Consider the following 111,104-nt stretch of genomic DNA (forward strand, 5'->3'; position numbering starts at 1 on the left):
TTCTTACCTTTATTTTTCTATATACAATGTGTTCCCTGCCACCCCCTCCAACCTGGCCATCTTCAAGACTTCCTCTTCTTCTCTGATTTTCAGCAGATTGAAAATAATGTGATTAGGTCTGTGTGTGTATGTGTGTTTTAAGTAGGCTCTACACCCAGTGTGGAGCCCAATGTAGGACTTGAAATCAAGTCTTGAAATCAACCCTAAGATCAAGACCTGAGCTGAGATAAAAGTCAGATGCTTAACCACCTGAGCCACACAGGCACTTTAGGTGTATTTTATTTTGGCATTTATCCTGCTTGGAATTCTCTATGATTCTTGGATCTGTCGTTTGATTGGAAAATTCTCACCAGTTGTCTCTTCAAACATTTCTTCTGCTTGTTCTTTCTCTCTTCTCTTTCTAGGATTCTGATGACATATATTTTAAACCATTTGATATGCTCCTGCAGCTCTTGGATGTATTGTTCTATTTCTTTTCTAGTTTTATTGAGAAACAATGGCCATACATCCCTGTATAAGTTTAAGGCATACAGCATGATGTTTTCATTTATGTATATTGTGAAATGATTACTCTAATAAGTTCAGCTAACATCCATTTTCTTATAATAGATACAGTAAAAAGAGAAAGAAAAAAAAGAAGAAGAAAAGAAAAAAAGAAAGAAAATTTCTCCTTGCCATGAGAAAAAACTTTTAGGATTTACCTTTTTATTTTTTATTTTTATTTTTTTAAGTCTTTTTTTTTTTTTTTTAAAGATTGTATTCATTTATTTGACAGACAGAGAGAGAGAGATCACAAGTAGGCAGAGAGGCAGGCAGAGTGGGGCGGGGAAGCAGGCTCCCCGCTGAGCAGAGAACCCGATGTGATGCGGGGCTCAATAACAGGACGCTGGGATCATGACCTGAGCCGAAGGCAGAGACTTAACCCACTGAGCCACCCAGGTGCCCCATGGATTTACCTTTTTCACAACTTTCCTATTTGGGGAACCTGGCTGACTCATTTGATGAAGAATCTGACTGTTGATTTCAGCGTCATGAGTTGAAGATACCTATTGGGCATGAATCCTTCTTAAAATAAAAATAAAATAAATTTAAAAAATAACTTTCCTATAAATCCTACAGCAGTGTTTGCTACAGTTATCATGATGTACATTACATCTCTAGTATGTATTTATCATATAACTGGAAGTTTATACCTTTTGACCACCAACCTTCAATTCCCCTTCCCCTCTATCTCTGGTAACCACAAGTCTAATATCTTTTTCTATGAGCTTTGTTTTGTTTTGTTTTAGAGACATATAGAGAGTGTGCATGTGAGTGTGCAAATAGGGGACAGGGGTGAGAGGCAGAGGGAGAGTGAGAGAGAGACTCTTAAGCAGGATCCATGCTCAGCATGGAGCCTCATATGGGGCTTGATCTCCCAACCCTGAGATCATGACCTGAGCTGAAATCAAGAGTTGGGCACTTAACTGACTGAGCCACCCAGGCACCTATTTTTTTTATTTTAGATTCCACATAAATAAGTAAACTCATAGAATATTTTTCTTTCTCCATCTGACTTATTTTGCTTAGCATAATGCCTTCAAACTCCATCCACATTGTAAATGGTAAGATTTCTTCATTTTTTATGGCTAAATAATATTCCTGTGTGTATGTGTCAGTATATACACACATATATATCACAACTTCTTTATCCTTTCATCCATCAGTGGATACTTAGGTAGTTTCCATGTATTGGCTATTGCAAATAATGTTGCTGTGAACATGGGGGTACCGATATCTTTTCAAGTTAATGTTTTCATTTCCTTTGAATATAGTCCACAAAGTGGGATTGTGAAATTATATGATAGTTCTATTTTTAAGTTTTTGAGGATCCTCCATCCTGTTTACCATGGTGGCTGCACCAATTCATAAGCCCATCAACAGTTCACAAGTGTTCCCTTTTCTCCACATACAAGCTAACATTTGTTACCTCTTATCTTTTTGATGAGGTTAAATTTTTTTCTACCTTTTTTTCCTCTGTGCTTCGGTTGGATAATTTCTATTGGCTTATTTATAAGGTAAATGTTGGTTAATTATTTTCTCAGCTGTGACAAGTTTACTTAAGATCCTGAGGAAGGAGTTGCTCATCTCTGATAACTTATTTTTTTTTTAAATTTTCAGCATTTCTAATTGACTTTATCACTTCCATCTTTCTGATGAAATTTCCCATCAGTTTATGGATATTGTCCACCTTTTTTATTATAGTCCATTATAGTCCTTAAGGACTATAATATATAATATTACTTCTACTTCTATTACTTCTAGCCATTTGATTTTTTATTTTTATTTTCTTAAAAGATTTTTTTCTCAAAGTATTTTCTACACCCAACATGGGACTCAAACTTACAGGCCGGAGATCAAGAGTCACAGGCTCTACTGACTGGGCCAGCCAGGAGCCCCTCTTCTAGTCATTTTAAAGTTCCATTCGGATAGATCTCACTCCAATATCATCTATGAGTCTGACTCTGTCGGTTGCTTTGTATCTTCACAGGGCGTTGTCACCATTGTTGTCTTTGTTGTCATCATCATCTTCTTTTTGTAAGTCATACAATTTTTTTCTTTTTAAGTAAGCTCTACACCCAGCATGGGGCTTAAACTCACAACCCTGAGATCAGGAGTTGCATGCTCTAATAACTGAGCCAGCCAGGCACCCCATCACATAATTTTTGGTTAAATGACAGACATCTTGTCCAAAACAGGGGAGATTAAGTAAATAGCCTTTATATCTAGAAAGGGACACATCTCTTCTCAGGCATTTTAGCATAGTAGATGGAGTCATTCTGGTTAAAAGATGAGGTGGATTTAGGACTTGCTCTTTCAGTGTACCATAAGCTTCAAATTACTCTTATGATGCCTTGTACTTGGGGTCGGGTCTGGAATGCTGGAGGCTTTTCTCAATGTTTGTTTTCCACTTTCAGCTCTCAGTTCCCTATACACATTATAGGCACCACAGAGGTGGTCTCTCTCCATATTTTTGCCCCTCTGCCAGTGGTGGACTGCTGCTATTTGTTATGTTTTTGGCTGGGGTGCTGGTGAGAGGGTGCGGTAGTTCTCTCTTCACCTTTTCATCTTCAGTTATAGGTAGTCTATATGCCTGTGCCTTTAAGGATAAGATTTTCTTAGAATTCCTGCCTCTACTCCTAATCAAACTTTGCTTTGTATCTATGGCACGTCTTGTGTAGGTGTTTCCCGCCCTTCCTTCAGTCTTAGGAAACCTCTGAAAGGATGAGTATAGAATTCTTGGCTGAGGTCTGTTTCTTTTCCCTCCCTGTGAGGTTGGTTTTTTGTTTTTGTTTCTGTTTTTGTTTTTTTGTTGTTGTTTTTTTTTTTTTTTTAAGATTTTGCTTATTTGACAGACAGAGATCACAAGTAGACAGAGAGGCAGGCAGAGAGAAAGAGAGGGAAGCAGGGCCCCCGCTGAGCAGAGAGCCCCATGCGGGACTCGATCCCAGGACCCCGGGATCATGACCTGAGCCGAAGGCAGTGGCTTAACCCTCTGAGCTCCCAGGCGCCCCTGTTTTTGTTTTTGTTTTTGTTTTTTCCTCTTCTTTTACTCTGTCCTTTCCCTGGCAACAGTGGGTCTTTACCTGTGCAACAACTGGGGCAACAGTATTTACCACTTCTCTCCAGAGTCTTAAGCTTTCTGAAAAGAGTTTGGGCAGCTGGGGCCTTTCCTGCGGGATAGATAATACTGTCCTCTATGTCTATACTACTGTGGGAGGCTCTTTTCAGTCTCATTCTGTATCCAATCTTTCTTACGAGCCCTTGGTAAAGGTCATGGAAGAGAACCTGTAAATAAGTACAAGCTTCCCGTATGGCACACAGAGATTCTTTGTTGTTATTCTAGACCACACTAGACCTTTAGTGATTCATTAAAATCTTAGCTGTGTCCTTAGTTGCTTCTGTGATGGCCCAAGTACCTCCCATGCACAGAGGAGACAACTCAACACTCAAGTCTCTTCTCGGAAGGAGCTGTGCCTCCTTGGATTTTAGACTACTGAGTTAACTGGCAATCTCTGCTCAGCTCTTACATTCAACTTTCTGGTTCAAAAAAGGTTATGATTTAGCTTTTTTCAGTATCAGGGAGGGGAAAATGCTCTTTCCAACTTTTTTTTTTTTTTTTAATGTCCTAAGTGGAAGTGGAACTTCCTACCTATTGTTTTGTATCATATTCCCTCTCCTCCACCATATCATCCAATTAGTGTTGCAAACAATTCCCCTTGTCATAAAAATATTGTTTTTAATGGCTGTGTATTGTTGCTTTATATTAATATAGCAATTTTTTCAACCAAATTTATATAATTGGGCATTGTATAGACTTAACATTTGATTTTCCCAGCATCTTTACTCCAGTGCACTTCCTATAGTAATGGACTCCTTTCTTTAGAAAACCCCCTCCTGTCCAATTCCATGTGTTATTTTGGGATTGCCAGTCACAGTACTTCATCGTGCTGGCCTCTGCGTGGTAAGAATGACCCAGGTCCACCTGTTGTAGTATCTTGGCTACAGTGATTAATCCAGAGCTGAGCATATGAGACAAGGAGGAACAAAATCCATTTTCAGAAATTTCTCTGAGTTAGATGAAAAACTTCTGTATCTTGGGATCATAGGGCTGGAAGGATTCCCAACTCCCTCTTCTCCACTACTTGAAGGAAATCCTGTGTATAGTGGGACTGAGAGATTGGGAGAAATGAGTCCTGACAGCATCAGAGCCTAATTTCAGGCAATAACATTTCCAGTTTCTCTGGTTCCTTCGGTTCTTCATGTCTGATCCACCCATTACCAAAAAATTCTTTTTCGTCTAAGTTGGTTTGATTTGGGTTGTTCATTCATTGGGTTGTTCATTTGGGTTGTACTCCAGAAAGTATCCTCACTAATTTATACCCTAGGTAGCATTCAAGTCTCGCCAATATAAAGAATACAGTGAAGAAACTTACGGTCGATACATCTTTTGCATACATGCATGCTCTCTTGGCTCATTAAGAAACATTTCCAATGGGGCGCCTGGGTGGCTCAGCAAGTTAAGACTCTGCCTTTGGCTCAGGTCATGATCTCAGGGTCCTGGGATTGAGTCATGCATTGTTCTCTCTGCTCAGCAGAGAGCCTACTTCCCACCCCACCCCCCAGCTCTCTCTCTGCCTGTCTCTCTGCCTACTTGTGATCTCTCGGTCAAATAAATAAATAAAATCTTAAAAAAAAAAAAATTTCCAAAATAAGAATTGCTGGGTCATAGAAATGTGAAAGTGTTTCGATGTGTGTGAAATTGCCTTCAGAAAGGTTGTCCATTTATACTTTTATAAGGAGTGTATATGTCCCTATTTCCATATAGTCACAGGAATACTGAGTAGTATTAATTTTTAAAATTCCCAAATAGATAGAGATATGCTGCTTTTCTCTTGATACTATTCCTATACCTGTGTTCCCAAGTATGTCTTAATAAAATAACAAGAGAACAAAGATCAAACGTGGATGGAAATTTGGAATGAAACCAGAAAAAAAGGGAGAAGTCTAAAATTTGTTCTGAGAGCATTACCACTGTGAATACTCAGCCCTGGGTTTTCCCCAGAGAAGGTATTAAGGACTGGCTGAGCCAGTATGAATGTTTCAGGGAGAAATAAATTTGAGGGAGTGAATAGAAGTCCTACCCAGGGTTACCACCTTAGCCTGAGGGCTCCAATAGGTGATTGGCTGGTGCATTAATCAAAAGCTCCACACCCTGTGGGGTTAATATATATATTACAGGAGGGACCCAGACTTCTGGTTCCTGCTATTGAGGAATCTCACCCACAAGGATGTGGGCTCAACTCCTTCTAGGAATATTGACCCTAACACCAGCCATTGCAGAAAAATATCTCCCGTAAGTGCTTGGTGTCAGTGTTGATTTGGGGCAGGTGGCTTCTTTGCTTTTCTCAAATGTAAATACAGGAGAGAAGAGATAATCTCTGATTTATTTTAATTTCCTTCTCATCTGTTCCTTCTTTGGTTTCATTTCTCCTTTATCCAGAGAGAAAGGCAGAGGCACCAAAAGGAAGCTTTAAGAAAGATAATGTTAGGGCACTTGGGTGGCTCACTGGGTTAAGCCGCTGCCTTTGGCTCGGGTCATGATCTCAGGGTCCTGGGATCGAGTCCCGCATCCGGCTCTGTGCTCATCAGGGAGCCTGCTTCCTCCTCTCTCTCGCTCTGCCTGCCTCTCTGCCTACTTGTGATCTCTCTCTGTCAAATAAATAAATAAAATCTTAAAAAAAAAAAAGATAATGTTAAAAAAAAAGATAATGGTTATAGTAGACTCCTCATACCCTGTTCTCTTTAATAGAATTAATTTCCTTCCTGGTACCCTAGGTGTAGATTCTCAGTGATGGCCTCCTAAATGTGGTTGGTTTAAGGCTGTGCACGGCTTAAGGCTGAGTTATTTGTTACTCACCTGTTTGTCCATTATAGAAAATAAGGTTCACAAAGGCGGGGGATCAGTCTGTTAAATTCACTGCTGTATGCTGAGTGCTTAGGAAAGGGCTTAATTTTTCACTGAGTGAATGAATCATTACGCCCTGAAATCCTTTTGCTTCCTTAATAGAAACTACCTGGTGACAGTACCAGCCCAGCTTAACTTCCCCTCTACCCAGAGAGTTTGTTTGGATCTGAGCCCTGGGTGCCTTGATGTAAAATTCACTATTACTCTGGAGACCAAGGACAAGACTCAGAAGTTGCTAGAAACCTCTGGATCGAAGAAGAGGCGCTTACAGTGCATCTCCTTTCTGGTAAGCACAGATTCAACTCCAACTCTGCTCTCTTCCTTTCTTAGCTTCCTTCCTAGGCATTTAGGCAATCTAAACTGTAAGTATGATTTCTGTTATTTTACTTTTGCCACAGTCTTTAAACCTGTCTCCCCTAAACCTAAACTGAACTCTTGGCCGTAACACATTCACGATTTCCTTGACCTTGGATTTCTTCTTTTAGTTTTTGACCTTAACCTCTGAACATGGTTTCTCTTCTTCCTGGCAACTTTTTTTTTGACCCTACCCCCAGCTGTTTCCCCAATATCCTACTCTGCCAACAGAGCTCCCTTCTCTTGTTCAGGTACCACCTCCTGCTGGTGGCACAGAGGAAGTGGCTACAATCTGGGTTTCGGCTACTGGAAATAATACCAGCTTTGAGGAGAAGAAAAAGGTTCTAATTCAGAGGCAGGGGAATGGCGTCTTTATACAAACTGACAAACCTATCTACAATCCGGGGCAGGAAGGTAAGAGGCCCACAGACAGGATTCAACAGAAGACAGGACAAACCGTTGCCCATATTCAGAGAGAGGGGCTTTGTGGCTGGGTGAGAGGTCAATGGAACAAGGCAGGAGGGAGGAAGGTTTCCAGGGAGGAGGGGTCACAGGTGTTGAAGACACGTTGTGTTACATCAGTGGGGGTAAGTGGGTAAAGTTGCTAGTGTGTGTGTGTATCTGAAACAAAAGTACACATTTTTCCTGGGATGGAATTGGGCAACTTTAACTGGGCTTCTGCATCTTACAGCAAGCTGCTGATGTGAATAAGACAGCATCAAGAAACATTTTATAAGGACATTTTCAAGGGCTTTTGGCTTGAACCCCTGGTATTTGTACTTTGTGCCTTCTTCGGTAGAAGGGCATGACATTCTAATGTTTCCAAGTTAGGGGCTGGGTGGGGCTTTGACCTCTCTCTCAGACTCAGTTTTTGTTTTTTGTTTTGTTTTAAAGTAAAACCTGATGGAATTTTGCTGACTTCGAAGTGTGTGGGGGAAGTAGAAAGGGTGGAAAAAAGATTCATAGAGGGAAAAACCCCCTTTGCCAATGATGTCTGTTCTGTTCTAGTGCACTTCCGCATTGTCACCCTGAACAGCAGCTTTATCCCAGTGAATGACAAGGTGAGAATTTAGTTGGGAAGAGGGAAAGGGAGAGGAGCAGGGCAGACTGAGAGAGAGTGGGCAAAAGGAGATTCTTCCTAAAAGTGCGATGAGGTGAAGTCATCTGAGATCCAGAATGTTTGTGCTGGTCTCAGATTACAAGTCCAAACCCTCCTTGTCCCATCATCGAAAAACAGGCAGCGTGGATAGCTGAGAACATCAGTTAGATTAGCCTTGCTGAGAGATGCTCATATCCACTGTCATCTTAAAGGGATTTTTAAAGGGACACCTGGATGGCTCAGTCTGTTAAGCATCTGCCTCCGGCTCAGGTCTTAATCCCAAGGTTCTGGGCTCAAGTCCTGCATCTGGGACCTTGCTCAGCAGGGGAGTCTGTGTCTCCCTTCGCCTGGCACTCCTCCTGTTTGTGTGCTAGAGCACACGCTCCTCTCTCTCTCTCTCTCTCTCTCTCTCTGTCAAATAAATAAATAAGTCCTTAAAAATAAAGAAAATTTTTGAAAACTTCCAGGCCTTCTCTCCAGGAATGACACCATGTGGCTTTGCAGTTCTGATATTAGAAATAATTCAGGAGGATGTTTAACAAAAGAAAAAAATAAGAATATCCATCCCCACCATCCTTTACTACATGGCAAGGTGTTTGATAAAGTAGGCAATTCTCTTATGTGCCAGGGCACCTGGGTGGTTCTGTGGGTTAAGCCTCTGCCTTTGGCTCAGGTCATGATCTCAGGGTCCTGGGGTTGAGCCCCACATCGGTCTCTCTGCTCAGCTGAGAGCCTGCTTCCCAACCCCCAACTCTCTCTCTGCCTACTTGTGATCTCTCTGTCAAATAAATAAATAAAATCTTAAAAAAAAAAAAAAAGACTACATTATATGCCAAAAGTTAAAAGGTGGTAACATCTGGAGATTATTTGAATGCTCCTTGAACAGCTTAATCCCTAGAATCATAAGCCTTATGATACGTTTGATCTCAATTTAGGCCTTGTGTCAGTTTTACATTTCTGAAATGCTTGCCTCTTGGAGATGCCTGTTGTTTTCTCTCTCCTTCAGTCACAGCCCGGGATACATGCTGTGTCACGAAGCTTCTAAAGATAGTGATAGGGTAAGCATTATTCTTTATTCCCACTTCCATGTTCTCAGAGCTTGTTTCTTTTCCCTTACACACAATGAAGGGATCAGCTTATTGATCAGCAGCTTCCTTCACCACTACTTTCTTCCTCAATTTAGAATTCTTTTCTATTGCTCCTTCCTATCACCTGTATCCTTTCTTCATCAACCCAGCTTAATATTGCCTACTTTTTTTTTTCCAGGATTTTATTTATTGATTTGACAGAGACAAAGCAAGAGAGGGAACACAAGCAGGGGGAGTGGGAAAGGGAGAAGCAGGCTCTCCACTGAGCAGGGAACCCAATGTGGGATCCTATCCCAGGATCATGAACCCAGCCCAAGGCAGACGCTTAACCGACTCAGCCACCCAGGAGCCCCTAATATTGCCCACTTTTTTCTCAGCCGACTGGTAATCCCAGTGCTGAGAGGAGAAGTACTAGTGGAGAGCGTGGCCGCCACAGCCAAGTGTTAGTTTAGGCTCTACTGCCCCCTGAAGGTGGATCTCATTAGCTACCCCTTGTTACTCTCCTCCTCACAGGTTAGACCCATTACTGAGAGGTGTTCTGATTTCCATCCTTATTCTCTATTTCTGTTGTAAAATTACTCCTTCCTCTTCACAGCATTTCTTTACCCAGCCCCCGACTCCAAGATCCAATCTGAAACACTGAAAATTTGAAACTCCAATTTGGACTACTGAGATAAACTAAAGGAATTTTTTCTAAGAAACTGAGGGACAAAGATTGTGAGATTACAGAGGACAGTATTTTATCCTGAGGCAACTGAAGTATACTTGAGATTTATTGAGCCTCTCTGGTTTGGTTGCTACAACCATTTATTCAGAAATCTCAGCCTGCTTCCGGTTGGAAATGCTATTTTCCTAGCATTGTTGAACACTTGTTTTTTTCCGGAGCCTACTTCTGGGTAATTGGTGTCCTCCCTGATTCTTGACTCTCTGTGTGAGAAAAGTACTTTGTCATCTGAGAGGTGTTCTTTTTCTGTACTTTTTAGCAGTCCACAGTAGTCTCATTTGTGTTTCCTTATTGTCTGTGTAGCTGTGGTTTGTAAGAATCCTGTCTCCCTCTTTATCTTGAAGGGGAGTAGAATGTGCTACCCCAACATGGGCTACTTTGCCATGTGGATTATTTTGAGCTGAAGGCAATGATGAGCCAAAATGCTCAGGAAAAATTTTACTTCTCCCTTAACTGACTAAAAGAATTTATATAGTGGGGGAGGTGCCTGGGTGGCCCAGTCTGTTGCACGCCTGACTCTTGATTTTGGCTCAGGTCACATCTCAGGGTCTTGGAATCAAGTTTTGCCTTGGGCTCCATGCTCAGGGCGGAGTCTGCTTGAGATTCTTCCTCTCCCTCTGCCCTTCCCCCACTCTTGCTCTGTCTCTCTAAATAAATAAAATCTTAAAAAAAAAAAAAAAAGAGAAAGAGATCTTAAATGGGGGCATGGCCCAGTTACCAGATATAACTTTTTTTACCTAAAAGTTCCATCTGCATGATAGGACAAACATTTGATTACCAACCATCTGCTCTTCTGATCTTCCTGTGAATTGCCCCATTTCCCGCTGAAGCCCCAGGCTCCTATCTCATTCCTTAGCTCAGAATGGCATATAAGTGAGTCAGTTGCCTGGAAGCCCATGAGTCTCACTGTCTTTGTGCAGATGTATGTAATTAAATTTTTTCTCCTGTTACTCCGTCTTTTGTCAATTTAATTATTAAACCAGCCAAAGAACCTAGAAGGGAAGAAGGGAAATTTTTCTGTTCCTATAATCCTTATCTCTCATTTTTTGGCTGTTCTGAAGAATTGCCATTATCCCGGATATCAAGGCTGATAGTTGTATTTAATGAATCTCTGTTTCTTCACTGGTTAACATCACGTGGTACTTGGTCTAAGAATCAAAGGCAAGCACCATCTTGATTTCATTCCCTTTTCCTTCCAAGTGAGATCCAGTTCTTGTATGCTCTCTGAGGCCTCTGTATTTAAATTCCAGCTTTCAATCTCATTTAGTTTTTAAGTGTATATAATACTAATTGGAATGCCCAGAATTCAGTAAGTGTATAGTCTCTAATCAAGTCGTTTTTTTTTTAAAGATTTTATTTATTTATTTATTTGACAGGCAGAGATCACAAGGAGGCAGAGAGGCAGGCAGAGAGAGAGGAGGAAGCAGGCTCCCTGCTGAGCAGAGAGCCCTATGTGGGACTCGATTCCAGGACTCTGAGATCATGACCCGAGCCGAAGGCACCAGCTTAACCCACTGAGCCACCCAGGCACCCTCTAATCAAGTCTTAATTATATTAATACTTTAGACATTTACTCTCTCTCTTTTTTTAAGACTTATTAGAGAGAGAGAGAAAGAGAGCATGAGTAGCAGGGGCAAAAGGAGAAGGAGAGAGAATCTGAAGCAGACTCTGCAATGAGTGTGGAGCCTGATTCGAGACTCAGTCTCATGACTCTGAGATCCTGACCTGAGCCAAAACCAAGAGTCAGTGCCTACCTGACTGTACCACCCCAGCACCCCAACATTTTAGATATTCTAATTACCAATTTCCTTGGCTATGATTTTATACAATTCTAATTATTATAATTTCAAAAAAAATCAAAAGATCTTATACAAATAACACAATAAAAAGATGATTTTTTTCATAGATTATCTGGAGCAGTCATTTTGTTCTCAACTTTTTATTATAAGAATTTTCAAACATAACATTCATTATGTTTCATTTTGCCATATTCATTTTAATTGATCTTTTTTCTTTTTTTTTCTGAATCTTATTTTTTTCTGAAACTTATTTTTTCTAAAAATAAGTTGCAGATATCATAACATGTTATTCCTGAACACTTTAGCATGTATCTTCTTTTTTTTTTTTTTAAAGATTTTATTTATTTATTTGACACACAGAGAGATCACAAGTAGGCAGAGAGGCAGGCCCAGAGAGAGAGGAGGAGGAAGCAGGCTCCCTGCTGAGCAGAGAGCCGATGCAGGGCTTGATCCCAGGACCCTGAGATCATGACCTGAGCCCAAGGCAGCGGCTTAACCCACTGAGCCACCCAGGTGCCCTAGCATGTATCTTTTTAAAAGTAGATCCTAGGGGCACCTGGCTGGCTCAGTCAGTGGAGAGTGCGACTCTTGATCTTGAGGTTGTGAGTTTGAGCCACTGGTGGGTGTAGAGATTACTTAAAATTAAAATCTTAAAGAAAAGGTCCATCTTAAATGATCATATCATTATCAAACCTAAGAAAATTAACAATAATCATTTAATATCATTTAATACCCAGTCTTAAATCAGCTTTTTTCAAATTTTGAGGGTTTTTTCAAACTAAGATCTGATCAAAGTCTTTTAAATTTATGTCTTTTAAATTTCTCTTAACTTAAAATAATCTTAATTTTTCATTATTGACTTTTTTTTTTTTTTTTTTTAAAGAGAGAGAGAGAGAAAGTGATCAGGCTAAATGACTTGTAGAATGTCATCATTCCAGAATATGACATTGACTTTTAGGGAAGCCTAGTTGTCTTACAGAGTATTCAACACTCTTGATTTGTCTGATAATTTCTTTACTGTGTAATCTTTTTTTTTTTTTTTAAGATTTTATTTATTTATTTGACAGAGAGAGATCACAAGTAGGCAGAGAGGCAGGCAGAGAGAGAGAGAGGAGGAAGCAGGCTCCCTGCGGAGCAGAGAGCCCGATGTGGGACTCGATCCCAGGACTCTGAGATCATGACCTGAGCCGAAGGCAGCGGCTTAACCCAATGAGCCACCCAGGCGCCCCTTTACTGTGTAATCTAACTTGTTTCCCCATCTTCTGGAAGTTGTTCTGAGGTCTTAATTAGATTTAAGCTAAACATTTTTGGCAAAATATTTACTAGACAATGCTATGAACCTCCAGTATACTCTAAAGGATACACATAATGTCAGGTTGTCCCATTATTAGTGAAAATGAATTTGATTACTTGCTTAAGGTAAGTAATTTCTCTAGTGTAAAGATATGTCTTCTCTTCAGATTTTTAAATTTATTTTAATTTTTAAATTTTTATTTTTTTCAATATTAATTTGAGAGAGAGAGAGCGAGCATGAGCTGGGGGGAGGGGCAGAGCAAGAGGAAGAAGCAGACTCCCCGCCAAGCAGGGAGCTGGATGTGGAGCTCAATGTGGGGCTCAATCCGAGGACCCTGAGATCATGACCTGAGCCAAAGGCAGACACTTAACCAACTGAGCCATGCAGGTGTCCCTCATTTTTTAAATTTATTTAATGTAAGTTCCATGCCCATCTTGGGGCTTAGACACAACCTTGAGATCAAGAGTCACAAGCTCTACTGACTGAGTCAGCGAGGTGTCCTGGTCTTTTTTTTCTAATTAGTAAATAATTTTGGTGACACTTTAGCACTTAGCCCAATAACCTGTTCACCACTAACCTTTTAGTTTTAGCATCCATTTTCTTGAAGTCTTTTGATGGAACTCTTTAAAAAAAAATTTAAAAATACTTTAATAATATTTTATTTATTTATTTGACAGACAGAGAGAGACAGAGAGCAAAAGCAGGAGGAGCAGCAGATGGAGAGGGAGGGAGAAGCAGGCTCCCTGATTAGCCAGGAGACTGATACCCGGGGCTCGATCCCCAGGACCCTGGGATCATGACCTGAGCCAAATGCAGATGCTTAACGAATTGAGACACCCAGGTGAAAGATCCCCCGGGGCTCCAAGCACCCCGGAATGGACCCCTTCTCAGGAGGAGACCCCCGGACCCAAAAACCAAGCCGAGTCCACTGATCAGATGCAAACAGCACGAGGTTTATTGAGTTGACACAGGTACCTGCGGGCGGTCAAGTCTTAGGAAGACTTGTGCGCCAGCCCTTTGTTCAGGGCCTTTTTATGGGGTTTGGGGAAGCAAAAGCATACGTACAGAAGCAGAAACATAGTTACAAGGTTCTTATTGGCTGGTTTGAATGTAAGGCATACTCGGTGTTTGTAGATTGGCTTTGAAGGACCCCGGCGCGTGAAGAGAAAGGTGGGGAGGGGGAGTGAGGAGGGGGAGTTGGACCTTATTACTCAGCAGAGAAACATCCTGCCTACGTGACTAGGCCCACGTACCTAGGCGACCCCCCTTGCCTACATGACTATGCACATAAAGTATCCTGTTGAAACAGGAGACCAGTATCACCCCCTAAAAGCCAAGTGGTTACAGAAAGGCAAGGGAGTGGTTAAACAATTAACTGGGGGAGGGGTCTAACAGGGGAAGGGCGAGCGATTACAGAAAAGCCAAGAAGCAGTTAGTTAATCAATGGCTGGGGGGGGTGTCTATATGCGGAGTCTTTCATTCCCCCCTTTTTCTTTATCATGGATAGAATCTTATATCCATTCGCTCTGGTCCTGTACCAGGTCAGTTTGGGATCTGGTCTGTCGAATTAGCTGATATTGCTGTGTCACCAGTGGTTTCGCAGCCCCAATAGCGACTATAAAAGTGGGATGTCCCACTACAGTAGGTCCACTCTCTGGGTCTGTGAAACCCGGGGCATAAGTGTTCTTAACATACTTTGTTGACTTCAGTCCCCATAGCTTCCCCAAGGATTTAACCCGAGTTGCCCCCAGGGGGGATGGTTGTGAAGGCGGTTAAAGTAATTTTCTACGTCCTAATTGGCTGGAGTTCCCATTGCTAGCTTGCAGATGTTAGGGTGTACTAGCTGCAGGGCTTGCAGATGGGCTTGAGGAACTGAGTTATGTGTCTTTGGAAATTGGGCTATTGATAAGGTAACTTCTTTGTTGTAAATTTTAAGGACATTTGCAAACAAAGGGAGACTCCTGCCTTACAAGACTGTGATCTCTGCAATATAAACATTTGTTCTTTTTTCAGGGCAGTCAGGGGTGCCTGTGAAATGTCATACATATTATCAAGGGGAGGGGTGGAGAGGGGGTGCAAGACGCCAGCCCCTGCTCCCTCTTCAGCCAGCCTCCTGAACAATTTTGACCCTTAAATCTTTAAGGTGGTTGAAGGTGGAAGGTCTTATCTTCTGTAACTTCTTCCTGCTGAATAGGGGCATAGAGCTGTCCCTACCTACTCAGGTCAACATTGATCAGTGGAGGAATGTATAGGGGAGTTACAAAAGGCGGAGGCAGCTGAATCCAGTGCTGACAGTGAAAAAGTATCTTTGCGCATGGTAAGGATCATCTGTCGTGGTGAAGTCATTGCAGCGATGGAGTCTCGGCACCAAGTAGAGAAACAGCGAACAAAGCAACATATTAAGGCTAATAAGGCAATAAGAATGAGAAGCCCAAAAAGGAGATTTGGCTACAGTCCTCCTCCAAACCAGTAAGCTAACCAATTGCTGAGAGAGAGAGAAGGATCTTGTAGAGCTTTAATCTGGGCATTCATATCCTTTATTAGTCCTGTGACATTTTTGTGATAGTCTGGGATGTACACACAACATTCTGTCTTGAGAATTACATATATGCCACATGACATCCTCTAGTCACAAAGATGGAACAAAAATGGATGCTAAGTGATTATACCATTTAAAAAAAATAGATCGCATCCATCTTTGTTTTAAGTTGGGGAGACTAGCTGGAGTTGTAATGGTTTTAGTAATGCCCCCATGAATCCAGGCAAATCCTAAGGTACAGCGACCTATCCACCCTGGAGGAAGCCAGGGCCACAGGTTTGTTTCACATATCCACTGGGTTCCATTTGGAGCTGGCCATCTAATGCCAGGTCGCCTTGCCCAGTCAGTAGCAAACCAGTCAGTAGCCTGGAGTACTGTTACTTGGGAACACATTTCTAGTGATAGCCATCCTAGATATCGTGCGTTCTTTGCCCAAATATCACTCGTATGATTTCTTTGTTCCCAGCATAAAACTGCCTTCTGACTGAGCCGTTCAATCGTGGGTGTAAGCCACAGATATGCATCCCAGATTTGATATACATCATCCTTAGTAAGTTAAGGAGGGTTTTGTAACTTAGGCCCATATTTGATTGGGGAGTTATGGCTTGACAGCAATCCCCTTTTTTTTTCCAAATTGCTCCATGGGCATGTAGTACCAGGAAGGCATATTTGGAGTCAGTGTTAATGTTTATTCTTAGGCTTTGGCAATTGCAAAGTGCTAGTGAACACTACAGTATACCTAGCTTTTCTTATTTTTTTTTTTTCTATGAAAACTATTGTCATCAGTAAACTGTCATTCATCTGGCATATCTGTAAGTATAGCCCAATATTTAATTAGTCGGCCTTCATCATTCTTTGGTGGCCTTTGAATTCTAAGAAAAATCTGGACCTGATGTGAACTCATTAGTTAGGGGCTGTTTTAGGTTTCGCTAAAGCATCTGTTTGCAATTGCACCTCAACAGAGGTGGCCTCTAGGATAAATATGACTAAGGGATGAAACCAATAAGAAGACCTTTGAGTGGTCCAGCCTTAACAATATCCTGATTACAGAGGATCACTGGCAAGTGAGAAAACTTGTCAAGAGATAAGGGGAGTTCCCCATGCATCATCCGATCTAATCATAAAGAAAGTGGGGTCATCCATTATCTCTATAAGTCCATAGTTAATCCTATGGAGTGCAATAGGCTGGCCTTTAGGCAATTTCATTATCCCAGCCACAAACAAGGTGTTAGTTAAGTTATACAATTATAGGGGAATCAATCCCATTTTCCAGTTGTTTAATCATGTGCCGTGGGGTCTTGTTAATATACCCACAAGATAATAAGATTGATTAAAGAAGCTATTGTGTAACTTCTCTGAAGTTTACCTCAAATTGTTTAGCTTAGGTAAACAAACATTTAAAGACAATCGAATCTAGAATTTAATATCCATAAAGGTGTGTTATTAAAATATAATTTTTCTCTCTAAGATAACCCTCATTTACAGAGATAGCCAAATCAGGACTAAGTCACTTGTGAAACAAGTCCAGTTTTAACAAACTTGGCCCATTATTTACATAAGCTCAGCAAGAACAGTTGAGTGTGATCATATAGATCTTTTAGAATCTGCTTTGCTGGAACTTCTTATAAGGAATCTCTAGGTTGAACTTCCAGTAGCCTCTCCAGGCCAGAAGCCAAGCCACATACTTGCCATCAGGCATGCCTGCAATACCTGTCGATTTGGGCATATGCCTCTTCATGAGATTCTGCACCTACCAAGGAGTGACATTCTTTACTCACCTGGTGAGGCTGCTGGGAACTCTGTAAACAAGGTATCAGGCCAATAGTCCCAAGGGCCTTTATGGCTCCAGGTTTTATAAAGTCAGCCTTAGTTCCTTTAAACTGTCTGGTCATATCTGAATCTTTTCAAATATGACATCCCAGTCAAAGCCTTGGTAAAATAACCAGTTTCCAATACTGTCCTGTTACAAGGAGAACAGATTCTTATTGAACTTATGCAAATGACTGATTGCCATGGAAGAAAGAATACTTATTGAGACCTTTTGGTTTCAGAGGGTTTAGATAGAGAGAAAAGTTGAATGCCTTGAGCACTTTTACAAATGAGCACTTTTACATCTTTATAAGTTACAGATAACTAAGAGGAAGTATCCCTAGTCTGGAAGAGCAAACATTAAAGAGAACCAGCAATGTCTAAAATAAGAGACATAACATTATAATCTTTTAGTTCATTTAGTTCCATGTTACTAATTCTGGTGAATGCACCTTTAGTTAGTTCTGGAAATTTTTACCCATTTCAGTTTTAGGATTTTCAAGTATATCAAATATCTGTATTTGTCCTGGAAGTCCTTTGTCTGAATCTCCTTGAAGATAAAACTCATTTTACAAAAGAATTAAAATAATTATAAATGACAAAAACTCGGAATGTATATGGTTAGAGCTGATGAGACAAGAGTTTACAATTTAGCTGACAAGGAAATCAGGTTACTTCTGTGACACATAACATTTCTGTAATTATAATATCAAGCGATGATCTTTTAAAACATTTAAAACTTTAGGAAATGTATAGAATCTCTAGAATAATTATAGCATTTTCCCAAATGTAACCCAAGGTTTATCATTGGTTTAAATCTTGTCAACAATTGCTAAAATCTTAGAAAGTTTTAAAGCACATGCCTAAATATAATTAGGGATGTTAAACACGTGATAAAACAAAACATAGAGACTGGGTTTTCTGGGCTGGCCAAGAGAAAACCATTTACATTCTCTTATCTGATCAATTAATCTAAGAAAACTTTGTCCTTTTAAACAAAGAAAATCAGCTTTTTTTTTTTTTTTTAACCAGTGTCTTTTCCCTTTTTAATTTTATTTTTAAGTGTGCAGTCTTAAGATAGGAGTTTTCTGGGTTTTTCTCCCATCATGAATGATGTCGCAGACAAGGGAGGGGGATCTTTCCCCTGCTGTCCTGCTCGCATTCCCCACAGGAACTTAGGAGCGTTTTAGCTAAGGCCTGTCCGAATAAACCCTAGACCAGGCTACTCCGTGGAGTAGATGACCGTTCTGTCATATGACGCCCTGCGAGACTCAGGGTGCAGCCCACTCAGACTCCGTAGCCGAAGCAGTGAAGCCATACAGACAGATTTACACAGTCAGGCACTCTTCAGATTCAAACAGGTTGGATACCCTTCCTTTTGGGTATCTCTGGCTAATGGGAGGTGATCAATCTCCCTTTTTATTCTTTACAGATTAGAGTGAATTTCTATGGTTACAGGCAATGGAGGATGGCAACCGGGTGTTTTCGCAGTCTCTCAAGGTTGGGCTTCTTCCTTAATCTCTCAAGGCCAAATGGCCCTTATACTTTACTTGGAAGTATAATTTATGTGGAGGCAGGTCAGGAGAGTATTAAATCACCTTGGAGGTTGTTTTTCTTCCTTTTTAGTCTGTCCTGACCATATCTAAAATTCCTTTTCTGAAGATTTCCCTTCACAAACCTTTTACATCTTTCCTTTGCATTCAGGTTTTGTCCCAAGCCATTTTCTTTCAAACAACCATTTTATTGAGGACAAAATTACCTTCCCTTACTTTCAACAAAATGTATTCCCATTCCTTAAATCTTTCTTACATATCTCCTACTTTCCTACATACAGAGTTTCCCTTATTTCCATCAGTCTTAGTTACACTAAGCAGAACTTTGTATTCTTAGAAACACCTTTAGTTATTAGCCATTTGTGAACTGTTACAACAGAATTTTTCAGGTGGCAAATTTATGAATCAGTTAAGTGGAAAACAAGTTTACCAGCAGATTTAAATACTTTTAGTTTCTTTGCAGTTAAGAAGTCAAAAGCACAAATCTACATCCAGTAATTAACGACTTAGCCTTTTATCCTGTTTGGTTAAGATATAGATGTCCACAATTCAATTCCGTTTGTCATCCAAGCAAAACTTTAAAACTTTCAGGTTACCAAAGACTTTGAAAGCTACTTCAGCAATTACCCATTAGAACTTTGAGACAGACAATTAACCATCAGTTTAGTCATTTCTTTGCCCCAATAGAGGAGCAGATGCCATGCTTTTCCACCAGCAAGGGGGGAGGGGTTAAGCAGTCCAAGTCGGGCCAGAGAACACAGGGAAACTTCCCTGAAACAAAGAGAGTTTCGGCAGCTGCTTGGGAATATTCCTTATGGTCTCTGTCTCGAGTTAGACCAACCCGTTGGTTCCAGTTATAGCCATTAACATGGGAAGTGAGTGAGGGAGAAACCCCCACATCTATTAGGAGAAACTCAGAATCTCTCCAGTGACCTAAAGTGAGACTTAAGGGGGTGGTAAGTGTTTGCCCCATTTTAGAGTCAAAGAAAACACCAAGGACAATAAGTAAGACACACAAAACAGTTAACAAGAAGGACGCTGCGCGATTTCGGTACAAAACCGAAAGCAAAAACTCAAGCGGAGATCCTGGGGGTCCGGATTCCCCCTCTCCAACCAAGGCCACGTATCTCTCTGATACAGGCTGAGCTCCAAATGCCCCGCTGCACCAGGGCCCAAATGTCCCGAAGGACTCAAATGTCCCGCCCGGGAGGACTACAAACGCCTCTGGAACGTCTTCCAGGGCTGCGAGGGAGAAGTCCGAGCCCGTCAGCTCCTTCTGGCCCCCGCCAAATACAAATGGATCCGATCGAACCCCAAACCAAACGCATGCGCAAATACTCAAATGTCCCGTCCGGCGGGACTACAAACGCCTCTGGAACGTCTTCCAGGGCTGCGAGGGAGAAGTCCGAGCCCGTCAGCTCCTTCTGGCCCTCGCCAAATACAAATGGATCCGATCGAACCCCAAACCAAACGCATGCGCAAATTCACAAGTAACAGGTTCAGACGCAGCCACAGACGCAACGAACAGACACAACGAATAGAGTGCTGGCCAGCTTACCTCCTGACAGTGGGTCGGTGGTCCTTGGGTGGGGGGTCTCGTATCCCGGACGAGCCCCCAAATGAAAGATCCCCCGGGGCTCCAAGCACCCCGGAATGGACCCCTTCTCAGGAGGAGACCCCCGGACCCAAAAACCAAGCCGAGTCCACTGATCAGATGCAAACAGCACGAGGTTTATTGAGTTGACACAGGTACCTGCGGGCGGTCAAGTCTTAGGAAGACTTGTGCGCCAGCCCTTTGTTCAGGGCCTTTTTATGGGGTTTGGGGAAGCAAAAGCATACGTACAGAAGCAGAAACATAGTTACAAGGTTCTTATTGGCTGGTTTGAATGTAAGGCATACTCGGTGTTTGTAGATTGGCTTTGAAGGACCCCGGCGCGTGAAGAGAAAGGTGGGGAGGGGGAGTGAGGAGGGGGAGTTGGACCTTATTACTCAGCAGAGAAACATCCTGCCTACGTGACTAGGCCCACGTACCTAGGCGACCCCCCTTGCCTACATGACTATGCACATAAAGTATCCTGTTGAAACAGGAGACCAGTATCACCCCCTAAAAGCCAAGTGGTTACAGAAAGGCAAGGGAGTGGTTAAACAATTAACTGGGGGAGGGGTCTAACAGGGGAAGGGCGAGCGATTACAGAAAAGCCAAGAAGCAGTTAGTTAATCAATGGCTGGGGGGGGTGTCTATATGCGGAGTCTTTCACAGGCACCCCCATGGAACTCTTTTAAACAAAATATTTTTTAGAAGTAACAATGTTGCCAGTGGCATTCAGACAGCAGAGGAGGAGTCAAGGAGATAGTTGGCTCCCAAGAAGAGGTTTAAACATCCAGGAGCCTCCAGATGCTAAGACTTTGTTTTCAGGCATGTTGTGGTAGACCTCAGTTCCGGAGCCCTAAGGGATGCTGAAGGGTCTGAAGCTTCATTTCTTTAAATGTTCTGGGGACTGTCAGTCCCTCTGAGGAAATCTCTTCTCTCTCCTCCCCTAGCCAGTAAGCTTTTGCTCCATCGTTACCCTGATGAAGGCACAAAAGAGCCATTTAGGAAGGAAGAAGAGGGCAACAGAGAAAGAGAGAGGCCCTTGTGAACTTTCTGCTTTCAGCCCATCCTTATTGCTTATCCTGCTTTAACCCACATTATCTGATTTTCCTTTTCAGTACTCCCTGGTGGAGCTGCAGGTAAGTCGAAGTTTCCTTTTCTTTTCTGTCCGTTGTGGAAAGGGGAAATGAATTTAGTGCTAAGCTTTAAAGCCAGAAACAACTCTGAGATCTTGGCCCCAAGCCTGAGACTGCCTCAGTACTGAGCATCCACAGCTCCATCCCAGCTGAGCCTTTCTCCTGCCTGTGCCCCCTGCCCCCTCGGTCCTGAACCTCTGTCGAGAAGCACACTACTCTGCTGTGACTAGCCCTCCTACTCTGATTCCTGTGACTTTTCTGGGCCAGCCTTGGTTCGGTACTCCTCTTATTCTAATCGCTATCATCATAGATACTCAGCAGTTGAGTGGGACACGAATACTGTGGGAAGTACTAAGCAGGAAAGGGTCTGGAACGGTGACTGCCCACAGCAACCCCTCCATGGTTCTGTTAGATTATCTTTCGGGTACCTTGTGCTAAATTCCTTCAGCATTGCCCCTAAATAGTTACCAAGAATAAGCACTTTGTAAAGGACATCCTAAAACCCACTTTCTGAAACTGGCATAACACATTTGAGAACTCAGTCTGATTATTTGAATCCACAAGGATGCTTTTCATCCCAAATGGGGTCGGACCCATAGGAAAATTTATTGTGCTTAGTAATAAAAAAAATTGTAGTTGAAACTATAGCTGTTCTTCCTGGTCATGAGCAATGAACGAGTGGGATTCTTTCCCTGCACTTTGTGTCTTTACCTGCTTTTTGCAGTGCCGAGTGAGAAACAGGCAGGTACGTCATGAGTTTCTTTCTAACAAACACAGGATCCAAATAGCAACAGGATCGCACAGTGGCTGGAAGTGGTTCCTGAGCAAGGCATTGTAGACCTCTCCTTCCAGCTGGCACCAGAAGCAACGCTGGGAACCTATACAGTAGCAGTGGCCGGGGGCACGGCCTTTGGCACCTTCAGTGTGGAAGAATATGGTAGGTGGAAGAATTAGCAGATCAAAGTGTTGGACACAATCTTGTCCCCAAATCAGCAAAGGTAAAGTAAAATCTACTATGGGGAGGGATTTTTAAAACAAATTTTTTTTAAGATTTTATTTATTTATTTGACAGACAGGGATCACAAGTAGGCAGAGAGGCAGGTAGAGAGAGAGAGCATGGGAAACAGGCTCCCCACTGAGCAGAGAGCCTGACGTGGGGCTCGATCCGAGGACGCTGGGATCATGACCTGAGCTGAAGGCAGAGTCTTTAACCCACTGAGCCACCCAGGCGCCCCTAAATTTATTTTTGAATCCAGGCTAAACCAGCTAATAACTTTGGGAGCATTTTGCTTTAATACTCCCCCCTTAAATAATTAATTTAAGTATGACTATTTTTATACCCCTCTGTGTACTACCTGTATGGTCAAATCCTCTTTCTTTCTTTTCCTTTCCCACATCTATTTCCACTCTCTCCAGTGTTGCCTAAGTTTAAGGTGGATGTGGTGGAGCCCAGGCAATTATCAACAATGGAGGAATCCTTCTTAGTAAAAATCTGTTGTAGGTAAGAGTAAAGCTCTGGATCTGGTGAAGAGTAAAACTGTATTGAGAAGCTGACAAAGGGAGTGTTATGGGGAGAGTTGTTGTGGAGGCATGGAGGCAGTGGTTAAAATGTAAGATATTTTTAGATGGTCTCAAAGTCATGACTTAACCATTTTCTTTCTTTTCTTCCTTCTTTCTTTCTTTCTTTTTTAAGATTTTATTTATTTATTTGACAGAAAGAGAGCACACCGTGTGCATAAGCAGGGGGAGTGGCAGGAGAGGGAGAGGGAGAAGCAGGCTCCCCGCAGAGCAGGGAGCCCAATGTGGGGCTTATTCCCAGGGTGATGGGATCATGACCTGAGCTGAAGGCAGATGCTTAACCACCTGAGCCACCCAGGAACCCCTAAGAACACATTTTCTAATTGTGTCTCTGCTCTTACTTTCCATTGCTGAGTCAGCATTATTGATTCAGCATCTACCTTATGCAGAAAACAATATTGAGTCCCATGAAGAAATAGGAATAAGGAGAGAGAAAACACCATCTCTGTCCTTCGGAAGGTTTATAAGGCTATGAGTGAAGCAGGGAAGTGAACAAGACTAGGGAAGGACTGTTAGTACTTTAAGAAGTTGGAGTAGGAGAAAGAAGAGACAATAGTGTTCTGGAAGAGGAGGGCTGGATCTCAAGTGCACTCTCCCAACTCTGACTTCTCATGCTTTTCTGGGTTAGGTACACCTACGGAAAGCCCATCCTGGGGACAGCACAGGTATCTGTGTGTCAAAAGGCATATACTTACCATTTTCCAGAGGCAGGACGGGAACAGCTACCTGACAAGTGCAGGAGTCTTTCTGGACAGGTGAGTAAATAGAATGTAGAAAAGGAACCTTATTCCTATGTCCTAATGAATAGCTAAACATCAGTATTAAAAAGTGGTAAAGGAATTTAAAAATTGAAACAGATGAACATGAGGAAAAGAGAGAGGCTCTTAACTACTAAAGGTTGCTGGAGAGGAGGCAGGTGGGGGGGTGGGGTAACTGGGTGATGGACATTAAGGAGGGCACATGATGTAATGAGCACTGGGTGTCATATATAAGTGATAAATCACAAAATTCTACTAATGAAACTAATATTACACTGTATGTTAACTAACTGAAACCTAAATAAAAACTGAAAAAAGAAAAAAAAATTGAAAAGTGGTTAAAAAATAAAAAGCAGTAAAAAGCCCAAAGTAGAAATCATTTCATACAATTATTGCCCTAGTTCCAAAGAACAAAGCAGTCTTCTTTACTCTAAACAGATGAAGTCTTTTTTAGAATCTGCCTTAGAGTCAAGAAATTAACCTAAATCCTTGAGAGGTACAGTTTTCCTGCAGTTGGTTCTCCCCCGCACCCCTCCCATATCTTGGAACTTCAGAGTTGTTTCATGATTGTGTGTTGCTGGTGTATATACTCTATGTTATAGGGAAGTTTTTCTGTCTTGAAGGTGGAGAAACCGAAGCATGGAGATAAGAATTTCTTTCGATAGTGCGTTATGAAACGGGGGTAAAAGTTAGGTTATTCATCCTCTCTTTTTGGCCCCCTGATTGCTTCACTAGACAGACAAAACAGGATGCTTCTCTGCTTCTGTGGACATGTCCACTTTCAACCTCACTGGTTACATGTACAGCCACACCATCAATATTGTGGCTACTGTGGTGGAGGAAGGAACAGGTAAGTGGAATAGTCTTGGTTCATTAAGAAAAGAGAAAGGAGAAGGCCTGTTCCAGGGATGAACTTATTCAGAGGACTCAAGACCTACCCTCACTAGTGTTTGGGAATGAATCTGTTCCTAGGTCATAATCAAAGGGAAGTGCCAGATTCCAGTCTGTCATCTGTTACTGTTTTCCCGAAAGGTTGGGGAGGAAGAGTTTGTTTGGATCTTTGGCCAGAAATATGTTCAGCTTCATACTTCTAGTGGCACTATCCTTTCAGGGATTTTATGTTTTGTTTTGTTTTGTTTTTAAGATTTTATTTATTTATTTGACAGACAGAGATCAAGTAGGCAGAGAGGCAGGCAGAGAGAGAGGGGGAAGCAGGCTCCCCACTGAGCAGAGAGCCCAATGTGGGGCTCGATCCCAGGATCCTGAGATCATGACCTGAGCCGAAGGCAGAGGCTTAACCCACTGAGCCACCCAGGTGCCCCAGGGATTTTATGTTAAACATGAAGATGAGGATATCAGGTATTTCGATTGTCATACGTCTGGTTTCCCTCTGCAGGAGTAGAAGCCAATACTACTCAGGATATCTACATTTCTTCAGAAGTGGGATCAATAACCTTTGAAGACACCAAAGACTTTTATTACCCCAATTTCCCCTTCAGTGGGAAGGTATGTTGAAACTTGTCTCTACACAAAAAATGTTTAACCATCCACCGTTGCCTTCTTCCTGTAGACATAATAATAGCTAATTTAGCATTGTTCTAAGTACTGTACAGGTATTTACTTATTTAATCTTTACAACTACCCAGTGAGGTAGACACTATTATTGGCCCCATTTTACAGATAAGGGGACCGAGGCACAGCAAGGTTAAGTGATTTTCCAAAAGTTATACAGCTGGTAAGTGGTAACTAGGATCAAATTCAGGCCTATCTCAAGTGCACTCTCAAGTGAGAGAGTGAGATCCAGGCTGCCTGGATCCAGAGTATATACTCTTTATTCCTTATGCTGTGCTGCCCTTAATCTCACATGAGATGCACTTTGAATATTAATGTGACTTTATTGCCTTTGCCAATGCCAGGGGCTCCTAATGTACCAATCTTTGAATTTTAGACCTGCAAGGTGTCTAGAGAAATCATCTAGTGTGGTTCCTCCCCTAAGCAAGATGAATGTTTAACTTTCCTTAACAGAGAGCCATTGATAGCTCCTTAAGCAGTTTCCTCAGAGATTTAAAAATTTCCTTTGTTGGTGTCTTCTTTCTTTCTTTAAAAAAAAAAAAAAACACAAAGCAAAACAAAAAACCAAAAGCAAAAAACCCCATTTATTTATTTAAGTAATCTCTACACCCAACATGGGGCTTGAAGGCTTGACCTCCAGATCAAGAGGTACATGCTCTCCCAACTGAGCCAGTCAGGCTTCACTCCTGTCTTCTTTCTGATACTTAACAATCTATCTATCTTTTTTTTTTAAGTTCCAAATAACTTTTCCACACAATAACCTTGTATATTTTTAGATCCATTTAGGCCCATCCTTAGTCATCTTTTCTCTAGACCAAGGACAATCCAGATCTTCTTAGAGCCTAAGGATTATACAATTTGCGAGTGGAAGGGGACTCTGTTTAAAAAAAATTAAAGCAATATAATGTACAGAGAGCCTTGGAAGGGGCCTGTGTAAATGAAGGGTCTTAAAGCTTCATTAGCTACACGGCAAGTCTACCTCTGCTCCAGGCTGAGCTCCTCCTGTGTGTTTCTCATTTCCTCATAGATGTTAGTTTCCAATGCTTGAATCACATTTACCTGTTTTCTGGATTCCCTCCTGAAATGCGTTCTTAGAGTTTCTTTTATCACCTCACTTTACCACATACTTGAACTTACTCCAAACCTAATTCTAACATCCCAATAACCTTCATCCCCCAGATAAGAGTTAGGGGCCATGATGGCTCCCTTCTCAAGAATCATTCAGTATATCTGGTGATTTATGGCACAAATGGAACCATCAACCAGACCCTAACTACAGACAATGATGGCCTTGCTCCCTTCAAGCTGGATACAGTTAATTGGAGTGGGGGAGATATTTCTCTGGAGGTAAGGCTTCCCTGAGGGAAAACGTCAAACTTTTCCTGTTTCTCTCCCCTCCTCCCTCTGCTGTAATTCCATCTCCATCACTCATCAGTCCTGCTTCCCACTTGACAAAATTTTGGGTTTTTTTTAAAGATTTATTTGGAAGGGGGAAGGGGCAGAGGGAGGGGGAGAGAGAACCCCAAGCAGACTCAGAGCATGGAGCGTGACATGGAGCTTAATCCTAGGACCCTGAGATCATGCCCGAGCCAAAATCAAGAGTAGCATGCCCAACCAACTGAGCTACCCAGGTGCCCCAAGGGTTTTTTTGTTTTGTTTTGTTTTTAATATCAATCTAATAAATGGCCCTTCATATAAAAATTCTTATTCCTTTATTTTTTTTTTAAGATTTTATTTATTTGACCAAGGGAGAGATCACAAGTAAGCGGAAAGAGAGAGAGGAGGAAGCAGGCTCCCTTCCAAGCCGAGAGCCTGATGCAGGACTCGATCCCAGGATCCTGAGATCATGACCTGAGCCGAAGGCAGAGGCTTAACCTCCTGTCTTCTTTCTGATACTTAACAATATATCTATCTTTTTTTTAAGTTCCAAATAACTTTTCCACACAATAACCTTGTATATTTTTAGATCCATTTAGGCCCATCCTTAGTCATCTTTTCTCTAGACTAAGAACAATCCAGATCTTCTTAGAGCCTAAGGATTATATTTAACCCACTGAGCCACCCAGGCACCCTAAAAATTGTTATTTCTACTAATTCATCTTTCAACTTATCCCCATCTCTATTTTGATCCTATATTTAAAATCAGAGTAGTGGGGCACCTGGGTGGCTCAGTGGGTTAAAGCCTCTGCCTTCGGCTCAGGTCATGGTCTCAGGGTCCTGGGATTGAGCCCCGAGTTGGGCTCTCTGCTTGGCGGGGAGCCTGCTTCCCTTCCTCTCTCTCTGACTGCCTCTCTGCCTACTTGTGATCTCTGTCACATAAATAAATAAATAAATAAATCTTTTTTAAAGAATTAAATAAAATCAGAGTAGGGAGGAAAAAATAGTTCAGAGTCATTCTCTTCCTCCTATCTCCCTCTTCTCACCTGCCCTGGGCCATTACTCATAAAAATGGCAAAGAAGAAAACTCTACATTTTGGATAACTTATAAGGAAAACTACTCATATCAGTAATCAACCGTGAAATAATGCTGCTCAACAAACAACTACAAAACTTTAGTGTTGTAACAACAAGGCTTTGTTGCTCATACATCTGGGGTAGTCAGATACGCAGCTCTGCTGATCTTGGTGGACTTCCTTACATGTTTGGGGATGAAGGCCAGTGTCTCATGCTCCAGAAAGCTATCCCAGGGATATTCTGATGACAACGATGAGATACAAGAGCAAAAGTGGACCCAAAAGGGTTTTTCCAAGCTGGCATATGCTCACATCCCATTCCCAGCAAGTCACATGGTAGGCCTGAAGTTAGACTAGAAGGGTAATGATTACATAGTAAAGGACATGAACATGGGGAGGGACGGATTGAGCTATAGTACTTAAGCAAACACATATAGTTTGTGTTGTGGCTAATTTAGTCCTTTACACAAGGCATCACTCAATCACCCTACTTAGAAATAATTATTTTTAATCTTGTTATCCTTTATGCCTTGTTTTCTTATCCTTAGGATATATTCTTTAATTTCTAGGTAATCTTGATCATGCTTATCTATAGTCCCTACATCAATCCCCGAAAGTTTATCATCCACAATTGCCTATTACTTGACAACTGTAATTCAGCCCTTATTTCACTCCTCTGCCTACTGAAGTACTGCTGTTGTGGATTTCTCAAAGATCCTTGGCTGGACCTCTAGTAAAATATCTACATGCCGCTCTTAGGCAGTGAAGATTTGAGAGATCTCTGAAAACCATAACTAGTCCATGGGCTTGCTTGGGTCAGAGAATGTGTGAAGAACCTTTACTTTCTCTCATTTCTTAGGGAAGATTCCAAATGGAAAATTCGGTGTATAATCCGGGACAGAAGCCTCATTACTACAGAAATGGCTATCTGCATGTGCAGCCCTTCTACAACCCAACTCGGAGCTTTGTTGGCATCCACCGGCTACATGGAGTCTTGGCGTGTGGCCAGCCCCAGGAAGTGCTGGTGGATTACTACATCAATCCTGCGGACGCAAACCCTGATCAGGAAGTCATCTTCTCCTACTATGTGAGACAGGGCAATGAGGGCTGGTGAAAGTGCTCAGGAAGAGGAAAGGAAGTGATGAGAGTGAGCCAGAGAGAGGGGGTAGACTGTCTAGAGACCTAATGCGAGTCCCAGAGGTAATTTCAAAATGTTTAGAAGCCATATTTAAAAAATTAAAAGAGTAGGTAAAAACAATTTTATTTCATTTTATTTACTTAAAAAGATGTTACTTATTTATGAGAGAAAGAGGGAGAGAGAAAGCTCATACACCAGTTGGGGGAGGGGCAAAGAGAAAGGGAGAAGAAAAATCCCAAGCAGATTCCCTTCTGAGTGTGGACTCTGACCTGGGACTCCATCCCAGGGCCTCAAGATCTTGACCCGAGTTGAAATCAAGAATCCCCCACTTTGGGACCCCTGGGTGGCTCAGTCAGTTAAGCATTTGCCTTCAGCTCAGGTCATGATCTCAGGGCCCTGGGATCAAGTCTTGCATGGGGCTTGCTGCTCAGTGGAAAGCCTGCTTCTCCCTCTGCCTCTCCCTCCTGCTTGTGCTCTCTCTCTCGCTCTGTCAAATAAATAAATAAAATCTTTAAAAAAAAAAATGAATCCCCTGTTTAATTGACCGAGCCAGCCACGTGCCCCTAGGTAAAACTAATTTTAAATATATATTTTTGGGGCACCTGGGTGGCACAGTGGGTTAAGCCTCTGCCTTCAGCTCAGGTCATGATCTCAGGGTCCTGGAATCAGGCCCTTTGCTCGTCAAGGAGCCTGCTTCCCCCTTTCTCTCTGCCTGCCTCTCTGCCTACTTGTGATCTTTTTCTGTCAAATAAATAAATAAAACTTAATATATATATATATATATATATATATATATATATATATATTTTGGGGGGGGGCACCTGGCTGGCTCAGTTGAGGGGAACATGCAGCTCTTCATCTCTAGGTTGTGAGTTTGAGCCCCACATTGGGTGTTGAGATCACTTAATAAGTAAATAAACTAAAAAAAAAAAATCTATTTAACCCAGTGTATCCAGCATATGATGATGTCAACATGAAATCCATATCAAAATTATTAATAGATATTTCACATTTTTTATTTCAGCTGGTTATGTATTTTATAGTAGCCACATTTCAAAGGCTCCAGCAGTCCCTTGTGGCTAGTGGCTATTGTATTGCAGTGTAAGCATAAAGGATTGGGGGAGGAAATTAGGGAAAAAAAAGGCGATTTTAAACAGGAAAATTGTGTGGGAGGATAAAATGAGGAATTAAGGATAAAACATTGCTGGTCGGGACTGAACGGGAGCTGGGTGGGTGAGTGGGGAAGAGGATAAGGAGGGGATGGGACTCAGAATAAATTTCATACTGTGCTTCATTGGTTAAAATTTCAAAATAGATGATAAAGGTTAAAATTAAACACGGATAGCAGCTTCGTTGTGTAAAACTGTAACTTGTCGCTTGAAAGAAATGTATAAATATAAGCAGCTTTAATGGTCACCTTGGTGACAGTGAGAAATTAGATTTGTGTAAATCCTGGGTTTGATGCCTTACAGTCTCCATTTTCTTACCATCCTCTCAAAGTTTCTGAGGGATTTTCTCCGCATTGATTCATTTCAGTGTCTTTGTCAAGCCGAAACAATCACCCTGGTGCAACAGAGTAAATAGTTAGAATGATGGCACTCGCCTGCCTTTAGGACTGGGGTGTGGCAAGGCCCCAGAAAAGTAGCCAGCTGATCAGTTTAGAAGGGCTGAGTGTCAGCCAGGAGTCCCAGGAACTGGCCACAGGGCCCTTGACAGCAGTCTGAGATGACAGCCCTGCTTAGGAAATTTCACTGAATTTGGTTTCAAGGGAATGAATAGGAAGGGAGACTCAGACAAAGGGGATTTCTCCTCCAAAGAGTCAAATGTCAGAAGGGCTCAAGTCAGTTTAAAGCACACTCATTTCCATTGAATTTTGGATTAAGTGTAATAAAAAAAAAAAAAGGTCATGAAGATGAAGATGAATTTTAGGTAACTTTGTGCTATAAGGATCATAAGAGAATAAAACCTGGAGATTTTCAAAAATTGGTGGACAGCTATCCATTGTGAAGGATGGTTTCTCTTCTGTTTGGCAGTGAGGTACTCATGATCTTTGTCTCCTTCCATGCACCCCTGTGGTTCTCAGGCAGAACCTCATGGAGGAGGAATCAGCAGGGCTCTTGGCACTATCCACCATATGACCAACTGATGGACGCTGCATGAAGTATTGACCTAGGCTCTGGAGATATGAAAGGAGCCTCTCTTTCTGGAGAGGTGCAGGGATGCTCTAGGCTAGGGTCAAGGCTAAACTCTCATAACTTCCCTGCTGTTGATTTTTTTTTTTTTTTTGTCTTTTTTAGTTAATAGGGAAAGGGCATTTGGAAATGGAGGGGCAGAAACACCTGAACTTTGAGGAGGAAGGTGAGTGTTCATGCTTCTGCTGAAAACCAAAGGATACTTTAAGCTTCCAGGAAATGCTGTTATACTAGAAGCAAAAGAAGAAGCAATGAGAGTAGAACACGAATGATAACCATAGGAGAACAGGAAAATGGGATGTAACTTGCACCATGAGGCCAGTAGCAGGCCCAAGGAGAAGAGCAGGCATGTGGTCGGAGGTCGTCAGTAGACGAGTATGTGTCCTCATCCCTGTGTATCCCTTCTTTTTCAGGAACAAAAGGCGCTTTTTCCCTCTCACTGACCTTCACTTCCAGACTAGCCCCTGATCCTTCCCTGGTGATCTATGCCATTTTTCCCAGTGGAGGCATTATAGCTGACCAAATTCAGTTCTCAGTAGAGATGTGTTTTGACAATCAGGTAAAATGCCAGTTGAGAAAGGTGAAGAAAAGGTCTGGGCATAGAGAGAGATCGTGTATGTGCTGGGGTTGGAAATCAGGCAGGGGTAGGGAAATAAGATTATACTGAAGTAGATGTCATTGTTGTATTTATGTCTTCAGTATATTTTGTTGAAATCTATCTCCCACTTCTTTTTAAGGAGTGCTAGGAAATTATATATTCTGTATAGCAATTCTTTCTTTCTAGTTTTTGTTTCTTAAACTTTTTTTTTTTCAACTTTTTTTGGGGGGGATCTCTTAAACTTTCTATGTTTTTCTGTGCTATGCTGCTCACTTTTTCCAATTGTACCACAAGTCACAAGTTCTGAAAGGGCTAGACTTTACAAAAGAAAAAAAAAATCAGTATAAAAGTGAAAGATTGGGCTTGAATGCCAAAGTTGGGAGATACTGGCTGATGATCCAAATTACACTGTTTCCCCTTCTCTCCAGCCTGACCTGATCCCCAAGTTGCACTTTTTCCTTCCACAGGTTTCCCTTGGCTTCTCACCTTCCCAGCAGCTTCCAGGAGCAGATTTGGAACTACACGTACAGGCAGCTCCTGGGTCCCTGTGTGCGGTCCGGGCTGTGGATGAGAGTGTCTTACTGCTTAGGCCAGAGACAGAGCTGAGCAACAATTCTGTGAGTAGTCTGCCAATGGGGTGGAAAGAGGGACTTGACAGAGAAGATGGTTTGACTGAATTAAAATAAAAGATGGGCTTCAGGGGGGTGGGAAGAAAGTCTGAGGGAAATACTGTATCACCATAAGGTGGTAGAAAAGCTGGTGTGGAAATGACAGTCAAATGGTGGTATGAGAAAGGTATGGTTCATGTGCACATAGAGGTAGGAAATTTGTAATAGGAGGTAAGGGTGACAAATTATTGAAAAAGGTGAGGAAGGGATCAGAATTTAGAAAGTAGGGAAGGGATAGAGTGCCTGGGTGACTCAGTTGTTTGAGCATCTGACTCTTGATCTCAGCTCAGGTCTTAGTCTCAGGGTCATGAGTTCAAGCCCCACATTGGAACCCAGTTTGGAGCCTACTAAATAAAAAAAGTAGGAAGGGATTATGATGGAATGAATATAGGAACAATTCTGAAGTAATGAAGAGAAATAATACAAGAGCAGTGAACTGTGGCACCAGAATCTGAGTGAAGTTTCTCAACAGATTTCACCGTGTGAGTAGCTTATTTCCTTTTCCCCTCCTATTTCAGGTCTATAGGATGTTCTCATTCTCATATGGTCACTACCCCTATCAGGTGGCTGAATATGATGAGTGTCCAATGTCTGGTGCCTGGGATGCTCCTCAGCCCCTCTCAGTTATGTGGAGGCCTTGGGTCTCTGAAGGCATGGACCTTTTCCATTTTTTTCAGGTAGATGTTCTTACCCATTTTGTTATAGAAACAGTGGTGGTTGGGTGGGGGGTGAAGGAAAGTCCATACCTAAAAAAACAGAGATTCATGTGGGTACCGAAAGGATAAAATCTTGGAAGAAACTCCTGATATGTGAGGTAACCTCCCATGGTCCTTGTGCTTGAAGAAGGGGCCCAGTCACCTGATTGCATTGGAAGAGAGCCACTGAGAAGCTGTGTGTAGCCTCTTTCTGTCCCCAAATGAACTAATTTCCATGGGATCAGTCAAGAAGGAAAAATGAGGAAAGATAGACCAGAGGTTTCTTACTACTATTATAAATAGTACTTCATGAGTAGAAATTGAGTACTTTATGAGTAGAAGTTGGGGATGCTGTGGCTCAAGACTGACCAGGAAGTCTCTGAAGTCAGGAACCATGTCTTGCTCATCTTTGTATTCTCTCTATGACTGATCCTTCATAATACTCAATGTATTTTTGTTGGATTGACTGAGCCAATATGGTTCCTGCCCTTGGGAAGTTCAGTCTAAAGCAAATAATAATGACCCAGTGACTAATATTTGGAAGAAGCATTAAACATACTGGGCAATGACAAAAGTGGAATACTATTCAGCCATAAAAAAGAAGAATGAAATCTTGCCATTTGCGACAACATGGATGGATCCTAAGGGCGTTACACTCAGTGAAATAAGTCAGTCAGAGAAAGACAAATATTATACAACCTCACTTACACATGGAATCTAAAAAACAACGACAACAGCAAAACCAAGCTTATAGATACACAGAACAATGTGGTGGTTGCCCAAGGCAGGGGTTGGGGGTGGGCAAAATGAGTGAAGGTTATCAAAAGGTACAGACATCCAGTTATAAGACAAATAAGTCCTTGGGATGAAATGTACAGCATGGTGACAGTGTGCTTGACCTCATATTGCATATTTGTAAGTTGCTAAAGAGTAGATCTTACAAGTTCTCATCCCAAGAAAAAATTCTTTTGTAACTACGTATGGTGATGGTTGTTGACTAAACTTACTGTGGTGATCATTTTGAAAGTATACATTTAAAGTATATATTTAAAAAGTATATTTAAAGTATATATTTAAAAATATATATGTATATATTTTTAAAAATTGTCATTGATATTCACATTAGCTGATAAAAGCAAACAGAACCTTGGTGACTGAGTATTGGGGTATTGGGTAATAACCACTAGTCTCCAAATTAATAGGAAAAGAATGTCTTGGTTCAGTCCTTTGAGGGTGGAATTCCTAGGCTCTCACCCTGGTAATAAGGGAGGGGACCACCGTGACACTTCACTGTCTCGTTTCCTTGGTGCCTCTCAGGGTATGGGCCTGAAAATACTGTCCAATGCCAAAATTAAGAAGCCAGTGGACTGCAGTCATCAGTCTCTAAAATATAGCACTGCAGTGTCTGAAGGTAAGCTACCTGTGTGGCTTGTGGATTCTCTTGAAATGTTTAAATCATGGAACTCTGAACACTTAACTCTTTGCTTCCTGTTCCTGCACTGAGCCTCTTGCCTCAGAATGGCAGTGGGTTGTGGGTCATAGATGAGGCAGCCGGCTCTCTCTCCCTGGGGAGAATTTTTGAAACCTGAAGCCCTTCCCTGTTCATCCCCTGGCCCAACCTCCTCATCTGTCACTCCCCCCCCGCCCCGATGGCCTTATGAATAGTCAGTTCCTCAGTGGTACTTTCTCCTTGTCTGTGACTGGATGTTTTCTGTTTCCCACTAAATTTCTCAGTAGTAGTCCCTCTGCTTCAATTTGTCTTACAACAGAAGTCTTCTGTCCACCACCAGCACCCCCTCCCACCAATTCCCTTATTCTTGCTCTCCTTAGTGAATTATGGTATTGGTGAAGCGAGTTTTGGATCATCATCACCTTCATCACTTCAGTCACAGGACTCTCAGGTCCGCCAGTACTTCCCGGAGACTTGGCTCTGGGATCTGTTTCCTATCGGGTAAGTGATGCCTCAAAGGTAGGTACAGGAAGACTGTACACTGGGGATTCAGCAGTAAACTCAGACTCAGATAATTCTTTTTTTTTTTAAAAGATTTTATTTATTTATTTGACAGAGAGAAATCACAAGTAGATGGAGAGGCTGGCAGAGAGAGATAGAGAGAGAGAGAGAGGGAAGCAGGCTCCCTGCGGAGCAGAGAGCCCAATGCGGGACTCGATCCCAGGACCCTGAGATCATGACCTGAGCCGAAGGCAGCGGCTTAACCCACTGAGCCACCCAGGCGCCCCAGACTCAGATAATTCTTAATGAATCTCAGTATCAAGTCAAGAGAGTTTAATGGGGACATGGGAACTTTCCTTTTTCCTGAATTCTTAGGCAATCACAGGCAATCCCTCAAAACGAACTCACATGTCTCCGCATTTACACAGTGCAGACAGTGCGTTCGGAGTCCATGTCCAACAGATGGAAAGGCACATGTTGACATCAGTTCCTGCCCACTGCTTACCTGCTCATTTTGACAAGCCAGAAGAATGGCACATGAAAAGATGCTTAAAATCACTAACCATCAGAGAAAGGGCAGTCAAAACTCCAGTGAGATATCCCCTCACAGGTTCAGAGGGCACTGACCGCTTAAGCTGTATTTGCACACATGACCCCCTACTCTCACTCACCCATTCACGTCCCCAGACACCACCTCCTTCTCCCATGTTCATACATCATCGCTCACCTGAACATTCACACTCTGAGATTTGCACGTTCCTCAGTGCAGTTGCCTTTTTGCCCCGCCCCTCACAACAACAACAACGATAACAATGACTTCCGTAGGTAAATTTTAGCTTAATTCACAATATTCTCCTGATGTGTGCCTCACCTGGGCTCTCGTGTTCTCACAGTGACTCTGGGAAGGAGGCTATCCGTGTCACGGTTCCTGATACCATCACTGAGTGGAAGGCCATGACTTTCTGTACCTCCCAGTCCAGAGGCTTTGGTCTTTCACCTACTGTTGGACTGACTGCTTTCAAGCCGTTCTTTGTTGAGCTGACTCTCCCTTACTCAGTAGTTCGTGGGGAATCCTTTCGCCTCACTGCCACCATCTTCAATTATCTGAAGGATTGCATCAGGGTAAGAGTTGGAGGTACAGGAAGCAGATGTCCCTGGGAGAGAGATGGGGTGTGCCTCCACCCCAATATTTTTCGAAGCCTCTGTGTGTTGTTTCCTGTATTCAGACCCTTTATTTCTTAAACATCTGCAGGTTCAGACTAACCTGGGTACATCAGATAAGTACCAGGTGGAATCATGGACAGATTCTCAGGGCTCCAGCTGTCTCTGTGCTGATGAAGCAAAAAGCTATCACTGGAATATCACTGCTATCAAGTTAGGTAAGAGAAGGAAGCAGTAGAGCAAGGAAAACACAAAGCAAAAGCTCAGTGATTGAGAACTCTCTCCTTTCCTCTCCTGCATTTGCTTGATTCTCTTGTTCTTTCTCATTTTATTTGCCTCTATTTTTTTCCCTCCTAAGTCTATGCCACAAAAAAATAAGAAAATGCTCTTTGACGGATGACCAAAAAATTATCCAAACGAGACAATTTTGAATGTGAAAAGGGGAGCTTTTAATATTTATGCCAGGACAAGGGATATATAGTAATGTTACTTATCAAATAGTTACTATGGACCAGCTGCTATTTTAACTGCTTGACATGTGGTGACTCATTTAATCATCACAATAACACTTAGATGTCATTTGCTCTTAGGATAAAACCCCGGCAACTGAAAGTATGGTCTTCAGATGAATAGTTATCTACTGCTGCTTAACAAATCACCCTAAAACTTTAGAGGCTTGGGGCACCTGGGTAGCTTGGTCAGTTAAGTGACTGCTTTGGGCTTAGGTCAGATCTTGGGCTTCTGGGATGGTGCCCCACTCATGCTCTCTCTCTAAGAAATAAATAAAATCCTAAAAAAATAAAACAAAACAAAAACACAAAAAGACTCCCAACAACTTAGAGGCTTAAAAGAACAAACATTTCTGATCACACAGTTTCCTTGAGCCAGTAATCCAGGTGCAGAGCATGGCAGGGTGCCTCTGGTTCAAGGTCTGTCATGAAATATAAGTCATGCAGTCAGCAAGGCTGTGTCTTTATCTGGAGACTCGACTGGGAGAAGATCCACTTCCACGCTCCTCCCAAAGCCTCTGTCCCTCACAGGCTGTAGTTCTGGGCCTCAGCTGTGGGCTACGGGCCTCCCTCAGTATCTTACCACATGAGTCTTTCCACTGGGCTGCCTCAGGACAGGATAGCTGGCTTCCTGCAGAGCAAGGGGCCCAAGATAAAGAGTGTGCCTGACACAGGAGCTATACCCTTTTTTGTAACCTAGTCCCAGAGCGGCATCTCATTGCTTCTGCCCTAGCCTCCTCATTAGAAGTGAGTTGCTTAGTCCAGCCCCCACTCTGAGAGGAGCTTACGCAACAGTGTAGATATTGGGAAGCAGGGATCACTGGGGGTCCTTACAGGCTGCCTGCCACACTGGACCAGCATTATGGACGTCACCTAAAAACTTGTTAGAAATGTGAATATAGGCTCCACCCCAGATGAACTGAATCAATTTGTATTCTAACAAGATCCGTAGGTCTTTGCATGTTGTTAAGTTTAAGAAGCACTGGTCTAAATGGGAAGAGGCCTCATTGGCACCTCTGGCAATAGGGCTAATGCCTTCCTTTCCCCTTCTTTCTTCCAGGTCATGTGAACGTTACCATCACTACTAAGATTCTGGACAGCAGTGAACTCTGTGGGGGGCAAAAGGGGTTTGTTCCAGCAAAGGGCCAGAGTGACACACTCATCAAACCAGTTCTGGTCAAGGTGAGTTTTCTGTCCCTTCCCTTCCCCATTCTTCTTTCCTTTTTTTTTTTTTTTCCCTCCTTCCCTCCCTCCCTCCCTTCCTTCTTTTCTTTCGTCCCTTCCTTCCTTCTTTCCTTCCTTCTTCTTTCTTTCTTTCTGTGAGATTTTTGTAGACCTAGCTTTGGAGGTAGCAGTCACCTCAGCAATGTTCTATGTGTCTAGCCATACAGTTAGTCTTTCACAGCTGTCTGACTCCAACTTCAATCAAGTAGCTTACCTTCCTTATTCTGTGGCCCCTTTCTGCCTTTAATTATTTGCTTAACCCATTCTAATGCTCTGTGAAAGTGCCTAATACAGTACCTGGTATACTCAATGAATGTTAGTTTTTCTTATTAAGATCTCTAATATCATTATTAACTGCTTTTTTATCCCATTATGAGCCCCATCGTCAATCCTGCCTCTTAGGAGTTACCTAAACTTGTCCTTAGCTCTAGCCCTTCTCCAGAAAGAATTTTACTGATAGGCCCATTCCTGCATTGAAGTGTAGTTCTTGGGAGCTTCAAGGAGAAAGTATATCCTCTCCAGTTCTGAGAAGCCTGGGGGCACAGGCAGGGCCTCTTCTCCCCATTTCCCTTCCCGTTTGCTGTTCCTTCAGTGCCATCTGCCCTGACATTCATCTTCATTGTTTCCCCCCCATGTCTCCATGTCAGCCTGAGGGAGTCCTTGTGGAGAAGACATACAGCTCACTGCTTTGCCCAAAAGGTGGGTGAATGCAGAGAAGGGTTGGTACCGAGAATTCCTGTCAGCAACAGGAGCTATTTGTAAGCCAAGAGAGGAATATATAGGACAAGAAGGGATAGGAGAGGTGCTGTCTGGAGTGCTGTCCCTCATAGGGCCAATTAGCTGAGAGACAGGGTAAAGAAGAAAACATATGCAACACATTTTGGGTTTTTTTTGGTAATTTACTTTCAGCAGAGAACAATATTAACAGGTTTAAAAAAACTGCCTCCAACCCACAGAAAGCACTGGGTACAGAAAACCCTGGATCACAGAAAGTTTTTCTAAGGTTTGTCGCTCTATTTCCACTTTCCCTACTTTCACCTTTTCTCTGCCTCTCACAGGACAAGTGGCTTCAGAATCCATCTCGCTGGAGCTCCCTGCAGATGTTGTTCCTGATTCAAGCAAGGCTTATGTTACGGTTCTGGGTAAATAGTCAGGGATTCTTGCTCAAAAGAAACAAAACAAAACAAACAAAAAAAATGGGGCTGAAATTTGCCAAAGCATGGAGTGGTTTGGGGCATGTGGACCAATCTGAAGGAAGGCATGTGACAGAAGAACTTATTTTGTATAGTTGGTATATACACCCTATAGGTAACAGCACTTATGGGATTAAATGTATATGAGAGTCAAAAACAGGAAGGAGTCTGGACAGGAGGAAGTTAAGGGTCAACAAAGCTCCATATGTATTTAGGCTAGGTGGTCTATAAATTGAGGGGAGAAGAAACACAGTGTTTATAGCAGCCACTTAGAAAGTGAGGAATTTATGTATCTGAGTACAGTTAGGGAAGATAAATGCATATTTACACAGAAGGGACACTTCACTCTTCTGGGCAAAGAGGGGAACTGAGTAGAAAAGACTGAGCTTGTAAATCATACAAAACTAGGCCAGGATTGTGCCATTTAATAGCCAGGTGACCTTGAATAAATAAGTGAACAATTCTGATCCTTTTTTTCCCGTTCTGCAAGACACTGATGATAATCTACCTCTCAGGACTGGTGTCAAAATTAAATATAAAGTTTCCATCATAATATCTAGCAGGTAGTAGGAGCTCTGGACATGTTAGGTTATTTCTTTATTCTTAGTCCCTACCGAGATCCCTTCCAGGTTAAAATTTCTCTGTTTGGACTCTATTTGAATCTTATTTGTTGTTTATCAGTCATCTTATTGTAGTATAGCTCACTGTCTGTGTCTGTCTTTCAAACTGCCTTGTGGGGTCCTTGAGGGTAAGGGCCATGTCCTAGTATAGTTCCTGCCAAATAGTTTACCTTCAGTACCTATTTATAGATTTGAACTGAGCTTGATGCTGAAAGTGCCAATCTTAATGGGCCGCTTATGTCAGGCTTACTGGTTTATAAAATAAATATATGAATGAGTCAGTAGCTATCCCTGGAAAACAAACAGTGTCAGGATTGTGTATGGTTGGGGGGAACGTGGCACTTTGGAGGATAATATATTAACAGGCAGTGGAGGACTTTAGAGATTGAGTCTGAGTATTGCGGGTTTTGTTAGGTCACTCACCAGCTCCGCTGACATATCTTCTTAAAAGTCCTGAACTCCCTTCGGTAGCCTGTGTACCTCTCTGTGTACTTCGGCACCTTGTATGAACCCAGTATTATAGTGCTATATTGCAGTTGTTTGTAAGGAATTTTACCTGCAATGTTCTGTCATTGTTTGCCCCTCTGGTTACAATCCTTTGAGGTAAAGACTGTATTTGACTTATTGTCTCCCAGGCACAGTGTAGGTGCTCAACTAAATGGTTGCTGATACATGTTTGTTAAATGAATGACAGTAACTCACAAGTGCTCCTTTTTCTCTCTACCATCACCTTCTCTCTCCTTTTTGATCTCAGGAGACATTATGGGCACAGCCCTACAGAACCTAGACAATCTGGTGCAGATGCCAAGCGGCTGTGGGGAGCAGAACATGGTCTTGTTTGCTCCTATAATCTATGTCTTGCAGTATCTGGAGAAGGCAAGGCTGCTGACAAAGGAAATCAGGTCTCGGGCAGTGGGTTTCTTGAACCTAGGTGAGTTGGTTCAATCTTTTCTTCTTGGACACATTCTCTAAACCCTAATGCTAGTTTAATAAGACACAGGGGAATTTCCCCTGAAGTGCCCCGCACCCTTGAAAGCCATGTTTTTTGAAGTTGTCTCTGTGATTTAACATCATACCTGGCTTCCCAGGGTACCAGAAGGAGCTAATGTACAAACATAGAGATGGCTCATACAGTGCCTTTGGGGAGGAGGATGGAGATGGAAACACATGGTAATATTGCCCAGTTCTCAATGTACCCCAGTGCATAATTCCTGGAACTATGGAACTATTTCTCTACCACTCCTCTTAACCCTATTCTTTTTCTATCCATCCTCTCTACCTCTTTAATATTGTTTATTTCAGCCTCACATATGGTCAAGCCCCTCATCCTTCTTCCTGATCTTGTGCCTCCCCAGTTTATGTCCCCATTAATGCCCATCAATACCTCCCTTTTCTAGGCTCCTATGGTCTTATGTTTCCTTAATCCCCTTCTGGAACCCTGTCCCAAAATAAGCTATAGAACTATTGTACCCTTGCTAGGAAATCCCCCTTCATGCCACACTTTCCTCTTTACCCATATAGGCTGACAGCGTTTGTCACCAAATGCTTTGGCCAAGCTCAAGAATTCATCTTCATTGATGACAATAACATCCAAGATGCTCTCAACTGGCTGGCAGGAAAGCAGCTTCCCAGAGGTTGCTACGCCAATGTGGGAAGGCTCATTCACACAGCTATGAAGGTGCAAACCACACCATCACCACCCCCTCCCCTGCCTCCCGCCTTTGGCCTACTACCTGTCTGGAAGGAATTTGCATTTCTTTTCTTTTCTTTCTTTTTTTTTTTTAAGATTTTATTTATTTATTTGACAGAGAGAGATGACAAGCAGGCAGAGAGGCAGGCAGAGAGAAAGGAGGAAGCAGGCTCCTTGCTGAGCAGAGAGCCCGATGCAGGGCTCCATCCCAGGACCCTGGGATCATGACCTGAGCCTAAGGCAGAGTCTTTAACCCACTGAGCCACCCAGGCGCCCCGGAATTTGCATTTCTGACTGAGCAGAATCAAAAGAGCATAAGCCTGGGAAGCAGCGTTCTTTGGGTCTCAGCCCTGGCTTCAGATGACTTTGGTCACCATACTCAACCAGTCTGAGACTCAGCTTCCCTATCTGTAGAATGGGAATATGTACTGGCAAGTGGCTCCCATGGTGTGGTCCTCAGATCAGCCACATCAGCAGCACCTGAGAATTTGTTTGAAATGCAAATTCCAGTCCTACCTTGAACCTACTCTGGGAAGCTCTGGGAGTGTGGGTCAGCAATTTGTACTTTTAACCAGCCCTTGAGCAGTCTCTTTCAAATGTGTGTATTTGTGTGTATGTGTACTACTTTTGGAATCAGGAAGACTGATTTATGTGATAATAAAGCAAGAACTATATAATCAGGAACATACACTTAGTAAGTACTATGTCTCCCCTGAAAAAATTCACAATATAAAAATACAAATAAATACACGTGCAGTGTTAACCAGCCCTTGAAGTGGTTCTGATATTCGTGGAAGTGTGAGAACCACTGGACCAGAAGTTCTCTGAAAGTTCTTTCTAGAAGTTTTTTTACTATTTCCCTAAATCTGCAGCAAGGCCATCTGCTCTGGTGAAGACTGATAGGCGGCCCAGTATTTTTTGTAAGAGGTTTACTATTCTAAGCACTTTGTTTATTTGATATTATTTAATGTTTACAACAAATTAATGAGCTAGCTGCTGGTATACCATTATTAATCCCATTTTACAGAGAGAGAAACTAAGGAGCAGATATTAAGTGAATTGCCCAAGGTGAACGCTAATGGATGGTAGGATTGTCCTTTGAACCACAGCCGCTGGCCTCCAGAGGCACTGCTCTGGTCTGTTCGCTACATTGCCCTTGCCCCTTCCTAAACACAAGATGAGGTGTGGATGCTTCCAGAGAATTTGTTCAATTCAGAATATACCCAGTGAAAGAAAGATCTGTGGGTATGTTGCTTTGAGAAATCATTGACAGTGCTGTTCCAGGGCCTGGATTAAAAATCTTGGGCATTAAAAAAAAAGTCTCTGTATAGGATTCACTGGTTTTCCTTATGTAGGATTTTATTAGTGCCCCTGAGCCTCTCTCCTCTGATGCACTGTGTGAAGTACACGAGGGAGGAGCCCAAGCCAGGGCTGGACCCCAAGATCCCATAGGTCTTTCCTCTTCCTTTCTTACCAGACCTGGCCAGTCTTTTAAAAAACCCATCCCCTGTGTAGCAAGGTCAGTGGTGTGGTGCGGGAACTCCATAACTAAACTCCCTGCGTTCAAATCCTAGTCCTGCTGCTTATTAGCTGTGTAATCTCAAGCAAGCCTTTAACCTTTTTTTTTTTTAAATTTTTAAATTTAATTTTATTTATTTGACAGACCAAGATCACAAGTAGGCAGAAAGTCAGGCAGAGAGAGAGAGAGAGAGGGAGGGGGGAAGCAGGCTCCCCGCCGAGCAGAGAGCCTGAGGCGGGGCTCCATCCCAGGACCCTGGGATCATGATCTGAGCCAAAGGCAGAGGCTCAACCACTGAGCCACCCAGGCGCCCCAAGCCTTTAACCTTTTAAGTGGTTTTTTTTCCCTTATCTAATAAATGAGGATAACAATTTAGATTAGCTGTTTTTAAAAAACTTGCTAATATCTTTCTGTGAAAGGCATTAAACAAGGCAAATGTCACCTAGTCTATCCTGGAGAAGAGGGTGGGCCTTTTTCTTCTTGAGAGGATGTCCATTTGAGGAGACTCAGATTGAGTAAGAAGCTGAGAATAAGAGATTGTCTCCCTATCCCCTGGGCTGTGTTTGTTTGCTTGTTTGTTTGAGTAATCCACCCATTTGGAGGGGATGCCTTTTTGCAAATTGCACACAATTCTCACGTAGGCCGTGCTGGCGGCTGCCTTGACCCGTCTCCCTGTCACCCTCTAGGGCGGCGTTGATGATGAGATTTCCTTGACCGCGTACATCACAGCGGCATTGCTGGAGATGGGAATGACCACACATGTGAGTGTCTCTAGCTCCTCCTCTTTATATCCTTATTGTGCCCAGTTCTAGAGGAATTCACCGACTTTTAATCCCTATTCCCCCTTGTAAACTCAAAAAGGATATGACTTTTTTATGACTCATTGCTTTCCATTTTCCAAGGAATGCCTTATCAGTTCGGTTCTTTATCTTACCTTCCAGGACCCGATGGTAAGTCAGGGTCTACAGTGCCTCAAAGGTTCAGTTTCTTCCACTACCAGCCTCTACGCACAGGCCCTCCTAGCTTATACATTCTCTCTGGCTGGGGAGATGGACCTCAGAAACATTCTCCTTGAAAAGTTAGACCAGCAGGCTATCATATCAGGTACGTTGACTGGGTTAGGAGTTTTTTTGAAATTATGAAAATATGTTCTGAGTTACCTGTAGTTTTTCTCAGTCCCCATAGTCCCACATATATTCTATCATATATAGGATTCCTTTTAGGAAGAGTTGTAAGGTCATTAAATCATTGTTGAGCATTTTGTGAGAAAGCCCATGGAAGTCCTTAAAAGGTATTGCTTTGCTTTGTTTTGTTTTTTTAAAGATTTATTTATTTATTTATTTGACAGAGAGATCACAAGTAGGCAGAGCAGCAGGCAGAGAGAGAGGGGGAAGCAGGCTCCCTGCTGAGCAGAGAGCCCGATGCGGGGCTCAATCCCAGAACCCTGAGATCATGACCTGAGCCGGAGGGAGAGGCTTAAGTCACTGAGCCACCCAGGTGCCCCAAAAGGTATTGTTATACTTTTAGCACGACGAGGAAAGAGTGGAAGCTAGTCAGAAGACCTGGGCATTGTAAAATCACCCCTTTGTAGGTCTTTAACAGTTCCTTGGTATGAAATCACTGAGGTTGACTGGGTAAGAGTTAAACTTGAGACTTTTTTTTTAGAGAGGCATGGGGAGGGGGAGAAGGTGAGAGAGAGAGAGAGAATGTTAAGCAAGCTCCACACCCATTAAGTTAAGGGTCCTACTCTTTTTTTTTTTTTAATTTTATTTATTTATCTGTCAGAGAGAGAGAGCACAAGCAGTCAGAGTGGCAGGCAGAGGCAGAGGGAAAAGAAGGCCACCTGCTGAGCAAGGAGCCCTATGTGGGGCTTGATCCCAGGACCCTGGGATGATGACCGGAGCCAAAGGCAGATGCTTAACTGACTGAGCCACCCAGGCAACCCAGTGGTCCTACTCTTGGTTTCAGCTCAAGTCATGATCTCAGGGTTGGGAGATGGAGCCTGTGTCAGGCTCTGTGCTTAACGGGAACTCTACTTGGGATTCTCTCTTTCCTCACTCTGCCCCATCCCCAATGAGGGCACATACTCTCTCTCTCTTTCTAAAATAAATAAATAAATCTTTAAAAAAAAAAAGTTAAACTTTTGATTAGATTAAAGAAAGCCTAGGGGCACCTGGGTGGCTCAGTGGGTTAAAGCCTCTGCCTTCGGCTCAGGTCATGATCCCAGGGTCCTGAGATCGAGCCCCCAGTCGGCCTCTCTGCTCAGCGGGGAGCCTGCTTTCTCCTCTCTCTCTCTGCCTGCCTCTCTGCCTACTTGTGATTTCTGTCTCTCAAATAAATAAATAAAAATCTTTAAGAAAGCCTAAAAAATTAAACTTAAAATTCTATAAGCCAAAAATTGCCCCAGACACATAAGATTCTTATATGTTTCTACTTGCCTATCTCCACTAGCATGAGAATTTATAAATTAGTAAGAGTGGTTTTCATGTAATTGGTGGAAGCATTTATTGATAGTGTTAGTTTCATCTTGGGGAAGGATGTATGGCTGTACATACACACTTAGGTACACACATCCCTATGTAAACATTATGGCTAATATATCAGAAGATACTGAGAAATATGTTTTTCTAACTCATGTTTCATTTTTGGTTGGTACTTGCTCTGCTCTAAGATACAGCATTTACAAATTGAATATGAGAAATCATTTCCTTCTAAGACCTTCCTAATTGTGCTGCTTTCCCATAGGAGAGTCCATTCATTGGAGCCCAAAGCCTGCTCTGTCCGTGGATGCCAGACCTTGGTCTCAGCCTGAGGCTGTAGATGTGGAACTGACAGCATATGTCCTACTGGCCCAGATTAGCAAAGCCAGCTTGACTCAAAAGGAGATCACCAAGGCCACTGCCATAGTGGCTTGGTTGGCCAAGCAACGTAATGCATATGGAGGCTTCTCTTCTACTCAGGTAAATAGCCTCCTCTCCAACTGCCACTTTTCAGGTACTATTAGGTCCTGTGTAGAGATAAGAAAAACAACAACAATAAGAACAACAACAAAAAACCAAAGCTGTTGCCCTTGACTTCTAGGTCAAGGGACTTATAATTGATAGGGAGGGAGAAAAGCATGTGAAAAAGATACAGGATTCATAACATTGGGTCATGTGAACACATACATAGTATACTATATGCATTTAATGCTCTTCCTCTTTTTAGAGTATGAAACGTCATGAGATCAATGTTTTACCACATGTGAATAAGACATATATAATTATAGCTAAATTATAAATTAACAGATTAAAAGCCAATTATGGGATTAGAAGCATAAAAGCAAGGTTTTATGGGTTCCTTCCTTCTACTTCCTTCTACTATTGAATGTATTGGGAAGCCAATAAGATATATAATCTTTGGGCGCCTGGGTGGCTCAGTGGGTTAAGCCGCTGCCTTCGGCTCAGGTCATGATCTCGGGGTCCTGGGATCAAGTCCCACATCGGGCTCTTTGCTCAGCAGGGAGCCTGCTTCCTCCTCTCTCTGTCTGCCTGCCTCTCTGCCTACTTGTAATCTCTCTCTGTCAAATAAATAAATAAAATCTTTAAAAAAAAAAAAGATATATAATCTTTACTCTTAAAGAACTTTACGAACTAGGGGGTGTCTGGGTGGTTCAGCAATTGAATGTCTGCCTTTGGCTCCGGTGATGCTTCTGGGGCCCAGAGATCAAGCCCCACATTGGGCTCCCTGCTCAACAGGCAGCCTACTTTGCCCTCTCCTGCTCCCCCTGCTTGTGCTTTCTCTCTCTCTCTCTCTCTCTCTGTGTCCAATAAAGAAATAAAATCTTTAAAAAAATTAAAAGTTTATAAACTAGAAGTAAAGTTAGGAAAAGTTCTATAATTACAGAGCAGGATTTGGTTATATAACATAAGGTACAAAAGGTACAAAACAACACATTTCAAAAGGGAAAGAGAGCGTCCATAAACTTGAAGGATAAGAGAGGTCTTCAGGGGCATGGCATTTGAGATAGATCTAGAAAGCTATGTAGCGATGCCTGGCTGGCTCAGTCAGTAGATCATGTGACTCTTGTCCTTGGGGTTGTGAGTTCAAGCCCCACATTGGGTGTAGAACCTACTTAAAAAATAGATTAAAGGGGCGCCTGGGTGGCTCAGTGGGTTAAAGCCTCTGCCTTCGGCTTGGGTCATGATCCCAGGGTCCTGGGATCAAGCCCCGCATCGTGCTCTCTGCTCAGCGGGAAGCCTGCTTCCTCCTCTGTCTGCCTTTCTGCTTACTTGTGATCTCTGTCTTTCAAATAAATAAATAAATAATCTTTTAAAAAAATAGATTAAAAAAATAGATAGATAAAATAAAAGGGTATGTATGATTTTGAGACAGAACTATTGAAAGGAAGGGGAAATGGCTTGTGCAAGACAACAGTTTGCAAAAGTCCAGAATGACTTGGGGAAACTGGGTTAGCTAAAGCATAATGGGACTTCAGTTTAGAATGTTAAAGCAGTTTTATACCAAGGGGGCCCTTTCATATCAGACTCAAGATGTTACTCAATTCTGAGGAGCTATTAACTTTTTTTACCTTGTTTCAGAGAGAATGACCTGTTATTGGTGTAGGGGGTGATTTAGTGGAGGTAGACACTGGATTTGAAGCGATAAGGACACTACTTCATTTGCCCAGGTTAAGGGTAAGGAGAAATTGAATTAGTAGGGTGGCAGTAAGGGAAGAAGGGTAGAACTTCATGATAAATTTGAATAGTGTCATAAAAATTATCTTAAATGATCATAAAGAGTGTAGTCGTTAATTTATTTGCTCTGCAAATAAATTTGGTATCAAAGTCTAATTCACTGAGAAAACAAAATAATCAAAAAAACCATATTTCTTATTTTTGTAAACATTATATTCTGACTTATTGAAACTAGGGAGTTTCACTGAGGATATAACATGTAGATTAGACCTGGAAACAGAATAGATTTTAATTGATACAATGTTTGGTAAAGATGTTAAGAGCACTGAGCTTGAATATGACAAAGACTTTATTGGAATTTTTAAAAAATTCTGTCGGGGGCACCTGGGTGGCTCAGTTGGTTGAGCATCTGCTTTCAGCTTGGGTCATGGTCCCAGGGTTTTGGGATTGAGCCCCCCGTAGGGCTCCCAGCTCCGTAGGGAACCGGTTTCTCCCTCTCCCTCTGTCTGCTGTTCCCCCTGCTTGTACACTCTCTCTCTGTCTCAAATAAATAAATAAAATCTTAAAAATAAAATTAAATTAAAAATAAGTAAGAAATTATATGGTACCCTACTTCCTTACTTCAAGGAAATTTTTAGCCAAAGATCAGGAAGGACTTTCTTCTTCTTGCTGAGCCCTAAATAATTATGATATACAATTTTAGAAAGCAGTGGGTAAGATGTTTAGAACACTCAGTGACACATATGTCAAAATTGTTTTTCAATAAAGTCCTTAGCTATTACAAGAAGTCACATATCACCCACATGGGTTTTTCAGCTAATGATGAGGTCTCATTTCTTGAATTGTTTCCATATATTCGAGCAATAAGGACCTCCTTGGACCCTGTTCACAGAGAGTAGACAAAAAGTTGTTTGTCTATGGTTAACTGCACAGCTTTTACTGATTCCCAGCTTCCCTAGGGAAGGTCCCCAGCGACCTATCTTCCCATTTTTATATGACAGTATGATGTCTCTTTAATTTGGGAGAGGAAGAAGTGAGGTTCCTTGATTCTGTGGGTACTACACAAGCATGTAGATATACTTGTATCAGTAAAATACAACAATTTTCTGAACATCTCTTTCTTTTTTGTCTTTCCTTTAGTTGTAATGTATATAAATCATGTTTTCAGAATGGAGAAGTCCCAAGTACACAGTGTCATGCACTCTTAGTGGCAGTTTATCTGTCTTATACCCAGATGAAGAAAAGATTGTCACATGGCACGGGGCTTGCAAGAAAGGATCCCAGCTGTGCCACAGAAGATCATTGCACAGCTAAATAACTTCAAAGAATGTGCAGTTTTTAGGGCTATCATGTCATTGCTGTTTCCTCTCCAAATAAGGAAACTGCAAAATATACACTGAACAGTTATCCACTGGCTTCTAACCCTAGCTCATTCTGAAGCTAGGCTTGGTTGAATATGAATATGAGATTAGCCTAGTGACCTATAGACGTTTAATACTAGCTTGATGGCAATTTTCTCTACAGGCAAGATATGATCTCTATGTCAGCTTCTGCAGCATTGGTGACTGTGGTTCTTAGTTACTTAGAGCAGGTTTTATCCACGCTGGGGAACAGCAACCAGATGTGCAGGGTATAGGGTTGTTTGAGGTTAATACCAGTGGCTCAGTTCATAAGCGTATACTTGGTTGTTTTCTTAAGGACACTGTAGTTGCTCTCCAAGCTCTTGCCAAATACGCCACTACTGTCTATGTGTCATCTGAGGAGGTCAGCCTGGCTGTAACATCCACTGAGGATTTCCAGCATGATTTCAACATTCAGGCTGCCAACCGGTTGGTACTTCAACAGAAGAGTCTGCCCAATGTCCCTGGGGTGTACACTTTGGAGGCCTCAGGCCAGGGCTGTGTCTATGTGCAGGTAAGCAGAGGTCCAGGAGAACACGCCTGCGTTGGGAGGGAGAATCTGAGGACGACTTTGCCTCCAGTAGAACCTTTTCTCTATCTTACTTGTAAAGGGAATAGTTTGGACTGTGCGTAAAGTTCTTCCCAACTCTGATTTGGTTCTCTATTTCCCCCTATTAGACGGTGCTGAAATACCATATTCCCCCTCCTAAATTTGCGGACACCTTTAGTCTTAGTGTGGAAATGGGAAAAGCTAGATGTGAGCGAGCTACTTCTCGATCCTTGACACTTACTGTGCATACCAGGTGAGAAGAGCTGAGCTGGTGGTGGGGGCACCTGGATCACAGCAGCTGAGTGTGTGTGTGTGTGTTGAGGATATAGAGTATGCTAAGAGGAAACATAACGGTTTCACACTGATGTGCTCCTTTCTGCCTTCAGTTATGTGGGCAGTCGCAGCTCTTCCAATATGGTCATTGTAGAAGTGAAGATGCTTTCCGGGTTCAGTCCCATGGAGGGCACCAATCAGTTGGTAAGTCTGTTCTGTTTTCTACATTTAACTAGCCCCAAGAGGACCCAACATTATCCCTAAAAAGCTGGTGAAGTGGGTGTCACGGTACATACTTACAGCTCACGACTGCATTGTCTTAGTGGACTACAAAAGTGCATCAGAAATATAAAATGGAAACTGGAATAGTCTTGTTCCTTTTTCTTACCTTCCCACAGTATTTATTATTCCCTTGATCATGAAAGAGCTTTGGGATATTACCCTAGGTCATAGGAAAACTCTGGATCTTCGTCTGTTTTATTTTCCCCTTTTTATTCAGCTTCTCCAACAGTCTCTGGTGAAGAAGGTTGAATCTGGAACTGACGTACTGAATGTTTATTTGGAAGAGGTGGGTATTCGGAAATGAACCTAAGAGCTTGCTTGCTTATACAGCTTTGCAACTTCCCTTCTAATCGCTGTGTACTAGTGTCACATGCACAGGGAGGAGGGAAAGGAAAGAATGAGTCCACAGCCAGAAAATGAATTCTGCCTCCATGCTGGTATTCTATAAAATACTCCTGTTCACCTCCAGGGAGGTACTGCCTAACAGATATGGAATATGAACTATCTATGTCATTTAAAAATGTGTGGCCAGAATGTGACTATTTTATTTTTAAAAAATTTTATTTATTTAAATGAATAGAGAGAGAGAAAGAGAGAGACAATGAAAAAGAGCATGCGAGAGGAGAAGGTCAGAGGAAGAAGCAGACTCCCCGTGGAGCTGGGAGCCCGATGAGGGACTTGATTCCAGGACTCCAGGATCATGACCTGAGCTGAAGGCAGTTGCTTAACCAACTGAGCCATCCAGGCACCCCAGAATGTGACTTTTTAAAAGAAAGTGGTCGGGGAAGGCTTCTCTGAGGAGACGTTATTTGATCAGACTGCAATGAAGAGATAAAGCCAATAGGGAGTATAGAACTGTTGAAATAAAATGAAAGTTTGTTTCTTTGGCCACTTCAGTTAATTTAGTGGAGGAGCCACAGGTTAGAGTAGACCAAGAATAGAAGGGACCAATTTACTGAAGAGCGAGGGAGCTGTAAGCTCCTAAGAAGAAAGAGTCAGGAAGTCAGCAGAAGCCAGTATCTTTAAGACTAGCATGGGGCAGAAGGGACAGGTAGAAAGGTTTCGGAAAATTTGTGTGAAGACGAGAGTCTTTTTTTTTTTTTCCTTTTCTTAAGGGAGGTTTATTTATTTATTTATTTTAAAGAATTTATTTATTTATTTGTCAGACAGAGAGCATATGTGCACAAGCTTGGGGGGAGGGGTAAGGGAGAAGCCGGGAGCCCAGACTGGGGATCATGACCTGAACTGAAAGCAGACGCTTATCTGACTAAGCCACCCAGGCAACCCAAGACAAGAGTCTTTTAACCTCCACATAGAGAGTGTTATTTTCACTTTAGTTTTAATATGATGTTTTGTCTTTCTTCTCCACAGCTGAGTAAGAAGACTCAGACCTATACCTTCACCATCAGCCAAAGTGTGTTAGTCACTAACCTGAAACCAGCAACCATCACAGTTTATGACTACTACCTCCCAGGTGAGGGCTGAGATCTACTTGTGTCTCCCAACATGTTTCTGCCTCATTCTTCATGACATGGCTCTTTATTTTATAAATACAGCTTCCCAATCCAAGTGGCACATAATTACATTATTCAATCTTCTAAAACATTATAATTTAATTATATATTATTTTTAAATCTTCTGCACTGGGATATTTTATCAGAAATGGTCCATAGACCAAAAGAAACTATACAAACCATTGTTCTATAAGGACTAACTATTTTGAATATTTTGCTATGATTAATAATTTACCACAGTATTAGTATTTGGGACTTTCCTGTAATTGTTAATATGCTCATAACCTATAGGGATCCTCTGAAAAGGGATAAAGCAGTAGTTTTCATGAAGTATTTTCTCTTTGAATGCATGAGGCCTGTAACATAATGATACATGTCATTTCATTTCACAGATGAACGGGCAACAGTTCAGTATTCTGACCCCTGTGAATGAGGTAAGGGTGAGATTTTAGGGTAGGGTGATACTATTCAGAAGTTAAGGGGAACTTCTTCTGAGTTACTGTTACTGTCTTTTGGAAGCTAAATTTTTTTTTTGAAAGATTTTATTTATTTATTTGACAGAGGGACAGTGAGAGAGAACACAAGCAGAGGGCAGGGAGCTTGATGTGGGGCTTGATCCCAGGACCCTGGGATTATGACCTGAGCTGAAGGCAGACACTTAACTTAAAACTGAGCCATGCAGGAGCGCGTGGCTGGCTCAGTGGGATAAAGCCTCTGCCTTCGGCTCAGGTCCGGATGGAGCCGTGCATCAGGCTCTCTACTCAGCAGGGGTCTGCTTCCCCCTCTCTCTCTCTCTGTCTGCCTCTCTGCCTCTTGTGATCTGTCCGTCAAATAAATAAATAAAATCTCTAAACTAGGCTAAGAAAAGAAACAAAACAAAACACCTGAGCCATGCAGGTACCCTGGTAGTTAATTTTTGATAGAAAGTAGGCTTTCCGGGGCGCCTGGGTGGCTCAGCGGGTTAAAGTCTCTGCCTTTGGCTCAGGTCATGATCCTAGGGTCCTGGGATCGAGCCCCAAATCAGGCTCTCTGCTTGGTAGGGGAACCTGCTTCCACCTCTCTCTCTGCCTGCCTCTGCCTATTTGTGATCTCTGTCTTTCAAATAAATAAATAAAATCTTAAAAAAAAAAAAAAGAAAGAACTAAAGTAGGCTTTCCTTTTCGGTCTTGAACTTCTTTTTTTTTTAAAGTAAACTCTGTACCCAACATAGGGCTCAAACTCACAAGACTCAAGAGTCACGTGCTCTACTGACTGAACCAGGCTGGCACCCTCACTTTTTGTCCCAGACTCTGAAAGGAAGAAGAATAATCTCTATAGTTCACACCAGAAAAAGTTAACAGTGGAATTTGTGTGAGGATGTCTATGTGATGATTTTTATTTTTATTTTTTATTTTTTTAAAGGTTTTATTTATTTATTTGACAGGCAGAGATCACAAGTAGTCAGAGAGGCAGGCAGAGAGAGAGGGGGAAGCAGGCTCCCTGCTGAGCAGAGAGCCTGATGTGGGGCTCGATCCCAGGATCCTGAGATCATGACCCGAGCCGAAGGCAGAGGCTGAACCCACTGAGCCACCCAGGCGCCCCAGATGATTTTTATTTTTTTATTCTTAAAAAAGATTTATTTATTTTAGAGAGAGAGAGACAGAGAAAGCATGAGTAGGGGGAGGGGCAGAGGGAGAAAGAGAGAAGCAGACTCCCCAGTAAGCATGGAGCCAGATGACACGGCTTGATCTCAAGACCTTGAGATCATGACCTGACCCAAAATCAAGAGTCAGATGCTTAACCAACTGAGCCACCCAAGCAGCCATCTATGTGATTTTTAAAAACACTATTTTTTCTGATTAAAATTGATGAATTTTAAAAATTATTTTTACATTCTACATCTTTGTTATATAAAAATACTAAGGGAAAAGTAAAAATTACCTGATTCTACTCCCATGAGATAACACTATTAATAATTTCATCATGCTTTTGTGAGATTTTTTTCTAGATAGGAAAAAAACAAGGACAAGCCTGGCTGGCTCAGTCAGTAGAACATTGGACTCTTGATGTCAGCGCTGTGAGTTCAAGCCCCACGATTGGCATAGAAATAACTTTTAAAAAATAATTAGGGGCGCCTGAGTGTCTCAGTCGTTAAGCATTTGCCTTTGGTTTGGATCAGGATCCAGGGTCCTGGGATCGAGCTACACATTGGGCTCCCTGCTCAGTGGGAAGCCTATTTTTAAAAATTAAAAAATAAATGGATAAGGAAAAGCTCCTCTATACTTGTGAAGATTTTCTGAGTATCATGATTTTTTTTTTTTTTCCATCTCCCAGGTTAGAAGTTGGAAAGAGACTGATTTAATCCTCTGTGACATTACTGGACAGCATTCTTCTGCCTCTTAAAGCAAAACGCATTCAATCAAATAATGTGCTTTCTGTGACTGACTAAAGAGTGAGTAACAGATGAGCAGGCTTGAACCTCAGCTACTTTCTACTACGTAGACGCATAGACGCCAGAATGATAGGCTGCGGGAGATGGGGAGGAATAATCACACAAAGGAGGAATTACATGGAAAAGCCCACTGGGAGAGGAGATGTGGTTTAGCCATGTAGGGGAACTCTCCAGGGGGGATACAGAGGTGATCCAGGGAAGATAAAAACATCTTCCTGAGGGTTAAATCTAAGAGAAGATGTAACTTAGGGCTTTGGGAATAGATTAAAAACATTTTTTTCTTTGGAAAGAAAATCTGTGTCCTTGGCCCTGTGCATATTTCTGTGGATACCAAAGGTTCTGTTTGAAGATGATGATCTCCCTTTAACCAAAACTCACATTCTGGCTTCTTCATTAGACCTTTTGACCCAGACATGTCAGAGAATCATATTTACGGATTCAGGTGGGGTCAGAGTAGAGAATCCTAAATAAGGGACTGACTGTGTTCAGCAAGCCAGCACTGCAGGACAAAACATGATTGATAAAAGAAGAGTAGCTGACCAGGATTCCCTATCTCTGCCTTTCTGCATTTCATCCAAGTAGTTCAGCACACTCATGGGTTTGTGTATGTGTGTGTGTGTCTAAAAGTTAGATTGAGAAAGTAGAGAGAAATTGGGTCATGACTTGCTTTTTAGAAAGATCGTTCTAGCAGAGTGCCTGGCTGGCTCAGTCAGAGGGATGTGCTACTCTTGATCTCAGGGTTGTGGGTTTGAGACCCACATTGGGTGTAGAGCTTACTTAAATAAAGAAACTTGAAAAAAAGAGAAAGGTCATTCTAGAAACAGAATGAAGAATGGAGAAGAGTAAAGCTGAAGTTCTCAAAACCATCGAGGAAAGTCCTGCGGTAATCTGGAAATGGGTTGAGGAGCTGCAGTGGGCATGAAGTGAGAGCATTGGTAGAAGTTACTCCGAGAGGAGAAAGCATCGGGAGAACTTAGTAATGTCAAAGACAAAAAGCACCAAACAATTAAGATGATTTTATTCAGGCTATTGCAATAGAAAACATGTTTATTAATGAAGAATGTCTTAGAAAAGTTAAAGGACCTGAGGTTTTATAGAGGCAGGAAAACAAAGATGCATGAATCTTATTGGGATCGTCAGGAAGGATAGAGATCGGTCTTTTCATGGAATATATGAGAACAGAGTTCTTTAGGGTCAGCTGTTTTGCCAGAACACAAAAGGTAATGGGATTTTGGAAAACAGAAAAATGGGGTATTTCTTAACTGGACTGTTTTCTAGAAGCATGGGGTTCAGGTAAAATCACCACTGTCAGTAATTAATTGGATATAAGACAGGAGAGTCAGGGAAGAGTCTGGGAAGACTGCCAGGTTCCAGATTGTAGAATACATGAGAGAGGAAAACCTTTGCTTCTAACCCCTTATATCCAGTGCCTGGGTCCTGTGAATTAAATTGGCAAAAGACAGATTGGCAGGAGAAAAGATCTATTAGTATGCACCGGGTCACTTCACAGGAAAAAAGTGAAAACCCCAGGAATCAGTTAGGCCTGGGGGCTTATATTATTATTTTTACAAAAGGTGATGCTGTTGTGGAAGAAATTACAAAACAAAGGAAAAGGGATTTGGGCTTCTAGGTGCAATGACATTGCATGAAGGTAAATAAATAGAGGGGGAAAGGAATAGAAGATTGAGGTTATTTTAGTAAGGTTTACTTGTGCAGATACAAATTAATGCTGACTGGGCACCTGGGTGGCTCATTTGATTAAGTGTCAGCCTTAGGCTCCTGTCATGATCCTGGGGTCCTGGGATTGAGTCCCACATCAGGGTCACTGCTCAATGGGGAGTCTACTCCCTCTCCCTCTGCTCCTTCTCTCTCTCCATCTTACTCACTCACTCTCTTATCAAATCAATAAATAATGGGGCGCCTGGGTGGCTCAGTGGGTTAAGCTGCTGCCTTCGGCTCAGGTCATGATCTCAGGGTCCTGGGATCGAGTCCCGCATCCGGCTCTCTGCTCAGCAGGGAGCCTGTTCCCTCTCTCTCTCTCTGCCTGCCTCTCCATCTACTTGTGATTTCTCTCTGTCAAATAAATAAATAAAATCTTAAAAAAAAATCAATAAATAAAACCTTAAAAAAAATTAATGCTGACTTTCTATCTCCTGTGATAAAGGTTGTTCTCTTCCTGGTATGGGAGAAGGGAGTGGAGACACTCTCACAAAAGGAAATTAATGCCCTGCTTTCAGGCAGAAACGGGGAAGGAGGAAAGCAGGGAGTTCTTCCTGTATCTGCTTCCCGATATCCCTTTGGTCTCCCCATCTTACCCTTATTTCTCTAGGAACACCAAACTACATTTAGTTTCCTGTTTCTAATATGTTCTCTGATAATTCTGAAACATGCTTTTTATGTTGCTTGCAAAGCCTCTCCATCTCCACCTCTATCCTGCCTGGAGGACTTTCCTTGGTCCTGTAAGCTATGGCCTTCAAGGTGTGTTTTCTACTCTAGCAAGTCTTCCGCAAGAACTCCTCTCCATTCCTACAGCACTATGTACTTCCTACTGAGGACTTACCAAACTGGGCTCACATTTTCTGTTAGAAACTGCATATTCTGGGTTGCCTGGGTGGCTCAGTTGTTAAGTGTCTGCCTTCGGCTCAGGTCATGATCCCAGGGTCCTGGGATCGAGCCCCACATCGGGCTCCTTGCTCAGTGGGAAGCCTGATTCTCCCCTTCCCCCTCCCCCTGCTCGTGTTCCCTCTCTCGCTGTCTTTCTCTCTATCAAATAAGTAAATAAAAATCTTAGGGAAAAAAAAAGAACCCTGGAGGAACAACATCCTTTTGCAATCATGCAGATGAAAGCCATATGCTGAAGCTTGAGAGAGCAGAAAGATAAAAGGTGTTTGGGTGTCTGATGACATCACGGATCTGTCCTGTTCTTGGACATATTGGATAGGTAATGAAAATAATAAATGGTTTATTTATTAGAAAACTTTATAAAAGAGATTTTATTTACTTATTTGATAGAGAGAGCAGGGGTGGGGCAGAGAAGAGGGAGATAAGCAGACTCCTTGCTGAGTGCCGGGCCTAACTCAGGGCTCCATCCCATGACCCTGAGATCAAGACCTGAGCTTAAGTCAAACGCTCAATTGACTGAGCCACCCAAATGCCCCTAAACTTTTTATTGAAGTATAATAAACAGAAAGTACACATATTATAAATATGTATTTCAATGAATTTTCACAGATCAAAACCACCCATGTATCTAGCATCTAGAATGTTACCAGCATCCTTGAAGCCCACTCTCCAATTTTGGTCACCAACCCCCAGGGTAACCACAACATTAACTTCTAAGAGCACAGATTATATTTGCCTGTGCTCTTTACATATAAAACAAGAATGTGGGATGCCTGGCTGGCTTGGTTACTGGAACATGTGACTCTTGGTCTCAGAGTCATAAGTTCGAACCTCATGTTGGGCATAGAGTTTACTGTTAAAAAAAAAATTGTAAGAATATGTATGGTTGCTCCTGGCTTATTTCCCTCAACAGTATGTTTATAGATATTCTTGATATTCTTTTGAATAGTTACAGATCATTCATGCTCATTGCTACATAGTATTCCAATGTATGAGTGTACCTCAATTTATCTATTCTTCAATTGCTGGGAAATTAGGTAGTTTCAAGTTCTATTACTTTGAATAGCATTGCTCTGAATATTCTAATACAGGTCTTTTGGTAAACATACCGTATGCATTTATATTGGATGTATACCTAGGAGTGTATAGGGTCATAAGGTATACATATGTCTTATTTTGATAAACTATTTTCCAAAGTGTTTGAACAAATTTACACTCAACAGCAATGTATGAAAATTTCAGTTATTTTACATTTTTGCCAACACTTTAGTATTTCCTAACTTGTTTGTTCTAGCCATTATGGTAATGTATACTGTTGTTGCATTGTTTTAAAATTTGTATTTTCCTGATAATTAATAAAGTTGAGCACTTTGAAAAAAGTTTTTTGGCTATTTGGATGTTCTCTTTTTTAAAAAACAGGTTTATTTTCTTAAAATATTTTGTTTGTTTTAGAGAGAGAGGGCATGTACCTGCTAAAGGGGGAAGAAGAGAGAGAGAGGGACAGACAGACTCCATGCCAAGTGCAGACTCCAATGCAGGGCTTGATTTCACTACCCTGAGATTATGACCTGAGCCAAAAATCAAGAGTTGGACACTTAACTGACTGAGCCACTCAGGTAACCCCTAAAAGACATCTTTAGTGAGAAATAATTCACATACCATATAATTCACTCATTTGAAGTATCTGGTCCAATGGTTTTTAGTATATTTACAGATATATACAACCATCACCACGTCAACTTTAGAATATTTCCTTCATCTCAAAAGAAACCACATACACTTTAGCTATCATCCTTAACCTTCTTGTCCAGCTATAAGCAACCACTAATCTACTGTCTATATCTGCAAATTTTCATATTATAGAATATAATCCTAAATACGTGAACTTTTTTTAGAGAGAGAGAGGTGGGGAGGGGCAAAGGGTGAGGGAGAGAGAGAATCTTAAGCAGGCTCTAAGCTCAATGTGAAGCCTAATGCAGCTTGATCTCAGGACCCTGAGATCATGACCTGAGCCAAAATCAAGAGTCAGACGCTTAACTGACTGAGCCATCCAGATGCCCCAAATGCAAACTTCTGTGACTGGCTTCTTTGATTTAGCATAATGTTTTCAGGGTTTATCCATATTGTAGTATGAATCAATACTTTATTCCTTTTTATAATCAGATAATACTTCTATGACCTGGTAATATGGTCAGATATTATCTGTGGCTCTACCATATTTTGTTTATCCATTTGTCCATTGATGGATATTTAGGTTGTTTCTACCTTTTTGCTATGATGAATACTACTACTATAAACACTCATTTACAGGTTATTGAGCACATATATATTTTCAGTTCTTTTGGATGTATACCCAGGACAGAATTACGGTGTCATATGGTAACTCTGTGTTGAATTATTTGAGTATTTGATAGAGTCTTTTCCAAAATGGCTACACTTTTATATTCCCACCAGCAGCGTATGTGCATTCTGCCTTCTCCACATCCTCCTTAATAATCATTGTTAATTTGACTTTCTGATTCCAGCCTTTGTAGTTGGATATCCTTTTTTACAAAGTGTCTGTTCAAGCCTTTTGTTTATTTTTCTATATTTGAAATTCTTTATATATTTGAAATAAGGACTTTTTTAGGTATACGTATTGCAAATGTCTAATTTCAGTCAATGGGTTGCCTTCTTACTCTTTCAATAGTCTTTGGTGAACAAAAGTTCTTAATTTTAATTCAGTTCAGGTGAGTGCTTTTATATTCTATTTAAGAAATATTTGGAAAAAAAAGAAATCTTTGTGTGTGCTAGGGTCACAAAAATGTTTTCCTTATGTTTTCACTTAAAAGCATTTTTGTTTTAACTTTCACATTTTTTAGAAGATTTTATTATTTTTGGGGGCGCCTGGGTGGCTCAGTGGGTTAAGCCACTGCCTTCGACTCAGGTCATGATCTCAGGGTCCTGGGATGGAGTCCCGCATCAGGCTCTCTGCTCAGCAGGGAGCCTGCTTCCCTCTCTCTCTTTCTGCCTGCCTCTCTCTCCATCTACTTGTGATCCCTCTGTCAAATAAATAAATAAAATCTTTAAAAAAAAGATTTTATTATTTTTTAAAAGTAATCTCTGCACTGAACATGGGACAGCCTTGAGATCAAGAGTCACATGTTCAAACCACTGAAACAACCAAGTAAATGTAAATGATAAGTGCCTCCTAACTTTCACATTTGATATAAAGTCCACTTGGAAATAATTTTCGCAAATGGTGTAAAGTAGGGGACAAAATACATTGTTTCCCTCTATGGATACTCAGTTGACTCAACATCATTTATTGAAACACCATCTTTTCCTTACTACATTGTGGTGTGTTATTTTACTATAGACAAGGTAACCTTACATATGAGAGTTTACTTCGGGATTCTTTTTTCATTGTTTAGTTTGCTTATTCTCACAGTCATATCACCCACATACACATACACATACACATGCACACACACACAATAGCTTTATAATGGTAGTATAGTTTCTAGTTTTGTGATTCTTCTTCAAGATAGCCTTTGCCAGGGGTGGTTGGGTAGCTCAGTGGCTCAGTGGGTTAAAGCCTCTGCCTTTGGCTCAGGTCATGATCCCAGGGTCCTGGAATGGAGCCCTGCATTGGGCTCTCTGCTCAGCAGGGAGCCTGCTTCCCTTTCTCTCCACCTGCCTCTCTGCCTACTTGTGATCTCTGTCAAATAAATAAAATCTTAAAAAAAAAAAAAAAAAAAAGATGGCCTCAGCTATTCCCTGGCCTTTGAATTTCCATATGAATTTAAATCAGTTTGTTAATTTCCTCAAAACACCTGCTGGGAACTTGGAAGGATTGTTTTGAAGCTATAGATTTGCAGATTACTGACATCTTTATAGTATTATCTTTTGATTTATAAATATGCTTTATCCATCGATTTAAGGGTCATTCTTAATTTCTCTCATCAATGTTTTATAGTTTTCAATGTAGTGGTGTTGTGCAAATTATGTTAGATTTATTCCTAAGTATTTATAGGGGTTTTTTTGATACTATTGTAAATGATAAGTGTTTTTTTTTAAGATTTATTTATTTATTTAACAGAGAGAGAGAGAGAGAGAGAGAGAGAGAGAGAGAGAAGCAGGTTCCATGCTGAGCAGAGAGCCCAATGAAGGCTCCATCTCAGGACCTGAGACCATGACCTGAGTGGAAGGCAGAGGCTTAACCCATTGAGCCACCCAGGCACCCCTGATAGTAGTCTTTAAATTTAATTTCCTGTTTGTTTTATATTTGGACTTGAATCCAGTGATCTTTAGAAATCTGCTTTTTTTGGGCGCCTGGGTGGCTCAGTGGGTTAAGCTGCTGCCTTCGGCTCAGGTCATGATCTCAGGGTCCTGGGATCGAGTCCCGCATCGGGCTCTCTGCTCAGCAGGGAGCCTGCTTCCTCCTTTCTCTCTCTGTCTGCCTCTCTGCCTACTTGTAATCTCTCTCTGTCAAATAAATAAATAAAATCTTTTAAAAAATCTGCTTTTTTTTTTTTTTTTTAAAGATTACTTATTTATTTGACAGAGAGGGAATCAGCGAGAGAGGGAACACAAACAGGGGAAGTGGGAGAGGGAGTAGCAGGCTTCCAGCGGGGCGGGAAACCTGATGCCTGGCTTAATCCAAGGACCCTGGGATCATGACCTGAGCTGAAGGCAGAGGATTCAGACAGAGCCACTCAGAGGCCCCTAAATCTACTTATTGTCTTGATTTTTCCTTAGAATCTTTTAGATTATTTAGGTACAAAACATTGCAATCTATATAACAGTGTAGCGGACTCTGACACACCACCCACATCTATTCCATTTCAGCTCAGAAGCGTTTATTTGCTCCAGGTACTGGGAGTATTAACAGCTGACAACTTGCAGCAGTGTTCCTTCTGGATTATTGCCCTCAGCTATTATCAATTTCCCTGGGACAGCCCATAATCAACAACGGGCCAGTGTGGGGGATAAATATTCTACCTTCTTGCCTCAATTTGGGAACAGTCTGCACAATCATCTCAGCTCCAGAGCTCCTCATGAGATTCACTAAAGGAATTAATTGCAGCCAGCTTCTCCCTTCATCAACAACAGGTATTGGTCTTGAGATCATTCCTTAATAAATTTCCTGCATGCGAAGTTACATCTCAAAGTCTGCTTCCTAGACGATCTGATTTGAAACAGTGGTATCAGAACAGGTCCAAGAAAAAGACTCTAAATGGTGCTTTTGTTGCTAGATCCTCAACTGACCAGCTGCAGAAGAGGACCTCATCCCTGCAGGCAGGTGGAGCAGTCACCGCCCCAGGTGACACCCCTGTCATCACAAGCAGCACGATTGTTAAAATTTTCATGTGCACTGAAGTGAAATGGCATATCTGCAGAAAGAAATACAGGCAGCAGGGTGTCTGTGTGGCTCAGTCGGTTAAGCGTCTGCCTTTGGCTCAGGTTATGTATGATCTCGGGGTTCCTGGGATCAAGGAGCCCCACAGCGGGCTCCTTCTCAGCAGGGACCCTGCTTCTCCCTCTGCCTGCCACTCCCCCTGCTTGTGCTCTCTCTGTTCCCCCATCCACCAATGAATAGGGTCTTTAAAAAGAAATAAAAAGTTGTAGACTTTAAATATGTGTGATTAGTTATATTAATTTTACCTTAAAGCCATTAAAAATATTATTTGGCTTTTAGTAAACATTCAATAAATATCAGCTATTATTGTGAGGAGAGATCCTGAACCCTTCCTTCCCAGGAGTTCCTTTCAGGTCTACTGCCCTGTACTGAGAAAGGGTAGAGGCAGCTTGGACCTAGGTAAGAAAGTGACACCTTCTGGCCAGAGAGGGGAGTACACAATGGTATCTTCCGCTTTTAAGTGTTTGGATTTTACTTCATTTTTGTTTTTATCATTTATTTAGGAATAGATAAAACATACTGCTGTAAAATTCAAGGGCACAGAAAACCCCACCTTCCATGTCTCTTCTCTCAGTTTGCTCCTCAAAAGTAACGACTGTTAGTTTTGTCAAATGCTAGCTAGCTCCCTGAAAATACTAACACCCATGATAAGGCAAAGCTGGGTTTATTCAAACGGTGGTAAGGAAGCACCCTGCCTTGGAGAAACTTTAGTAGTGTTTGGGAGGGGAGGGCTAAGTCAAGATATTTGTGTGATTTGGGGGTCTGGTTTGAATGGGGGCATCTTTCAGTGTAGGGGTTTGATTAAGATTGGTTAAGGATCATGGTTTAGGACTATAGACACAGTGATGGTGAGGGTTTTGAAATGTCTTAGGGAATAATCATTTGATAACTGCCTATGGAAAAGCTCAGGAGTTTCAGATGGTTTTTCTGTATGTTCCTGAATTGAACACGACTATTATTTGCAACTTTTATTTTCTGGGTAAGAATTTCCTGGGATACTAAATTCCTGTTGGTGAGGACAGTAGAAGAGTAAAGTCAAGTTAATGTAGACAGTACACTGTGTGGGTGTAGAGGGTTCTCAGTTTCTTGTATATCTTTTCAGAAATATTCTGTGCAGGCACCTGGGTGGCTTAGTGGGTTAAGCCTCTGCCTTCAGCTGAGGTCATGATCTCAGGGTCCTGGAATCATGCCCCACAACTGAACTCTCTGCTCAGCAGGAAGCCTGCTTCTCCCTCTCTCTCTGCCTGCCTCTCTGCCTACTTGTAATCTCTCTCTGTGTCAAATAAGTAAATAAAACCTTTAAAAAAAAAGAAATATTAAAAAAATATTCTGTGCTTACTCAGTCATACATGTATTCGGGTAAGAAATGTCAGCTTTGGAAAAAAGTTAAAAAAAAAAAAAAAGGAAAGAAAGAAATGTCATCTTTTACCCTCTAACAGTTGTTACAGAAATACAGAAGCTGGGTAGGAGATATTCCTTAAATAATAGCTATCCACTAGCATTTGCTCTTCAGTGATATGTGATGTACTTTTTTTCAGAGTATGCATGTTTTCATCTCTTGTGTTGAATGATTCCATTCTGTTTGAATTCTAATGCTGTTTGAAGTATTGAACCAGCATTTTTCCCCCTCAACAGTTTATCTAACAGATCATGGTTCTGGCAAAACCAGTGGGGCACATTTTCTCTTATTCCTGATTTCTTCCTTTCTATCTTAAGGTACAGTTACAAGGCTCTATGGCAGGGGAGAGAAAGAATTATTCCATAGCACCATAATATGAAGGCAGCTGGAGAGGGCCCTATTAAATATAAGTTCAGGGGTGCCTGGGTGGCTCAGTGGGTTAAAGCCTCTACCTTCAACTTAGGTCATGATCTCAGGGTTCTGGGATCAAGCCCCGCATTGGGCTCTCTGCCCAGCAGTGAGCCTCCTTCCCCACCCTCTCTCTCTACCTGCCTCTCTGCCTACTTGTAATCTCTGTCTATCAAATAAATAAATAAAAATCTAAAAAAAATAAAAATAAAAATAAGGAATCCTGAGCTCCTTTTTTTTTTTTTAAACTGGAAAAATTGTTACCCTGGAGAAATTCTAGACAAATGTTCAGAGGGTCTCTTTCTTACTCAGGAGATGAGGAATTTTCTTTTTCTTTCTTTCTTTCTTTTTTTTTTTTTTAAGATTTTATTTATTTATTTGCAAGTAGACAGAGAGGCAGGCAGAGAGAGGAGGAAACAGGCTCCCTGCTGAGCAGAGAGCCCGATGGGGGGCTAGATCCCAGGACCCTGGGATCATGACCTGAGCTGAAGGCAGAGGCTTTAACCCACTGAACCACCCAAGCGCCCGGATGAGGAATTTTCTTAATCAGGCTTCAATTCTGTTTTCCAGGTGGGACTCACTAGTCTGTGTTCTCTGTGGTCCTGGCTCCTCCCTCTGAGAGATCTTCTTTTGCCATTATTTCCCTTGGCCACTGCTGAAGAAGGTGCTAGATTACTGAGCTGTGTTTACGCCTTGCTTGTTCTCTACAGAAGATTAAGCATCTCGGAGTCATTTTCCGTCTCCAATGTTTATAGATTTCCTAATTCAGGTTCATGGTTTCAAAGTTAGTCAGCTTGTTATCTCTTTTATTCTTGTCACCTCCATGTGTCATTAGCCACAACAGTAATTCTTTCAAGATTTATATCTTTCTCAGTCTGGGGCTACTCTAGACCTAAGCGGCTTTCTTGGGAGAGCTATATTCTGAGCCATTTTTTCTAACTGAAAGAATTTGCTGGGCAATACATTAATCCATTCTGAGGTTTTAACAACTAATGGGACTACCATAACTTTATTTGATCTTTGCCACAAAACTAAGGTCTCATTGACCTCTATTATTCAAAAACTTTAGCTCACAGTTGCCCCTTCAGATCGCATTAAATGCCCAGAGCTTAGGATTCTCCTTTCCCTTACACTCCTGATGGAAAACTGGCCAGTTCTTTGCCGTGGTCATCTCTTGTAGCACCTTGTCAATTTCAGTCGAATGTAGTAACCAAAATATGCTACTAATATTGCATTTTCCAACTTCTTCTAGTCCTATAAGATGGTCAAACATATTTTCTGACTTTCAAGTTATTACAGACAAAATAACAACATATCGTCCCAGACTTTCAGTCTCCAATGAGTTTCCTCATCACCTGCTGACTAGTTCTTAAGCTAAAGTTACATATTTTAGGAATTTAATGAGAATGGCTCCATATTTCCAGTTCTAGTGAGTTAGGACTGGTTATAAGTTGCCAAAGTAAACAAACTTAAAGCTTAGTGCTTAAAGTAAAAACACTTATTCCTCATTTTTCATGTCCCTTGAGGGTTGGATAGGGCCTGTGCTCCATGTTGTCTTCATTCCAGGGCCCAAAGTGATTAAGCAGCTGCCATATTGAATATTGTTACATTTTGTGGCAGAGGAAGAGAGAACAAGGTTAATTGGGTGTACCAGTTCTTGAGGCTTCTGCTCAGAAGTGATTCATGTCACATCCGCTTACATTTCACTGGCTGGAGCAGGTCACACGGCCATGCCTGACTTCCAGTGGGCAGGGAAATACAATCCCAACATACACCCAGAAAGAGAAAGATCTGGAACATTTGTGACAAGTCTTTTTATTATTATTTAAGATTTTGTCTATTTATTTGAGAGAGAGCAAGCATGAGCAAGGGGAGAGGGGCAGTCAGAGAGGGAGAAGCAGGCTTCCTGCTGAGCAAAGAGCCAGAAGAAGAAGCAGGGCTCATCCCAGGACTCTGGGATCATGACCTGAGTGGAAGGCAGATGCTTAACCAACTGAGACACCCAGGCACCTCCCTTTGTAACAGATCTTAAAGGTTGCCTCTATATGGTAAAAACAATAAAGGATGTAGTTTTAGTCTGAGTTCTAATATTTATTAATATTACCATGGATTAATTACTTAGCTCATCAGTTACCATGGATAAGTCATTTAGCATATTAGTTTTGGTAACCTCATTTATAAAAGTGGAGAAAATAGTCCTTAATTCAAGGAATGCTTGAGAGAATTAAATAGGACATTACATGTGAAATCCTTTAGTCCGATATTAGTTTTCTTTTCTTCCATTCACTGTCCAGAGATTATATATGATACGGTTAGTATTTTCAGCAAAGAAAAATTTGTATGTTTTGATTGCCTGCTGCAATTTATATCAGTAATTTTCTTCTATACTACCATATTACAAGCTTTTTGAGAACAGGCATAATGTTTTATAGTTCTGCTGTATCCCTTACATTGGGTAGCACAGTGTTGAAAACATAATACAAGCTAAAATATATACAAATTGATTATTTTCTCCTACAAAGTACCTTACTTCTATGGGACTGTGTTAACTCTCAAATGAAGCTTTCAAAAATTTTCTTTTTTTTTAAAATTTTATTTATTTATTTGACAGAGAGAGATCACAAGCAGGCAGAGAGGGAGGCAGAGAGAGAGAGGAGGAAGCAGGCTCCCCGCTGAGCAGAGAGCCTGATGCGGGACTCGATCCCAGGACCCTGAGACCATGACCTGAGCCAAAGGCAGCGGCTCAACCCACTGAGCCACCCAGGCACCCCCAAAATTTTCAATTTTCTCTCCTAGAGCTTGTAACTTTGTCTTACAGTCTTCTCCAATTGATTATTTTATTATGCAATATTATATTATATTATGCAATATTATATTATTATGCAATATTATATTATTATGCAATATTATGATGACACAAAGAACATGTTGCAGTCATTTACAAATAAAAAATAGAAATCAGGGGAGACTTCACGAGTTCACTCTACAGTTCGCCTTTTGGCACAACAACCTTAGAGGCTTTATAACCCAAGAAACCATTGACATGGGACACCTGGGTGACTCAGGTAGTTAAGTGTCTGCCTTTGGCTTGGGTCATGATCCCAAGATCCTGGGATCAAGTCCTGCACCAGGCTTCTTGCTCTGCAGGACCCCTTCTCCTTCTTCCTCTGCCTGCTGCTCCCCCTGCTTGTGCTCTCTCTCTCTCTGACAAAAAAAAAAAAAAAAGAGTCTGTTATGGCTTGTTTCCCCCATTCTTTTTTTCCTTTTCCCTCTTCCCATATGTTCATCTGTTTTCTACCTTAAATTCCACAGATCATATGATATTTGTCTTTCTCTGACTGACACAGTCCACTTAGCTTAATATACTCTAACTCCATCCATGTCATTGCAAATGACAAGTTTTCATTCTTTTTGATGGCTAAATAATATTCCATTATATATGTGCATGTGTATACATATATATGTATACACATATCTTCTTATTCCTTTCTTCGCCGCTAAGCAGTTTTATAGTCCGGCATCCGGTTCTCTGCTCAGCAGAGAGTCTGCTTCCACCTCTCCTCTTTGCCTGCCTCTCTGCCTACTTGTGATCTCTGTCAAATAAGTAAATAAAATATTTTTGAAAAAATTGACTGTAAGCACCAAGCTTCTCGAAGTTTGAGCTGATTTTAATGTCTCATTTATTCTTTCATTACTTAACGAGTTATAGAAAACTTTTGACACCTCTTCATCTTATATTTGCAGGAGAGTTGGGACTCTACATTTTTGAAAATTACACATTAATATCATTTTCAAAGAACTGAAAAGATGCCACTCAAAATAATTCCTGGCACTTAGTCATTGATTAGTCAAAGCATTGATACAATATATTATATCCTGCTGTTAGCAGACAAAGGAGTCATGAAGTTGGCAATCGGATGGACTTTAGGCAGCAGAAAAGGCCTAAAATTTGCTGCTGCTTTTGGAAATATTGGTCAGCTTTTATGTTAGTTTTCTATTACTGCTCTAACAGTTTTTACCACAACTCAGTGTTTAAAGCAACACAAATTTATTACCTCACAGTTCTATAGGTCAGAAGCCTGACATGCATCTCACTGGGTAGAAATTGAGGAACCACAGGGCTGTGCCCTTTTCTGAAGACTGTAGGGGAAAATCCATTTCCTTGTTTTTTTCCCCAACTTCTAGAGGCTTCCTGCATTGCTTAGCTCATGGTCCCCTCATCTTCAAGGTCAGCAATGACAGTCCTTCTCATACGGCAACATTCAACTTGTCTATTCTGTCTCCCACTTAACTTTTAAAGATCCTTGCTATTTGGCTTCATTAAGATAATATAGAACAATCTCCCTATTTTTAGGGCAGCCGATTAACAACCTTAATTCCATCTGCAACTTTAATGCCCCTTTTCCATGCCATAATACATTCACAGGTTTCATAGATAAGGACATCTTTGGAACCATTCTCTGCATACCATAGGTTATAAGCATCAAGGGAGAAAACAGAGAATTTAGGGAAATAATATATACAATTCTCGTCTTTATTTTTTTGCTGAGACATCTCTCCAGTATTTTCATGGACCAGAGCTAGGTCCCTTGCTAACAAAGGCAGTGTGGGCCTTCCACGGCACGTATTTACAGTGGCAAATGCCGGGTATCTCTGTGCAAACGTTAATGTGTGTGCTATGCATTTTAAATAGATCTTTTGCACTACTCTATTTTCATAGAATGAAAGATGTGATGAACTCAGGCAGAATTGAATTTAAATTCTATTACTTACCACTTTCATGAACTTTGAGCAATTTCCCCAACCTTCCTACACTTTAATTTCTTCATTTGTATATTAAGGATTAATAATAGCTAGTGAAAAAGGTTATTGAGAGGGTTGAACACAATAATGTATGTGAAGTCATGAACAGAAGCTCTAAGTATATTTAAATCATTTTTTCTTTTTGGACTTCTTCCCAGGAGATTAGCTCTCTTGACCTAGGGTACATAACCCCAAGTGGTATAAATCTAATGCTTGGTCTCAAAATGGATTTGTACCCAAACCTAGAAAAGTAGACCAGAAGACACACTGGAAGCCCCAAGGAGGTAATTTTTTTAAAAGTAATCTCTACACCTGGGGGGCCTGGGTGGCTCAGTGGATTAAGCCACTGCCTTCGGCTCAGGTCATGATCTCAGTGTCCTGGGATCAAGCCCCACATCGGGCTCTTTGCTCAGCGGGGAGCCTGCTTCTCTCTCTCTCTCTCTGCCTGACGCTCTGCCTACTTGTGATCTCTCTCTCTGTCAAATAAATAAATAAAATCTTTTAAAAAAAAAAAAAAAAGTAATCTCTACACCTAACCTGGGACTCCAACTCACCACCCTGAGATCAAGAGGTATATGCTCTTCTGACTGAGCCAGCCAGGCATCCTCTCCACCTCCCTCCAAAAGGAGGTCAATCTTGTACATAGGGAAGGAAACACTCGTTTTTTCTTCTCTTTTCTTCTTCCTTCCTTCTTTTCTTTCTTTCTTCCTCTCAATAAAAAATAGAGATTTAGGAGGGTATGTGGGTGGCTCAGTTGGTTAAGCATCTGCCTTTGGCTCAGGTCATGATCCTAGGGATCACGGGACCTAGCCCTGGTCGGTGCCTCTCCCTCTGACCCTCCCCACCTACCCCTGCTCTTGCTGGCTCTCTCTCTTTAATGAATAGACAAAAAAACTTTAAAAAAAAATAGTGATTTAGATAATTTGGTGAGGACAAAAATATTGAGTTAATGAAATAGGCTAATAATAAAAGATCATACTGTGTGTCTGACATTGTATGAAATAGTTTATAAGTGTTATATTTACTTCCAATAACTACAGGGTGTTATTCCTATTTTACAGAAAAAATCAAGGCCCAAAGTAGGTACATTATTTACCCTAATTGGATGCTAACAGTCTAAACTGTTGAATCCTATGTTATTGTTAACTTTTTGCTACTCTAGGATGTGGGGGTGTATCCATTTCTTTTTTTTTTTTTTTTAAGAGTTTATTTATTTATTTGACAGTGAGAGAGGGAACACAAGCAGGTGGACTGGGAGAGGGAGAAGCAGGCTTCCCCCAAGCAGGGACCCCCGATGATGCGGGGCTTGATCCCTGGACCTTGGGATCAGGACCTGAGCTGAAGCCACCCAGGGGCCCCTATCCATTTTTTTTTGATGGACATGCTGGATGGAATACTGAGAAGAACCAATCAATATGGTAAGTTTAAACTTCTACTCTAAAGGAAGTATGGTCAGTGTAGTAGATGGAAAAAGTTTTCCTTTAACCCTCTTAGGGTTGCTGGCCAAGCCTGAGAGTTAAATTGACAAGGACAGATTAACCAGAGAAAAGCATACAAATTGTTTAAAAATGATTAAATAAGGGACGCCTGGGTGGCTCAGTGGGTTAAAGTCTCTGCCTTTGGCTCAGGTCATGATCCTAGGGTCCTGGGATCGAGCCCCGAATCAGGCTCTCTGCTTGGTAGGGGAACCTGCTTCCACCTCTCTCTCTGCCTGCCTCTCTGCCTACTTGTGATCTCTGTCTGTCAAATAAATAAATAAAATCTTAAAAAAAATGATTAAATAACATGGGCCCCTGGGTGGCTTAGTGGGTTAAAGCCTCTGCCTTGGGCTCAGGTCATGATCCCAGGCGATTCCCGCATGGGGCTCTCTGCTCAGCAGGGAGCCTGCTTCTCTGTCTCTCTGCCTGCCTCTCTGCCTACTTGTGATCTCTGTCTGTGAAATAAATAAAATCTTTAAAAAAAATGATTAAAGAACACAATGTAGTAGACACAAACAAACTTTATTTAACACTTTAACAAGTGGGCAGTTTCCATTCGGAGAACTACAGAATGGGGCAGAAGGCAGGAAACTTTTATAGAATAAATAATAAAAAACAAGGAAGTAATTATTGAGCTCAGGTTTGGCTTAGTGTTTGGGGATTGGCTGATTGGATATACTGAGTTTTTGGCCTAGTGAAGTATTTACAGGGACACGACATTTATCTAAATTTCAGTTTGCTGGCCTAGCATCCTGGGCAGAAGCAACCCCAAATCAGACCTACAAATTTATTTCAACAAAATTTATTTATTATAATTTTGATGTGACTTGGGAGCCTTCATCAGAAAATGAAGACCCAAAGATATAGACCAGGGTGGTTTTATGCTAGGTTTGATAAAGAGTGAACAGTAGTAGGGGAATATCATAAGTTAAAGAGTATGAGGTAATTGTTATAAATCGGGAGATTTGTCTTGGTGTCCCTTTGTCTTCAGAGATAAGGATGTTCCTTTCTGCCCAGGGCACCTCTCACAGGAGGGTTTTATGACCTGTTTTAGAGAAGAAGGAAGAGGGAAGCAGGAGTTTAGAATGACTTTCAGGTTTCTGCCATTTTTTTCAAACTCTCTAAAGTTAAAAATAGTCACTACAACAAGGTGCTTTATTTCAGGGTAGTGTGTCCTGAGAACTCCATCATGGGTATTAGTGGTGAGGAATAGGAGGTATTTTTTATTTTTTAATTCCGTATATTTTATTCAGTTATTCATTATATATAAACTATATAAAAATTATATAGTTTATTCAAAGAAGGGCAAACATCTAGGGAATTAATTCAGTTAACTAATATTTACTGGACATCTTCTCTTTAGTAGGGATTACGAAATGTCCCTCTTTTACATTCATCTTTTAGCTTTCAATTTTCTCCATTAAAGTTGAGGGGCTTGGATAATTTTTAAAGTTCTTTTTTGCTTAAAAACTTTAAGAGTCTCTAAGTCCTTTTAATCTTCATCTTATTTCCTCCCGACTAGACCTTAAAGTGGCATCTAGCCTGGTGGTGGGATGGGACTGTGACGTGTATGGTGGTTCACACCTGCAATTGGTGATGGTTAGAGTGAAGGTTATGGTTTCCTATTTTCCCTACTTCATCCAGGCCACCTTTGCATAAAAGTCATGATCATACTTGTTTACTTACTTAGTTACCTGTAAACAGATACTTTCCAATGGTACTAGCACCTCGAGGGGTAAGGGCCCACTCTTCCTCAATTTATTGTGCAGTGCTGGGCTTGGAAGTTTTGAGGAAAGGTTATTCAATGTTAGGTTGATATGCAAAATTATATTGGCCAACCTACTATTCTATTTGCTTTAGTTGTTGTCGAACAACTGAGCTCCTTTCAAATCCTGATCTTTCCTTATTTAGCTGAGCTTGCAGGGGGAGGGCTTCTACTTAAACTGAGAGAATGCATTTCCTTTTCACCTGTTTAGGCTAATGACTTTCAGTGTTATGCAGAGTAAAGAAATTATTTAGCTTTCCATTCAGAACTATTTTGTTTGAAAAAGAAAAGACTAATTCCAGCAGAATCATTAAATGAAAATGAGAAAGTTTAGCAAAATTAGAAAAAAAAAAAAAAAAGGAAAAGTCAGTCAAGGATTTTCTAGGGATTACAAATTGTTTTGCTCTGTTTACATCGAGGGAGACACATTCTTCAGTACCTGTTCCCAAGCTGATTTAGTCCACGAGAATGATTTTCCTATGGATGGAGTTTTCCCCAATACTTCACTTTATTATTGATCCATTTCTTTTTCATCCTGAAATTGTGTTTGGAAAACTGCTAAGACCCCATGACTCTGAAAGACTTGTCTGTCTTAGAGGGAAATGAAGTTGAAAAGAATTATTGTGAAATATGGGGTACAAGATTTTAGATCAGAAAATTAAACTACTGGTTCATAATCCATAAGACATGGTCTATGAGTATTCCCAGGCTAGATTGAGACCATTCAACAAAATTATACATCATCACTATCTTTTTCCCCTAATATCATCGAAATGTGTAACTTTTGGTAAAGGTAGGTCTGGTGACCAGGGAATACAAAACATCTTTAGAGCCAGAATGCATCTCTATATGGTAGTAGTGCTTCACTTCCAATGGGGCTGGAATGGCCCTGTTCTGCCAAGGTATGCAACTTCCACGGGCTTTTGGAAAAATACTCTCTGGCACCTGGATTCCTTATCCTTGGAATATATTACAGACCTTCTTTAGACACTTAACAGCAATAATTCTCCTATGGAACCCATGGAAGTACATGAGTAATGTGAGCCTTGTATCATCTGAAAATTATCTGTGGATACAACAACTTTTTCATTGGTGCTCGGAGATTCAGCTTAGGCTCAATATCCACTGTACATTTCCGCAAGAAAGCTTTAAATTTCTTTGACATGCCAAAAACCTAAGTTTGAATTAAATGACTAATGCTTTACCTAGTTTTTACCACTAGTTCTCTGCCAGAATCTTTTCAATTCATCCTCTGCCAAAGCCTGTCAACCATCATGACAACATACCCTTTCACCTCCCTATACCTCTTGCCTTTGGCTTTTCCAGTCCTTTGGCTGCCCTCCGGTTTCTTCCCTCACATACTCGTCTGGCTGGTTCTTAGAAGCCTGGCAGGGATTTCTTGACACAAATCTGGCTACCACAAACTAAGAGCCAGGAGTCCAAACACACCTCTCTGGGTGCAAATCTAAACGGATCTAATTTATAAACAAAGAGAGAACTCCTATTTTTTCCTCTAAAAACAAAGCATGCATTGGCTTTTAAAGGAGAGAATTAAGAGAAAATAACTGACGAAAACAGAGTTTAGAAAAAAATATGACGTAAAAAACAGTTACTGGATTAAGAGGACACCAGAAAAGCACCAGCCTCAGTTACTAGTCCATGAGGAGTCTCCCAGCCTTCTGTAAAGGTAAAGGAGGGCAATTATCTTTGTTCTGTGCACGGAAGTAATCCAAGCTTCCAAAACAGGAGGCGACACATCCTAGGTGCTCTGCGAATATTTCCTGAATATTCACAAGACTAGGAAAATTAAAAACTGACAAACTGCTATCATAAATAAAATGACAAAGGCTACTGCCTCATCTAGTGTTTAGCATCCCCAAATACAGCCCCATTGTTCTGTTCTCTTTATGCCTCTTCCCTTATTTTTGTCGTTCTCTTTTACATACACATTTAAATCTAACCACACACGTACATAAAATCCCTGAAACTACAGACCTAAATGTGTTATTCAAAGCAAGTCTTATTGCGTGGCTGCTTTTAAATGAACGTCAACTCCTAATGGGTTCAGTTTCTGAGCAGCCTTCTTTCCCGCCTTCTCGGAGTTGATTGAGGTGAGGGATTAAACAATCAGCATTCTCTCTGCAATTCCTCATTCTCCCCCCCGGCCCCCGTTCTCTCCTTTCCTCGGCTTAATTCCCTTTCTCAGTCTGTCCTTTCTCTTAGGGTTGTGGCTTCGCTTTCTCCCTCTCTGCTTGATCGTCCCTTTGATCCTTTCTTTCTATCCCTTATTCCCAGAAGCTCCAGAAAATACCTCCTTTTTTCCCCCCCTTTTCACGTCACTTCCCTCCCTTCTCCCATCTCCTCGGTGAGAGCGAGGTCCCCACTAGAGGCCAGCACTTTCTCAGTTTCGTCCCTCCAACCGGCGAGCAGAACTCGGAGAGAAAGAAGGGAAAAAAAGGAGAAAGAGAGCGAGAGAGGGGGGGAAAAAAAAAAAACCCAACAAAAAACCAACCCCGGGGCCTGGAGCGCAGAGGCCCGGGAGCGGCGTCGTCATGGCAACGGGCGCCGGCAGGAAACGAGGGACGCGCGGGAGGGAGGAGGGGGAGGAGGGCGCCGAGGGGAGGGGAGGGACGGGGGAGGGGTCCAGCTGCCCCGGAAGCACCTCCCCGCCAGCCCCCTCCTCCAGCCCGGCCCGCAGCCCCCGGCCCGCAGCCCCCACCCTCTCGGCCCGGCAGGAAGTGACAGGCCCGGAGCGAGCCCCGGAGGCCTGGCAGAGCCGCGGCCGGGCCCGCACCCGGAGCGGCGGGAGGGGCGGGGAGCCGCGGCCGCGCCGGGCACCTCCCACCCCGCCCTCGGCGCCCCCGCCCCTCCAGGAAGGGGAGGAGGAGAGGGGAGCCCGCCGCGGAGGCCGAGCGAGCCCCCCGCCCAGCCCGGCGACTGGGGACCCCGGCACATGAGGTGGACGCCCCCCGGGAGCACTTAGGTGCAGAGCCAGGCGCGAAGGTACCCGGGCGGCCGCGGGTTGGGGAGGGGCAGGACCTCTGGGGGCTTGGCTGCTCGGGGATGTTTCTTCAGCCACCTCCGTCTGTAACGCCCCAGGTACCTCCCCCAGTTTCTTTCCCTGCCTACCTCTGCGCTTCGCTCTGCGGTCCTTCGGCACTGTCTGTCCAAGTCTTCTTGCTCTTCATTTCGCTGCGCTGAATGCCGTCTGTCCGTCACCCTAGTTGCTTCTGACTGCTCATTTTCTCATTCATTTTTCCTTCTCTGACTTTGGTCCTCCCATCCAAGCATGCTGTCTGATAATCTCCCTGCTTTTTATGGTCCGCTTGGTCCCTCGGTCTCCAGTTCTTGACTTCTGTCTGTCTCTCTCCTGCTTGTCTCCCGGCTATCAGTAAGCACATTTCCCTGCTCACTTGGGTCAGTTCACTCCTGGCTCCACTCTATCTGTCCCCTTCCCCTCGGTGTCTTTGATTCCTCTTTGGAACCTCATTTTCATCAAGGTTCTGTATACAACAAGGACCCCTGGGCTCTTACTATCTCTATTCTCCAGATCACTTCCATTTCTTTGGCACAGTCTTCCCCAACAACCCCCCACTCCCTTCTCTTGCCGCCTTCTGTGTCCCATACTTTCTACAAGACAGAGTTTTAGGTTTAGGGAATTTATTTCCTCCAACTCTTGGCTCAGTGAACCCAGTCGCAGGTCCACTTAACTATCTTTTTCTATCTGCCTTCCGGAGGTCTGTGCTCCTTAACCACCCAAACTGACCCAATGAACCTAACCCAGCCCATACACACTCAAATACTGCCTTTCAGGGTGACAATAGTTTAGCGATTGTGGGCACCTCTGTGGATCAGCTTCTCACACTTTCTCTCCTGATGTAATTCTGAACATTTAAATGCACTGTGCCCCCCAAACCTTTTGTTGTTTTCATTTTCTGTATTTAATTGTGCAGTCCCAACGTTGATCACAAGTGAATAGATCTGTGTGCCTCGGGTCCAGGACTCCTGGTTTTGATGTCAGTTTCTCCTGATTTTATTACTTAAGCCAGCATCTTTTCATCTCTATTTTCATTTCACAATCTGGAAAAAAAAAAAAAAAGACTTCCATTTTGGGGGAGATGTGGGGTCCTACAGTATTAGCATTTTCACCTATGAATGTAGGAGTTAATGTCTCCTCTAGCTAAAGAAGGGGTCTCATGTGTTTGAGTACAGTAAACTAAGTCCATTGATCTATACAACTATGCCATGCTGCCTCTAATCCTTACCCACTTTTTTTCTTCACATGCTGATAATGAGGATTCATGGGTCTGTATCTGTTTAGTGCTTTGATACTGTGGGAGAAGATAACTATAGAGTTGAAACTGATACGATTTCTCCTGTGTTATATTCCATGTTTGCAGTGACGTTTGCTACACCTAAATAAAACTGAAGAGATGGGTTGAGTATGTGGGGGATAATGATGCGATCAGATGATATTGGGAACTGAATAAGAAATCTCCCCAACTCTGTTTCCAGGGCCAAGCGGTTTGATTTTATTTACTTTATTTTGGATGTAATCATTATGATAAATCCATTGTGATAAAACTGTTGACAGGCCTTAGCAGAAATTCTGGTTTGATGTTTACATTCCTAAACCAAACAGTGCTTTGCTGACCTAATATTTCTAGTGGCCCTGTGCCTCTGGAGTAGAGAAGGTAGTGTCTAGGCCCAACAAAAGAGGGAAAAAAAAGAATGAACAAAACCCCTCATTGTCATTTAGTGTTATTTGGAGGCATATTTCTTCTTGCTTCTTTTCTCCTGTCTCTGCTTGGTTCCTAGCAATGTCTTCATGTCTTTTGGCAAATTTTAGTGTAGACCGCAGAGAGTAAACTCTGATTACTAAAGTGAAAAGTTTAGTTTTACTTTCTTGAAGCCTTTCATTGCTGTGTATTTAATATGTTTAATGCCTGGTAGTCATTTGTTAAAATGATATATTCCGTTGTGAAGGCTTTTCTGCAAATGGGGGACTGAGGGGCTGGCAGGGAAAGTGATGTGACCAGTGTTTTTATTAGTAGCCTGAGCTGGAATCAGGCAGCTATTTTGGCTGCAGACTAGCTCTCCTACCTCCTAGTTTTTGTTTTGTTTTGTTTTAAAGTTGTATTTAAGTAATCTCTACACCCAGTGTGGGGCTTGAACTCATGATCCCAAGATCATGACTTGCATGCTCTTCCCACTGAGCCAGTCAGGCGTCCCTCTACCTCTAGTTTTATGACTTTCCATGATGCATTTAACATATCTGTATCTTGAGCCCCTTCTCCATAAAATGAGGACAGTGAACGAAATGACACTGCCTTAATCACAGCCTTTTGTTTGTTTGTTTGTTTGAGGAAGCAGCACTTATTAATGTAAAGACTTGATACCTACTAGGATAACTTCTTTAATCTCGGAAAACCTCATTTCTACAATTATAAGATGGGGACAATCATATTTACCTTAAAGCACTATGAGAGGTAATGGAGATGAAGAGCCTAGGCCAGCGAGAGGAGGCACCTGGTGGCTTCTCAGTTAGTGGTGGCCATTGTTAAGGTGATGTTAGTACTGATGTTGCAGGTGCAGATAAAAATGAGAAAACAGTAACTTTTAAGCAGGACTATTTTAAACTGTTACAAATGCTATGGGAATGTAAGGTAGCCTTAGTATTAAGGTCTTACATTCTAGCCACTTGATATTTAATAGAAAGTCATGAGGGAATCTGTAAAGGTTTCTTTTGAGACACTGGATAGCTTCAAAAGATGGTACAGGAAGCATGTGGTTATAAGTGTGTATTGCAGATTTGGTAGTTAAAGAAGCCCAAGGAATCATGGGCTTCAAGGAATCAAGGAATCCACAGAGGGAAGAGAGGAAGAGTATTAGATAACATGAAAAATAACAGGAAATATTAGTTTGAGATCAGGTGTGAATTTTAATCCTTCGCTACTTCCATCTAGGTCTTGAGTCAGAGCAACGGCTTTTGGGACCCTGCACGGCTATCATGGAGACTGAGAGTGAGCAGAACTCCAACTCCACCAATGGGAGCTCCAGCTCTGGGGGCAGCTCTCGGCCCCAGATAGCTCAGATGTCACTGTATGAACGGCAGGCGGTGCAGGTGAGGCTCAAGTGGGAGGGGCTGTGATCTGTGAATATTGGCTTCAGGTGGGCACTGGTGCTGGAAGAGGGCCGCTCCTTGTTCCTTTCCAGCAAACTGGGAGAGTTGGATTAGGTGATGACTAACGTCCCTTCCAACTCTGAGAATCTTAGGAGTTGACAATAGTTCAAGCAAGCAGAGAATGAGATTCAGTCTTCAAATCATGGTTTTTTTTTTTATACCATTCAGTTCATGTAGCTAGAGTTTAACTAACCGTTTATCGTCATGGATTGTCAGGTTTTTAACCTTTTGTCTCTCTTGTAAATCATCCTGAGTAATGGAAGTATGAAACTCCTTGGAGTTTTATTTTTAGACAAATAGTAAATCCCATGCTTTAAAAAATCTTGGGAATGGGGCATCTTACTCAAAATATCTTGGTTGCTAGAATAACCACGCACAAAATAAGAATAGTTCTAGTTATTACGGAATAAGAATACAGTAATAACCCAAAGGTGACACTCAAACCGCCTTACCAGCATCATCTTTATAAACATTTATGTGTTTGAAGATGCCAGTTATTTGAAAATATTACTTGATAAAATCTTTCACAAGCCACTATTTACTCTAGTTTTCATCATTTTCAACCACTTGGGGCTCTGTCACCTTTGTGTCCTAGAACGTGGTCTTTTGTGGCCCTAGAATTGTGTCCCTAGAATATGGTCTTTATTTTTTTCATTCATTTATTTTTAAGTAGGCTCCATGTCATGACCCTGAGATCACAGACCTGAGCTGAGATCAAGAGTTGAATGCTGGGGTGCCTGGGTGGCTCAGTGGATTAAGCCGCTGCCTTCGGCTCAGGTCATGATCTTGGTGTCCTGGGATCGAGCCCCGCATCCGGCTCTCTGCTCAGCGGGGAGCCTGCTTCCCCTTCTCTCTCTAACTCTCTGCCTACTTGTGATCTCTCTCTGTCAAATAAATAAATAAAATCTTAAAAAAAAAAAAAAAAAAGAGTTGAATGCTTAACTGACTGAACCATCCAGGCGCCCTGTTTTTACTTTTTTAAAGTAAGCTCTATACCCAGTCTGGGGCTAGAACTCACAACCCCGAGACCAAGAGTTGCATACTCTACCAACTGAGCCAGCCTGGTGCCCCTTCTTCTCTTTATATTATTTGATGTCCAGTTTATTTTCAACTTGTCTAGTCCCAGTTCTTTTTCTTGCTATGTCATTTTGGGAATTCCATTTTGGGAATTAAGAGTTCATGTGAGTTACATTGCTTATATTCCTTTTCTTTGTATACAAGAATAGAGAATAACAAAATTGTTTCTTCACTTTTTTTTTTTTTTTAAAGACTTTATTTCACAGGCCGAGATCACAAATAGGCAGAGAGGCAGACAGAGAAAGAGGAGGAAGCAGGCTCCCTGCTTCGCAGAGAACCCGATGCGATGCGGGGCTCGATCCCAGAACCCTGGGGTCATGAACTGAGCCGAAGACAGAGGCTTTAACCCACTGAGCCACCCACGCACCCCTGTTTATCCACTTTTTGAAGACTATGTGAACTTACTAGTTCTAATATAAAAATGGGCAAATCAGATGTTGATTTAGCCACATTCCCCATCTCCCTTTGTTTTTCTTTTTCCCAATTGTCCCTTTCACCTTATCACAGTCATTTGCATAGAATAGGAATTAGGAGTGATTCATTCTAAGTGGGTTGATCCTTTCTTTTCCTCTTAGGCTCTGCAGGCACTGCAGCGGCAGCCCAACGCGGCTCAGTATTTCCACCAGTTCATGCTCCAGCAGCAACTCAGCAATGCCCAGCTGCATAGCCTGGCTGCGGTCCAGCAGGTGAGAGGTCAGCAGCTAGCTGGCCCAAGAGGGAGGGGATGGGCACTACAGGTGGGTTGGGGCATACTGCTTCCACTACTGCCACTCAGGCTAAAATCATAGTCTTTTCTACCTCCTGTCCTCCTATAGGAGGATGAAGGGATCTTAGTTTTTGGGGTTGCAGTAGGAATTAGGAGGTAGAATGGCTGTGTTCCAGAACTGCACTGTCCAGTATGGCAGCCATTAGTCACGTGTAGCTGTTGAGCACTTAAAATGTGGCCAGTCCATACTGAGCTGTATAGTACAATTTTGGATTTCAAAGACATAGCATAAGAAAATATAAACTATCTCAGTAGTTTGTTTTTATTGGTTGTATGTTGAAATGAGATACATTGGCTTGAGTAAAGTTTATTTTTCCTGTTTCTTTTCCCTTTTTTACTTTTTATTTTTTAAAATTTTATTTATTTGAGATTGAGAAAGAGAGCAAGATAGAGCGAGCACAAGCTGGTGGGGAGGGGAGAGGGAGAGAAGCAGGTTCCACACTGAGCAGGGAGTCCCAGGGCGGGACTTGATCCTGGGACCCTGGGATCATGACCTGAGCCAAAGGCAGACGCTTAACTGACTGAGCCACCCAGTTGCACCTCTTTTCACTTTTTAAAAATGCATACTAGAAAATTACTTATGTGGCTCACATTGTATTTGTTTTAAACAGCCCTGGGTTAGACATATGAGTGACTCATGATTATGATCTGATCAAAGGTTGTTCTTCCACCTAAAAGAAAGTGGGAGGAGGGGGCAGAGTACCTGATTGCCCCAGAAGGGTTATGTGGGAGTTATTAGGCTGGCATATGTGGTAATGTGAGGGTTTTGGAGATAGGGAATATGCTTTTCCTTGTTCCATAGTAGAGCCCCTGGCTTTTTATCTGAACTCTCTATTACATTTTGTGCCTGTGATTCCAAGATTCAGTCTTTTCCTCCATTGTCTCTGCTCTTTTTTGTTTTCCTTTCCCCTCTAACAGGCCACGATTGCTGCCAGTCGGCAGGCCAGCTCCCCAAACACCAGCACTGCCCAGCAGCAGACTACCACCACCCAGGCCTCAGTGAGTAGTACTGGGTCTCCCCACTGAGAGGCTTCCTTCCCTGGGTCTCTGGGTGGAACAACCTTGTGTATTGAGCCGTGAATGAAGAAGATCGCTCTTACGTAGACAATATTAGTAAAAGGGAAACAACTGACCTGAGCCTATATCAGAGTCTCAGAGAGGAGGTCTAAGAAAGGAGAAAGAAAATCCTGGGGAAGAAGAGAGGATGAAAAAGGAAGGGGACTCATCTCTGGACCTTTTAACGAGGCATGAAGTCTGTTCCATTTTGTTCCTTTTCCCTCTCAGCTAGTAATGTTAGTAGTTAGGTTAGTGGTTAGCGGTGGTGGCTAGTGGTTAGTGGTTAGGGACTAGTTTCTTTACTTTGGTACTACCCTGCAGTAGTCAGGATGACAGTTATGGTCAAGAAGGTATTCATTTGCCCCTGACTCTGAAAATGAGATCGTCTGTTCTTAAAAAAAGAAGACAATAAGATATTCTGTTCTTGACTGTGTCCCTCTGCATTTGTCAGTGACGTGCATTTCTTTTTACCTTTCCAAAATCCTTAGTTCTGGTTCCTTTCTGTACCACACAGATCAATCTGGCCACCACGTCGGCCGCCCAGCTCATCAGCCGATCGCAGAGTGTGAGCTCTCCCAGTGCTACCACTTTGACCCAATCTGTGCTACTGGGGAACACCACCTCCCCACCTCTCAACCAGTCCCAGGCCCAGATGTATCTACGGGTAAGCCACAGACACAACCGCTATTGTTCCAGAGGCATAATTGTTGTGCCCCTGGCAAAGACTTGAGTGAAAGCTGTTTGATTTAAATATGGTTGCCCAAATATGGTAAGATACGCTGATGGACTTTCTGGGCCTTACCTATCTCTAGAAGTGATGCTTGGTATTCACAGGTAGCCTGCAGATTGAATTGAGATCCTAAGTGAGAAGGTGTTCGCCTTAGTATTTTTCACTGAAGTAGTGTCACATATAATCTAATCTTTTTAAACCTGTGGCTTAAGTACCCAAATTCTAAGTGTTATCTCTTAGCCTGTCTACTTACTACACATAAATACTTGCTCTAAAATCCTCATTGTCTCAACTTCTTTGATGTTTGACTCTTTGATATCAATCTATAGTGTTATATACATTCTAGGTTTCCTTCTGGATGATTCATTGCATATGGAGAATAAGGGTCTCCTGGGTTGGTGTGGAAAGGGGCAGGGCTTAGCAGTTTCGTATCTTCTGTTTATTTTGTCTTGTGGTCCTTCCCTTCCGTTTCTTCTGTCTTTCTTCTTCTCTTGTTCTCTTTCCTTTGCTCTTCCTCTTCCTCCTCTCCTTGCCAGCCACAGCTGGGAAACCTATTGCAGGTAAACCGGACCCTGGGCCGGAATGTGCCTCTAGCCTCCCAACTCATCCTGATGCCTAACGGGGCGGTGGCTGCGGTCCAGCAGGAGGTGCCATCTGCTCCATCTCCGGGAGTTCATACAGATGCAGATCAGGTCAGTGGCAACCACTTGACCTGTGGATGGGCACTGGGGAGGATGAAGGGAACCACCACAGACCAGGGCCTACCCTGCTACCCCATGACGACTTCTCAGGGTTCTTATTTTTTCTCCCCTTTTCTTCATTTCCACAGCACTCGAATTTCTTGTAACTTTTGAGTTATCTGAGTTAGGAAGGGAGGTGAAGTTGACTGAAAACAGCCCTGTGGACCTGGGAAGCCTTATTCTCAATCCAGGGCAGATGTCCTTACATTCTTTTAGACCTCCGTGGCTCAGTTTTATTCAGGAGGTCTTAATTCTCTTTCTTTGCAGTGCTCTCTTAAAGTAAGGGATGGCTGAGGGAATTCTGCAGTTAGGTAGATGTGAAGCCCACCGGGCTGTTGCAGGAAGGATGTTTGTGTCCTTCTCTTTATGAGTCACTGTGGCTGCTGACTCTCAGTGGTCTCTGTGCCCAGGAAAGTGTTCCTCGCCGTTGCTTTCTTGTGCCTTACCACATGGACATGGATTTCATGCCTGAAGTTTTGGCTTCTTATGATGGAATACAAATTGAGATCTCATAATAACTTTTTTCATTCTCTTAGTTTATCAGTTAGCAAGTAAATAGTGAGTTTGAGCTCTTTCTACTGATGTGCTCAGATATATACTAGAAACTTGGGAAGCTTGAAAAGAAAGACAAGTCAAGTCTTCAAAGATCTTAGAGAACAAAGAGGTACAAAGACCTTAGTGCCCAAAGGAGTCCAACGTAAATGGTCCTAACTCAGAGTGACACATGAGTTTAGAGAAGAGTTGGCTGCATTCCTGCTCAGTGACTTTTGGGATACTTGAGCAGATCCTCGAAAGATCGGTAGGATTTGATTTGGAGTTAGAAGAAAACTGGAGAGAGAGCAGTGTGTGTAAAGCCATGATTTGTATGTGACTGAATTGGGGATGAGTGGATAAAGTGGAGACAGCACACCTAATGTTAGAAAAGGTCATTGTCAGGGAGAAGTCTGAAAGCCAAGTAACTTTGTAGGTAGCAGGGGTCATGGCTGGCTATTGAACAGCAGATTAATAGGATAAGGACATACTCTGGAAAGAATCATCTAGGAACATGTGCCTGGAGAAGAAAGAGAAGTTAAGGAACCTAGTAAGAGATTCTTGGGGCTCATTTAGTTACTAGGGTAAAGTGTTTTTTTGTTTTTGTTTTTTTTTTAAGATTTTATTTATTTAACAGAGATCACAAGTAGGCAGAGCAGCAGGCAGAGAGAGGAGGAAGCAGGCTCCCTGCTGAGCAGAGAGTCCGATGCGGGGCTCGATCCCAGGACACTGGGATCATGACCTGAGCGGAAGGCAGAGGCTTTAACTCACTGAACCATCCAGGAGCCCCAGACATTCGTTTTAGACTATGGTAACGGCGTCGGGATCAGAGGATGAGGTTGAGACTGGTTTCATATCCAGTTCTTTGATTCATCCATCTCTTTACTCATCAGATACTCGAGTGTCAATATATGAAGGGACAGAGTAGTGTTTGAAAATAAGAATCTGATTCCAAGTCCATGACTTCCTGTGTGACCTAGGCAGACGGCCTAACATCTTTTTGCCGGTTTTTTCGTGTATAAAATAGCTGTTAAATACCTACCTTGGAGTGTGTTGAGGATTAAAGGAGTTAGAGATGACAAATCACTGAAGCACCAGACATTAACGAAAAATCACCTGAATGGCTTAACAATTGCTTCATTAGAAAGTACAGAGTGCTTTGAAAACCCAGGAAGAGATCTAATTCAGCCTTGGGCTTGGGGTAAAAGTTGAGCAGACCGCCCCAGGAGGTGACATTTAAATTGAGTGTCTGGTGAAGGCATGGAAAGAGAGTGGTGAAGGCAATGGAAACCTAATGTCCAAATACCCCTTGAATCCAAAGAGGAGGGAAGGAGCTTTATATATTTGAGGACTTGAAAGAAGACCTACATGCTTGGAGTTTGGCAAAGCGGGATGGAGATGGTGCTGGGGAGGTAGGAGAGACTTCATCTTGCAGGGCACTGGGGACAGTGTTTAGGATTTTGGGCTTTATGTGAAGGGTGATGGGACATTATGGGAGGATTTTAAATTTGGAAATCACATGGTGGGGTTTGAGGCTTGTTCATTTGTTGGTTTGGAGACTACGTTGGGGGCATAGTTGCTCAGTGGGTTGAGCATCTGCTTTCGGCTCAGGTCATGATCCCAGGGCCTTGGGATGGAGCCTGGCATGGGGCTCTCTGCTCGGCCGGGAGCCTGCTTCCCTCTCTCCCACTCCCCCTACTTGCATTCCCTCTCTCACTGTCTCTTTCTCTGTCAAATAAATAAGTAAAATCTTTAAAAAAAAAAAAAAAAAGACTATGTTAGCTCCTCTGTAGAGAATAAATGGAAGCGTGTGTGAATAAATGAGTGTGAATCTAGGGACAACAATTTAGAGGAAAGATGGTGTTTGGGTTAGGCAGTAACAATGGACATGGACAGAAATGAATAGATTTGAGAAAAATTTTAGAAGATCTTTGAAAAAGGAAAGCTGATTCAGTTGAGAGAGGTGCCAGGGACGAGATGTGACAGCAGTGAGGTGACAGCGTAGTGTGACTAGAGAGGTAGAATGTTGGAGAAGTGGACTTATGGTGAGGTTGACTTTTGTACACCCACCGCTGTCTTGGATGTGCTTGTGAGTCACTGGGTCATGAGGTCAGCAGTTTTAGATAGTTGGTGCTTGAGAATAGAGAGAAGGTCTGCATGGAAATAAACATTCAAGAGTAGACACAGGATAATGGAAGTCAAGAGAGCATTTGGCATTGCTTAGGGAAAGGTACAGATTGATATGAGAAATGGAACCCTGAGGGTTAGGACTACTTCTTGGAAAATATAACAGCTCAGGGTCAGTAGAGGCTGATGAAGTGGCAGAGGGGAGTAGAAAGTGAAACAGGAAAGTCTGGATTGTGTAGTGTCACGAAGACAAGGGAGCAGCAGAACGTTAGAAGTGGCAGGGAGTCCTCTGTCAAATGTAGTAGAGAGGACAAGAAGGAGTTACCAATATGGACAGAGAACCATTTCAGTGGAGTTTGGGGGTTCGGGGGGTTGAAGCCAAACTAGTATCACCTGAGGAATGGTTGGATGGTGAGAATAGATGCAGTGAATGTAAACAATTATTACCAGTTTAGCAATCAAAGGAAAGGGGGATGAAGCTGGGGTTGGGGAAGTGGGCTTCAGGTGTGATCGGAGGGCGCCTTAGAGGGGAAGTTGAAGAGACAGGAAGGAATTGATAGCACAAGCTCCTTGAGAAGGAGGAGAGCTGAGGCCCTGAGTGTGGAGAAGGATTTGATAGGAGGGCTGATAGAGGGGAGAGCAGGGAAAAGGCGGTGGTGGGGATTCATGAAGGGGATTATAGATTTGGTGATGGAACTGCTCACATAGTGGTTTTATCATCTCTGCAGGGGTGTTGAGGAAGAGGGGGAAGAACAAGTGGTTCTGAGGTATATTGGGAGACTAGGAAAGTTTTGAGTAGTCATTATGGAAAGCTGATTGGAAACAAACTATATAAATGTCTTATCACGTTAAGTGCCCCAACACCCCATCCTGGTAATTCCTGTTAAGCTCTCTCAAAAGCTCTCACCTCTTTACTCCTCGCCTGAATTCAGGTTCCTTGTATTTTTCACCTGCATTATTCTTCTAGTTTTCTAATTGGTCTCTTGACTTCAGCCTGGTCTAAGCATCTTCCATATTATCCTCAGAATATGTTTTTTCAATAAGAAAATACATGTTGTTCCTAACGTTATTTTAAATGGTACTTCTGGTGTGCCGAGTTTGATAAGTCATAATCCTTGGTTCATGATAGCTCTCAGCAGTGGTCCAATCATGGCCCAATCTTATTTACTTACTATGTTTTAATGATGTAATAAGCATTCCCCAGCTCCACCCACTGCCTGCCCCACCTATGGTAACAATCATTCTGATTCCTAGGTTCATCCTGCCCTCTGTCCCTTTTTCTATAGTTTTATTGTGTTTACATGGGTTTTTCAAAAGTACTTCTTATTATGGAAAATTTCAAACTTCTGCAAAAATAGAAAAATACATGAATCTCTGCACACCTGCTAACCAGCTGCAATATTTATCAACTCACAGCCTTTCTCTCCAGGCCATTTCCCTCCACTGTGGATTATTTAGAAGTAAATTCCAGATACCATATGTTCTATATATTTATACACACACACACACACACACATATTTGTATTTAAGTGTAGAAGGTCTTTGTGCTGTATGTAATTTGGGGGGAATATTTTCTTAATAGCTTATTGTCAAGATCCATCTGTATTGTTGTATGTCGTTGTATTTTATTAATTTTGATTTCTCTGTAGTATTGAACCATGTGAATATACTGTGGTTCATTCATCTTCTCTTCTGATAATGGCCATTTGGGTTGCTTCCAGACTTCCATTAACTGAATAGTGCTGCTGTGGACTTCCCTACACATGCCTCCTGTTGCTACAGGAGCAAGAGTTGCTCCTGTAGAATTCCTGGATCAGAGGGTGTATGAATGTTCAGCTTTAGGATAGGATGCCAAACCGTTTTCAAAGCAGTTGTACTGATTTACACTCCTGTCAGCAGTGTTGAAAAGAATGTAGTGTTGTAGTATTGTACGCTACAGCTGTAGTGTTGATGATCTTTATTCTGATTAATAGTGGCTTCCTGTCATTTGAAGTGCTCATCAATCTTCTCTTCATATTTCGGAATACTTACTCTATCAGGCACTGTGCTAGATGCTGGAAATACAACAATGGGGAAGACAGACTTTCTGTTCCTCATTTGAACACACGTTTCTACCTCCCCGGCCTCAGCCTGTCTTCCTAGCTTCATTTCTTGCTACTCCCTCTGACTCCCCCCAAACATAATGAAATATTTATAATTTCCAAAAATGCTCTGCTCTTTCTTCACTCGATAGTCTTCCAACTGTTGTTACCTGTGTCTTCAAACTTCACTTTCCCTCTCACCCATGGAGTCTCAGATGAAACAAAAGACTTTTAGGAAGTTTTCCCCAATCTCCCTGGTCTGAGTCTGTCTTCCTCCTCTGTGCTCCCATGGCACTTTGTGTATATCTCTGCATAGTATGACAGGTTTATTGGTGATTTTCGTGTCTGTCTTTTCTGGTAGAAAGTACTCATTAAGAGCAGGGACATTCTTTCGTCCCTGCATTTCCAGTATCCAGTGTACTACTGGAAGCATAGTAGGGTATTTGGTCGATGTTGAATGAATAAACAGAAGAAAGGAAAATTTGAGACATTTCGAAGGAATAAATGAGCGAACTTGCTCATAGATTTGATAGTGAATGAAGGAGACTAAAAGTCAAATAGGATTCAAGAGTCCCTCCCCGGGTGACCGGAAGGACTTCAGTGTATGTAATTGTAAAGGTAAGGGGACAAGTTTTGAGGGGGGCTGGGAATATCTGTAGCTGTCTTCACTGCTTCTGAATCGGTCACAGAAGTCTTTGACCTTCATGCTTCCTGTTCCCCTCTTCTCAATATATCTTTTTCTTCTTATCTTTCAGGTGCAGAATTTGGCAGTGAGGAACCAACAGGCCTCAGCCCAAGGACCCCAAATGCAAGGCTCTACTCAGAAGGCCATTCCTCCTGGAGCCTCCCCTGTCTCTAGCCTCTCCCAGGCTTCTAGCCAGGCCCTTGCTGTGGCTCAGGCTTCCTCTGGGGCCTCAGGCCAGTCCCTCAACCTCAGTCAAGCTGGCACAGGCAGTGGGAGTAGCATCCCAGGGTCCATGGGGCCAGGTGGTGGTGGCCAGGCACCCGGGGGCTTGGGTCCATTGCCTTCCTCAGGAATGGGTGGGGGTGGGAGCTGTCCTAGAAAGGGCACAGGAGTGGTGCAGCCCTTGCCTGCAGCCCAAACAGTGACTGTGAGTCAGGGAAGCCAGACAGAAGCAGAAAGTGCAGCGGCTAAGAAGGCAGAAGCAGATGGGGCTGGTCAGCAGAATGTGGGCATGAACCTGACACGGACAGCTACACCTGCTCCCAGTCAGACCCTTATTAGCTCAGGTAAGCTCTACCCTCTCACAATGTCATTATTCTCTCAGAACTTGTTTGAAATCCTCAGAGTACTTTTCTTTGCCATTTATCCTGCTTCTCTGGGTCCTGGAGTAGTAGAAGGAAAAAAAAAATCCCATCAGTCTTTATCAGATTAGTCCAGGGAGAGAGTAGTAGGACAGGTAGCGGAAGTAGATCTCTGCTTCCACAAGGCAGCAATCTGTACAAATTGCTTTGTCCCCTTCTTCTTAGGCCCTGAGTCTGTCAGTTTATCCATCCCATCCATTCATTTACCCAGTTCTTACTGGGTATTGCCTACTGTGTTGTAGGAGGTGTTAGGGATGCATCTTTTTTTTTTTAGTTATTTTTATTAACATATAATGTATTATTTGGGGATGCATGTTTGAAAAACAGATTCCTTGTCCCCATGGAGTTTACGATTTGGTGCAAGGGATGACTTCTCTCCTTACTCTGTTTAATGATGATTAGTTGGACCAGGGTAGAGTGGAGATGGTCTAAGTGCCTTAGAGCATTCAGGACTAGCAAACAGAGCAAACAGGACTAGCAAACGGTTTAGTAAAGTTAACTTGTGATCATCTGATCAAGGATAAGGATAAAAAAAGGAATAAATAATAATAACCTCAGATGGTTTATAGTTGCTTTTAGAATGTGGTTCGGTATAGTTAGATGTCCGTACCTCACTTGGTAATGTTTATTTTTACCTGCCTTGTTTCCGGCACTTCCTTTGTTGCTCTGTTTGGATGATTTGCTTACAAAAAAAGTTAAGAGTTAATCACCAGCTGTACTACTACCACCTAGTATTTACATACCGTAGCACTCTGTTTCCAAAGTGCTTTCATGTTACATGTGCTCTCTGGGCGATCTGGGAGATGGTGTGTCTTGGCTTCACCTGCAGTGGAGGGAACTGCATAAAGGCTGGGCCTGCAGCCCCTGACTCTTATGCCTTCTTGTAGGTGGTGACCAAACTGACGAGTCTGAAAAACCCAGGCATTCGTGGGAGGATGTTTGAATCTTTGTGGACCTTTGTGGACATTAATTCTCTCAGTGACCGTTGAGTCTTTATCATGTGCCGGGCATGGGGCTGGGTTCTAGGGATGTAAAAATGAATAGAGCAAGGACTCAACCCTTGAAGAACTCAGTCTAATCATACGGGAGATGGGCCAGCCATTCTCCTTTGCTGGGTCAAACTATCAGGATTTAGTGTAGCAAAGAAAATAAAAGTTAGATAGCTGCAAGAAATTACTGAGGACTGTGAAATGCTTGGGCAAGGGACTTCTTCCTTGGAGGTGCTTCGCTATAGAGAAAGACTTGGTTATGTCTGACTCAGAGGTGAGAGTGTGAATGAAGTGATCTCTTGGGTCCGCCAGGTTCGATTTCCCTTCACTGTGTGATCCCAAAGCCAAGTACACCTTGGAAAGGTGATTTCCCTTTCAATTTGTAACGATGATAATTTTCCGCTCTTTTTTGTTCCACTCGGGGCGCCCCGCTGTAGCCACCTACACGCAGATCCAGCCCCACTCCCTGATTCAGCAACAGCAGCAGATCCACCTCCAGCAGAAACAGGTGGTGATCCAGCAGCAGATCGCCATCCACCACCAGCAGCAGTTCCAGCACCGGCAGTCCCAGCTCCTCCACACAGCCACACACCTCCAGCTGGCCCAGCAGCAGCAGCAGCAGCAGCAGCAGCCGCCGCCCCCGCCGCCAGCTGCCACACTCACTGCCCCTCAGCCACCGCAGGTCCCACCTACTCAGCAGGTCCCTCCTTCCCAGTCCCAGCAGCAAGCCCAGACCCTGGTGGTCCAACCCATGCTTCAGTCTTCACCCTTGTCCCTTCCGCCTGACCCAACCCCCAAGCCACCCATCCCCATCCAGTCCAAACCACCTGTAGCACCTATCAAGCCTCCTCAGTTAGGCGCTGCTAAGATGTCAGCTACCCAGCAACCACCACCCCATATCCCTGTGCAAGTGGTGGGCACCCGGCAGCCCGGGACGGCCCAGGCCCAGGCTCTGGGGTTGGCACAGCTGGCCGCTGCTGTCCCTACTTCCCGGGGCATGCCCAATACAGTGCAGCCCAGTCAGGCCCATTTGGCCTCCTCGCCACCTTCATCCCAGGCTGCCGGGGCCCTGCAAGAGTGCCCTCCCACGCTGGCGTCTGGGATGAGCCTCGCTCCTGTGCAGGGGACAGCGCATGTGGTAAAGGGTGGGGCTACGACCTCCTCACCTGTTGTGGCCCAGGTACCTGCTGCCTTCTACATGCAGTCTGTGCACCTGCCGGTGAGTGAGGTCTTGAGTGGACCTGGGGCTCAGTGGACATAGAGCTTAACTTAGGAGGGGAGTAACGAGTTCGGAAGGTTGAGATACTGATACTTATCATTTTACCTTCATTACTTCCTTAAGAAGCCCCATCTCCAAATACAGCCATACTGGGGTTAGGACTTAGGATTGGGTGGGGGAGGGGAACCACAAACATTCAGTCCATAACAAATAGATAATTAATATGTGTGGGTGAGTGAGCATGGCGGGTGAATATGGTATTGCACCAACTGCTCTGTGAATCATCATATTGTTTTATCTGTAACAACTATTTGTTACAAACTAACACTTAAAAGATATTGGTTTGTCCTTTTGTAAGAGAGGCATTGATGGAAGGTTAAGATACTGGTATTTATTTGTTCCTTTTGTAGGAGAGACATTACTGTGTATAATAATCTGTACTTCACATTGCTTGATTTGCTCCTGAAATCATTCTGGGTTTTTGGATCTGTGCTAAATTAGGTCAGGATAGCCTTACTCACTTAAGTTGGTCTTTAGAAAAACAGTGGTTCTCGGTGGAGCCATAGTGAACTAGAATCCTGAGGTGTAGGTCAGGACTAAATGTGACATTCTCTTTTGTCCTGATGTAGAAGATACACTTCTTGGGAATGACCGGGAATTCTAGAGTACCATGGGAAGTATGCAGATTGGGTAATCTGGAACCAAGAACGTTTTCACTGATAGTATGGTGGTCATTGAGGTTCCTTATATCCTTCATTCATACATCTTGGTTTCTTTCCTGTTTTTCACTATATAGAGCAAACCCCAGACATTGGCTGTCAAACGCAAGGCAGAGTCTGAGGAGGAGAGAGATGATATCTCCACGTTGGGTTCAATGCTTCCTGCCAAGGCATCTCCAGTAGCTGAAAGTCCAAAGGCCATGGAGGAGAAGAGCAGTCTTGGAGGTAACTGACTTCTGCAGTGTGATTTGAGTGCAGAGATTAGAGAAGTGTTCTGAGTGAGCTCAGAGCTAAATCTGGTTCCGTAGAAGATGACCCTGAACTTGGTGGACCAATGGGTAGATCCAAAAACAGGGACTCCAGGGTGAATGATCAAAGGTGAACATGTATTATTGTGGAAGATCAGACTGGCTTGGCTAATAGATGGATCAGTTACGTCATCCTCTTATCTGTTCCTTAATCTGTTCCAGAGAAAGCTGAACCAGTGACTGGTGTGAATGCTAGTACTCCAAGCAGTGAACTAGTAGCCTTGGCTCCTGCCCCAGCTGCACCGCCCCCTACACTAGCCATGGTGTCCAGACAAATGGGTGACTCAAAACCCCCACAGGCCATCGTGAAGCCCCAGATTCTCACCCACATCATTGAAGGCTTCGTTATCCAGGAAGGAGCAGAGCCTTTCCCGGTGAGGGCAGGGCCATAAGGTGGGACTTTCAAGTGGGGACTTGGTCTGATTATTATCTTTCCAAAGTTCACTAAAATCAAATCTCAGAACTATTTAATTATTGGAGAATGGTTCAATTCTATTGTTTGTGTAGTTAATTGTGGAGGAGGAAGGGAAGGGAGAAAGGAAATAGTATGTGTAGACCAACAAATGCAAATGTTGGGAAGAGGAGAAGAGAAGGAAGAAGCTATAATGTTTAGTTACACAAACTAGCCTGTCTCATAATGAAGAAATTTGTGGTAGAGAAGTTAAGGGACTTTTCTAGATACCAGGAGTTGCAGAACTAGGCCTAGAATGCAGGTGTCTGCAACTTTGGAAGGAAAAGGACAAGCTAGTGTGTGAAGTTAGGAACGTGTTTTCCACTGGCTCATCTGAAAAGAGCCAGGTAGGGCCTCTTGATTGCCATGTTGAGAAATGTTTCTCTAAACCAGACGTGGCCATTAACCAGGCAAAGATATGGCAGTGAGAAATACTGGGGAAAGTTATAGAGAAGCAGAAAGGAACTAGGCTAACTTAACTGTAAACTTTTTCTGGCACAGGTGGGTTGTTCTCAGTTACTGAAAGAGTCTGAGAAGCCATTACAGACTGGCCTGCCTACAGGGCTGAATGAGAATCAGCCAGGGGGCCCCTTGGGAGGGGACAGCCCATCTGCTGGTAAGTATTTATTTAGAGACCCATCTGGGGAAGGAGGCTCAGGGAGATAGAGGTGTTTGAGCACTCAGTGTGAAATAATAATTATTTAAATTGGGAGTTAAATGAAGTCCAGCCACATGCAGGAACTGTATTAAATATCAAAATGTATAGAATCACACAAAAGGAGTTCCCTATAGAATTAGGGTAATTTTATCAAGCTAACCTCTCGAATTATTTACTCTAAGTATGTATTTTTCAAAAGATGATGTAAAATAGGATATTTCTAAATTTCCATTTCTCATTCTAGGTTTTATCATCTATATTAAGGACTCTTGTTTATATTACTCCCACTGCTTTTGTAAACTTGTGTTGGGAGACGGATCCAGCATCTTTCTAGTTAGTAATTAGTTCCTCTCTCCTATTCTAAAATGCAGTTTTGTTGGCAACCTGAGAGTATAAATTGGGATCAAGTTAGTCATTCAAGATGGAAATTGGGCTGGTTTAAGTCAGGAAGGCCATGATGTTCCTGAAGGACGTGTCTTTAGGTTTTGGATTTTGAACTTTATGTTTTAGGGATTCCGAATTAGGTTGTGTAGGTCTTGAGGGGCAAACCCTGTGAGTAATTAGCCAGCTGTGGCCTAATGATGGCCTGAGCAGCAGCGGGATCAGCAATAGCTCCCCAGGGATGCGTTATTTTCCAGAGCTAGATAAGAAGGCGAACCTCCTGAAGTGTGAGTACTGTGGGAAGTATGCTCCTGCTGAGCAGTTTCGCGGCTCCAAGAGGTTCTGCTCAATGACCTGCGCTAAGAGGTACTGGGCACCTACCCCTTCCTTACCTTCAGCACCAGTTCCTCCATCAAATAGCGGGCCCCTTCCCTAGGATGACCTCATAGCTGACATTTCCCGTCTTCGCTTTCGTGTTCTTCCCCAAGTCGGTTCTTAAAATACCAACTCCCACGTAGCCACGGCTAGCCCGGCGGTCTCCTCCAGCACCGCTGACACTCCATATATGCCCCAATCTGTAGGTATAATGTGAGCTGTAGTCACCAGTTCCGGCTGAAGAGGAAAAAAATGAAAGAGTTCCAAGAAGCCAACTATGCTCGCGTTCGTCGGCGGGGACCCCGCCGCAGCTCCTCGGACATCGCTCGTGCCAAGATCCAGGGCAAGCGCCACCGGGTGAGCTTCCGTTGCGCAGCCAGCTACCTTTAAAATGGTCCTTATTCCTTCCTCATTCCCTGCCAGGCAGTTCCTTTGCCCTTGTAAAAGAGTATGAGACCAGAGCTCTGAGTTCTGTATTGATAGCATTCGTCCAGATTCCAAGAGATCGTGACTCCTTGTCTCTTCTCAAGTGATTACTGGGTCATGTACACATTAATCATTATATCACATTATATTTGACAAAATCTAGATTGATTGTTGGAAGAAGGGGTGAATCAAGAAAGTGATAGTTTATACTTGGAAGTTACTTGAAGTTACTTGAGGGTGGACTAGTGACTCCGGGCATTTGCAAACAAAGTACAGTTTCTTCACTCTAATATTTTGCTTTGTGCCTAGTATTAACCCAAACCCCGTTGGCTGGGAAGGGGTGAAGAAATGTCCTGACACTGTTCATGACCTCATGGCTTTGTGTTGTTCTCCGTAGGGTCAAGAGGACTCTAGCCGGGGTTCAGATAATTCCAGTTACGATGAAGCACTCTCTCCAACATCTCCTGGGCCTTTATCTGTGCGAACTGGGCATGGAGAACGTGACCTGGGGAACCCCAATACGGCGCCACCGACGCCAGAATTACATGGCATCAACCCTGTGTTCCTGTCCAGCAATCCCAGCCGTTGGAGTGTAGAAGAGGTGTATGAGTTTATCGCTTCTCTACAAGGTATTGAGGGCCTATCCAGGAGAACCCAGATCACATACAGGTTTACTTTTCTTTAGGTTACCCCACATGGGCCTTTGTGATAGGGAACAGAATGGATTTTTAAGCAGTAGGCACTTAAGTATGGTATGGCAGAGGTTCTATTCTTCATATTTACACAAAGTAACTTGCACACACCCTGGTTTAATTTCCTTTTGGGTTGATTGTCCTCTACTATGTCAGCAATCTTGCAGTGTTTGATTTTCACTTTTCTATTTCTTACCAGTAATTTTTAGATAAAGTGTATTTTTTATATGTGATTTTTGTGACACCTGTCATGGATAAAACACTGTTTCCACTAATGGGATTAGGCAAGTAGGGACCATTGTTATTCCACACTCTTCCAGGCAGTATTGTTTATAAACTCTTCTTGACAAAGGATGGTTTTCTCCAGAAAAGAAAATCAACCTACCCTTTTTGCCATTTGTCTGAACCCTGGGCTCATAAAGAGGTCATAAAGGCTCTGAACTTTGATTTTTTTTTGCTAGTGTAAAAGAAAACATATGATCTTGCTCCTTCCCTTTTCTCCCTCAAGCTAGTTGAATGAAGTTTTTTCTGTGATTGAACAACTTTGTTATTCTTTCCTCTTGGCTTTTTTAAATAGCCAGTTTCTCGGATTTCATTTTACTTCCAAAGATTGCCACCCCAGACTTTTATATTCCTGAATTTAGGAGGAGTACATTGGGATTAACCACTACTGGATTCCCCTTTATTTCATCTTCAATTCCCCCTCCTGTCCTCTGTATGTACCACCACATAGTTTTTCATATGTATTCCCACCATTTCCTTCTAGGCTGCCAAGAGATTGCAGAGGAGTTTCGTTCCCAGGAGATTGATGGACAGGCCCTTTTATTACTTAAAGAGGAGCATCTTATGAGTGCCATGAACATCAAGTTGGGCCCTGCCCTCAAGATCTGCGCCAAGATAAACGTCCTCAAGGAGACCTAAGGTGGCCCTCTTGCACAAACGAGCCTAAGGCAGACACTCTCCACTGTCCAGGTTATAACCTGGTACCAGCAGACTTTACAGGGAAGAGCGAGCTGTTCCAATTACCCGAATCTTCTGTAGAGGGGATTACTGAGACAGGGAAGAGAAGTGCAAGAATTGGTTGCTGGTGCTACATGGCGGCAGCTGTGACATTTTCCTCTGGTTCTACCTTATTTTTTAAAATCATTACAGTTCTTACTTTTCTCACCTAATCCAATCTTTATAAAAGCAGTCTAGAGAACGAGGACTGCTCAGCCTTATCCTGGAGTGGAAGATCTAGTCAGGGTCTCAGCTCTCCAAGAGTAGACAGTACCACATGGTAAGGCAGTGGGTGGGACATAGGTGTGCCTCAACAGTGGGAGAGATAGGGTTTCTCTAGCTTGTGTGACACAAGTAGTGACATCTGGTACTCCCTTTCTTCCCTCTGGATTGCCCAATTGTGGCTGGGGCCCAGAGATTTCTTTGTTGTCGCTCCCTTAGTACTGAACGTTTTCTCCTGCATCTGTGGCAGGCTGGCTCACTGGTGCAGAGACTTGGTGGGCATCATTCTGATTTGCTGCAGGGGCTAAAAGGTGTGTGGCACACACATGGTTGTCCTTCTTTTTGCATCCCCCTGCTCCCTTCAGTTTCTCTGTTGCGTCTCCTGCCCTGCCTTTCTTTTCAATTCCAACTCTGCTCTGTCCTATAGCTTTATTAAAACGGGAGTGTGTGGGGCTGAGGTCAGGAGTATAAGTACCTACCTTAGGCGCTATTCCTTATACAACAAAAATATTAAATATTTTTTTCCTTCTCTGTAAAAGGATAAAAATTGGTCTGTTGTCTCTTACTCCATTCCAGTGTCTCTACCCTCTTCTTTCATACAAAAGACTAGGGCAACTTGTTTGTTTGTTTTTTTTAATCTTTTAAGTGTTTTTATACAAAAAATGTAGTTTTTCTCTTTTTCATTTTTAAAACACCAGTGTGGGGGAGGGATGCAAACAAGTTAACAAAAAAGATGCTTTTATAACATTATTTTCCCTGTTTAGAAAGAAGAAAAAAAAAATCATTCCAATAGTATTTAAAAGTCCAAAGATGAAATAATTTTTTTCTTCCCTAAAAGCTATTAAAAGCCCCTGCCTATTGCGCCCTCTTGTGTCCAGTGGAGCCGTGTTACTCTTCAGTGGCCCAGGTTCACTACTATGGAAAGATTGGGCCAGGCTTCTTTCTGGGCACATAGCCTAAACAAAAAAGTGGAAGCATCAGAGGATTCAAAACCTCTCCCCACAGAAACTGCTGGGGGCAAGAAGATACTTCCCTGAGCCAGAAGGGACAGGTGCAGCAGTAATCCACACCCAGAGCACAGGATGGCAAAGCACTAGATATCCCACCTCTGCTTTAACTCCTTTCCAGAAGATTAGGTGGGGAGGGAAGGGGGAAGTCAACATGCCTGTGAAGAAAGTGCAACATCTATAGAAATACTGGTAGAGGAAAACAGCTTAGAAGAAAAGCTTTGCCTAAAGCTTTTACTGTGAGTGGGAGAAGAAAGCCATCAAGGAGATCCCACCACAGGTAAACAGACTTCCTTTTCTGAAACCCCTATAGCACAAGAGGTCCCATTCACTTTCCCTTTCTAACGGACTAAACTTCTGGATAAGGTATTTTGGCCATACAAGGTCCATGACCACAAGGCCACAATCCGGGGTCCAGTTCCAGCTATAAGGTCACTCCACTGCCAACAACTGATGTGATGGTATTTTATAATCCTCTAAGTGGGAAATTAACATTTTCCCCATCCTAATCCCAGAGGTGGAAGAAGCAAGCCTGCAACATCCCCAGGCTCAGACCAAATAGAAATACTTGGAATGTAACCAAGTAATCACCATAGAGTAGTTCCAAGCAGCAAGAAATTACATCAGGTTCTCATGGAGACTACTGTAGGGTACAGAGTAACAGCATGAAAGCAATCAAACCTTGTATAAATAATGTTTCTTTGCCTCCCCCCTTTTTAATTAAAGAAATCCAGTGTCTCAAAAACTTGTGAAAATATGTTTAAAAAAGACTCAGGGAGGCTGCCACACTTTTTTGCTCATTGTAACTATCTTGTACCTTCTGATACCAAGAGATAGTGTGATAGCCTCTTCTGCACAGGCCCTATTATTTTATCTCTGTCCTATAACTGTACCTCTCTAGAAAAAAAAAATGGGGAGCAAAGGGAAGGCATTTCTACTAGTGAGAAGAGAATGCAAATCAAAAGCAAACTGGAAAGCAAGATCAATGTTAAGGATGGGATGAGAGACTGGAGTGGAGACTGCTTAAGAAATCTGGCTGAGTATGCTTTGGTTTGGGGGACTGAAGAAGCAGCTGGGCATTTAAAGTGCAATCACATTGGTAATAAATGATCATCCCTTTCTTCTGACTCCTCGCCCAGCTGATCATCCCCCACACCACGATACGCAGCAGGCACATTGCGGGGTTTAGAACGGCACACAAAGTCACAACCATCCTGTAGAGAGAAGCAAAGGAAGGAAATGAGAATTTGGAATAACCAACTTTGAGGGTGAGGCAAAATACACTTATGGCCTAAGAATATGGCAAGAACTAGGTTTCTTCAAGGATAATGAGAAAATCCAGAAGCTCTAAGGGCCAGCCTAAATTGAATTTAGGGCTAATGCGAGAAAAATTCTAATTAGGTCTTACTTTCTCCCCATCCAGGTCCCTTAACAGCTTTATCAGATTCCTCAATTTAAACAACAGTGTTGCTCTTCCAGCGAAGCCTTTCCCAAGGCCAGACAGTAAGATGCTATGCTACTTGTTACTTTGTACTACGGCCTGGGACTCCTTTGTGTTTAGCACCCGAAGTCCTATGTCCCTGGAAATCCCTCTGTCTAGGTAAACCAGGGTGGTTGGTCACTCAGCCTTGGCAGCAGGCTATAGACTCAGCCACCAGTCCTGTTACTTACTGCTACCAGGTTGCCAAGATCTTGCCAGAAGGCTAAGTGGGGAAACTGCTCCATTCCCTTGGCTCCCACCACCAGTCGCTGGTATAGGAACCCTCCAATGATATAGACAGCAACCAGTGATGCAAACCTATTAAGAAAGACATCGCTAGTTAAAAACCAAGGAATAGTAAAACTGATAAGAAAAGGTAATCTTAATATTCATTAGTGGTTTCCTAGTCTGTATTCTATAAAAATGGGGGAAAAAAACGCCCCTAAAATGGGAAGGTGCCTTCTTTAGAAAACCAGTTAGAGCACGTCTAAAAGCAAAGGCTCAGACAAAAATAAGACTTAATGTGTGACTCTGACTTGTAGCCAAGAATAAGTACTATTAGCTAGGTATAGAGTTCCACTTCCCCGAAAGTTCTTATAATCTAATGGGATAATAAAAAAACTGTCCGGTTTTCCAGTAATGGGACGTAAAGCATTTCCAAATGCAAATATTAGAGGTGAAACATTGTATCTAACTTTTTAAAACTTGCATCAGAGTTTAAAAGTATCCCCCCCCTTCCAATTATAGTATAGTGTGTACACACACACAGACAATTTGTGTCTAAGTGTCACCAAGTAATTGAGTTTAAGGGAGAAAAAAAGGGAAGGTTTGGACTGATAAAGGAAAAAGCACTCACGTGACTAGTAAGATAGAACCCACACTGAGGTGAGAGATCTCTGGGGAACAGGCCAGGCTGCTATCCATCTCAAAGAGGTAGAAACAATCTTGAACTTTGCCTCGCTCCTCAAACACAAGGTTAAAATTGTCCTGATGATGAAAGGACAGAACAGTACACAACAATGTGGTTAACTGTTTCAACGCTTACTTAGAAAAAGAAAAAACCCACAAACTAAAAAACATTTGCTTTCTCTCCTGATTCAGTAACTTATTTTCCATGTATGATCGAACATAGGTGTCTGTGACACAAGGAAAAACAACTAGTTTTCTCTTGTCTGTCCCGATGTATCTTTTTCCCTGTGGAAATTCTTTCCCCCTCAGGTCAGTGCTCTCCACTGCTCTCTAGGCTCATGTGCCCCGGGGTTGCCTCACCGCTAGTGTGTGTCGATTGCAGGAGATCATCACCACTGCACGACGCTGCTCCATGCCACAGTGACTGTCATATTCGTCACCCCCTTTATAGGTCAGCATGATCCAATTACCTGAGGAGCGACAACGGAAATGTTGCTTTGGGGCAGGAAGGCAGGCCTGGGTATGATGGCAGAAAGGAATGGAGGAGTTCAATGAAATTGGTTTTGATTAAAATAACCCGTAACAGTATGAGCTCCATAAACCAGAAATACCAAGTTAAAACCTGCTTCTTCTCTTAAGACAACGAAGAATCAGATATTCATGTAAGCATAGTCTTAATTTTCCATATTAAAGGCAGGCAACTAATAGTGCAAAAACAATTAGGACCCATGCTTTCACACTGATTGACATTTTCTGAAGACCTGCTCACATCAAAAGAAGAGGTTCCATAAAATTCTTAGGTGGTAGGGGAAAACTTAAGATTTAAAATTAGCCACACACACACAAAAAATAAAATAAAAATAAAATTAGCCACAGATAAATGCAAGGTGTACGACTGGGAGCCATTTCTTCTTTAGTACTTATGGCATTCAAATTTCTTTTGCAAAATATCCTCTGATTTATCAATCATGTGAGGTGAGTAAGGTAAAGATTCTGCTTCTAATCTTGCACGTATGAAGAAACACAAGATGATTTTTCAAAGTCAAAGGCAAGTAAACATGAGCTGGGTCAAAAATCCAGTCTTCCAACCCCTACTTAAACCCAAATTCTTGATGTTATTTTTCATTATATTATTGATACGAACAAATATCTGCACTGGAAAATACAGTTATCTGCTTAAGGGAGGGAATTAGACCACAGGTGCTCACATAGTTCTTTCCAGCAATATGATTTTATGACTTTTGAGAAACCTAATCACCACAGCCCAAGTTAGCTGGGGAAGTTTTGGTAGACAGGTTTGCAAAAAAGTTTAATCTCTGAAAATGTAACTGGCAAAACTGGACTAATTCAATGAGAAAGGTTGTTGGTGTTTTTAAGCCTGGTATGAAAAACACATTAAGCTACAGAATCCCAGCTAGATTCTTTATGCATGAGCTTTTCATTAACTTTAAAACAAACATAAAGGTCCTGACCCATGACTCCAGAGGAGTGGTGGAACTAGGTATCTTGTGGTTTAGTCTCAGGTGAGCTGAAGCACATGTACCATATAATACTCTAAAAAGGGGGCGCCTGGGTGGCTCAGTGGGTTAAGCCGCTGCCTTCGGCTCAGGTCATGATCTCAGGGTCCTGGGATCGAGCCCCACATCGGGCTCTCTGCTCAGCGGGGAGCCTGCTTCCCCCCGTCTCTCTGCCTGCCTCTGCCTACTTGTGATCTCTCTCTCTCTCTGTCAAATAAATAAATAAAATCTTTAAAAAAAAAAAAATACTCTAAAAAGAATGCAAAAGGTTGACACATACAGGATCGTCAGAGGGATTGACTTGGGATCCATTAACCAACAGGGAGAGTCTTACTTCCATTGAAGACGTGAGTCTCGTTGAGTCTCCCTACCACTCTTTCCTTCCCATTACTTTTGTTGATCTGCACCAGGCCTGCCCCAGAGGTGCGGTTGCCAGCTTCCCGGCAGACCCTGAACATATAGATGTATGTGTCCGGACCCTGGCCCACAGTGCTCTCAAAGCTGTAAGAAGTGAGGAGAAAGAAGGAAGAGAAGTTACTGGCTATCAGCTTTAGGACAAGCAGCCTCTCTTCCTTTAAGCTGCCTACCCCTACCGCCCCCCACCCCACCTCCTGCCAAGTGTGATCAATTTACTTATCTGTCACAACTAAATGTACTAGTTAATATTTGTTGATCATGAAATATCCATGTAATAGTGAATAGTTCATTTGTTGAATGAAGACAATCCTAACTGCTGACGATGATGGTTTAAAACACAACACCCAAGATAGCTAGATATTCTAGAATACCTGTTCTAGACTATGCTGAAGTGTCAGTTGCTATTTCCCAGTGAATACGATCTATGTTCATGGGAAGTATCCCATGGTTTCTTGTTCCTTGAAGATCATTTTCAGATTTACATACCAAAAGATTCCTGACACTTCTGATGTGTACAGGCCTCAATGTTTATCTGATACTTCTAAAGTCCTATTACATGGAAGTACCAAATAATGCTTTTTAATTCCTACAAGGTGGTCTCCTGGATCCAGTCTTAAAAACAGTGCATTTTCTCTTCTGCATAAGAGAACTGCACACTGCTACTAAAAACTGGGCTCAGAATTTGCTCTACAGCATTAAAAAAAAAAAAACAAAACAAAAAACCAACAACCAAAACCAAACAGGGGTACCTGGGTGGCTCAGTAGGTTAGCATCCAGCTCTGAATCTCAGCTTAGGTTTTGCCCTGGGCTCCACGCCGGGCATGGAGCCTGCTTTAAAAAAAAGTAAGATATTATGGCCAAATAAGACCAATATTACTGAAGTTCAGACTAGAACCATCTCCCAGAGTTGGTTATAATACACGTTTTCCCTCCATACAGAGTAGTAATACTAAAAGTCGGTAAGTGGAGGAAAAAAAATATATTCTTAAGATTTTGTTTTAAAAAATATTTCTATACCCAATGTGGGACTTGAACTTACAACCCCAAGATTAAGAGTCATATGCTCCACCAACTGAGCCCGCCAGGCCCTCGAGAAGAAAAGATTCTTTAACAAAGTTATTTTCTCAAGTCCTTTAAAGCTGTTCTCAGTTACCTTTTGTTATACAGTGGTTGCAACCTCTTCAGAAGAGCCAACTCTTTCTCAGATTCTCGCCCTTTTTCTCCTACCAGGTCGCAGGTTTTTTCTTCTGTCTGCCAGGATTCTCTTACTGCCACAGCTAGGAGCAGTGGCAGGAGCAGTCCAGTCCTCCAGCAGCTGTAGAAGAGGAACATCCTTTTGGGACAGGGAGTGTGGGTGTTGAGGAAGCAGGGAAGATCGGGGTGGGGGAAGAGAGAGAAAAAGCACATGAATGTACAATTTTTACTGTTTTATCTTCCATCCATCACTTTTTCTACATTAGTCAGTTTTCCTTATTAACACAAAGTTGGGTTTTATTTTTTTGGGTCTATTTCGGGCTTTTAGCTTTCACCCATTATTTTTTTCCCTGTCCTCTAATACTCAGAACAGGATTCTTAATCTTTAGGTTTCTTTTTCTTTTTAAAGATTTATTTTGAGAGAGAGAGAGAGTATGAGCATCTTTACTGTTTCATGAAAAGTTAGATTGCAGTATCTCACACTTAAAGTTTAATACTGTTCATACAAATGGCTTCAACCTGCAGTCCTCCCTAAGGTAACACTCAAATTATAACTTAACACTTGATCAAGTCTGCTTGAAAGTTATTGACAGATGTAAAATAGGGAAAGGGACTCCAGTACTTTGGCTCCTAACTTCTCCTGTCAATATTCAGAAACTTCCAACAGTCTTTGTTCATATTCATCGTAAGAAAGATGGTAAGAGATAAATAAAGCCACAGCACCTAAAAGCTGACATTTATCTAATGTAATGGCTCATCTCTGAAAACACAATCGTTTAAATTATAGGAAGAAGAAAATTCACTAGGTTGAAGTGACTGAAGACGTCTTTCAAAATCCACCTCAGGCTCTACATATCATAAATCTCAAGAGTTTCTAAACTTCCAGTAAGCAGTTGTCTTTGTACACTCTGAACTGGTGACAATTCTTGGCAATCACTAAGTCACTTTCCAATTCCCCTGTTTCTTGTACTGCTCTAGGAATGGAAACACATGGTTCCATTTCCTAAACTCATTTTTCTTTTCCTCTAATCCATCTTCACCCAGGACATACTCATTTATCCTTGCAAAAGACTTCACTCTGATGTCCATTAGTTAATGATCCTGCAGGCCACTGCTACTTGTTAATTTCATAACAGTGTCACTGTTATCATACAAATATTTAATTCTTCCAAACTTTTCTTACTTGTAGTAACATGCTTCCAGACTACAAGCCTGGACTTTGGCTAATTAACTCTTTAGAGTCCTCTAATTCTTTTTCAGGTTAGTTAATCAACTCCAGTACCTTTCTAGAATAAAAAACTAGGTAGAGTTTAATGGGTATTAGTAAATTTGAAGATAGGAAAATGGAAGCTCTGAGCCCTGACTGAATGGTCTCTGCCCTGACTGAATTTTCTCTACTCCCCTAAACAAACTTACATTTGACCTTCTGTTTTCCACACTCCATTAGGGCAACAAATGCTTGGGAAATTGTCTCCCTGACTTTGTGTGTTTTTTTTTCTCTTAAGATTTTATTTACTTATTTGAGATAAGAGAGAGAGCAGAAGCATGGGGAGGGGCAGAGGGAGAAGCAGACTCCACTTCGAGCAAGGAGCCTGACATGGGGCCTGATCCCAGGATGCTGGGAACACGGCCTGAGCCAAAGGCAGACACTTAACTGACAGAGCCACCCAGATGTTCCTACGACTTTGTGTATTTCCAAAACCAACTCACTACGTAGTATAAGTAAAGTGTTTCCATAGAATAATTATCACCAGTAGTAACGTCCAAGGCCCCCATAAAACAGATTTAGAGCACGAATAGGAAACTTTATAACAGAGTACTTGCCTTTTACTCTTAAAAGCATTTAACATGCATTAACTAATTAATCCTTACAAAAACCCTATGCAGTAAATACAATTATTGTCCTTATTTTACAGATGAAAGAACTGAGACATAGCCAATGGAGTGACCCAGAAAGTCTGGCTCCAGAGCTCATGGTCTACATTTAACCACTACATGTGTATCCCCTTTCACTTTAATTTTTTGGGACTCAGGGTAGGCAGCCAAAGCCTTGCTTTCTTTTTGACAAAGCAGGGGGAAGTGATTCCTCACATAGTTCACTGAATAAGAGGTAGAATAAAGAACTCAAACCTCAAACTCCTACCTTCCCTAAATTAACTCATTGCTCAACACATTACAGGACCAGCACTGTTCCTAAATATATATATATATATGTATATATATATATATATAGATTCCTTTTACTAGATTGATTTAACACGCCATATTCCTTATATTCTCTCAGGATCTAATTTAAAATTTCAACGTTCTGGACTGTCAAGCCTTTTTTTTTTCCAGGACCAGTTTTCCAGAGGGGATTCTCATACAGAAGGCTGTGTTATATGGCCTCAAAGTTAGTTCCTTATTTGTTAACAGTTTATGATTTCTTTTCCCAAATTAGAACAAAATTGGGATAGGATAAAGGGTTAAACAAACACCCTGCAGTCTCCATTAGTGGAGCTGAACTTTCTTTCATTTGCTTATTCGTTCAAGAAGTTAGGCTGAGACTCAACTTACACTCCTCTCTTTTCTGCCTAAGGTTTGTCTGTTTTGAGCTACTTCTCTGATTCAGTGGCAAATGCTCTAAGTGCTTTATCTAGATTGTCTGTAATCTTCACAGCCAAGAAAAGTAAGTATAATTTCTCCCATTTTACAGATGAGGAAACTGATGCTTACAGAGGCTAAATTATTTGCCCTAGGTTATACAAGTATTAAACATGTACGAAGTTGGTGGGGCAACTTGGATGATTCATGGCATAAAGCTATTTTCTGATAAATATAGGGGTGCAAAAATTCATTAGCGAGCGTATGACATCCAAGGGCTGTGTAGTTCCCTTTTAATGTGCTACACTTAGATCCTCAAGGTGCAACAGTCTGTCTAGATACTTTGGAAATAAGGGGCCGAACTTTAAGATTTTGAAAATCCCCTTCAATTTTCTTGTTCTAGGACACATCTATTTTGGTAATGCTAAAACAATTCTCTTCAATGGAATGACCACTGACTAAGCCAGGAATTGGGAAGCAGTTCAAATCACTGGGCATCTGTACCACTCTTTCCCACCCGTCAAGACTAGCCATGAGCATTTTCCATTTTTCAGTGGAATTTCTACTTTCTGCTGTCTGGCTCATTCCTGAGGTAACCACCCTCAACTCCTGTCTCCAGCAGTCTACCCTTTCAGAAGAGCAGCCCTAACTAGCTAAACGGCCCGACGCTGAGAAGCCCTAGACAAGCGGCTCTAGGTCCCACGGGCGGAAGCTCCCCAGAAAGAGAAAGCACGAGATAAGCCCTCTAGTAGCTATCCCATACCATACACGCATCCTCTTCGAACTTCTCCCAGGGTTCTAGAAATTCTTATTCCCTCTAGTTCCTGATTTCCCAACTGCCTAGAGCCGTATCCTCTCCAAATGATGCCGCTTTACCTTCCTCCACAATGCAGGCCAAAAATTCCCTCTACAGGTATCCAGGTACACCTCCAGCGACTCCATACCCAGGGTCCTTCCTTTCTCTGCCTTCCAAATACACGTCGAATTCTTCTCCGGTCTTGGTAGGTCCTTTCTCCCTCACTCCCTTCGGGACTCTCTAACTCCCCGCCCTCACGCCTCCGTCTCCATTCTGCCCTAGGGCTCCTCAGCTGGAATCTTGGCTAGAACCCCGGCCAAGGGAGACTTAGCGATCCCCAGCCCCTGTTCCGGGCACCGGGGTGTGAGCGCTCTCCAGCTCCCCTCCTCCTCCACGCCCCTCATACTCACGTGTCACGGGCACAGGGAGTAGCCAAGGCGCAGAATCCCTGGCTGAATACCTGTCTGGGGCTGGGAGACAGGGCCAGCGAGGGGCCAGCCACAGACCCCGGACCCAGAACTCGTGTCAAAGGCCAGCGTTCCCCAATGCGCCTCGCCGTGCTCCACTCCGGGAACCGGAAACAGGAAGCACCAGGCGTCTTCTGGGCAACTGCTCCTCCCACTAGACCCCGCGGCATGTGACCACAGAACCATTTCACCCCTTTCCCCTTCCCGGTCTCCCGGCCGATCCCAGACCCTGATTGGTCAGGATCCGGGTCCTGTAGCTCCGCCCTTGTTCTATCAACTCCAACCACTTTCCGAGGTTTTCAAGTTGCGTTCCACCGTCTGGCGGGGGGGTCGCGTTTCTACTAATGGGGTCCCAGAGTCCCGCCCCTGAGCTTCTCTGCTCGCGCAGTCGCTCGCGGAGTCACGCGCGGTCACGCGGGGTCACGCGCGGTCACGCGCCGGCCAGCTCCCAGAAGGGGGTACGCGAGGGCGGGCGGCGGAAGCGGAAATTGGGAAAGGGGGCCGTCGGCCAGGCTTCAGTGGGAGCTGTAGTTCTCGCCCCGGGTCTCTTCCTGTCGGTGTTTCCCGCGCCGGTTTGCCGCCGGCGAGAGGCGCTGTTTCGCCGTCGGCCTGCGGCGAGTCGCGTGGTCTTCAGGATCGGCATCTAGAGGAGAGTGGACAGCGATTGGGTCGCGGCTTTCTTAACGACACCTTTGTTCTTGATTTCCTTTCTATACTTGAGTACCTTGGGGTCTGTTGTTACCCGTACTGTTTTCGTTAACCTTGTCATTCCGGTCATTCTGCGTAAAACACGGCGAACGGTTCTGTTCACCGGAGGTTTCGCGGCATTGTGCGTGCTGAGCACAACAGAACCGATTCTGTTCAGCCCACCCTATCCGCATTTCTGGTGTCCTGGGGAAAGAAGTCTCCCCTTTTAGTCTCCGTGCCTTTGCCAAGATCCTCCGCGGTTTCCCTCAGGTCGGTCTGAATTCGTCGCTTGCTCAAGTCCTGCGCGTCCCTGGAACTCGGTTCAAATGCTTTTGCTCCCGTGACTTTCTGGATTTTAACGCTTTTCGGAATGAAGAACACCTTCCTCTAAGTGCCCGCTTGTTGCCTCTACTTGGTTTTAACCGGATTCCAACCTGCTTTGACTCCTGCGTTGCTTTTGTGTGTGTCCCCCTCTCTTCGCGGGTAGGGACTGGATTTTGATGCGTCCTTCTCACCAGAGCTAGTACAATGTTTTGAATCCAGTAATAATGGAAGCGAATACGTGCATGGTTCTGTGGTGCCGGCACTGTTCTTAGTGCTTTAAATGGGAATTGATTGATTTAATCTTAAACCCAAGCTTTCAATTTTAAAGCTGATGGTGGCTAAGGAACTTACTTTGGTTGCCACGTCTATTAAGTTAACGTTGTCAGTATTCAGGTTCCGTAATTGAGGCATAAGTTAGTTATATGTGCATGTAGTCTTCAGAGTCGAAGCTCTCACGCAGTACTTGATGCTCACTGTTTAGGATTCTGCATTTGTTTATTGATTGGTACATTCAGTTCAGCCAAGGTGGTTATCATGTCTGGGTTGGGTTTGAATGTGTTCTCAAGAAAAATGTAAGAAAATTAGGGGCATCTGGGTGGCTCAGTGGGTTAAAGCCTCTGCCTTCGGCTCAGGTCATGATCCCGGGGTCCTGGAATCGAGTCCCACGTCGGGCTCTCTGCTCAGCGGGGAGCCTGCTTCCCTTCTCTGTGCCTTCCCTGCTTCGCTCTCTGTGCCTGTCTCTCTGCCTGCTTGTGATCTCTGTCAAATAAATAAAATCTTTAAAAAAAAACAGAAAAATATAAGAAAATTAAAAAGTGAGTCTCTTTCTAATAATAAGAGTAATTTGTAATCAGAAAATACAGAGAAAGACAAAATAAAAATCCAAAACCCACAAAGAGGTTGTGTATCTCTCTCAGGAATGTGTTATCCATTTCCTTCTTAAAAACATTTAATGTAATCAAAGTTTTTCTCTATATCGCTAACTTTACAAACTTTAAATTTTTAAATTTTTATTATTTTAGAGATTTTCTTTATTGATTTGACAGAGATCACAAGTAGGCAGAGAGGCAGGCAGAGAGAGGGGGAAGGCAGACTCTCTGCTGAGCAGAGAGCCGGATGCAGGGCTGGTCCCAGGAACCTGGGATCATGACCTGAGCCCAAGGCAGAGGCCTTAACTCACTGAGCCACCCAGGCGCCCCACAAATAAACTTTTTAATGGTTGCATAATATTTAGGTGCATGGATTACTGCTTAAGCAATTCCAATAGAGTTAGGTATTTAAGGCATTTCTACTGAATTTTTTTTTTTCCAATTCATTCAACAAATAGTTACTGAGCAGTTACACTGTTATAGATTTTGGGTGATGAATGGGAGAAAATAAAAGACAAAAATCTCTTTTACAATGAGCTTTCATTCTAGAATTAATATTCTTTTGTTGGTGAATTCGAATTTTAATTTCAGAAATCTTGCCTCTGGTCATTGCCTACAGTCGTGTTGGGTGTGAGGGAAGAAGGTAGGTTGTATGTTGGAAATGGTGAAAGGTCCAGCAACACAGTTGAGTAGGATGAATAATTTATCTTATGTAGTAGGAGTGAGGAGGGAGAGACCTCCCTTTCCATCCCTTACAAATAATTTGGGTTACTTCCCTGCTTCTCAGCCTTTAGGGCCGATTATGGAAACTGTCTATGTCAGGGACAAAACTGAAATTAGCAGGGTTTTTGCTTTTCTGCTCTGTGTCTATCTAGCCTTATCATTAACAAGAACACCCTCTACACTCTACCCACACCCACACCCACACTCCCTCCCACATACAATTGCTCACTTTGTTTAGAAAGTTCTGTGACTTTTGTTCTAAAATCATATGTTAAGGATGCCTCCTGTTTAGTATAAGCAGAGGAGGGGAAGATGCTGGAAAGATCTAGTGCTCCCCCACATGGAGGATATATTCCAAGATCCCTGAAACTAGGAACAGTACTGAACCCCATATATACTGTATTTTTTTTCTTATACATAACCTATGATAAGGCTTGATGTGTAAGTGAGGCATAGTAAGAGATTAACGACAACAATAATAAAATAGAACAATTATAACAATATGTGAATGTGGTGTCTGTCAAAATATCTAACTGTGGGGTGCTTGGATGGCTCACTGGGTTAAGCCTCTGTCTTTGGCTGAGGTCATGATCTCAGGGTCCTGGATTCCAGCCCTGCATCGGGCTGTCTGCTCTGCAGGGAGCCTGCTTAACCCATTCTCTCTGCCTGCCTCTCTGCCTACTTAAAATTAAAATCTGTCAAATTAAAAAAATCTAACTGTACTGTACTCATCCTTCTCCTTGTGATGGTGAGAGATGATATGCCCACATGATGAAAGGAAGTGAGGTGAATGACATAAAATTGGGATTTAAGGTTAGGTTGTTATTGACAGATAAGTCAGGAGGAGGATCATCTGCTCCCAGGATGTGGTTGACCTTGAATAACTGAAACCATAGAAAGCGAAACTGTGTGTAGGGGATACTACTGTATCCTGAATTCTTCCATCAATTCGTTGCTTTGATAATTTTCCCCGTCTACTTTTTTGTTGACTCTGAGCTGGGAGGTTGGGAATGGCTTTTTAAACCTCTCAACAGCTTCCTTCTGTATGAGTTTTGCATTGCAGGTTTTGCAATCAACTATCAAATCCAGCCTGCTCACAATTTCTGATCTACTCAGGGATATTTCAAAATTTGTTGGTAGATTCTTAATCCTGTTATGCATGTATTCAGTTTGCTGTCTTGAATTGGATTTCAGTTTTGAATTTTTATGGATGCTTTCCTTTTAAAACATTTAACATATTTCAAGGACTAAATATATTTTTGGTTTTGGTAATTTTCAACTTTAATATAATTTAACATTTTTAGAATAGATGCAAGAATAGTAAAAAGAACTCTTGTATTCATTTCACCTGGATTTACCAGTTGTTTACAAGTCACCTCATTTGCTTTATTGGTCTCTCCCATCCCTGTAAACACACACACACACACACACACACACACTACACTACACACACACACTCATGCAGTGGTTTATTTTGAACAATTTGAAAGTTGCCCATTATTGTTAAGGACATTAGTGTGTATTTCCCAAGAATAAAGACATTCTCTTAACTTATTACAGTGTAATCATCACAATTAGAAATATAACACTGGTAGGATATTATTACCTAATCCATGGCCCATATTTAGATTTCATCAGTCATCCCAGTAAATATGCTTTGTAATTATTTCCCATTCCCCAACCACAGAGCCCAAGCAGAGTCACACATTGCAGTTAGTTGCCATTTTTCTTTGTTTGTCACTGAAATTTTGAAAAGTACAGGTCACTTAATTTGTAAAATATCTCTCATTTTGAGTTTTCCTCGTGATTATATTTAGGTATATGTTTTCTTTTTCTTTCTTTTTTTAAAATGTTTTTTTAAAAGATTTTGTTTATTTATTTGACAGAGAGATCACAGGTAGGCAGAGACCAGGCAGAGAGAGAGGAAGGGAAGCAGAGCAGAGAGCCTGATGTGGGGCTCGATCCTAGGACCCTGAGATCATGATCTAAGCCGAAAGCAGAGGCTTAATGCACTGAGCAACCCAGATGCCCCTCTTTTTTTTTAAGATTTTATTTGTTT

The 111,104-nt window shown here is 42.4% G+C and overlaps 3 protein-coding genes across 4 annotated transcripts; 2 read left to right on the plus strand and 1 right to left on the minus strand.

Moving 5' to 3' along the window:
• The first annotated feature begins 5,822 nt into the window (after positions 1–5,822).
• Positions 5,823–54,881, plus strand: A2ML1 (alpha-2-macroglobulin like 1). 2 transcript variants are annotated; one of them, XM_044227375.1, is made up of 36 exons: positions 5,823–5,896; positions 6,611–6,794; positions 7,114–7,276; positions 7,871–7,923; positions 21,477–21,497; positions 22,272–22,431; positions 22,911–22,995; positions 23,701–23,827; positions 24,566–24,680; positions 25,227–25,336; positions 26,582–26,749; positions 28,715–28,942; positions 31,291–31,351; positions 31,599–31,744; positions 32,251–32,400; positions 32,970–33,128; positions 34,464–34,557; positions 34,977–35,097; positions 35,991–36,219; positions 36,350–36,476; positions 37,828–37,949; positions 38,639–38,690; positions 39,050–39,133; positions 40,559–40,735; positions 40,893–40,974; positions 41,326–41,482; positions 43,700–43,774; positions 43,955–44,117; positions 45,759–45,973; positions 49,388–49,603; positions 49,768–49,892; positions 50,026–50,116; positions 50,412–50,480; positions 51,566–51,668; positions 52,101–52,142; positions 54,022–54,881. In XM_044227375.1, exons 1-35 carry the CDS (start codon positions 5,832–5,834, stop codon positions 52,139–52,141), a joined length of 4,338 nt encoding a protein of 1,445 aa, XP_044083310.1. In that variant the 5' UTR covers positions 5,823–5,831; the 3' UTR covers position 52,142; positions 54,022–54,881. The 2 variants fall into 2 exon arrangements, with proteins under 2 accessions (XP_044083310.1, XP_044083311.1); XM_044227376.1 differs by lacking the exons at positions 5,823–5,896; positions 6,611–6,794; positions 7,114–7,276; ... (7 more) ...; positions 26,582–26,749; positions 28,715–28,942 and adding an exon at positions 29,003–29,055.
• Positions 54,882–76,153: 21,272 nt separating this feature from the next.
• PHC1 (polyhomeotic homolog 1) lies at positions 76,154–95,968 on the plus strand. The gene is made up of 15 exons (XM_044227377.1): positions 76,154–76,320; positions 77,982–78,139; positions 79,852–79,962; positions 80,961–81,041; positions 81,613–81,762; positions 82,365–82,520; positions 88,063–88,558; positions 90,060–90,841; positions 91,638–91,785; positions 92,031–92,242; positions 92,821–92,935; positions 93,616–93,724; positions 93,940–94,090; positions 94,557–94,788; positions 95,618–95,968. The coding sequence occupies exons 1-15, from the start codon at positions 76,317–76,319 to the stop codon at positions 95,770–95,772; spliced, it is 3,060 nt and encodes a 1,019-aa protein (XP_044083312.1). The 5' UTR covers positions 76,154–76,316; the 3' UTR covers positions 95,773–95,968.
• A 705-nt stretch (positions 95,969–96,673) lies between these two features.
• On the minus strand, positions 96,674–106,739 carry M6PR (mannose-6-phosphate receptor, cation dependent). The gene is made up of 7 exons (XM_044227386.1): positions 106,386–106,739; positions 102,556–102,735; positions 101,320–101,486; positions 99,829–99,938; positions 99,416–99,546; positions 98,751–98,877; positions 96,674–98,293 (listed from the first exon to the last, which is right to left on the minus strand). The coding sequence occupies exons 1-7, from the start codon at positions 106,610–106,612 to the stop codon at positions 98,171–98,173; spliced, it is 1,065 nt and encodes a 354-aa protein (XP_044083321.1). The 5' UTR covers positions 106,613–106,739; the 3' UTR covers positions 96,674–98,170.
• Between the last annotated feature and the right edge of the window lie 4,365 nt (positions 106,740–111,104).

Source organism: Neovison vison, chromosome 12 (genome assembly GCF_020171115.1).
Source record: "Neovison vison isolate M4711 chromosome 12, ASM_NN_V1, whole genome shotgun sequence".
Classification (NCBI taxonomy): domain Eukaryota; kingdom Metazoa; phylum Chordata; class Mammalia; order Carnivora; family Mustelidae; genus Neogale; species Neogale vison.

What these genes read in the sequence shown, in the direction of transcription:
- A2ML1 (XM_044227375.1), top strand. Translation starts at nt 5,832, where the DNA reads ATGTGGGCTCAACTCCTTCTAGGAATATTGACCCTAACACCAGCCATT. An exon ending in ATCTGAAGGATTGCATCAGG is followed by an intron (nt 36,220 to 36,349) that starts GTAAGAGTTGGA and finishes AAACATCTGCAG; the next exon opens with GTTCAGACTAACCTGGGTAC. An exon ending in TCATTCACACAGCTATGAAG is followed by an intron (nt 41,483 to 43,699) that starts GTGCAAACCACA and finishes GTCACCCTCTAG; the next exon opens with GGCGGCGTTGATGATGAGAT.
- PHC1 (XM_044227377.1), top strand. An exon ending in TGCAGTCTGTGCACCTGCCG is followed by an intron (nt 90,842 to 91,637) that starts GTGAGTGAGGTC and finishes TTCACTATATAG; the next exon opens with AGCAAACCCCAGACATTGGC. An exon ending in AGGGGACAGCCCATCTGCTG is followed by an intron (nt 92,936 to 93,615) that starts GTAAGTATTTAT and finishes GTTATTTTCCAG; the next exon opens with AGCTAGATAAGAAGGCGAAC.
- M6PR (XM_044227386.1), bottom strand. Translation starts at nt 106,612, where the DNA reads ATGCCGCGGGGTCTAGTGGGAGGAGCAGTTGCCCAGAAGACGCCTGGT. An exon ending in GCAATCGACACACACTAGCG is followed by an intron (nt 99,547 to 99,828) that starts GTGAGGCAACCC and finishes TTTCATCATCAG; the next exon opens with GACAATTTTAACCTTGTGTT. An exon ending in GGTTCTATCTTACTAGTCAC is followed by an intron (nt 98,878 to 99,415) that starts GTGAGTGCTTTT and finishes CTTTCTTAATAG; the next exon opens with GTTTGCATCACTGGTTGCTG.